At 48.0% G+C, this 142268-nt stretch overlaps 4 protein-coding genes and 1 long non-coding RNA gene across 9 annotated transcripts in view; 1 reads left to right on the top strand and 4 right to left on the bottom strand.

The window, feature by feature from the left end:
- On the bottom strand, positions 9456-18808 carry LOC110400442. The gene is made up of 3 exons (XR_002439845.1): positions 15735-18808; positions 15260-15478; positions 9456-11344 (listed from the first exon to the last, which is right to left on the bottom strand). It is a non-coding gene; the product is annotated as an uncharacterized LOC110400442 (long non-coding RNA).
- Positions 20140-37840, top strand: IGFBP5 (insulin like growth factor binding protein 5). Its single transcript, XM_021398619.1, has 4 exons — positions 20140-21447; positions 36677-36903; positions 37046-37165; positions 37511-37840. Exons 1-4 carry the CDS (start codon positions 21117-21119, stop codon positions 37640-37642), a joined length of 810 nt encoding a protein of 269 aa, XP_021254294.1. The 5' UTR covers positions 20140-21116; the 3' UTR covers positions 37643-37840.
- On the bottom strand, positions 41487-96425 carry IGFBP2 (insulin like growth factor binding protein 2). Of its 3 annotated transcripts, none has more exons than XM_021398621.1 (4): positions 96023-96425; positions 48771-48994; positions 47572-47712; positions 41487-45556 (listed from the first exon to the last, which is right to left on the bottom strand). In XM_021398621.1, exons 1-4 carry the CDS (start codon positions 96423-96425, stop codon positions 45389-45391), a joined length of 936 nt encoding a protein of 311 aa, XP_021254296.1. In that variant the 3' UTR covers positions 41487-45388. The 3 variants fall into 3 exon arrangements, with proteins under 3 accessions (XP_021254296.1, XP_021254297.1, XP_021254298.1); XM_021398622.1 differs by lacking the exon at positions 96023-96425 and adding an exon at positions 80735-80813; XM_021398623.1 differs by lacking the exon at positions 96023-96425 and adding an exon at positions 70560-70925.
- Positions 120314-123310, bottom strand: RPL37A (ribosomal protein L37a). The gene is made up of 4 exons (XM_021399184.1): positions 123163-123310; positions 122586-122714; positions 121538-121620; positions 120314-120485 (listed from the first exon to the last, which is right to left on the bottom strand). Exons 1-4 carry the CDS (start codon positions 123163-123165, stop codon positions 120422-120424), a joined length of 279 nt encoding a protein of 92 aa, XP_021254859.1. The 5' UTR covers positions 123166-123310; the 3' UTR covers positions 120314-120421.
- The window catches only part of SMARCAL1 (SWI/SNF related, matrix associated, actin dependent regulator of chromatin, subfamily a like 1), a 37305-nt gene continuing 22285 nt past the window's right edge, over positions 127249-142268 (bottom strand). For all 3 annotated transcript variants that reach the window (XM_021399181.1, XM_021399182.1, XM_021399183.1), the window contains exons 10-17: positions 141737-141877; positions 134570-134788; positions 133701-133771; positions 131820-131922; positions 130561-130743; positions 129638-129738; positions 127998-128094; positions 127249-127542 (exon numbers count right to left, since the gene is read on the bottom strand). In XM_021399181.1, coding sequence (XP_021254856.1) covers positions 127342-127542; positions 127998-128094; positions 129638-129738; positions 130561-130743; positions 131820-131922; positions 133701-133771; positions 134570-134788; positions 141737-141877 — 1116 coding nt within the window. In that variant the 3' untranslated portion in view covers positions 127249-127341. The remainder of the gene's footprint in view (positions 127543-127997; positions 128095-129637; positions 129739-130560; positions 130744-131819; positions 131923-133700; positions 133772-134569; positions 134789-141736; positions 141878-142268) is intronic.

Below are 142268 nucleotides of genomic sequence, written 5' to 3' on the forward strand. Positions count from 1 at the left end.
AATATGGCCCCGTTGCCTCAGCTGATGATGCTGATTGCTGGCATTCATTATTTTAGGACTCAAAGAAGGGATTAAGGTCCCATTGTTCTCAGCACTGGATTAACAGAATAAAGATGAGACCATCTCTGGTAACCAAACCCAGCAGGAGAGAGACTCCTGACAGCCAGTCCCTCTGCTGGGTGAGCTATCCTGGGGGCACTGGGCTGGAGCTAAAAGCAAAAGGAGAACCAAGTGAGCAGATTCACTGCCCGCACCACACGGCTGCGGACGCAGCAGAGCTGTGCTCCTCTCCAAGCAGGCCTGGTGGCTTCTGCCAAGGGCAGACTCATCGAGAAGCTTGTCCAAAGACAGCGTGTCTCGCTCTCCGAGTTTAACGTGACGCCTTTTGGTCTCTGCAATTCCCCTAGCACCTCTCAAAGGCGCATGGATTTGATTTTGGCAGCTGTTCAGTGGGCCACATGTTCGGCTGATCTGGATGATGTGATTGTTTTTGGGAGGACTTTCCAGGAACATTAAAATTGCCTGGAGGACGTGTGTAGCTGGCCAGAGCGGGCTGCTCTGAAAGCAGAAACCCATCCAACTGTGACGAGTGCCGGTCCCAGGTGCAGTCCGTTGGTTGTATCATTTCTGCAGCAGGGTGTGCCTCCACATCCCATCAGGACAGGCACTCTTGACACAAACTCACCCCAGGAATGGCAGCTGGAAGGAGACACACTGACCCTGCATGAGGCATATAAGTCCTAGTTTTGCTCCATATTATCTGGCAAAAGAGGAAGAAGAGGAGGGAGAGATGAAAGAGCAGCCTGGACCTGAATCTCTGGCCTGAGGGCAGGCTTGCAGCAGCATTTGTTAGCTTGCTCAAGGTGTGTACATGGCAGTGCTGGGATGCTGGCCCTGCTACTTGCCCATACCACTGCCTTTCTCCAGAAATTTTGGGCATTTCTACCTCAGAAGTACATCCCTGAGAGGTGGCACCGAACAGTGCTGAACTGTACAGCACAGCGCTCATGAGGGTTTCCTCCAGAGGAAGGAAAAATGAAGAATTTTTTATGAAGCTGGGAGGAAAAATAAGGGATGCTCCTTGGAATAAGGTGCAGGGATCCTTTGGAATAAGGTGCAGGGATCCTTTGGAATAAGGTGCAGGGATCCTTTGGAATAAGGTGCAGGGATCCTTCCAGAGGGAGGATCTTGTGCCTGAACATCAGCCCAAGGAGCTGTCATGAGCAGGAGTGGTGCAACCTGGGGTTGGTATCATGCTGGCTACCAGTGAGCAGAGGCATGGGGTGCGCTGCTCCAGCAGTAGCACTCTCGGATCAGATGAAGTAGATCCTGAAATGCAGAGATTTCCACTCTCATGCTTGGCTGATAACATCGGAAATAGAACTCTGCTTTAGGATAGTTTTTTTGTCCTCAGGAGAAAAAAAAAAAAAAAAAAAAGAAGCAGGTAGTACTGTGCCAGCTTCTCCAGATACAGTGGAAAATGGCCAGCAAGAGGTGGCTTTCTAAGTGAGGCCACTAGAGTACAGTGAGCACAATCCCTGCCCTGACTGCCTGATCCTTCATCCCAGGCTCAGTCTTTTCTTCCAGCGCCCTCCTGGCTGTCTCTCAGCATCCTCCTCTATGGATATGTTTGACCTCCCAGGAGGGGCACAGACAGACCTTTCAGCAGAGAAATTATGAGTTCGGATGGGGATACCTTTTGCAGCAGCCTTTCGTAAAGCAAACTTCACACAAACACTCATGGCATTCAAAACCTCCTTGGAGGCTCATCACATTTCTTCCCTATTTGTAATATGCTTCAGCAAAACTCATTGTCCATCAAATCCATGTGTCCAAGATCATGTTGTAGAAGTCCTGGAGCGTGTGTGGAATTGATTGCATTTTGCTGTTGGATATGCTAGCTAAAATGCAAATTAGCTGTCACTCTTGGAACTTAACGTGGTAGCAAGCTTTACCGTGCTTTCCTTTTTCCCCTTGTGTTAAATACACCCATGTGGGAAGGATGGCCTTTCCTGTGCACCTAGTGATGCTGATAGCTCAGCCAGGCAGTGAGATTTGGCTGGGCCCATCTGTTTATAATAGCTTACAAATCTCATCACTTACTTAAAAACTATGAAAAACTATGAACCACACACATATGCTGCTAAATCATTTGGCTCCACGTGTCTGGGGGAGCCCACCAAGTCTAAGCAGAGTGCGGAAACCCAACAGAGAAATGGATGTCAGAGTAGGGTATGAAAATAGACTGACAGTGAGGGGAGTTAGCCCCTGTACAGCTAGAAATCTGTTTGGAATTGTCTCAGGTAGGAGCTGCAGCCCATTTCCTTACAAACCTTTGGTACAGAGCTGTCAGCTACACTTCCTCTATGCTATTATGCACTGCTGCTGGCATCCTGACCCTGGCCCCACCAAGACCCAGGAACACTCCAGGTCTCGAGCACAGGCTCTCCTCCAGTGAGCTGTCATAGCTGCACCAGAGAGAGTTCGTGCCTTTCTTATCAAGACCTGAAGGATGGAAGTGGTTTTTTTTTTTACTACTAGCAATTACAGCAAAGCAAAATGAATTGCTTGTTGCAAGTTTGGGTTACAATAAAGCAGCTGATGCCGGGTCTCTCGAGAAAATGAATGCAGCTCAGCCTGGAGAACAACGTGACTGCAAGAGCAGCAGCCAGCTGGAAGGCTGCAAACAGCCCAGTAAAATGGCAAGGCTGACAGTTACTACCTTTACCGAGCTGGTTGTGTATCTCATGCTAAAGAGAGGTGACAACCTTTGGTCACTTTATGGGCTTTAATCACAAGCAGAGCACTCAGCATGAGGGCCCAGCCTCCCATAGCTTGGCATTCTCTGCTGCAGTCCCATAAAGCACTCCATGGCACCGGGGTGCTGAACGCAGGAGGAGGGAGGTTTGAGTGCTGGAAGGAACATTTTGGAGCAAGCACTAAGATCAGTGCAGGGCGCAAGATAAGTATGCAAGCAGGTGGCTGCAATGGGCCTAAACTCCAGGCACTACTGGAAACAAAAGCATGAAAACTTGAGGTTGTCTCATGCAATCACACAGCACTTGTTGCAGGAAACCATCATTTTCCACGGCTGCTCCTTCTCTATTTGAAGTGTGTTGCTTGTTGAGGAGCTCAGCTTTGCACCACTGGGGTCAAAGCCTGAGATATAATGCAAGACAGAAACATAACACACTGCACAACTGTCTACGAGGCACATCTGGTTATGGCATAAACCTCACCTCTTTTTCAATATAATACTATGCATTTATTTCTCCCTCTGGGAAAAGCAAAAACAGTTCAGGTCTGAGCAACAACAACAACAAGAAAATCTAAAACAAAACTGTGATTAGCAATGTGGAAACGTTGCTACAAGAGGAAACCATGCACAACGTGGACTGTTTTAGATAAAGTAGGTGAAACATGCAGCTCTGTCCAAAACAGAAGCCAAAGTCCTCTTGGGCCAAGTTTTTCCCATAGATGACTCCTAGGGGAAAGAAAGAGAAGCACCGATCTGCAGGAGTAATACTCACAGTGGGGATTACCCCACCTGCTCCCTTGTAGACGTGATCCAGACACAGTTTCAGCAGGTTCGGGGGCTTCCCTTTCCCACTATCCTGTCCTGGTCACCTGAGAAGTGGTCAGTGTGACAGCTTCTCCAGTACTCAGCTGAGCAAATATCCCATCCCACAACCACAACCACACCAATATACCTCCAAATTATCACCATCCCTCCTGCTTTGTCTGATGTAGCATTGCCCACATGGGACTAGCCATCCTCATCCAGCAGTAAGCATCCCATATACTTCTCCTGCTGCCATGCCACCACAGTAGGTTTCACAAGAAGCTGACACCAGCTTCTCCTCTCCTCACATGGTCCACATCTAGCGGATTATGTATAAGCACAGATGGCCCTGCATTGTGTGTTAATTGGGGATTGTTCCTTTTTATCTGGTCACTGGAGCTTGTCCTGGACTTCTCTTTGATTTCAGAGGCTTTTGTATGAAGCTACCAGCCAGAACTGCAGGGCTGGTCAACAAGACCTTTGTGAATGCCCTGAATTGCATGAGCTGTTGGGCGGCCTGTAGCTGTGCAAACATGCTGATGGCTTTTAAAGGCTCTTATACTATTGGTGCAGGGCATCGGGGTTATGTGGGATGTATAGAAATTTGACCCAACAAGGAGGAAAATGGATGTAGAGTAGGAGAGGCTATGTTTCTCCTACCTCATCACCTCTAACAAGTCCCTGAGCATCAGGGGTGAGTAAGCCCAGCATGTGCTACAGGCTAGTCATAACGAGCAGCTTCATCACCTGTTTCTCAAAGCTATGTCACATCCATGCACCACTCTGCTCTGGGGGAGATGAACGGGAAAGCATCTGCTCAGAGCAGCCTGTGCCTTCCCACAAGCATTTCTCAATCAGCACCTGGCTATAAAGCATGGGCCGAGATGTTGCACACAGAGATGTGACCCTTTTGGGTGCCTCCAAATGGCTTTTTTAGGCCACTACGAGTCCTCTCTCCTTGTTCTGCTTTCCTCCCTCCCTAAACCACTTCACCCCTTCTGGCTAAAGCAGCCTGGAGCACAGAGAATGGTGAATAGAGGGCAGAAGGAATGGCTGCTGTACATCAGCCAGGAGGCAAGCATGGATGCTGCAGATGTTGCAGAAGAGAGCTCACTTGGAAGTGTGGGGAGAACAAAGAGTCCTCCCAAAGCCATTAGTGTCACAGTGATGGAGCAGGCCTCCCACAGCAAGGGAACAGGGAGGAGGAGAGGAAGATTTTGAAGCAACGATGAGAAGCTGCAGCTGAGGAGGTCAGCAACAGCAGCCCCCTCACACATGTCGAGCTCTTAGCAAGGAGCAGGTTTCACAAACTCTGCAGCACACCTGGCCATGCCCTGTAACATAGCGTGGCTCATCCCACCACCTCCATCCCCCTTGTGAATGCAATCTGCCAGCAGCTCGTGGGAGGGCTGAGCTGACAGCGTGACTCTTTCCTACAATCAGCCATTATGAGGGAAAGTAACCCTTAGCAATGACATCCAACACCTAATAAAAAATTGCCTTACAGACTTCTGACAGTCTTCCCTGGGACTTCACATTGCAGTTACGTGTAGGCACAAAACCTGATGGCAGGGGCAATTCTCGTGCAGGTGTAGCTGTGGGTGAACACCTCCCACTGCAAGAACATTTTTGACAGAGGAATAAATTGTCTGGTTATAAAAAATCGTGCAGGCATTCCTTAGATGGCCGTGACCAAACCTCCACCTTCTTGGAACGAGTGAGGCAAGCAAGCAGGCCTTTGACTCTGCTGTCAAGCAGTATCTCAGCAGGGGAGCTCTCCTTTGCCCTCCCCACAAGCATCCAGGCATCATTAGCATTGCTAGCGTGTGGAAGTCCTCATCAAGAACATGACCTCATTGTTTCAGCGGCTGCATAAATGCAGCTTAAAGATGGTCTCTACCCCCACAGAGCCTATAATCATGTGTAAAAAGCTGCATGGGGAACACAGTCTGATTGAAAGAGAGTATAAAGGAACAATAAGATAATACGGTAATATGTCCTTGGCCTGTCTCCCTTTCCTCAGTGTGTTACTCTCTTGACCCTGATGATGTGATGTCTCATTTACAGTCTTAGAAATGCAGGCCATATATATCCCTGTAAGTAAGAGATCAAGGACCACGCTCTGCAGTCTGATTGGCAGAAGCCAGCCCAGCTTGGCTCATAACTGAATTCCCTTCCCTCCTCCGTGCCACAGTAGTCACCCTCACAGTCCCGACAGGGAACAGTCCCTGGCACGTGATGTTCCCCAGGCCAAGCCCAGAAAACACAAGTGGGAGCTGGCCAACTAAAAGGAAATGTCTGTTATCCCCACTGCATGAGACCAAAATGTTGAAATGAGTTGCCTGTGACCACGGGGAAAGTTAGTATCAGAGACCAGGCTGTCCTTTCCAAGGGTCAGACAAGTATTTTTCAGGTTAGAATCAATCCATATTGCATATCTATTGATTTTTTAGCACATTGTTCAATATTAGTGATCACCTAAGGTTCAACCTTGCAAGAGGGTCTAAGCACATAAATTCTCACCTGCAGAGCTGCATGCACTTGTGGGTCTAGCCAAGCTGCGAGGAATAGCAGCTGTGCATGCAAACAGCCACTGCCAAACACCATGAAGCCCTTTTTTCAGCCAACAAAAGTGATTTCTCTACCAGCTCATGGTTGGTGCTGCATGCAGTGCCATGGCAAACATGGCCTGCATCATTCAAGCAGAGGCCATTCTGGCACAGGGTTCTTTAGGATGATTGAGTTAGCTCCAGCTGAGGCCCATATGTTCAGCCACAGCTTCTGATCCTGCACTAACTCCCAAGCTGGAGAGCAGTCACACCAAACCTTCATCAGTAGTGGTTTTGGACACCCTCAAGCTATGGCTTGAAGTTAGCCCACCACAGACATTTATCCCCAGGGCCATGGCTTAAACTATATGAAATTTGGACCTGGGAGCCCTGCATAGCACAGGGATCCTATAAATCATTTCTTCTTTGAATTAGCAGGCAGCATTTGTCACACCTCCATTAAGAAATTACAATTAGCAACTTAAAGCTGTAAGATCACATTGCCTAGAGGTGAGGCTTTACCATGTGCGGCTGCAATGGCTGAAGCGTCAGGCTTCCTGCTTACACTCCTGTCGCTTCTTCTTGATGTTGTGGATTGTCTGCAGCAACAGAGGAGGGGATGGAATTTATTTTTTGGGTGATAGAAAGTGAGCAGGGAATAGTGAGAAGAGAAGTGCTTATTTGACCTTGAGCGCTGGGAGAAAGCATAACACACGGCCTGTATAAAGTTTCCTCTTGAAGAAAAATAATAATAATAATAATAAGTCTTTTTGTTCCTCTACCAGAGAAGACTGTAAAAATCTGCTCCTGCAAAGCTCAAGTGGATTTCACAGCCAAAGCGAGGTCATTCAGAAACTGTTGCCAGGTCAAGTTTTCACTTTGAACATTTTCACAGTTAAAGGAGGATCCAGGACATGTAAGAAGACACAGCCCTACACTTTCCACTTGCAACTGCTTTTAGCTTGAACTATAAGGTGCAAAGAAGAGAGCTGAACTGGGGGTGGGGGGAGGGGAGGGGGGCTGGAGTGGCAGGGCTTGGGTGATTTGTTTATCTAGAAAATCTCTGCATCTGCTCTTTTCAGTGAAGTTCCCATCGCTTTTTTTTCATACTCCGTTTTCCAGCTGTGCAGCACAAAGCACAGGCAGGTCAACAGCCTTGCTGAAGATCACAGAGTGAGTCAGTGGCTCTGGAGAGATCAGAGCCAGGAGCCCACTGTGTGCCAGCTCTTTGTGCTTCCCTCTGGTTTTGAAATTCGTTTCAACCCCAGGTGCTAAAACAAGGTGAAGCAGGACAAATTCCAGACCGCGGCTTTGGCGGAGGCTTCTGAAGGACTCGGTGAAAATGCCACCACAATGCTGTGACACCAGACAGTGCTCAGTCATATTTGTGCTCAGGGGTAGGGGGATTTCTGCATGTGCCGCTCCATGATTTGCAATAGCATTACATCCCACTGCTCCATCACAACAAAATCTGACAGCACTGCAGGTTTCTCAAAGACATAGTCTTTCTACAGTGCATCATGAAAACTGGCAACCAGAAGGAGGAGAACACCTGGAACGAAGAACCTGCTATAGGATGAGCCACCCAAGAAAGGGGTGCCGCAAACCAGAGGCTGTGGCTGCACTTGCTCAAGCAAATTAAACAGAGTAGGGGATCAATCACCAGCACAGAATCATAGAATGGCTTGGGTTGGAAGGGATCTTAAAGATCATTGAGCTCCAACCCCCTGCCATGGGCAGCACAGATGAGGGTACCCAGGGCCCCATCCAACCTGGCCTTGAGAACATCTATGGATGGGGCATCCACAGCTTCTCTGGGCAGCCTGTGCCAGTGCCTCACCACTGGAACATGCTCTTGTCCACACGATTTAACTGCTGGCATACTCCTCATCACTGCTGTCATAGCATCTTCTTCTCCTTAGGATGCATATCACACAGGAAGGGAACATGCCCACACATAAGATGGGTGACATTTTTCCTGATTGGACACTTGACCTGTTAAAAGTGACCTCTGTCTTTTCCCCCAGATTACAATGTCTTTGTGCTAATGTTAATTAAAGTTCTAGCTAGCTATAAGTTTTAATATCTGAAAGGACTGGGGAAAAAAAAGGAAGAAAAATAATAATTTCTTTAGAGAGCTGCTTTGATGTATTTGCAAAAAAGAAAAGTGTGTGCGCGCATATATATATATATATATATATATATTGCCTTTGCCAGCAGAGATCTTGATTTGTTATTGTAGAGTCCCTTAGAAACAACGGCTGACAAGGGAAAAAGTAATTTACAAGCCTTGAGATACGTTGATTAATTGTGGCCATTTTGCACAATGATACAGGGTCTTTTACTGGGAGGTCACCCAAGGGTACAGGGCTGAAGTGAATAGATTATTACCAGAGGGCTGCTGGTTAACAGCAACCATGGAGCTGTTTATGAACAGGGGGCTCGGCTGGTATGAACAGGATATTTATGAACACTGCACTACAAAATGCTTCGTTGTTGTGGTCATGCGCTCTGGGCTGCTAATATTCGTGGGTGCATTTGTGTGGGCATGTTCAGTTTATTTAGAAAATAAGAGCATTGAAGCACTTGCTTTCTGAAGGGGAAAAAAAAAGCACAGAGCAAGAATAACTCCAACTGTGCAAATACTGAAGAGAAAGAAAGGAGAACATCTCATTCCCTTTTTCACAAGTTTTTAAATGACAAAGCAAAAGATGCAAAATGCTGGGCAGAGCCATTGCCTGGGGTCCCCAGCAGAAGGCTGCTAAACCAATAATCTTGCTTTCCTGACCTCGCAGCCTTCTAACAAATCCTTTCTGCTTTAGCAGGATTTATTTCAGAGAACTCGGCTGTGTAATCTGGTACTCTGGTAATGTCCTCACTTAACAGATTCAAGGCCAAATCCTGCTCATAGCTGCACTGGCGCGGTCCTGCTGCTTTTGGTGCGGCTGCTCTGGCTGAGAGCAGAGCGTGACGTTTTTCCCATTAATCTCATTCTCCCTTCCTATTGTGTTTCATTTTACGGTGCCCTGGAAACCAGGAAACCTGTATGTCTTCAGCCATTTGATGTACAGGAAATGTATTCACTTAACTAATCTTTTCCCTCAACAGAGTTGTTGTTTTTTTTTTTTTTCTTTTTTTTTCTCTGAGCTGGCCTCACAACGCTTATGGAAACTGGTTACAGTAGAGAGGAAAAAGATTAAGGTTGGTAACTCAGCAGCCACATGTATTACACTTGGTTAGTACTGTTTCTAGGAAGCTCTAGGAACAGAAGTCCTGAGTCCAAACTTTGCCTACACTCTCCAGCTCCTCTTTCAGCTACAAGAGCAGCCCTTCTGGCTCGTCTATCGGCTGGAACGGATGCAGGCAGGAACAAGCTGGAGCCATCCCGTGCAGGATGCATCCCTACCCGGGTGATCACAGCCATCTACTCCTGCCTGGTCCTGGAAGCCAAAGTGCTCCCAAGCCTGCTGGAAGTGACTTCCAAGCGGCTGGACAGTGAAGTCCAAGGCACAGAAGGCAGATTGTTTCTGAGGAAGGCATTAGCCCTGCAGGTGCTGGAAGAGTCACCAGTCAAGTGACCCTGGAAAGGACAGCATTTCACAACATCTACCAAATCTCTCAAGACTGGAGACATTTCAGGTCCCCCACGTCTACCTTCAACCATGAAAAAGCTCAACGGGCACCTTCAACCAGACAGCCAACTTTTATGTATGCATGGAGAGGTGGGATGGAGTCTCCAAGCATAGCTTGTCAGGGCATATGGGCTACTACACTGATTTGAAAGAGCGTGAGCAAAGTCAAGGATGAGGTGGTGGAAAGATTCATCCTGCTGGACTCTCAGTGAGATCCCTCCAACATCTAGCACCACTGCACTTGAAATACATTCAGATTTAGGAAGGTTCCAGCAGACTGCCAGATGCACAGTACAAGGCTGGAAAAGTTTGCCCACTCTTTGAAAGCCTGAAGCTTTAAGAGGCGGACAAAGAAGGCGTAAAGGAAGAGATAGGAAATCAAGCAACATCTGCTATTCACAGACTTGGGGACCTCAGAAAAACATCGAGGATTTGGCAGCAAGTAGTGGATACAGGCAGAGCTAGAGCAGAGAGAATAGCTATAGGAGCCAGTCACCTGGGAAAGCTGCTGCAGTAAAGTTTATATTGGATCAGGCAGTCCTGAGGGATTTCTGCAGGAAGATTGAGGCGGCTGCTGAAAACTCTGGAAAAAGAGTGCAAATGGGCCATAAAAATGAAGGCAAGTGGGAGGCACAACTTTTTTTCCCTTTGGCTGAAATTTGTGCACAGGCTTTTGTTCACAGATGAAGTTCTTGTCCTTCTGAGGAAGAATACATCACTCTGGTATATGAATGACTGCAGAGTCAGTGCCACTGCCAGGATGCTCATTTTCTGTGCAGCTTCCTAATGTGGTACTTCAGCACCATGAAAGGGCTCTCCTGCTGCAGGCAACGAAAATCTCTGCTCCTCCTCCTAACTCTTGCAAATTGCCTGCTTTTCATGATGCTATGTTCTCTAAGTCTACCCTGTCAAGATGGTGCACATTTCTCTTGAGCCCACATCCCCATAACCAGCATGTGCCTGTTTTGCACATGCTGGTTCATCCCCAGGCTCTCGTTTGAAATGCAAAAGTTAGCTGTCCTAGAGGAAGCTCAATGTCTGAGGGCATCATTTACAGCAGACTTTCTCCAGACAGCGAGATGGTGACCAAAGGGCCGTGCACCGCAGCGAGTCATGAGACCCACTACTCTGGAGAAGATCTCCTGGAATTTCCTTTGTAGGAGGGCTTGGTTTCCGTGCTCTGTTTCCATTACTGTCCTCTCACCAAGCAGTACGCAGTTGGCTGGCACTTTCCCGAAACCATTGTGAGCAGTGCCTTCAAAGACGCGACGTCACATGTGCCGCAGCGTGACTCTGGTCTGAGTGAGTTCCCGTCAGCCTGACGCACGGGGGGAATGCTCAATTGATTCCTGATGCAGTTACATGCATCACAACACAAAGATGTCACCCACCAGAATGAGCGTGTTGAGTCACTGCATTTCCCCAGGCTGCAGAAGTGGAGGAATCATAACCATTTCCCAGCACAGACCTATGAGGGTGCTGGCTCCAGCACTTGCATGCTCCGCTTGCCCTCTGGATGGCTTTTCCAAGCAGTCAGCATCAACGCAGGGCACAGGCATGCCTGCCTTTCCCTCTGTCTCTGTCAACCTATCATGCTACATCTGTAAAAGGAAAATATGTACGTACTTTCTCTCTCTATACATAAGCCTTACTTTTATATATTAGTGCGTATAAATAACATAAATATGTATATATATACATATATATGTTTTAATATGACATGTATAGTATTTCTTAAATACTGATTGAAACAATGATTTATGGGTTTTCAAACAAGGATTTATAGGCCACCTTCAACACGCTGGGCCAGTGTATCCCAGGGCCATTTGTCAGAGAGCAATGATGAGGTTGGGAAGGTGGCAAAGATTCTTGCTGGGTCATCCATGAGCAACACTCATGGACATATGGGAGAGCCAGTAGGGCAGAAAAAACGGAGTCAGGATGTTTCCTAGGGAAAACAAAGTGCAAGACAAAGGCGATCTTGTTCACAAGGTGAAGATGTCTCCTCTCACTAACCAGGCGAGGGAGTCAGGGTAGCAGCCTGCTAGCAGATCCCATGGCTCTTGACCTACGTGCTTTTGCTACTATAGTAGAAGAGGGGCAACAGTTCGGCAGCACCGCTGTAAGTCGTTTGTCAGGAGCGTGAGAGAAATCTGTCCTTGGCTTACAAACACCACACACAGCTCTCTGCTTTGATGACTGCAGCTGTCTGTGTTAAGGGAGCCGGCAACTGGAGAGCGGAGGAGGATGCTGGAAAAGGGGGAGCGGGAAGGCTTTTGGTCCTGGGTGGACAGACAGACAGATAACTATTGCCTTTAGGATCCCTGGGGACAGGTAAATTGTAAGGGAAGCTGTAATATGCCATAAAACAAATATCTCTTGTTGAGGCTGTGATTTGTCACAGCCAGGAGAGTTATGAATTTTAGCTCTAGAGTCAGTATTATTTTAGCTTACCCTTGAGGGTCAGGATTCACAGGCTGGAGATGAAGTGCGTGTTGTACAAAAACATTTCCCCACTGGCAAGTGGGTGTTTGTGCTCTTCACTGAGTGCTCTGTGTGATACACAGTTTCTGGGAAGGTATTGGTATAAGGGATGAAATATATCACATTTCAGGTGAGAATAGTTGGGATCCAAAGCTCTTGATGGATCTGAAGTACTGCACTGAAAATGCAGATAATTGGGTTGCTGTCGAAATGTGTTATTTTAATGTCTTTGAGATTTTGCTTCTGATGAGCATGTACGACCTCACACCTCTGTCTTGGGACAAGAAAGGTGGGTTTCACATAGGAAATGTCAAGGAAAAGAAATAATAACTTGAGTTGCAGAGCAAGGGATCCCAGCACTGCAGGAGACCAGTGGCCTGGGAAAGAAGCATCAGGAGAAAGGGGCTGGTTGAAGAAGAGCCTTGTGTCTTTTGACAGGCCTGATCTTTCCCCTAATTGCCATTCCCTTCTGGATAAACCAGTAATGATGCGACTTGCAGGGGCTGCTTAGAGTCACTGAGTTTGTGACTTAGACCCATTAACGCAAGAGCATGCTCCTGGGAGACCTGAATGTGGCTCATCTCATGATGGCGTCCCTTTTTTTTTTTGCCCTGGGTTACATTTTTAGACAGTCCTACATCCTACATCCAGTCTCTGTCATACTCTGGACTGTCAGGGGAATGAGCTAACACTACGTGGCATTGAAATTTGGCCTCAAAGGAGATGGTGAATTGACAAGCTGAGCTAGGACCCATTCACAGGAGTGAGTTTTGCCATCCACATTCCCTGCACACATGCATTGTCTTCCAGTCCCATTGTGTCCTAGCATCAGCTGCAAGTTTTGCTCTAGAGGAAAGGCAAAGGCAAGATGCACACACATGTTCCCCTGCAAGAACTGATCCTCTTGCTTGTCAGCAGCGTAACCATCCGGAACAGTGCAGTTATTGTAAATGTAATTAATAGTGATCTGGGAAGATTATAACTTTCTCTCTCTCCCACTTGTTTTCCTTTTTCCCCAAAAACTTTCTGGTTGTGCTTTTTTTGGCAACCCCAAAATAGTAATTTGATGCAAACTCTGGCCACAAATCCAATGGAGCTTGATAGGCTTTAAATGAGGGGAGGGGGACAGGCAGGGGCGATTGCTTTAATAACTGTTCTTGGAAAAAGGCCACTGATGTATTTTCATTACTCAGAAGAAAGCCAGAAAGAAAACAAGTGGCAGGACAGCCATTAGAAAATAACTATGAATAATTATAGAGTGGGGGCAAGGGGAAGTCCAGGGAATTACTTCAGGGATATAATCACAAGCCCACATCCAGGCCAGTTATTGGCGGCTAAGAAGAGGATCTATCCAAACAGTGCTTTTTGGGCCCCTCCAGTTTGGGCTTGTCTCCATTCAATCTGGCACAAACCTATGTCCCTATCACAGAAGCTGCTGTCCCCACAGTCTCAGCAGGTCCCTGAAACACTACACATGGTCCTGACCTTACAGTACTCTGCAGACCTTCATGGACAAGCCTCCATATGCATGTCTGGAATGGAATGGAGACGGGATATTTCCCTTTCACAACAGGAAAGCAAAGGGTCTAAGCCACAGCCTGGATTAAATGGGCAAGGATCTTAACTGTCCTTTAAGTGACACAACTCTAATGAAGGAGGCCGAACAGATACATTCTACCACACACTAGAAGGCTCTGCAAGAAATCAAGGTGTGATAATTGAAGGCAGAAAAAAAGAAAGTTTTCCTTAGTCAAAAGGGATATAAAAAGGCCTGAGGAGTTCTTCCCATCCCCAAATCCCAGAGTATTTTGGATGTCCCCAAAGAACTTCTGCAGTAACTCAGGAGAAGAGATAGCCCAATTCCTGAGCTCCCTGTCAAGTCAGGCTATAGGGGTCACATCTCCTCATTTTAGAAAACCTCCAAACCACCTGCAGCCACTCCTGTCAGTGTTGCAGCCAGACATCCACTTATGCATCTGTAACATGATGGAAAGCATAGCAGGTGACAGCAGAGCAGCAAGGTCCCAGACTGCAGCAAGTGAGGAATTGCTCAAATGCAAGAACTGTGGGCACAGAAATAAAGAAAAGAATCTGCTTAACTTCAGAAGGCCTCAGGTACACAGGGATCTCCAGCCAAATATGACTGCCTCCGCTGCCAACCCTTAAATGAGGTCTGGGAAGGGGTGGATCCTGGCTCCACCCCTTCCAGTCACTCAGGTGAGGTGCATTGCATGCACCTGAGCTCCCTTGGGTTGGCCCTGCCTTCCCACCAGGTGCTCAATCACTGGTTCAGGCTGTGACTTAGCATTTCCACTACAGTGTCTCACCAGGAACATTAAACCTCTACATGGAAAAGAGGCATGGTGTGCTCCTGATGGTAATATTTGTTCAGAAAGGAATATTTCCAGAAAAGTAGCAATGCTAAAGGAAGTGAAAACCCCAAATCCATCTTAGCTCATGCACACCTTGCTTCAGGAAAGAATCTGGAATGGTTGAAAGATGAAAAAGCTTGAATTCATCAGCATAGGAGGTTATTTTCACACTAACTCCTTTGGCACTATGCAAAGGTTCTGGAGTGACTAAACACACCAGGCCTGGAGGGAGCTGATGGTTACAGTCAAGAGTCACATCCTCCAGGTAAACCATTGCTTATCAGTGCTTTAGAGGTCAAGGCAGTACATGATCACAGAAGCAAAGCACAGCCCCACATCACACCCAGTACACCTTATAAAGGACCTCTGCTTGTTCAGTCAACTTCAAGCATGTTTTCTTCCCCAAAGCATTATTCCTAACATTCACAGAAAAACCAGCAATGCCTTACAGTGGACAAAAGGAAACTCCTTCTGAGAACACCTGCTTCTTCTAGGAGGTGCCCTCCTCCCACCACAGCAATGATCCAATTTATTTATGGCCACCCATCACCATGGCACCCATCTGCACAACAAGGTTTCTAAAGCGCCTTACTCTATGCCAAGGAGACAAGGCAACCCCCTGTATTTCATTGCACCGCAAGGTAAATAATTATACAATACCTCCAGAAGACAGCAGGCTGGGGCATTTGTTCAAGTTTCCCAGAGACCATCTGAATTTGTACTTCTTTTATTTATGCCATTTTTTCTTCTGGTTATTGATGATGTTCCTCGTTTGTTTTTATTAGATGCAGGTGTTTTCTGCCCTTCAGCTGGGAGCACTTTTCCTTTTCAGCCAATTCCAGTCCTACTTTGTGCCTCAGTCACCTTTTGACTGTGATACTGGAGAGAAAAGGAAAAAAAAAAAAAAAAAAAAAAAAAAAAGAGAGGGTGAGAGATACTGACTTTTGCTGCCTCAGCAGATGTGTGTTAAAGTGTTTTAGTGATTCAGCCAGTGCGCCTGCCTGGGGCCAAAGGAGAGGCATTGTCTGAATCTAAAACAATTAATAACAAAAAAAGAATGTGGGCAGCACGGAGAGGGGGAAGGTGGAGGTGGATAGCGAGCAAATCACGGGGCTATTTTGAGCTCACTGAGCACCTCAGTAAGATCTCCAGCCGCTTCCAGCAGTGACAGTGTGGATGCAGCCAAGCCCCTCTGCGACACAGGAGCCTCACCAGCCCTGTTGTACAGACGGGGGAACCAAAGCTGCTTTTGCAATTCCTCCTGGGCCCTCCAGAGCCTCTGGATGAGGGCCACGCTCCTCCCCAGAGCTGAACCGTGCTTCCCTGACATCCCAAGCACACTGGGAGGAGGGGAGATGCTCAGCCACGCTAAGGGACCCACTCAGGCCCTGCAGGCCTCTGCCTGCTGCACCAGCCATGATGGCCGCAAAGGCACAAAAGGGAACCTCTGCTCATGACAAAACATTTGTCTTTCTCCCATTAGCAAAAGAAACTAATTTTCTCTGTGCTCAGGCAAGAGGAATTTGTCCCCTGAGCAACATCCAGTACAGTTCTGGTCCTTATGAAAAGGTCCCAGAGCTGATGTCCCTCACTCCTCGCAGGGTGGCACAGGTGGGCAATGGGGAGGTGGAGGCACCCCAGCCACCATCGTCTCAGGAAATGTTGGCAGCCAAGCCCTGATAACGTGAAATGGAGCCAACCCAGCCCTCCAGAACACCCAGGCACTGATCTGGTGAGGGGAGACTCCAATTCCTACATGCGGTTTAAAATTGATACCCCCATGAGGCATGTTAAAAAGCAAAACATTGATGCTGTCTTCACTGGAAGCATCGGTTGCTTTGTTTTTTTAATGACACAGAAAGCTGCCTACAAAGAGATAATTTCCTTCAGCCTGGCCCTTGCTGGATATGGAAGGAAGTCCTTGGAGGTGACTCTCTAATGTATCCAGTATGCCACCTAGCCCTCGCTAGCTCTACTACAGCACCACTCAGCACAGGCTGCTGGAAAAGGCTCCCAGCGGGAAGCTGCCAGCACCTCTTGGGGAGGAAGGCACCATCCAAGGGAAGGACAAATATTGTGGGGAGGAATCAGATTTTACTCCTGACTCTCGACCCAGCCTCCATGCAAAGTGAAGCAGCGCATTGGTATCTGCACCGCCTGCTGTTGCCTGTCTTATTTTTCTGTGCTTCTTGCTCAGGCTTGCCCCATCAGTTCCAATTTTGTCACTTGTCATTGTGCCCTCTGGGATTACTCCAAAGATGAAATATTGGCTCTTTTCATAATGATGCTTGAGGCACTTGATTTCGCAACCTGTTGGTATTTTTTAATACTTGCACAAGAGAAACAAACAAACAAACTCCAAAAAACACCATTCTCCTGTATAAGCATTATTTTCCTAACAAGACCTACACAAACTGGACAGTGGTTTTGGGGGGAGAAGAAAAAAATATCTCAGTCATGTATCTGTGATTCAGCTCTCGATCTTTCCAGATTGCCTCAACTCAATTGACGTTTGAAGTGCCCCCAAAACACAAAGATTAGCCCAAAGTGATTAAAACATATGTTTCATCCTCCTTATCATGCCCAGGAATGCCAGTGCTTTTGCACATTACAGAGAATGTCATAATGAATTGTGACATATCTGTAATATAAAGAATGGTAACTGCTTTCCAAATAACTACTCTTTTTTTTTTTGCAACAAAGAGCCATATGTAACACATGGAGCCTATAGCAATGAAGTGTATTAGAAGACGCTAATAGAAACCTTAGCTTTTTCTCCTTCTTCATTCCCCCAAAATAAGAAAGCATGTCTTATAAAGCATTATTGTGACCACCCTTGGAAGAGAACAAGGCAGGAGAAATGAGACCTTTGTTAGCTGCAGGCTTTCCTATGGCTCATGAACAACTGTTTGCTGCCTCTTTGCTGCCTTTTTTTCCTGGGTAGTAGGTTTTTTTTGGAGCACCAGCAAAAATGCCAAAAAGCAAAAAAATGCCAAAAAGGGAGGAGTGCAGACAGCATGTACCAAGCGTTCATCTGCAGCTTCATCCCGACTGCTGGGCTCAGGGGTAGGATCCTCGTGGTTGAGGCCACTTTCATAATCTGGCAGAAAACCTGTCATCAGGGCACATCTCATGACTAAAGCTTTAACATCTTCTGGTTTGAGAATCTGACACCGCTTCCAGGTGTGCTTTCATGGATGAAAGTCCCAGCAGAACCTTGCAGCTCAGTGTAGGAGGGAAGCTAAGATGCCCTCAAGACAACCTCACACCACCTGGAAAGCCCAGGAGAAAGCTCCCGGACAGACTAAAATTAGGGCAGCTTCCCCAGGGCTGCCTTGCAGGATCCCTGCCCCGCAGCCATCCAGCCGTGCCCAAGCCTCCTGTGCCAGGGCTTGCAGCTGGGCTGGATGGAAGCAGCTCCCTACATGCCTCACCACTCTGCGTCCCGCAGGTTGCAGAGGGAGTGAAACCTCCCCACCACCCCTCCCAGTACTCACATTGTCTCCATACTAGATATTATTTGGGATGGACTTTTTCTTACAGGGCGGTGGAGAGAAGAAGGAAAGCCAGTTCTCCCCTGTGCTAAGCCCTGTTGCAAAGTGCTTTCAGATTTCCAGGTGAGGAGTGCTCTCTCTGCCCAGTGCTATGTTCTGCAAGGCACCCAGTCAGACCAGTAGCAGACCCCCACAAAAGTCAGCCGCACAATGCAATTAATATGTTGTAGAAGTCATAAGTATCAACTGGAAAAAAACATTTAAAAAATGCTTCTAGATGAAATCCAAGGGAGTTGCTTTTCTTACCTTAGGGATGCCTATTTTGCAGTAGTTAGCTACGATCTAAGCAGAGATTTGGGTATTATCAAATAAAACCTCTGGAAAACCTGCTGATTCAAAGAAAGGGGCAAAAGCTGAGAAATGTGCCTTTCCTTTTTGAAAAGAGGGGTTGAAAAAAGGACTGGAGGGAGCCGATCTTTACTATGGAGCCTACATGGGGTAGGAAGGCGGTAAAACAAGAACACCTGAAATGTACAAGAAAGCCTTCAGCGGGGAAATTTTGGTGAAGAAAGAGTTAATGCTTTTAAGCAGCTCTCCCTCCTCTTACCATAGATAAGGGTGCATTCTAGTGGCAAAATCCGTGCAATGCAGCTGCATAGCTGACTGATCTAAAAAGAAACCTGGGGAATATAAGGCTTTGGAGGAGTGTGTGCATATGCAGAAGTGAGGGGGGGGGGGGGGGTGATTTGAAATGCACAGAAACCTCACCCAGGATCGCCTGATCCCTTTTAGTTTCCTGCTCTCTTTGGTAGCCAGCCCTGTGCTTGTGCTGGTGAGTGATCTCCCAGCACTCACCCAGCCATCCTGCTGCGGCTCCAGGTGTAACATCCCTGTGCACAGCTGCCTGGGCCAGCCACAGGGCTGCACAATGCAATTTTGGAGATTCCCTTCACCACGCTTCCAGCTTCCCCATTCCTAGCAATGAATGAGCACCGAGGGAGGCAAGTGCGAAGGACCAGGGCCTGGAGAGCTGTAACACTGAGGAATGCAGCGGTGGAACAAAAGGCAGCAAACCCTAAGCTGTCCAGTACAGAGGATGAGCACTGCAAAGTGCTTTCTTTCTTCTTTTTCCTTCCCCCCCTACACTTTGTGCAGGGCAAAAGGCAGAAGAAGAATGAGCTAAAACGCGCAAATTGAACTTTATATGGCAAAATTCCCCTTGTTTTCTGGTGTGCCCTAAGCAACAGCGAACTTTTCCAAAGAGTAATATAGCTCAGTTCTTACAAGCAGCCTAGCCCTCCCTCCTGCTTGCTGTCCAGCCACATTAACCCTTGTCATCTGGGGGTGTGGGGGGCACAGCCTGTACACCCGCCCTGCGTTTTTACCCCTCGCTCAGGACTGGGGAGGCAGGAGGGGAGAGCTGGGCATGCTGCACTCATGGAGTAGGAGCAGAGTGGGTGAGAGCAGCTCCCTGGCACACATCCAGCCATCTTCCCTGCCACGCTCACCTTAAGAGCTGAGGAGTGCATAGGGTCCCCCCCCCCTTTTCTGAGGGTCCCAGGCAGGGCACAGGGGTCCCTGTCTCACCAGCAAGGCTGCGATCAGTCTCACCAGCAAGCTCTGCAAATGCAACATCCCCCTACCTCCCTAAACTCACAGCTCTCTCACCCAGACGCCCTGCAACCCAACTGCAACCATTTTTCTCCTTTTATATATCCATATATATATTTAAATATATATATATATTTAAAACCGTGCAGATCCCAACTATTTTTTCCCCCAGCCTCTCCCCTCCCCATCCTCGCCTTCCCCTTCCCCCTCCTCCTCCCCTTGTCTCTCCTCATAATATTATCCTTGATCACTGCCCGGGGTTTGAAGCCCAGAAGTCAGAAGCTGCGCACCCCACCCCCACCGGCTCGAGTGTGCACTGATAGGGCCCTGGCTGCTGGCACCCAGTCAAGCTGAGGTGTCATTGGGATCTCAAATTGCAGCTAGGGGCTGGCAGGCAGCCAGGGGCAGTCTATTTAAAAGACAGCCTGTTCTGCAGTATTCAGTCTCTTTAGAAACTTCTCCAGGGGAAAAGTGTTGGGAGATCTACAAAGTGGATTTTTTTTTTCCTTTTTCTTTTTTTTTTTCTTCCCTCCTTCTCCCCGTTTTTTACCGCTCCTCTGCAGACTTTCCAACCAAACACTCCAATTTTGCAGAAAACTTTTTTCCTTTTTTTTTTTCCTTTTTTTTTTTTTTTCCATTTTGGGGGGCTTTTTCTCTTTCTCCACCTTTTTTTTTTTTTTTTTTTTTTTTTTCAAACCTTGGAAGAGGAAAGCGAGAGGGTTGAACAGAGCCGATCGAAACACCACTTTGCTTCATACCACGCTTCCCAGCAGCTCGCTGCGTCGGGAGAGACTTCTCCTCCTCCTGCAGAAGAAGGGGGAGGGAAGGGGAGCTTTGCATCCCCTCTTCCTTCTCCTGCGCTTTTCTTTTTTTTTTTCCCCCCCTTGATTTCTTTGATGCCATAAGAGCAGGACGCTGGGTTTCAAGGAACTTTGCTCCCTTCCCAACCTGCCTCCTCCCATCCCTTTGGGTGCGTGTGTGCGTGTGTGTGTGTGCGGTCCCATCCCACTCCCCAACCCCTGCAACCTGTAGGCTGCAGCTCCCCGTGCAACCTTCTCTCCCTTTCCCTCCTCCTTCCCTCCCTTTCTCTTTCTGCGCTCCCGCGGATCGCCGTGCAATTCCCCATTTCCAGGCGAAAAAAGAAAGAAAAAGACCCAAAGCAAACCTAGACCCTCTCCCACAGCCAAAAGAAAAGCGGGAGGCTCTCGCACCTCGAGAATAACCCTCAGCCTGGGGTGCCCGAAAGCAGGGGCTGCGCTTTCAGCACCTTTTCTTCTTTAAATTCTCCAATTTTCTTTTTTTTTTTTCCCCCCCCCCCCCCTCCCGGAGGGGCCAAGCGGGAAGCAAACGCTCCCCGCCCCCGCCGGCGGCAGCCCCGCGCCCCGTCCCGCAGCATCCATCCCCCCGCCGCGATGCTGCTGCGGCTCCTGGTGCTGCTGGGCGCCTGCCCGGGGCTCTCGCGGTGCCTGGGTTCCTTCGTTCAGTGCGAACCGTGCGACGGCAAAGCTCTGTCGCTGTGCCCTCCGCCGCCGCTGGGCTGCGAGCTGGTGAAGGAGCCGGGCTGCGGCTGCTGCCTCACCTGCGCCCTGCCCGCCGGGCAGCCCTGCGGCGTCTACACCGAGCGCTGCGCCCGAGGGCTCCGCTGCCTGCCCCGCCAGGGCGAGGAGAAGCCGCTGCACGCCCTGCTCCACGGCACCGCCGTCTGCCTCAGCGAGAAGAGCTACCGCGAGCAAGCCAAGGCCGGTGAGTGCCCCGCGGCCGAACCGCCGCTCCCCTCCGCGCCCATCCTCCCGCTGCCCCCCTCCCCTCCATCCCCGCCTGCTTTTCCCTCTTCCGGGAGCGCTTCCGCACCCTCCCGCTTTGCTTTTCCGTCCTCCCGGCTGCTCCCTTTCCAGCTTTCTGCTTGCTTTTCCACTCCCTCCCTCCGCTTGCTCTTCCCTGCCCCCGCCGGCCGCTTTCCCATCCTTCCGGCTGCATTTTTCAGCGTTCCAGGTGCTTTTCCGTGCCCCCAGCTCGCTTTTCCACCTTTCCAGCTGTTTGCCGTCGTTCTGCCCTCTTTCCATCCCCAGCTGCTCTTCCTTTCCCCTCTCCCCACCGTGTTCTTTCTGGTCGCTCTTCCATCCCCCTCCACCACCACCACCACCAACTGCTTTGCCATCCTTCCAGCCGCTTTGCCATCTTTCCACCCCACTTCTCCCTCTCTTTCTCACATCCCTTGGCAGCTCTTGCATCCTTCGAGCTATTTCCCCATCCCTTCCTCTCCCCAATCCTCCATCAGCTGCCTTCCCAAGCCCCCAGTTGCTTTTCCAGCTTTCCAGTTGCTCTCCACCACTACCACTTCCCCTAGCTGCTTTGGCATCCCCCTGCTGCTTTACCACTTTCCCAGCTACTTTCCCATCATTCCGGCTGCTCTTCGACCCCCCCAGCTCTTGTTCCATCCCCTCAGCTGCCCTTCCGTGCCTTTGTGCCACTTTTCCCGTCCTTCCCATCCATGCCCTGGCTGAATCTCCTGTTGCATCATCCCACATCCCCCCCGTCCATTGCCTCCGGGTTCACCCATCCCCAAGAGAGTTTTCTTCCCCCATTTTCCAGCTGCATCCTTTCCACCTCTCCTTCATCCCCATCCTTGCCCTCTTCCTGACCCCCCTTCTCTCCACCTTGCTCTGGGGCTCTGCAGCTTGAGTGCCAGAGGATCCTTCTGGGCAAGGCACCCCTTGCATCCCCCAAATTCTCCAGCTTTGGCGCTCAGCCTCCCTCTTTCCCCTTGCTGCAGCCTGCTCCTGGTTGCCTGCTGCTGGACATCTTTGTTGGGCAAAGGGCTTTAGCTCTGGGAGGTGAAAAGAGCAGGTGCATTAGGAACGGGGAATCCAAATGCAAAAACGAATGTCAGTGTAGCTAACAGCCAGAAAGAACACATTAAAAGCAAGTATGAAGGCTGGCGTGGTAGCACTAGCGCAAAGCCAAGCTGAAATGCTTGCACCTTGCACGTGACAAAAGCACAAACGCAAGTGCTGCTTCACATGTGTGCTCACTGCACTCCCGTTGCTGTGACTGCTTCAGGGTTGGTTCCCCCCACGCAACACTTCTGTGTTTCTGCCATGGCATACAGGGGGGCAGGGAGGTGTTCAAGGGACCCAGGAAGCTACTTGGCAAAAAAAAAAAAAAAACAGAACCAAGCCCCCCACTTCTTCTTGGTCCAGGAAAAAGTCATTTCTGCTTGTTAGCAAGCTCCTGCTTGTACCAGCACAATGGGAGTCCGCTTCTCCTTTCCAGCACCTAATAAATCTCAATGTGTTTAGTATTTTTTCCTTATTGCTACTTGTGCTGTTATGCGCCATCCTTCAGAGCAAACACAATTTCTGTGTGTGTGTATATACACCGACATATCACCTTCCCCGCTCCAAATGACAAAAAGTGTCCGTCCTCCCCTTAAAACTGACCAGAAACAGCAAAGCTGAGCTCGGCCTTCTGCAAGGGATCTGGATGGAGCAAGAGCCACGGGGCATATGGGGCGCGGAGTGGGAAGCCAGGAGCACAGGAGGCAGTGCAGAACCCGGTCCCGGGTGAGCTATGCAGAGCATCCCGCAGCATGTCACCCGCCGTGTTTATTTACCTCGGCTGAATGTCCAGGAGGCGGGCAGCATGCTTGGGACAGTGAACCCTGCAGTGAGAGCGGAGCTGAGCCTTGCACCCATAGCCAGGGTGCCCCGTGCAGTCTGAAGCACCCAACAATGCTTTGTCTTTTGGCTTCTTGCATGAATCTCCTTTTGTTGCACCTGCCCAAGGAGTCTGGTCCTTTAGCAGGTGCTCTGCACGCAAAGTATGCCTGGTCCCCTGGTAACATCACTGCTTTTGGTTAGCTTGGGGTGGGAGCACCTTTGGAAGGAGGGCAGTAGAACAGAGGATGCAGGTTTGTTGCAAAACCGCTGCTGACACCATCTGAGCTTTCAGTCTGTACTCCCCAAGTGTACATTTCAGAGGGTTTTGGTTGAACCCCACTGGGGGAGGCTTTGCAGGAGGCAGAGCGGCAGGTTTCTCCCCAGCTTTGCCAAAAATAAAAAATAAAAAAAATAAAAAATAAATCAGGAATTCCTGAGGATGGGAGAAGGAAAAAACTCTCTTGGCATTCGGCTGGTAGCGTGTGAGAACAAAGTATATTTTCATAGGCGTGTTCCTAAGCAACGGGGCAAGGAAAGAAATGAAGTTTGACTTGAACTCTCCGGCCTCTGCCAGTTTGGCCAGCAGTGCAGGGCTGTGTGCTGGGGGAGCTGGCTGGGTCCTCCGATCTATCGGTGACCAAAATTGGCCCTGAGCTGTGAACCACTGAAAAAGAATCAGCACTCTGCAAAATGAACTACGGGACAGTGGCAAGGACAAGATCTAACTGCATTTCTATCTATTTGTGCGCCCGCGCTGGCTGAGCTGAAAATCACAGATGCTTTCCTCCTTATAGCCGAGGTGGAGGCGCAAGGAGAACAGTGCAGGAGCACAGGGCTGGAGGCCGGGCTTGGCTCTGCTGCTGAGCAGATGTTTTGCGTGGGGACAGGATGCTCCTGGGCACTGTGCCTCAGTTTCCTCTTCTGTGAGCTGGGCACAGCGGTGCTGAGAAACGCTATGCAGGATGTGCTGCTGGCTGGCGAATGGGTCGGAAATGAAAGCAAATGTAGGATTAAAGGGCTTTGGTAATGCTTGTTTTAAGTAGGCTGATGTGTAGGTAGTGACGGGATGGTCCCTGTAGTCCTGGCTGGCACAGCAGCCAGACACTGTCCTTTACCGAAAGCCAAACACCGCTGCTGCGCTGTAATTGACGTTCCTGGTAAAAAGAAAAAAAAAGAAAAAAGAAAAAAAAAAAGAAAAACCATGAATGAGCTTCATTTATGGCACAAGCTTCAGGATTCTGGGTTTGCTCTGTTTGGTTTAGGTTTTGTTTGAAACTCACCGCGTCTTTCCATTCCGCTGCCCTGTGCTCCCGCCAGACTTCCTCCTGCTGACACAGCAAGGTCAGGCCGAGCGCCGGGAGCACGGGGCACCAAGCGCAGCCTGCCGCCCCGAACGGGCTGGTGGAAAAACAAAGGTTGTCAAATATTTCCTTCTCCGCCGCTGTTCCTTCTCTTTCTAGAAAGCAAGCGAGACTTGGCAAGTTTCCCCACGAAACCGTGAGCCAATGATAACCAGGAGGGGAAGGGAGGGGGGGGGGGTTGCAGAATTAGCGCTAAGAAAATTGTCTTTGCTGCGTCAGCTGGAAGCAGGAGGAGGAGGAGGGCTGCAGAGCCCAGGTTTCCTGCAGCTCACATTGGGTGCAGTCACTCATCCAGCCCAACACGTTCCCCACCCTGCTTCTCTTCCCTCTCCCTTGGCTTGGTGATGCAGGATGTGGACAGAGGGTTTTGGGGTGGGCAGCAGCTATGGGATTGGGGTGCAGTGCCAAGCACAGGGTCCTTTGTGCAAAGCAGCTTCCGAGCTGTCAAGGCAAAAGCTACACAACAGGCCTGCAAAGCCTTCTGTCCAAAACAGGAAAAACCCCATTTTTCTTCTCATCTGAAGTTTCAACAACAATAGCAATATATTTAAAAAAAAAAAAAAAGGTGAAATCCTTCAGGTGCCAGCAAGAAAGCTGGGTTTCTGTGGTATGCATGTCTGGGGGTGGGAGCGGTGGGGTGGTTCAAACAGGAAAGGAGGGGCCTTGGCTGGAGAGACTTTTCGGCAGCCTGGTTTCTAAGGAAGGAGCAAGAATATTAAGTAGCTGATCCAAACGAAATTCCTGCCTGGTGCCAGCAAAGTTCACCGGAGCAGAGACGTGGCTCTGTGCGTGCGTGCGTGCGCGAGTGATGGAGCAACTCCAAGCTCCCGCGCACGGCTGTCAGCCTGGACCGGCTCCCAGGGAGCCCGCCCGGAGCTGTACCACTGCCTGCAGTGCTGGGGCTGGCCTTACATGGGAGCCGCCGCAGCTAGGAGGGATGCTGGAGGCAGGCAGTGTGCCTCCTGCCGTCAGTGCTCGCGTACCAGCATCCCGTGCCCGGCACACGTTTGGCACACGCATGTCAGTACAGCAGGGAGGAGGAGAGGCAGTGAGTCGGCTGTGCTTGCATGCAGAGCACGGTGCTCTGCTTCCTCCTAACGTCCGCTGCGAGCTCTGCTCACTGCACTTAACTGAGTGGCTCTGCGCCAAGTTGTTATGGCAGTGGTGCTTCCCAGTGCTCCTCACCCAAACTGGGAAGCCCAGCAGCACAGGACAAGTTGCTGAGAAGTGCTGTAACTTGTTTTTCACCTGCACTAACTCAGGGCAGATAAAATGGCCCATGGCATGGCAAATCTTGCCTGTATTTTTTCCCAGGCACTTAGTAGTGCAAATTCAAGGTCAGACATAAATGAAAGGGGAATTCGGTTTGAGTACACCTGCCCCTCAACGTGGGCTGCCGAGCAGCAGAGTTATTATGCGCAGGGAAGATACGCATGTGAACATACACACACATGTACCCATGTTCACACACCCACACACGCCTGCACAAACATTTAATGGGCGCAAACACACACGCAGCATTTTTGTCTCTGGGGGCAGAATGGCTTTCTGGAAGCACGCATAGATCTCTCTTACGTGGTTCTGCTTAATGACTAGAACATGGGTGTTTGGCCATAAAGATCAGATACTGACACATAGAGCAGCCAACTCCTTCCTCCCACCGAGGACTGAGAGATGAGATGCAGCAGGTGAGCATATCAACAGGAGGTAAGGGGAGATAAAGGCAAGATAGTTCTCCGTGCCAGCTGCATGGATCTGTGCTCACATGCCGTGTTTGGATGTGGGCTGTATTTTCTGGAGGGACTAAGTCTGTGTTAAGTACTCTGACAGCCTGAGTAACCAGAGATACCCCAGTGAAGGTGTGGACAGGCTGTGGCTTGCTGAGGGCTGTCCATCCACCTTCTGTCTGGCTGTCCATCCATCTACTGCCCCATGCCAGGGCTGGAGGACACGTGCAGGGGGATGGATGTGGTACCTGGTGCTGGGAGTCCGCAAGCTTCTCTTTGCCAGCATAGTAACTTGTGGCCTTTGGGAAACTGGGAAACAAGACCTGAATTAGGAAAAGATGGCAAGTTTGGTGAGATGTGGCAAGCTGAGGACAGGAGAAATAACCTCCAGTGTCGAGGAGGAGGAAGAAGCAGGACCTGAAGATAGGGTGCATGTGGAGGTCAGGGATGATCCAGAGAGTTTGGCCTGGGTGAACACCCTGGCAGCCTGTATAATAATGACATAGTAAGGAGGCTTTTTACAGGTAAAAAAAAAAAAAGATTGGTATAATCTGTTTGTCCTCAGGACAGGTGTAGCAAAAAGCACAAGGATGCTCTGCTGCAAGGAGGAGAGGGCAACCTCCAACGTTGCGTGTCCCCAGGGCTATGTGCTCGAGGCCAGAAGACCGCAGAGCAGCTGTGCTCATGCTCCCAGGCCCCAGGGATGCCACTGCAGATAGCCAGGCACAGGTCACACTGTGTGTCAGCCTGTCTGGGAAAGGTCACATCACATCTGATGATGAAGGAGTGAAATCCCCTGTCCTCTCCCCACTGCTCCCCCACCGAACACTCTCTTTCTATTCCTTCAGCTGTGTAGCCAAGGCAACTCTCAGCAAGATGTTGTTTTTGAAGTGGCTCTTTGATGGTGGTGATCTAAGGGGACCCCTTAGTGTTTATGTCAATCCACCTGCTCACAGTTAATCCTAGCAGGAGCCAGCATAATGTGTTTGCAGAAATTTGGGACTCTTGGTGGTTTGATGTGGGCAAGTTTGCTCTCAAGGAAGCCATTTCTCAGCATGTTCTGGTGGATCTGCTGTCTGCTTAGGGTGTTTCCAGGACAAGTGTGCAAACTGCCCATCAGTCCATGTCACATAGCCACTAGCTTCTGGTTGGAGGGCCACACATGCCTCGAGCTACATCTGCAGTGAGATCCAAGCTCCACTGGCTGCACATCATTCCCAAGCAAGGCTTGATCCTGAAAGATTCTGTGTGCCTTTTTCCCGTGACTGAGACCCAGAGCAACATAGGCACATAATCCCCTCTGTGGGAGCCAGCTACCTCAGTCCTCAAAAGACTGAAGAGGAAAACCCAGAAATGCTGTTGTAGGATTGGAAAGCATTTAAAAGATGCCTGCCTTGAGGGCTGTTATTGCAGAGTTTGGTTTGTTTGCTTGTTGGATGGACACAGCTGGTTCACTGATGGAGATAATTGTTATGTTGATGGAGATAGCTTGTCTGGTTGCTATTTAAGGGGGAGAAGGTAATCCTGACAGATACTTAAAGAAATGATCCTCCAGCTAAACGAGAAGGAATGTATCTTAAAGGTAACATTGGGGGCAAAGTTGACCGATAGTTTTTTTTTTTTTCTTTTTGTAGAAAACCAGTATAAATATTTTCTTTTTCCAAATTCAGGTGGCAGTTGCCCTCCAAAGATAATTGAATCAACAGACCCTTTCATTATTCTTGCCTAAGAAATTAGATGTTATGCATTGAACTAATGATGAAACCCCAGTAATTAAGCCAGTGAATGGTGATGGAACCTGGCTTTCACTTTTTAATTTAAAAGAGATGCAGGAAAAGTGGAAAAAAAAAAAAAGTTTTATTAGGAAATCTCATTACCATGTAGCAATCACAGTAGACGTACATGTGGCTGTAACTTTCTCTTTCATTTGTGGCTCCCACTTTCCTGAAGAAATAGCAGAAGGGGGAATTTTTACTGCATCATTTCATAGCCATTTCAGTATTCAGTTCTTTTATTTTATAACTGCAAGGGAGGCTTGAAGTTGTGGGAAAAAAAACAGCAAAGTGCAACGGGGAATTAGTTCTGGAAAGACTCAAGACCTGTTAGAGTGATCTGAGTTTCAGACCCCAAAATGGAGTCCTGTATACTTTGCTCCATCGAGGAAATCTTGATGGCTTTTAACATTGAAAAGCATCCTTACATACTGATGGACCAAAAGAAATCAGATGGTTTATACCACGATACAGTGCAGGAAGGGAGAAGGCAAGGAGGGACAAGAGCAGCAGTTCAGATCAGGCTTGAGCAAGTTTCTTCTTAGCAACTTTGTCAAACTTCTGGTACTGTTTTGTGGTACTACGTAGGTGAATCGAGAGATGAAATAATGGTGAGGCCTACCCAGCCCGGCTTTCTGACAGAAGGAGCCACTGAGGAAGCAGAAGGGAGGCCTGAGGGCAGAGGTGGAAATCTCATCACTCAAGCTTATAAAAGTCAGGTCGGACAGTACATGTGCATGTGACGATGTGTCATCTGGTGCTGACACAGAGATGAGCAATGAATGATCTCACAGATCTTTTCCATCTGGTTTAAGGCAGAGCTGTGAAAGCCAGGCTGAAGGCCTAGAAACTCATCCAGGCTCAGCGGGAGGTTGCAGTCATAGCTGCACGTGTGAAATATTTCTGGGGTTTGACCAGTTCTCATTCAGCACCTGAAGCAGGTGCATCTCCAGATTCCACCTAACACACCTTCACCTCCTTTTAGAGGGAGGCAAAAGGCTTGGCTTTCTCTTCCTTATGAAGTAAGGAGGTGTGAAGGGTTGGAAGAGAACCCCAACAGCAGCCAACAGCAGTTGCTTTTCGGGTCATCTCAGCTGGTAGCCAGATGAGCAGTTCAGTGCCTTTTGTTTTCATTCAGAAGATGTGAAAGCACTTTTGTTTTCCATGAAGGGATTTCCTTTCCTTTTGTCACAGCTAAGCCTCTTGGAGAAACTGTCAGTAAACAATTGAATGATGTTTGTCAGGAGCTTCTCCAGATTTTCCTCACTTTTACCATTAGTTACTCAGTCAGTCATGCAGTCTTCTTTCCTGAGTTTTCCTTCTTCACTCTTTTCTGCTCTTAGTTCCTTGGCAGCGTGGTATCTTTTTCGATGCCTTTATTGCAACCAGTGGAATCCGCCACTAGGGTGGATTTGTTGGAAAGCATACAAGACTAAGAAAGACTCAGTGATTTCATCCTTTCCAGGAAGAAAAAGTATGTCTTGGTCACTATGGTATTGCGAGATGATTTATTTAGATTTCTCTGGATTATCCTTCAATTTATCTCTCAGCTTCTTCTGCAGCTTCAGCATATGGAATGGGAAACATCTGCAGACTCCAGATGATGTGAAGGAAATATGTTTTATCTTCCTATCATCAGTGCATCAGCTACAGGAGCTTTTTGATGTAAATCTGATCCTGAAATACTTCCTTCCTCTCCACCTGCCAGTTCAGTTCCCTGGCAGATAACTTTGTTCAGGAAATGTGCCTGCGATTTTCAGGATGGTGCACATCATCATCACTTAATTGAGATGAATGGATGTTTGTTCATTTTTTCAGAAGAGACTAGAAAGTTTCCTAGCTCATTTACTTGTTGAGTATTTTAGGTTCCACCTTTCCAGAAAAGATTGGACTGCCACTGTTAACCGCAAATCTGGTCACACTGTCTGTTGACCACAAGACCTCACCCCAGCTTTGTGTGCCTTGTATACACATTGCAAAATCTCTAGCCAGTGTTGAGAACTGACCTCAGATTTGAGAGCTCTCTGGAGAGAAAGAGCCAAATCAAAGACACCACCTCTTGGTGATCCCCAGTCATTGCTTCTGCATCCCAGGTCAGAAACTGCCCAACTCACCAGTTGATATACCCAAGTCTGGCTTTTCCAGCACAGCGTGGATGCTTGGAGCCTGCTGAACTAACAGCTAGCAACACGTAGGGAAGGAAATGTTGTCATGGAGCTACCCATATCTAAGCCTACTTTTCTACTTGCTCTGGAGAGCTGCTCCCAGAGAGTTCTTCTTTGTGGCTGCAGCAAGGAAAGGCAGCTCAGGGAAGTATCATTTGGCACACAGCTGCACTGATCCTCCTGTATGCTTCTAGCTGCCACAGCTTTACCTCTCCCACCTCCTTGGCATTTGCTGGCACTGCAGAGAACTAGTGCTGACCCGGAGATCCGTTCCTACAGATAGGCCCTGTGCTTCCATAGAAGACCTAAATATGAGCTGGTTCCCTTGAGAGCTCCTTCCCACATACTGAGCTGCATTTCTCCTCCATCCGGCTTAGTGTGAGGACACCAAGGTCATCAGGACAATGATCTCCCTTTCCCATGAATCCTATGTGAACCTGGGGGCAACCAAGCACCTGATATTCACGCTCTGCAGGTGAGCCCTGGCTGATGCAGCAGAATCTGCATCCACAGGTTTCTACTGAGACATTAATCTCCTGAGAAAAGAGCTGGTCTTCCAGGCTATTTCAGCAAAGCCCAAGCAATACCTTGAGGGAAAAAAGCCCCAGCGTAGTACATCCCTTTGCCATCTGTCTCCAAGGCTCTTCAGGTATTCCTGAGCATTCCTGCTGGGTCTCAGCTTAATAAAATGAGATAAGTTTTAACCGAGGGTTGAGTACTTCCAGCAGTCTGGCTGCTTTTCCATCACCTCCCTGAGCTTGGTCCCACCAAGCCATAGACTTCTCTTAAATATTGTCTCTGCGGTGCAAGAATGTGAGGTTCTAGAGACATTCTCCATGCTGTCATAGGGATTTAAGGCACCAAGGTACCCCAGAACTCTTTTCCAAAAGCATCTGTGGTTTTTGGGCTGTGGTCTATGGACTATTTAGACTCTGCTCCTGTATCCTTAGCAGGGGACTGGGCATGGTGGAGCAGAATGGATTTTTTTTTGTGGGCACTTCACAGTGTTCTGACTACTAAAGACTTCCTTGCATCAGTCTGCGTGTCACAAAGGTAATTTGCTTATTTTGGCAGATCTTCGGCGAATTCCCAGTGAAGGAAATAGAGTCTAAGTTTTCTTAACGGTGCACCTGTGTATGTAAGACAGTTTGGCACAGCCTCCCATGAGAGCTGCATCACAAGTTGCAGATAGACCCATACTGAAGAGGTGATGGGATTTAGCTTTCTTAACTTCAACTTAAGTGATACCACTGTAGGCACAGAAGGAGATACTGGGGCCTCCGGAAATGTGGTGTTCCACCCTAAAATCAGCACCTTAGCCAAATGATGGGGCTGGTTACAGTTTGGAGAGTGCAGTATCCCACAGTGACCTAGACATGATGCTTAGCCATCCAAAAGCCTCGGTGTCAGGTCTCTTGTAAATGCCTGTTGCACATTTTGCAGACTCAGAGGAGGTGAGATGGCAATCGGCAGAGGTTGTCCACTCCAAGCCAGGCTGCTGTTTTCCAGCCCTTCTCAGTGTGTGGTGCCTCCTCCCAGTCTCTCATCGCCTTCAAGCATCACCAGCATGCTCCCACACCGACCCACCACTGAATCCCCACAAAAGCACAAAAGTTCATCAAAAGTCCAAGGCACATTGCAGCTGGCTCTCCTGCAGCCAACGCCCCGGGCTAGTGGAGGGACTGGCTGCAGCCTGCATCTGTGGCCCTGACTGCTCCTCCTCCTCGGCTGGATGGCCGCCACGGCCGCCTGAGATCACTGCCTGACTTCACCGGGCGGTGGTCCATGGCAGTGACCCCAGCCCTGGGCATCTTGCCGGAGCCGGCTCTGTGCTCATCCAGGCAGGGCTGGGGGTCATTCATCGCCATGCTGTGAGTTGTGCCTGCTGTGGGAATGTAAGCGAGCTTTTCTTCATTAGGGCGGTGAATGGGCTGGTCCCCATGGCCTCTTGGGAGCTCAGGAATGCTTTTGCTCATTTGTGCTCTCTGGCTGCCAAAGGGCGCAAGATGAGCTGACCCTCCTGCTCTGCATCCCATCCCTGTCTGCCCATTGGGAATGCCAGCACTGTCCCGGTATGCTAAAGGAGGGATTTTTACTTTCCTCTTATGGTAACAGATGCAAGTGTAGGCTGGGGAGGAACTTACCTGTCCATCCCAGGTTTTAGTGTGTGTCAGGAGTGAGGACAAATAGGGGAAATGCACAAGAATTCCTGCAGAATTCCCAGAATTCCTGCGTAAAACCCAATCTAAAGAAAAATAGGTACATCTTTTACATGACCTGCAAGTGTTGATGCTGCTCTCAGGGGCAGCACCAATGTTCCTCCTCTTCCAGCCACAAGCAGCCAAGGGAAGCTGCCCTATGCTGCCCAGCCAGAAGCAGCAGCAGAAAGGATGAGGAGGATGGAGAAATGCTGTCGTTCCCATGCTGAAGTTTAACTAAGATCCCTGTTATGTCTTTTTTTAGCACCTTCCTGCTTAAATGGTGTGTTATGTTAGTGCTCGTGCTGTAAATAGTAATAATCATGATAGTAATCAAGTAGGCTGTTGAGCAAGATCGCAGACAGTGGTCGTGCCTGTAGTTCTTAGGCGCACATGGTTTTTTTTCCAGTTTTTGAACAGGACAGCAAGTTCCCTAGCAGTGGCCTGTGAATGTAATGAGCACAGATCATTAGCAGCAGCAGTCAATAGGTACTTTTCCTACCTTCCTGCCAGAAACCAATGGAAATTTGTTACGAAAATTCAAGCCTCCCAGTCATTTGGAAAACACTTCCTGCTCAGCTCTGCACTGCGAACGGGCAGGGAGACAGCATTCTCACTCACCTCCGTGCACACGCACATGCTGTGTGGGCTTCACATGTGTCTAAAACCTCTGGAGCACAAGTGGCGGGGCTGGTCTGGGGCCAGGTATGACGAGGAGCACAGGCTGTTCCAGGCGGTGACTGTCGAGGACAGCAGAAGGAATTTGTGGCTTCCATGTGACCAGTATTTTGCTGCTCTGTGTCCCGTTTACACTGGAAGGGTGGAAATAGTTCCTGGAGGGAAGGACTGCTAGAGAACCTGGCCAGCCCTGATGCTAAGCCTTCAGCCACTAGGCAGGGGACAGCCCACGCTCAGCTAAGGGTACCTTGTGCCTCCCAGGGCTGATGGGAACCTGCACCAATTAGGACATCAGCAACACAGCACTTCTGCTGACCTGACTCACGCTGGAGCCTTGCAGGCTGGTCTCCAGCTGCTCTCTGCTCTTTCTTTGGTTCCTCCATGGGCACCATAGCACCAGGACCAGAAACAAAGTCGTGAGGTGGCTCTGAGTTGAGTTCAGTCTCCTGCCTCGGCCATAGGATCACCATTCCCTTGAGATGGCTGCAGCCAGAGTCCCACCTCCAGGCTAGCCAGTATCCTCAGCAATGTCAGTCTTCAGTGAGGCTGTCAAGCCTGGGACATCTGCTGAGAAGTGACGTCCTCGCAAGCAGTGTGGAAAAGGGATGGCAGTGGTGAGACTCAGCCACCCACCCACCCACCTCCTGCTGCCTGCTGAGCTGAGACTAGGGAGATGTAGCATACCCTGCCTCTACATACAGCCTGCCTGCAACCCAACCACCAGGTTGGCAAAGTGGATGGGAGTTGGCTCTGGCTGTAGGCAGGAAGGGGCAGTGCATCAGGCCAGATGGTGACAGTGAGGGAGGAGAAACTCCTCCTTCCTGAATCTCAGATGGATGCAATTAGAGCTCTTTTGGAGAAACTGGGTGTTCCTCCCTCCAGCGTCTCCTTGGGAGCAGACACGCGGTGGTGTCAATGCTGCCTGCCGTGCGCCTGCCCTGGGTGGCAGGTGGTGGCTGAGGAACGAGCCAGTGGGTGAGGATGGGCTGGTGGGTGATTCTTTGGAGATGCTGACATGCTCCCAGTGGCATGGGGTGGCTGCAGGTCGATGCAGATCAGATGGCTGAGGGGCAAGGGAGGGACTGGGGGTAGCCAATGCTGCCCCAACTCTGCTGATCCCCTCGTGCTGACACAATGAAGGTCTCTCACCATCTGCCCAGAGCTTGTCAGGAGTTTGTATGTCAGAGACCTCTGCCCTTCAGTTTGTCAAAATTGGCTTGTTAGTATCCAATTAGGGAACAGATGGACAGGTGCATGAGCTTCAGCCTTGTTGTTGGAGGAAATCAGGTTAAAAATCACCAGAGACAGAGAAAAGGGATCTTTGGAGTTCTCACTGGGAGATAAAGACCTAAACCAGGCACTGTTGCTTCCTCCATGGCTGTCTGTGCATGCCAAGGGAGTCGAAAGGGGTCTGTTCCAGATGCTTCTTCTGCTCTGCAGGAAGAGGTGGTCTCAGGTGGGAGCTGGGCAGCTTTCAGTGCTCACCAGTCCTTGTCTCCCTCTGCAGAGCACCGAGCTCCTTTCCTTCTCATCTGCCCTTGCCAAAAGGGCTCCACATTAGCCCCTGGCTCCCAGCCCACTCTGGCTTTCTGGCAGCTTGCAGGAAGCAAAGGAACAAGGTGTTTGCAGAAGCTCAAGTTGCTGACCATATGAGCGGACACATGCTACTGCAAACACCCAGTGCACCATGAATCCTGGGGACTGGACACTCTGTGCTGTTTCTCTGAATCCTCGCTGCTGTGTCCTGTTTGTTTGTTATTTCAGGCTGTCCAGGTAACTGTGCCTCTCTTATTTGTTACTGCACAGGTAATGAGCTGCAACCTGTCATGTAATTGTAGGGTTGCCTTCTACCATAGGGCAGCCCAGGGAGATGCCCTAGCAGTTAGTGCCAGGGGGACTCCAGGGACAGAGGTGGCATTGTGTGTCATTGCTGTGGGAGGACTTGTTTGCTTAGGGTGTCTCATGGCTCCTTTCAGACCTTGGATTGCAGCAGCATCTTGTGGCAAATTGTGCATTTCGGCTACACTCTGTACATTCCCAATGTCATCAATCTTTTCCCTATCTCCTGTCCATCATCCCCTTATAATAGAGGAGTGATTTTGAAATTCTGCAACAAGGCAAAAATATGGGCACATGAATGTCATGGGGCAAATTGGCAAGAGGATCCTGTCCTGGAGATACGTGTGAGTCCCAGGGATGATGGATGGGGTCATTTGTGTTGCTTTGAGTAGTTAGGAGGGTGCTGAGTCTGGTATGCTGATCAACCTCCGTTCTTGTGGAAGAAGGAAAAAGGAGGCTGCCTTAATAAATAAGTGTCCATGGAAAACTTACCAGTTTTGGAAAGTGGGAGCCCAGTGACCAGCCTGTCCCCACCTCCAGGGCCACCCCCTGTGCAGCCTGGTAGGGCAGCCATCTGAGGGGACACTCCTGTCTACCTTGTTGTTTCAGCTCCTTTAGTGCCTGTCATCCTGCTGCAGTGGCTTCCCCCATGCCTGCCTGCTGGCCCCAGCACAAACCTGGCAGCATCAGCACTGGTCCCCTGGGAACCAAGGGCTGGGAGACCAGCAGCCTCAGGAGTTTTAAACCGTATTCAGATTTAGTCCAGATATAGCCCTTTTTCACTCTGGTGGCTGTACTAAAGGTCACAAGTCAGCTAAGTTTAGACTGTCATCAGCTCTCTCCTATATATATCCGTGTAGGGCTCCTGACTGCATCCATCCAGCACAGGTCATGCTGAGGCGATGTGAGGGGGTGCACGGGGCCATGGGCAGAGCCTAAGTGTGCTCCTCTCTTGCCCTTGGTATCATCAGTGGCAGCTATGGTCAGGCGGCATTACTTTGCATTACTCCGCATTACCTCTGGCTTTACCTGTGTGGCTGCTGGCTGAGGACTCTGGTCAAGTGTCTTCAGCATCAATACCAATGTGTCTGTCCAGCAGTGTGGCAGCTTTGTTAATTGATAGTCCTTGACTTTGGAGTCATCTCATCTTTGAGCGTCCCTGGCTTTTGTTCTTGCATCTGCAAGGCTGAGATGTGAGTTTATCACTTAATCCTCCTGTCATTGCTAAAGAAGGGCTTCTCCCACACATTTTGTGGCCCCTCTGGTTTTTTCTGGATGAGGGATAACCATCCAGATAACCAGTCCTTCTCTACTGAAACACTGCAAACAATGGTATGTAGGATCCCATTCTAGACCCCCAGCTCCTCCATGCCCAGAAGATACTTTCCTGACCTGAGCTTGGGATCACACAAAATACACACCAAGTCCCAAACATTAGGATAAAATCTCAGCTGTAGGAAGGAGCTGGAGAAAGTCTTTCAGGAAGGGCATCCTTGGGCAAGCCCAAGGACTGGGCAAGTTAATCCTTGTCAGCTGCTGGACACCTGACAGTTCTGAATCCCTTTCCTTCCAGAACGGGAATCCCGTGAGCATGAGGAGCCGACCACATCGGAGATGACGGAGGAGACCTACCCGCCCAAGGCCTACCGGCCCAAGCACGGCCGCCTCTCTGACCTCAAAGCTGAGGCCCTGAAGAAGGACCGCCGGAAGAAGCTGACTCTGGCCAAGTTTGTGGGCATGGCAGAGAACACAGCACATCCCCGCGTTGTCATCCCCGAGCTCCGGCAAGAGTTTGAGCTGGTGGGTGCTGCCCACTTCGCCCCATGGAATGGGGGACTGTGGGAGGGCTTTGTGCCCCTGGCAGGGGGTACCGGTAGGAGGGACCAGGGGACATTTGCAGCTCAAGGCTTCCTGCCTAACATACCCCACTCCTCCCTCGCAGGGCCCTTGCCGCAGGCACATGGAGGCCTCCCTGCAGGAGCTGAAGAGCAGCCAGAGGATGGTCCCCCGTGCTGTGCACCTCCCCAACTGCGACCGAAAGGGATTCTACAAGAGGAAGCAGGTAAGAGCCCCGCAGAGGCAGGGATGCTCCCAACACAGGGAGGCTTTATTCTGCTACCACCCCAGATGGAGAGAATGGAGGTTTCTCCTTCACTGGGCTAGTGGGGAGACTGCTGTAAGCCTCTCCAGGCATGGTTGGGGGGGGGTGGCCTTGGTGGCTCAGGGCATGGTCCAGCCTGAGTCTAGCATCCTGCAGGAGCTGGTGGGGTAGAAGGAAGTGGAGAGCTCCAGGCTGGGAGATGGAGGTGATGAAATAAAAGAGGCAAAGCTCAAGGCCTCAGTCCTAGCACAAAGGTGCAGTGGAGGATGGTGGCAAGCTCCTCATCCCTTGTATGTCTCTCCCCAGTGCAAGCCCTCCCGGGGCCGGAAGCGTGGACTGTGTTGGTGTGTGGACAAATATGGCATGAAGCTGCCGGGGACTGACTACCTGAGCGGAGACCTGCAGTGTCACGCATTTGACAGCAGCAATGTGGAGTGAAGTCGCATCCCCTCCCTCTGCCCCATCACCACCCACCCAGGCTCCCTCCCACCCTCCCCTCCGCACCTCCCTGCGCCCCAGGACTCCGATTCCTTTCATCTCATGTAAGAAGAATAAAAGAGAGGAAAAGAAAAAAGAGAAAGAGGAACAGAAAAAAAAGATAAATAAGGGACAAGGAAAAGGAGAAAGGAAAAGAAAAAAAGAGAAGTAAAGAAAGGAAAAGTAAAAAAGAAAAATCCACAAGGAAAAAAAAGGAAAGGAAAGGAAAGGAAAGGAAAGGAAAGGAAAGGAAAGAAAAGAAAAGAAAAGAAAAGAAAAGAAAAGAAAAGAAAAGAAAAGAAAAGAAAAGAAAAGAAAAGAAAAGAAAAGAAAAGAAAAGAAANAGAAAAGAAAAGAAAAGAAAAGAAAAGAAAAGAAAAGAAAAGAAAAGAAAAGAAAAGAAAAGAAAAGAAAAGAAAAGAAAAGAAAAGAAAAGAAAAGAGGGAAAAGAGAAAGGAAAAGAGAAAGGAAAAAGTAAAAAGAAAGGAAAGAAGAAAAGAGAAATACAAACCCTGAAGAGACTGAGGACTCGGAATCTACAGCAGTGTCTTGACAACAAGGACTCAGCAAGGAAAGGACAGAGCCAGAGACAAGCCAGCTTCAGGTGCTCCGCCGTCCCGCAACTCTCCCTGCACTGCCTGCGCACCCCTGCCACCGAGCAGAGCCCATGCTGATGTAGAAAGCTCTCTGAGTTGGTGATTTTCTAGTAGGGGTTGCGGCGGGGTTAATTTTTCATTTTTTTAATTTTGATTTTTCATTAGCTAGTCATTTTCCAAAGGGTCTGGAGAGAAAACCTTGCAGCCTTCAGCGTCTCCCCTCCTTGCTCCATTCCTCTGGAGTTCCTTCCCTGTATCACTGGGATGCATTCAAGTCAATCTTATCTCCGTCCCAAATGACCACCCCGATCCAAGCAGATTTGGACCATGCTGGGAGGAAGACGAGGAGGAGGAAGAGGAGGAGGAGGATTCACTGCGCACCTGGAGATGAGCTGGGGAGGGACACAAAGCTTCTGCAACGGCATGAATACTCCCCACAGTATTCGTGAACATCAAAAAGAAACAATCCAGAAGGGGGACGTACCCTTCTCAATGCAGCTCCTCTTGACTTGGGAGGTCAGAAATCTGAGTTTTGGACAAGTGAGACTCTGAACATCACCCATGTGGGTGTGGATGCGTCTGTGGTGTGCATGCGTGTGCACAGATGTGACTTCTCCTCCTTGCCTGGAAACCTGCAATTTGAGGGCTTCACTGTAAGCAGGGGGAGAGCTGCCAGACTGAGCAGGGAAGAGAGTTACAGAGGTGTTCCATCTGAATCAGCTCCATACATGCTCCATCACTCCCCAGAGTGAAGCAGGCATATATTGGGACAGGAGGACTGGGGACAAAACCCTTCACCACCCTTACTGACATGGCAAAGACCAACTATGGAGATTTTTATTTTTTTTTCACAGCCAAAAAAGAATAGTTTGCTCCAGGGGGAAAAAAAGACTTTGTTTTGTCTTGGGTTTTTGTTAAGGCTGGATTATAGCCTTTCCCAGGGGTAGGAAAACACCAGTCTCCATCTTTCGCATTGAGGACACTGCTGACATCTGCCACAGCTGACTCCCTCCGCCAGCTCCCCAACCTGCAGTGAGCTCTGCGACAGGTCCTCAGGACGTTTAACCCAGGACCCAAATCCTCATTCAGCAACAGCAGCCACCGCAATGCAGAGACCCACTGCCTCGGGTACGCTTGGACAGCCATCAGCTGCCTTCCTGACTATTTCGTTGGGTTTTTTATTTTCCATGTTGGATTTTGGGACTCAATTCCCCATGACAAGGGTCTCTGTGATGGCTGTGCTGTGAGGATATCCTGCAGTAAAGAGAAGGAGTCACGGGGTCTGGGCATAACGGCCCTGGCACACGAACATGTACCTGGAGCCATCTGAAGGATGCATCTGATCTTGATGCAGCCAGTGCATCCCCCAGTGCTGGTCTGAGCCTCCTGGGGCTGGACATGGAAGAAGAGGGGGTTCCCAGCATCAGTGGTGCCAGGATGAGGGGGACTGGGTGCTGAGGAGCTCTGTTGGAGGCTTCTCTCCGTCACTGGCTCAGTGCCCTTATCGTGGTGTTCCATGGGATGGGATCAACCCCATGGGCACCCCGCAAGGATGCTTGTCTCAATGGAGAGCAGGACTGGATGGACCCCAGATTTTGCCAATAGACTTCCATGGAGTCCCAGTGAGGCACGTTTGGAGCTGGTAGTGAGGTGCCTTCCTGTACCGAAAAAGAAGAGGGGACTGCCACCACATGTAGATCTTGTTCCCCCTACCAAAAAAAAGAATGCAGGAATGGGGTGATGGGGTAACCCCCGTGCCATGTTACTGGAGGGGAGCTGGGGCCGGGGCAAATGGAGCAAGGTCGGATCAAGCTGGGTGGAGGGTGAAAGTGGGGTGACGGTGGGCAGTGGAGGAGCTGTGTCAACACCCAAGGTTACAGATCACCATCAGCACCATCTCCTCTCTCCCCAGATTGCCAGTCCCAGTACAAAACCCAGTGTTATAGGCCAGTACCACCTTCCCCAGTGCCCTACCTCCTTCCTTCTTCCCACTCTTTCTTGCTTTTATTTTTGTTTTGTTGTTTGATTTCCCGAAACTTGAAAGCCTTTGGCTGCAGAGAAAGGAGCCGTGCTGCCTAGGGGTGGGTGGAATGGGAGGAGGCAGAGGGTCGGCAGGTCCACAAAGGATGTGTATTTTGAGGTAAACTCACCTCCCAGGGGGGTGCAGAGCAGTCTGGTGGTGGTCTCATGAGATGGCCACCGCGGTGACACTCGGAGAGGGACACAGGACTCCCCAGCCTCCCGGTGCAGTGGGTCCCAGCTGTGGACTCACAGGTGCCAAAATCTATTGGGTGGTGACAAAGCGTCACTATTTTCAGCAGAGAGGTGGAGGGACCTGCTTTGCCTTTTGGGGTGGGATAACCAGAAGAGACACATCTGGGAGCTGGGTGAGCTGTGGGGAGAGAGGCACACGGGGACGTGCTGGCCATTTTGCACATCAGTGGCCGCAGGGTGAAGAAAAGGCTGGAGCAGGGGTGAGGACAGTCCTTGGACCACATCTCCTATGAGAGATGTTCAGCAGCTGGGTTACCCCTTGTCTGTACTGCAGTGGCCTTTGAAAACCACTAGTACAAGAGCATTTTGCACTATTTCTCCGCTCTCTTTCTCTTCCCCCTTCTCTTTTTCTCTGCCTTCTCCACGAAAAAAAAAAATCTTTTTTTGTTGTTGTTGGTTTTTCTTTTTTCTTGTTGGTGTTGTTTTTTGTTCGTTTTTTTTTTTTCCCAAACGGAGCATTGTATATTTAACAACCGACAGCTCACCTCGCTTCCAGATTGCTGTCCTGGCCCTGGCGAGGAGCCCTGCGCACCGTGCCCCGTCCCCAGCCCCGCCAGCCACCCGCCACTGCCACCGGGACAGATATCACCACGCACATCACCCACCGTTGTACCACACTCGTTCACACACCAGATTCCGAGTTTCCTGCCTGTTTTGTTTTTTTTTTTTATCGTTAAGCAATACTCACTACACATTTTACGGTAGCTTTTTATAGCTTTACATACATACGGTAGCTCTGTTTTTTTTTTCCGTTTTGTTTTGTTTTTGTTGTGTTTGTTTTTGTTTTTTTTTTTCCAGTAAACAAGAAATAGTCATAATCTTACTGGTGGGAAAAAAAAAAGCAGTTTGTGAAAAACTGACAATGGAAGAAGAGCTTAATGCTCTGTTTAGCATTTTGTACTTAAAAAAAAAAAATCTCACATTTTATTAAAAAGTGAAGATTGCTGTATACTATTTATTCAACTTATAATTTATGTTACTCTTTGATCTTTGTCTTTTCTCATGACAAAGCATTTATTTAATAAAGTTATGCATTCAGTTAGCTTGTGCCTGACCCTCGTAGAGCGTCTGCGTGCCAGCCCTGCCATCGGCGCGCTGTGCCTGGAGGCTCAGCCAGCCCCATAGGTCTGAGAGGGCAGGGTGACACGGTAGCAATGGCCTAGGAAAGCTTTGGTGTCCCCAGAGAAATCTGCTAAGATAGCCATACATTTGAATGGTTGAGCTTAGAGCATCCTTATGGCTGAGCTGTAATTTTTTAGCTGTTTATTTGCAGGGGTGGGGTTGCAGCACCCATGTTCTGCTGGGTCACGGAGGGAGAGAGAACTGTAGAGTCATAGAATCATTAAGATTGGAAAGACCACTGAGATCATCTAGTCCAACTATCAACCCATGCCTGTGACCACTCTAGGCCATGCCCCTCAGTGCCATGTCTACCCTTCTCCTGAACACCCCTAGGACCTGGTGCCCATGACGCTGAGCACCCAGCTGCTACCCCAAATAGAGCTCAACACTTTGGGATGTGATATGTGAGCCTCACAGCTCTCCAGGCAGTGGGAAGTCCTGCCCCGCCATCTCAGTGAGCAGGAATGTCCCCTTCCCATTCCTGCAGGGCACGAGCCCAGCCAGGCTGTAGTCCTCAGCAACCTCATGACAGCCCTCAGTGCCCCTTCCCACCACCCATGTCCTCCCCAGTGCTGGATCCGTCCTCCCCTCTGCCCTCACAACCTTTTATCTTCCCACGCACCCCTTTGTCCCGTGTCCCCATCCCCAGCCTCTGCCTCAGCTGCTAACATCATTCCATGCACCCAGAGCAGCACAGGAGGCAAAAAAAAATGTCCCCTTTATCCCCAAATGGTTGGCCATGGATGTGCTAACACACATCCCCCATCCTATCTGCACCACCAGGCCCAGCTGCCTGCTCTGTGATGGGCTCCTCTCCCTGGGGCCAGAGCAGGCTTTGGGGCCTGCACCCTGCTGCCCCTCAGGGCTACACAGGCCGCAGTGCAGGAATCAGCCAGCACCAGGGCAGGGAAGTGCTGCTGCTGAACTGTCAGCCATGCCAGCACTGAAAGGTGGCTTCCCACACAGAAATTTTGGGGCTGTGTCACTGGTTCCTTTCACCTCACCCCTGTCAGGCCCCCCCAAAGCACATTCCACACCATTCCGCTGGTTATCCTCAGCCACACAGGGCCTCTTCCCTCAGCACTGCAATTTTAAATTTTAATCACGGTTTGTAATTAATATCATCATTCTTCACTTCACTGTGGCATCCCAAGCTCCTTTTGGCCATAGGGATTTTCTCGCTGCAGTCCAAGAATTCTACGCACAGGGAGCACAGACCAAAACCACCAAGGCCAGGATGATCCCTGGAGAACAGGTCCATCTGCTGGCTGAAAAACAGCATGGCCGGGCACAAGCACCAACTCAAGAAGTACTCAAAATCCTCAGGACTGGGAAACTGGGAGGAGCTGACCTTTGCCCAAGTATCTGCCGAAGTCCCAGGGGTGCCAGTGCTGGGCAGAGGGACTTCCTGTACCCTTGCAAAGCTCTCATGCAGCCTCTTAGCACCTTATGGAGCTCTGAGGTTGAACAGGGTGCTCCTACTGCCCCTGTCCCAGCAAGCAAAGTGTGCCAAAAACCACCTTTTTCTTCCAAACCTGGCTGCCATCAGGCAGCAAAATGGCCTCCACACATGCGCGGGCCAGATGCTGACTTGAGAGGACTCAAAGGCATGGCTGTATTGTGCGGAACTGCAGAAACACCCGCACAGCAGGACCAGAGAGGGGATGGGGTGACGCCAGCACTTCCCTGCTCACATAACTGGGACCAGTAAGGGTAAAAACTAAACTCCCAGTGCTGTTCATTGGGCTCAGCATTTATGACACCCCCAGGGCAAAAGCCCAAGTTTGTGTGTGATGCATCAGGCAAGAAAACACGCTCTATTTAATAGAGGAGGTTGGGGAAGGGAAGGTGACAGTTTTCTGGCATCCCATTTAATTTATTACAACATTATGCAGCTCAGCTTCTCCCAAAGAGAAAAACACAAAAAGAAAACTTCCTGGTTCCTAAACAAAACAAAAAGTACAAACTGCAGCTGACAGCCAGAGTGTGCATGGTTTACATGGAAAAGCTGAACACCCTGGGCTGTTAACAGAAGACAGGTAGCATAATTCTTACAGTTACTCAGTTTTGCATTCAGGTGCATTCTCTTCCTCCCTGATACATTCTCACTCCCCCTCACACACACCTCTCTATCACTTTCCCACCACAGCCCCAAAAGCATTTTCCTTTTCTCCTGCAGTGACACTTCCAAACTCCTGCAAGGACATGAGGGATTCAATCTGCACAGAATGTCCATGCTTGGGAAACTTGGGACCAGGAAAGGTGGGGGAAAAAAAATAGCAACAAACCCCAGCACTCCCACTCTTTGCTTTTCCTTCCCCAGCCCCAAACCCCCAGGTGAGGGATATCAGCAGGAGAACCCTGCTGTGGTGTTTGTCCTACAGCCCCAAGGAGAGCATGGTGGCAGCACCCCTCAACCCCTCCTCTGTGGGCCCGTCCCAGCCCATGGTCCCACAAAAAGCTCCACATCTCTCCCTTCACTGTAATAAGGACAAGGATGTTTGCAATTGTTTTGCAAATGGTATCCATATTAAAAATGGGGGGAAGGAAGAAAAAGTCTCCTTGCTTCGGCGACAGGGAAGTTATTTATTCTCAGCGTCTGTGTGTTCTGTACAGAAAGAAATCAACAGGTGAAGTAATGGCAGAGACACATCGGTCCTCAGAGCGGCATGTCCAGTGCAAAACATCTCAGAGCGCCTGCAATTGCTTGGATTTAACCTATACAAACATGCACGTGGGCAGAGGGGTGCGTGTGTGTCTGGGCCTTTACAAAGCATGATATATACTGTACTTACAATAAAAAAGTGTGCGCTGAAAAGCAGATGCTCGCTCCTGTCCCAAGCAAAAATGGAGGGACAAGAGCAGCTGCTGGGAGTGCAGGTTTTAGATGGGTTTTTCCTATCTAGAAAGAAAGAAAGAAAGAGAGAGAGAGAGAGACACTCCCTGGCTTATTATCCTAAATCTACACAGGCATCCTTCCACCCAGCCCCGGCAAGTTCACTTTAGCTCCCTCAGCTTAAGCCAATCCTAAGAAATACTGGGCAGCAGCCCTCCAAACCCCTTAGAAAACCAAGCATTCAGCTCCACAGTCACCCAAAGGCCCCATCCTCCCAGAGCAGCAGGGCTGGCTGCACCCAGTGGTTCTTCGGGGGGGCTACCTTGTCCCTATCCCCTGGCGATGCCCCCTTCAAGGGACACAGCCCCATCGTGCTGCCATGCTCCAACTGGGAAGTGGGGACTTCCCTCCTTCCCTCCCTCCCGCACCGCATCCCACGCCAGGACCAATGCACAGGGGACAGGCAGGATGCGAGAGGCAGTATTTACAGTCTTTGGTCTCGGGGAAGGGAGGGAAGAAGGGGAAAATGGGACTTTGATTTTTTTTTTTCTTTCCCCCTCCCACCCATGGTAAGGTGTTTTGCCTGCAGGAAGATGCCACAAAGCAGCAGAGAGGGCAGGGCCACGGGGCGAGGAGCAAAAAAAGACTGGTTCTCTGGCTGACATTGGGCAAAAGACTATAGGAAAGCAGTCCCTTCTCCTTGCAACCTCCCCCCCCCCTCCCTTCCCCTCCTGTCATCTCTTCCCTCCCCAGGAACTGGGGCAGCAGGAGGGCAGCACACAGGACCCAACCCCAGTCTCTTCCAGTGCCTAAAAGAGACATGCTGAAACCCATGTAAAAATCCAGCACCGGGGCCACAGCAAGCAGGATCACATCCATCTACTGGCTCCGCAGGGCGTGTGCTCCCCGGTCCTCCTGCTCATGGGCTGTGTAGAAGAGGTGGCATTCGGGATCCCCACGGATGGTGGGTGCACCCTGGATCACCTTCCCATGGATGGGGTCCACGCACCAGCACTCGCCACGCTGCCCATTCACCGACATCTTGCACTGCAGGGAGAGGGATAGAGCAGGCATCAGCTGAGGAGATACAGGGAGAATACCACCATCACCCCCATGGTTTCTCTGGAGATTCAGCACAGATGGCTTGGATTTAAGGGTGCTGCACTGAGTCTGTACTATAGCAGCATCACTGTTCTGGCACGCCAGCTGAGGGCTGGATTTCTTCCCCCAAACCATGGACGGTTGGACTACATAATCTTATTGGTCTTTTCCAACCTTAATGATCCTATGCGTGGGACCACTGAGCTGATTTCAATGAACCATGAGGACGATCATCCCCAAATTACATTTCTCTTTCAACTGTGGATGAAAGCACCCATGGAGTCAACAATCAATGGGTGAATAGGGATGAAACATGCTTACAGAGTGGCTGCATAAGCTTCATTCTGCCTGCAAATTGGGTTAAATAAACTAAACGTAACAGCATGGCCCCACAGACAAACTCAACTATGTTTGGGAACAGGGTCTCAATCCCAGCACAGAAGCAGTGACCATAGTGAACATGGACAAAGCTTCTATACTCCAAAGCCTACTCTGGTTAGAGAGAAGTTTCTTGCTGTAATGGCTATCATCCACCCCTTGCCCTGGCAAGGCTGCAGGCACCTCGTACCTGGTGCTCATCCTGCCATAGCCCCCACAGCAGACTCTGCATGCACTCTGCAAAACTGAATTCAAGCCATGTTCTGCAGCTGGACTGAGGTCAGAATGCAGCCTTGTTCAGGGGCATAAAAAGCAGGAAAAAGGCTAAAAAATAAAAATAAAGAAATCCTCCCCAGCAAGGCACACTCCACCTTGCACTGACCCACGGGCGGTGGGAACAGCCAGGAATGCTTTTATTGGCATCTGGTTTCCAACCAAGGAAAAGGAGCTGACACTGAGCTCTGGAAACCCAGATGGAAGGAAAACTGGGAACAGCCTCATGTTTGTCCTCACCCAAGGCAGGGGGAAAAGACAGCATTTTTGTTCCCTTTTTCTGCAGCTATGGCCAACATGCCACTTTTGCATAATGCAGGGAAGAGAAAGGACAAAGAAAGATTATCCCAGAGCAATCTGCTCTTTTCTAACAATTTTTGGTGTTTTTTTTCTTTCTTTTTTTTTTTTTTTAATGCTCCCAACCAAGGGGTGGAAGTAGCTCTTAAAAAAAAAAAAGTTTAGCCATAGAAACAGCAGGATGTCTTAGTCTTGTCCAAGGGATCTTTCTGCACAGCCATGATGCGCTCACATCCAGGTACTACCAATGCAGGGCAGCCCCCAGATGGTGCTTTGCTGCCTAAGAGAGCGTCCTCCTGGCTGCAGATTCTACTGCATCATCTGATGATGTCCCAGAGCCTGTGACCATTCCTCTTGCTGCAGATATCATGCATCCAGCTCTGAACCAGACCCCCCTGTCATGTAAGGTAAGAAGAGTTGATTTTGCCTGGCTGCAAAGCTTCGCTGGGCAAAGCTGTGCAGGGAAGGTGTGGGAATGAAATGGAGAGGAAAGAAAGCAGTCAGGACACAGGAACAAGCCTCTCCTGGGAGAGGCCCAAGCCAGGAAAGCTTCAGCACACTCCTGTTTCCACCCTGAGCAGAAGAACCATCTCTCTTCCCACTCTCCATGCACACCCCTCTCCCCTGGCTTGTCCTCCTGCATACCTGCAGACATTCTGCCTAGGAAGAGGCAAGAGAAAGGAGCAGACAGCGGTGCAGCAATGCTTGTAACTCTCATTAGGAAACCACTATGATGCAATCATTTAATTTGTGGTGGAACCACCAAAGGCATACTGCACTGCAGAGGTACTGGGGATAAGTGGAAGCTCAGCTCTCATCCTGTTATTGAAGACAACTCAACAAGAAATGCAACTGCCCCATGTTTTGGGTCTGGCCAGCAGACAGGCGGTCCCCAAACCCTGGAACCTGCTTCCTGTCACCCCAGGAGTAGGGCACAATTTCTGTGCAGTGCTGAGTACAGGGATGCTGCCAGGAACGCAGCTGGCCCCAGGGCTCCAGCCCTCCCCACTTGCCTGCTTGAGATTGTACAAGCCATGCTTGTCACAGTTGGGGATGTGGAGGGAGTAGAGGTGCTCCAAGGGACCTCGCTCATCCGGCAGCCGCATGGTGGAGATGCGCTCCAGGACCTGATCCAGCTCCTGCTGACAAGGGGTCTGAAAAAAGCCAAGAAAACAAATAAAAACCAACAAATGTAGATCACAGAAATGGGACCATTTGCTATGTCATACCCTCAAATCTTCATATGGCCAAGAGTGGCTCAACATCTGACCCCAAGCCCAGGTCCCAGCCAAGGCAGTCCAGTTGAATTTCACTTGGTGTTAGTGAGAGCAACTCTGCACTTCCCAGCCTCTTCCATCTGCTGTTTTTCTCCAGCAGCATTGTGGGGACTCTCTAAGCCAATGGTAGCAGCACTGTGCCATGGAGCCACATCTGTCCCACAGACATCAGCCTGTTAGGCTAAATTTGACTTAAAGGACTGCAGTAGCAAGGTTTATCTGGGACAGTACATGAAGTGTATGCTAGGAAGATGAGGCCACAAACAGCTGCTTTGCCAGTTCCTTAGAGGTGAGGCTCCCAAAGCTCCTCTCTGTCCTTGTGCTCCCCAGATATAAACACCTTGTGTTTATAGGGAAGTATTACAAAGCTTTTGAGGGTGGCTTTCCATCCCCATGCTGTCTAGTTGCCTTGACCAAGTTGCCCACTAGAGGGAAACCATGGCCAAGGACCGGAGGGCAGCAGGCCAGGGAGGACACTAGGCGCTGTCCTGCTTAATGACAGCCCCACAGTCCACCCTCACTCTGCACTGGGGCTGTCCTGCATCACACAGAGTCCCACACCATAAATCCCTCAGGCCATCCCCTGGGGGGTTTCTTAGGGAAAAAAAGGGTGTGAAAAAGCTGGGTTGCAGGCAAGGAGCATGCTCACAGCCCTGCGGGGGCTGGTGCTGAGCCAGCAGGACCCCCCCCCCCTTCTCCAGCTCTGCTGTCAGAATGTGAAGCTGCAATGAAAATAACGCCTCCTCGCCAGCACATCAAAGTTCATCAGATGGTGTGTTCAACCTCAGCTTCAGGCCAAAATAAACGTTTGCTTTTCTTTTTCTTTTTTTTTTTCCCTCCCCTCTTTTTTTTTTTTAAAGGCAGTTTGTTGCAAATGTCACTTTTGCATTCTGCATCTCCTCGTGCTCTGCTTCCCCCCCCCCCCCTCTTCTCACCCTGCCCGTTGGCATCCGTGACTTCTTTGAGTCTTCATGGTTGTGATGGGCCTTGCCCACTTTGCCCATCTGCCGCTGCTGCTCGTTCACCTTCTCCCTCATCACCGCAAGCTCCTTCATGCCTGTTTTCATGGGCTTCCTGCTGCTGGCTCCACTCAACATCCCCCCAGTGCTGTCCACGTGGTTCTCGGCAAGGATGCTCTCGGACCGGTCATCGCCGTTGTCTGCAGGAGAGAGAGAAGACAAGGAAAAGGTCAAGCTCAGCCAAGCCTCTCATATGTTCATCCCATCCTGGATCGCTTTCAAGCATGGCCAGTTCCCAAGCCATAAAATCTTTGCATGCAAAAATTTTAAATTGCGTTAGCTCTTTCATCTGGAAGGTGAGAATAGATTCTTTCATTCTGGAGTTATTATTACCGCACTAAAAGACAGTTTCGAGAGCAGGGGAAATCGCTGCTGGAGAAGTTCTTTCTGGTTTTTCTTTGACCTTCTAAATTACTTCCCGAAGAATGTAATTTTCCCATCAGAAGTCCAATTGGGTTAGTGATGCCAAGTGTGCTCCTGCTCCAAAACTGAGAACCACAGTGATTAGTAACAATACCTTGAGTCCATCTATCATCCCCCAGAGTATCTCCAGGAATACTTACTCAATATTAATGTGCTAAAATAAATTCTCAGGACCGCTTTCAAAAATACCTCGCCTCTCTTTTATGGCCACCCTAATTTCCCGCAGAGATCCTGCCATTTCAGTAATCATCCTTGCCATATCGTCTTTCACATCATTTGTCATGTGGTACATTACTCATTCAGCTGCTAGCACGCAGCCTCTCTAATGCTGGATTTGACCACTTCTTCTGACTGTGGAACCACCCTATGTGGCATACTAGCTCTGCCACAAGACCCCTACCTAATTCAGCCACTTCATAATCAGTTGGCAAAAAAGCTGAGATAACACTGGGCTTTTCCCACCTCCTCCACCCTCTGCTTTGCCCTTCTGGTCCTACAGAGGTGACAAACACAAAACATCTTCATATACCAAGGGAAGCCAGAGCACTTGGGCTCACAGCAAACACAGCTCAGAATGCCTCTGGCATCTCTGATTTCAGCTTTATCATAAAATCATAATGGTTGAAAAAGACCACTAAGATCATCTAGTCCAACCAGCACCCTAGAAATTCATATTAAGAAACCACATTAAATCATGAATGAAAGAGGGCTCACAATGCTTTAGTTCACGTAATGACACTTTATTTATGAGTCTGTCCTGCTTTTTGGAAGTCTAAGCATGCAGAGCATTTAGATTTTAACATCCAGAAACATAGACTCATTAAGATTGGAAAAGACCTCTAAGATCATCTACTCCAACTGTTCGCCTATCACTAACATTGCCCAATAACCCACATCCCTCACTGCCACATCTCCTCATTTTTTGAACACCCCTAGGGACAGTGACCTCCCCACCTCCCTGGGCAGCCTATTCCAGTGCCCAACCACTCTGTCACAGAAGTTTTTCCTAACATTCAACCATCCTTTTAGAAGCTGCATTGTGATGTTTTACCAGGACAAAACTGCACTGTCTTGATACAGAGTAAAAAAAAAGTTGTAATAAATGTTTTATTTATGTCACAGCTTCCTGAGCTCTTTTCCACAGTGCACCATAGTGCGTTACTACCCTAGGATCCCAGAGGGGTAACTGCAAGAAGAGTTTTGTCCACAGTTACTCAGAAAACACCTGGCTGCCTGCAGACTGATGGCAGAACAGCCCAAGAAGGCTGGATCAGACCCATCCCCAGTAGACCATCAGCATCTGCTTGGGGACATGCCTCAGAAGGACCATTCCCGACCTGTGCTAGAGACTAGTAGCAACAGCACGTCCATGCGGGAACTCGCATCCGACTGACAGGATTTAAAAGCCACCAACAGACCCCATCCTTTGTGGATTTGTCCAGTATCCTTTTGAACTTCCTCCTGATTTTGGCCCCAGATCTCCCTGTACTGGGATCATCCCACTTCCCAGAAATACTAAATGAGTTTTGTTTGCAAGTTTTCAAGCTGCTTAGGTAGCAACTGAAAAGCAAACATGGGGCAAAACCAATCTGGCAAAGTGCGTGACTTTCCTCTGTACTGGTTCCAGACAAAAATTTGGATGAGGCTTGATAGCCAGATGGGCGAGCTCAGTGTCTGGGCTGCTGCCTGGCAATTGCTGCCTTGGCTATCATCCGAGGAGCTGGGCAAGGAATACTTTTGAGCAGGAATCTTCTGTTTATCCACAAGTCTCCCCGTTAATTAGAAACACATAGTGAGAAGAGAGAAAGCCATGAGGCCGCCCTTAAGACAGGATCAAATGAAAAAGCCCCATGCAGAAGATGGCTAAGGTTTGCCAGGAGCTGAATCCCAATGAGGCACTTTAGGAGAGTTTTAGCCTTTTGACATCTTTTGCCCTCTTCACAGCGACATCATGAATCCATCAACAACATGAGGAGAGCGAGTGCAGTAGCAAGGCTGCATTCAGGATGCCTTGTGGTGCCCTGCTCCATTCAGAAGACCAGTGGTGCAGAGTGACAGAGAAGCAGCTTGATGAATGCAGTGACTTTCCTGATCAATTCCTGCTCCTTCTTCCTGCCTCCAACTAAAATATACAGACATTTGCCCAAATAAGCACCACTCTAGTAAATCAAGGCAAGCTGGTAAGCCTCTTGTCGGCTGATTCATTCACAAAACCTGCTTCTGATAATATTTTCACTCATTTTTCTCACTTTCCAATGTTAACAAATATCAGCCCAAAGAAAACCCCTGGTGGGAGCAGAGCGTGCAAGCCCATGTGCACAAATAGACCCAGGGATGGGAGAGGTTGGTCTTGGCTCTTCGGGCACCCGTCACAGGAACAAACCCAGAGTGGAGGCCAAAAAGGTCCAGCTGCTATCAACTGCAAGATTTCCTCCTTGCTGCTGAGCTGGGCTGATCCACTTTCGGCTGAGTCCAGAGCCCCAGCACAGCTCTTCCCTCTCCCGAAGCCCATGCTGCTCCTTAGGAGTTCTACCAACCTGGGGCTTCCAGAGATGGCTTAAGGCCAAAGAGGACCTGTTTTTCCTGTCCTCTTGCTCACATTCATTCAAGCCATAAATCATGGCTTCCCCCCACTCCAGCAACTAGGAAGGAGGACAGGATGGAGAAGATTGGTTCCACCTTTCCTTCGTGGAAGAGTCTCAGGTTTGGTGGGCCTCATTTTGAAGAGCTAAAAGGGACCAGGCAGCAATGGCAGGAGCAGAAACATTGAGTCTTGACACTGGAAGAAGAGAGAGCCAAATAGTGCAATTTACAGCTAAACAATACTTTTTAATGCTGCTCAAGAGGAGAGAGACATGCATGCCTGCTTATGACTACCTACAGACCAATTGAGCCACCTACCAACCCCACCAGCATAGGATGGGCAGGTATGCAGTTGAGTCTGATACACAACCTTAATGCATTTGTCATCCCAGCAAACGCCCTTTCGCTGACCAATTCCAATTCACGCTAAATATATCTGTCAACAGAGCAATGCCAAACTCCAAAACAATTATGTTTTATAGTTCTTCCATTTTCCTATGGCATGTGGAAAACATCTTCTGTGCTATTTTGGATCAAAAGGTAGAGCGCTTTGTGCAAGGCGAGACAAGTGTGTCAAGAATCAAAGCAGTTAGCCGAAGTTCTCCTGAACACATGAAACACCTCCTCCATGGCAAGAAAATGCAATTTTATTATGGCCTTTTTCAAGGAAAATTCCCATTAGCTTCAGTGGGGTGAGGACTAGGCTGAGGCGAAGCATATCCAAATGGCCATCAGCTAACGTCTGGATCAAGCCGCACAGTCTCGCCAACATTTTCAGAACCACTACCAATTTCCAGCACTGAAAAGTTTTCGGAATCTGATTTGAGACGTTTAGGCACCTCCATCAAAACAGTGGAGAAACAGATGAGCTTACAAGGGATGTGCTGCTCCCTGAGCTGCAAGGAGAAAAGTGTCATGCAAGGAAAGGCAGCTGTCTGACGTTAAAAACATACCTCCATCCCTCTGGAGAGCCCCAAAGCATATGTGGGCTACAGGACAGGACCCTGCTGGCCACAAGCACTGCGGCATCACAGGGAGCTTGCACCGTGCCAAGGACTGCATTGCCCTCGCCAGCGCTGCTCTCCCTCCACACTCGCTTCTCTCCAACAACAGCTCACTGAGAGGTTTTGCATGCACATGCTTATCTGTATGCTCCCTCTGTACTCAGCCCTGATGAGGCCGCACCTCGAGAACTGTGTCCAGTTTTGGGCCCCTCACTGCAAGAAAGACATTGAGGCCCTGGAGCATGTTCAGAGGAGGGCGTCGAAGCTGGTGAGGGGTCTGGAGCACAGGCCTTATGGGGAGCGGCTGAGGGAGCTGGGATTGTTCAGTCTGGAGAAGAGGAGGCTCAGGGGAGACCTTATCGCTCTCTATAACTACCTGAAGGGAGGTTGTAGTGAGCTGGGGGTCAGCCTCTTCTCTCTTGTAACTAGTGACAGGACGAGGGGGAATGGCTTCAAGTTGCGCCAGGGGAGATTTAGGCTGGACATTAGGAAATACTACTTTTCTGAGAGAGTGGTCAGGCGCTGGAATGGGCTGCCCAGGGAGGTGGTGGAGTCACCGTCCCTGGGGGTGTTCAAGAAACGTTTAGATATAGCGTTGAGAGACATGGGTTAGTGGGGTTATTGGTGGTAGGTGGATGGTTGGACTGGATGATCTTGTAGGTCTTTTCCAACCTAGCTAATTCTATGATTCTATGATCTGTCCAGAGCATTTATATAGCATTCAAGTGCTGACTGAGGTCTCAAACCCTCAGGAAGTTTCACCCAAATAATCTTCAGTGCCCTGCCTGCAGCCCCTCAGCTCCGTGCCCAGGATGCACCCCAAGCTCACATCTCCCTACCGCAGCCATCACTCTCCATCTCCAAAGCACGTTATGGTCCACTAATGACCCTGGAGAGGGAGGTGTTCATCCTTGGATACACGCAGTTATTTTAACAAGCTCCGCTCCCCATTCCCAGATGCCCAGCCCTTGTCCTTTGCATCCTGAGAGCAGACAGAGCCTTTAAACCTGACCTTGAACATGCACCACAGCCGTGGCTGGGGAACAACCTGTAGAAGGAGGACAAAAAAGGAGCAGATGAACCCTGACTGCAGCCCTAGCGACCTCTGCCTCATCTTTCTGTAAAGTATTTCAAGAAGAGCTCTGGGCAAAGGTTCCTTTTCAATAGCTATAGTGTGAGTGTTGTTGACCTGGAGCTCAAATACCTCAGGAAACTTTTGCCAGCAGGGATTATCTCGGCATTGCAATTTCCTTGTGGCAGGAGCTGCCAAGAACAAAGTCTCCCCCAGGCCCTCTGGCCCACTGTACCCCAGAAAGGACCCAGGTCTGCTGCCTACCACTGCCAGACTGGACAACACTGGACCAGTGCAGTATCCATCAGGTCTCAGTTAACGCTGCAGGGAGAGGGACATGGGGTCACTGGTGCGTGGTCCAGTCCCACACAACTGAGCCAGGCTGGATGCAGCTCTTCAGAGGCAGAATAAATGAAAGCATCCAATCAAGTTTCACTCCCTGCTTCACACACACAAAAAAGGCCACACTAAATACAATGGTAAAATGCCACAGAGGGAGTGCAAGCAATATGCAGAAGAGAAGGGGTGCAGAAGGGATGCATGGGAAAGCTATCTCACCCCAGGACACCTCTCATAGACACCAACAGGGGACACTCGGGGAAGAAACAGAAGAGATGGCAGAGTTACACAGCAACCCATCCCCAGATGCCCCCCAAGTCCCAGCAATCAGGAAGCTCCTGAGCTACAGGTTAGATCTAGACCAGATCTAATAGCTATCATGGAATCATGAATTGGCCTAGGTTGCAAGGGACCTTAAAGATCAACTAGTTCCAACACTCCAGCCATGAGCAGGTTTGCCAACCACTAGATCAGGCTGCCCAGATATGAATTGTGGGAATCCCACCTACACATCCCGCTGGTCTCTCCCCAGCCTATTCCACTCAGCCTCATCCAGCTCTGCAGAGACAACATGTGCCCTTCAGATGCTTGCTGACACTTAAGCACATCAGTTGGCTGCAGAGGACGCAGCAGCCAGGGCTACCCATGCCAGCCAGCCAGGTGGCTGCATACCGCAGCCAGGAAATTCCCACTCTGGTCTCCAAGAGATGGCCTGACTTCCACGATACGCTGTCCACAAAGAACCCACAGCTCCCCCATGGCTCTCAAACACCCTTTATTTGTTGCCATCCAATCTTTTCAGCCCATTTCCAGCAGCAGAAGGCAGGAGGGAACGCTATGTCCCAGCCAGGGCTTGCTTCACAAGCTCCTCTCCCTGCCCTCAGCCATGGGGGTGATCCAAGGGGCACCCAGTGCCTTCCTTTGGCTCGGTTGTCTAGCAGGAAATGCTTTATGCTCCTGCAAAGCACTGAGACATTGACTCAGGGCAGCACAGCCTCCAGCAGCTACTTAACTCTTCTCTCTGCCCCTTCCTGGTGGCTGCAAGGAGCAGCTTTCCCTCCTCCATCCACCTGGGCGCACAGCCAGAGATATACCCACACACTGCCCTACAGTGTGCCTGGGCCCCACCACACCCAAACTCCTCCAGCACTCTAGGACATGTACTGAAGTGATAACAAAACAGAGATGGTGGCAGATAAGGGTGAAAGAGGTACTGAAGTGTCCCTTCCCCTGGGCTTTACTTCAAACTTTTTCTCTTTTTTAAAATCATGTTTGCAGACCGGTTTCCCACAGATACAGGACTTGTGCAATAACACAGCCTACCTCTTATGTGTTTCTGCATGTGCATGTGTTTGCATGACTGCCTGTCTCCCTATTAGGTCCTCCTCCACCTCCCAATATATCTACAAACACATCAGCAAATGCCAACTAAATCTTAAACAGGAACAGAATTCTCAAAAACGTTTCCACCATTTCATGAAAATGTGCAGCCAGGCTGAAGAGAGATGAAGTAGCAAGGTTTGTTCTGTTGACTTTCTTTCCAGTCGATTCAGCTGATGGGCCGTGTAGCACATCACCAGCCCACTCTCTGTAGGCCCAGCACATCACAAAGCACCTCTGGGGAAGGTCTGCTCCAGCTCTCCCACTGCCAAGAGCCAGCCTGAAAATGCTGTTTATTACATCATCCTGCTCCCTCCTGCGCCAGCCATTTGCTTTGTGCCAAGAATGGTAGGGAAAACACTGCTTGGGTCCCTCAGAGATGCAGACAAACACTTCTGCAATCCACTCATTCAGTGTCCACTCACCATCCCATTTTCCTTTCTTCCACTTCTTCCTCTGAACATGGAACTGCAAAGCTGCAATCATCATCCCAAAATGTGCCTACAGCAGAGATGACCCAGACACCTAAAAGCCACAGCAGAAGAGCCAGAAGGTCTTGGCTCATGGCTGGACACAGCTCTTCGGCCCCACCTCAGCCACAGTGCCCAAGCTGATTTGCCCATCTTCACCTCTCTCCTCAGTGCACTTGCTTACTTCCCAGGGTGCTGCTAAAATCTGGTCCCAAAAGTGGCATGTAAAAGCCACATCGATCCTTTCCAAGCCCTCCTTGCTCAGCACCACACACAACTTCAACATGTGAAGGCAGCCTGCTAGGGGGAATATGTTAACGTGTTTGAAAGGTTTTGCTGAGTGAGGCTCTCCAAGCTCCCTGCCACCACAAAAGCACTCTCCCTTGCTAGCGAGCCGTATCTCAGCCCCTTTCAACACAATTCTCTGATTAGCCCTCCACATAGCTGCAATCTTCCCAGCAGAACCAAATGAATTAACTCAAAAACACTTCGAAGCTTAAATTAATTGCACTGCAGCTTCCCTGTTTGACCTTGACCCTGCTAGTAAAATCCCTAGGGTAGCTACTTCATAGTCATTAGAGGCTTCTGCGTGAATGAACCAAGCTGTTAACATCACCAGGCCACCTCTCTGCCTTCCTTCCCCTGTCACTTGCATGCATTCCTGTGGTTTTCAGTGCCCCAGCCACCCCAGAAAGTCTGCACCATGTTCCAGTATAAGCTCAGCCCTTACATCCTTATTTCCTATGAGTTTCCAGAATGAAATGAGACTGCAAAACCACTTCATTCATTTTCTTCAGGCTTCACTGCAGTGTTCAAATTGCCTTTATTATTCCAGTTGATTAGGAAACATAGGATCATCTCTGAGACCAAGCCCACTGAGGCTACCACATCTCATAGTCTGGACTGCACAGAAGAGCTTTCCTTGCTGCAGCCTCAGTGATAATGCCTCAAACTAATCACTACGTAAGCGACGTCGTTCTGGTGCTGAGATGCTGCACCTCTCTTTACTACAGGAGACAGGAGCCTTAACAAGGATGATTCCCAGGTACAAAATTCTGCAAACCAACCAAAGGAAGAACAGCTCCTTCCAAGGCTCCTGAGTTTATCAAGGACTAATGATCTGATGGACACACAGCCATGAACAACCCAAACTCACTCTGTACTCACTCACCTCCCTCACAATTTTAGAGAAAAGATAATATACAAGACACATTCAGATTCTGTTTCCCATTTCAAGATGACTGCCTTTCTAGGTTCAGGCAGTGACAAGCAAGCACCAACAGTTAGCTGATAACAGACCATAAATCCCATTGAAGCTGCACCAAGGAATGACATTCTGGTAGAGAAATAGCTCATTTTCTGCCCAGGAGGGTTTTCAAGACTATGTAGGACGTCTCTTGGATAGAGTACTTTAACCAAATACAAGACATCTTGTTCCAAATGAAGATGGCTGAGAAAAATTGTTTTTGTTTCTCTCTTAACAAGCTTGGAGAAATAGTCTAGTGGTCATTTCTGGCCATAAGTGTTTCCTTCATGGGCAAAGCAATGTCCTCCTGTTCCAACTCCTCAAGGATGGCTTAGCTCAGCAGCAAGGCATACTCTGACTCTGGAAATCCAACTGTGCCCCTTAGTGCCCAGTCACAACTCTCACTGAGATCAATGGATGATGTGGCAGCAGCTCCGGACAGGGTACGAACCTACAGCAACATTCACACTTGCCTTCTGGGAAGGCTGCATGCAGAGTTGCCAGAAGTCTGACCTTCTGCTCTGCAGAAAGGTGAAAAAGCTTGAAAATAAGGAAGAAAAAAATAGTAAAAAATACAAAGCCTAAAAGGTCAGAGCAGTGCCCCACCCTGCCTGCCAGAGCTGCCTCTCATCTATCTCCAGTGTTGCTCCACTCCCTTCACAGCCACATTGGCTTCTCCAGTTATTATGACTATTGCATGCAAATGGAATGAACTTCAGCCATTTGTATTACTAGTTTTTAAATAACATCTCACTTTTTCACAGTCAGTTTTCCAGAGAGCAGCTCAGACCAGGGCTCCCCTCACCACCCACCCAAATCTCACTGCACATTTCCTCCAAGTCTGCCTTTCCAAACACGCTATTATTATGGCAATTCCTTTCTACCTTCTCTTCAGAAACCACGCCAGATCCCCAACTGCAATTACCACCAGCCTCCCCTCAAGGTCTACTGGACCTACTGTCCCCATGCAGCCCCGTGGCTGAGCACCAGCTCTCAAAGCCAACCCTATGACGGAATTTTTTCCCAGGAACCTGCATTCCCCAGAGACAAAGCACAACTGTCTCCAAATAGAATCAGAGCACTGAGTTGTAGGTGGAAAGACAGTATCTGCTCTATTTTAGCTGAGTCTCTTCTGCCCACCAGCAGCTCCCAGCTGTCTACAGCACTCACAGACATTGCCCTTCCCTCCTTACGGAAGGCATCACAGATTTGCCATATCCCACGTGCAAATTCCAGGTTGAGGTGTTCACAGATTGTGCTTTTGATGACCAAACCAAACAACTTTGCAATTGTTTCAGGTTACGTCAAAACATTTTGTTCATCTCCAAAGGAGTTCTTGGAGCAATATTTCACCATTTGGCAGCCGCTCTGCTGGATTTCCTTAACCCTTGTTCTCCCATGTAGGGACAGAGTTGAACTTCAGCTCTCATTATAAATAACACCACAAGAAGGGACTGACCCCAATCTTGACTGCACATTTATCATTTAATGAAATCAGACAACTGCCAATCTTTAGGCAAGAAGGCCTCACTGATAGGAAACTACTGTTCAAACAAACAGGAGATCTGCCAAAATTGACTTGCAGATTCGTCCCACTGCTGAAAGACACGTGCAGACATGCAGTAATTTCATGAAGGGCTCAGACTCTCAGATATCCTACCAGAAGGCAGCAACATACAGCACATCAGCTGACCTGTAATGACAGCATGTGGCATACAACAGCCACACACACAGGTAACACTTGTTACCTTTACGGTCCTTCTTTGACTTCCAGCCTTCCAAGCCAACAACGCGGGCAGATCAATGGCATTTGGCCTTCAGAAGGGGAAATTTCCTTCCACTCAGGTGGGAGGAGTAAGCTCAAGGCAGCCTGCTGTGTCACTGCGCTGTGTTACCGCTTCGGGCTCCTGCCTTTGTAGGGAAAGGGGCTGGATCTTGTTTTACTTCCAAACAACGCTGTATTTTGGGCCACCCATGAAGTTGCCCAAGCTCCAACCTCAGGAGGACGCAGCCTCCCGCTGAGCAAGAGGCAGGAAGTGAGAGTCATAAAACTGCGGTCGAGGAAGGAAGAAAGGAAAGGGGAAGATCAGTCGGCTGCATTCCCATGGAGGAGGGAGGCACTGCAATGCCTAGAAAACAGACCACCACAAACCACTGATGTGATAAAGCAGCTGAACAGCCAGAAGGGCAGCTCTGACATTGTCACAGAGCTGCAGACATACATCCAGCCAAAACACTCAGCACCAAGTGCCCAAGCATGTTTGCTGTGCACCTGATCCAAGCAGCACTCCTTGCCCTGTACTGCTCAGCTCCACACGGGCCTTCCCATCAGCTCCAGAGCTGACGCTGGGAAGATCTGGCTACCACCTAGAGAAGTAGGTTTGGAAGATACCCAGGCTTGTGGCAAAGAACCCTTTATGGTACAGGGAGATCCCCAGTTGACAGCAAACCATGCATGTCTGTGCTATCACCCCAAATACATAAAATACTGAGCTTCCACAAAAAAAGGCTAGGGGATACCCTAGCTTCCTGATGGATAGATATTCTCACAGAGTTTGCCCCAAAATGCTGCACAGCTTTGGCTAGCTTGTGCCATACCAATGTTTCAGTCCCTCTCCAAACCAACATTGCACATGGTCTGAGCACCAAACAGGTAAGCCCTCCCCAGCCAAAATCCAACCAGCTGCTCAGCTGGCAACTCACTGCCTTGCACTGAAGGCATCAAACAATGCATGAACAACAAGCCTTACCCGCCTTTCATCCAACTCCTTTCACCCTAAAGAACCCCGCTACTTTCTGCTGCATTTCTGCATCTCCAAATCTGGGGATCATTCAAAGGCACTCAATTCCGCAGGCACAGGGCTTTGTGCAAGAGCACATCAAGGAGGCCAGAGCATGAAGGTGAGAGGCTGTCATTAGCTGAATTGCCTCAGAGTGCTGTCATCAACCCCCCCAGCCCCTACCAAAGGCTTTTGGCAGCTCCAAAAACAAAATCACTGCACCGCTCCATCACAAAGCATCGGCGCATGCACCCACCCCCACTGCACTCAGTCCATAAAGCCGCACTTCATCGGAGCCACATCTGTTAGTGCTTTAGAGCACGTACATCTGGCTTAATTGAGCACTTGACTTTATTGCTGCTTTATCTCCATTTTCTGAACAGGCCTTGAAGAGAGTGTTCTGTGTGTTTGTGGCCTTTTTCCTTCATTTTAAGTTTTTTTTCCTCCCCATAGAAATCCCACCTGAAACAGAAAAGCCCTTGCTGCGGTCGCTTGCTTGCTGGGGCAGCTTTTTTCTGCATCTCCCCTCCACACGATGAACCTCAACCTGAATACCCTGGTGTATGTTCTTTGACACCACAGAGCTTTGATGCACCATCTCCCCACACTTTGACCCTCCTGGAAAAAAAAATAATCAGTGTTACTGGTGGAAGGTGTCACAGTGCATGCCAGGGAGAAAAGAAAGAGAAAAAGGTCTCACTGCCCCTGCTGCCTCCAAAAACTTTGCCTCTGCCAAGTTACAACAAACAGGAAAGGCAGAATCAAAACACAGCCCCCACATCCCCCTCCATCCACCCAGCTCAGGCTACGCGGGTGCCAGCTACCACTCACAAACAATTACACCGCGAGCCTTCTCGGGCACATCCTCCCAGGTGGCCTAAGCAGGAGAAAAAGCCCAGCTCAGGAAGCCTGGATGTGATGCATGGGGTGCTTGAAATCCATTCCAGGAAGCGCTAAGGTCCTTCATGCCCCTTTGCCAGCTCCTGTGTTGGAAGATGCTGGTTCCTGCCTGTGAGGAGAGGAGGACTGGCTGCAAAGCTGGCATTCTCCCCGCTAAGCCGCCCCAAATGCTTCCCAGCAGTATAGCACAGCTACTCCCTCTTGCAGGAAGTAGTTGGGGCAGCACTGCCGGGCTGAGGCATCCTCCCAGGAATCCGTGCCCAACATCCTTCCATGGTTCTCAGACCACAATGCGTCTGGCATGGGCTGGTACCGGCGGCATCTCAGTCCTGGCTCCGGAAGTGCCCCAGCCATCTCCCCTCCAACCAGCAGCCTGCCCTCCACCCATACACAGAGCCCTGCTCCGCCAGCACTGCTCTGATCCCTCCTTGTAAACTCTGCCTTTCAAATCTCCCAATGGAAGCAGGCATCCGTGTCCTCCTGCCCGCTCCCATTCCTACCAGAGTAAGATATTAAAAGCACTGTCAGCCCTCCCAATGCCGCGTTCCAGTTTGATTTCATGCTGCAGTGCTGAGCTCAGCCATCTTTTATCCCTGCTGCCTGGTATCTTTTCTCAGATGTCTGAGCACAAAAGCCACCCCCGAAGCAGGCAAAAAGCAAGGCGCATTAGCAGTAGCTGAACGAGCTACCCAGTCCTTCCTGCCCGAGTTCAACAAGACTTCAGGCCCAGAAGAAGAAAAAACTGAATAGGAGAGCTAAAGGAGGGGGGGTCAAAATGCAATTAAACTCTGCATTTCCTATCCCAAACTGGCTGTGGGTGTTGCTGTGAGCTTGAGAGTTCACCAAAGAAAACAGACCCACCTTCAAGAAGACAAGCTCTTCTGGGCTCCTTGAGAGGAAGATGCAAGGAAGTTACAGCTTCTAAACCTCTCCTGTCCTCTCCCCTTTCTCAGGGGGGCTCATACAGACACCACAAGGACATCTTTCACAACAAAAATTCCCTCCTTAGCTTTTGAAGTGATTTCTGCTGGGTTCTACCCATGGAAAAAAAGCAACCAAAGTCGTCTGCACAAGGATACCCTGCCTTCTGAAGATGGAGAGTTTAGATGCTACAGTACACAAAAAGCAAAACCTGCAACGAGACCCTCTGACTGCTTGTCCTGAGGGTTGCACGTTCCACAAGCTATGGTTTTCATGCAACCCACATTAACCAGTATTGAGTACAGTGGAAAAAGGACAGAAGAGGAAGGCTGCAGCAATGCTCACAGTGCAGAGACTGAGCAGCTCCCAAGCCCCAAGCACAACTGACCACGACAGATGTTTGCCCATGCAGAGGCAGAGGGACAAGCAGGTCTGTCCAGCTGCACGCAGCTTGTTGGAAGCCCCAACACATGACTCTTCTTTGTGTCTCACTGCCAAGGAATATGTTCTTCCAGTACAGGACCACCACCAGCAGCTAGAGCCATGGTCAGCAGCAGATGTTAGGGGGAGCACAAGGACTGACCCTTCTTTCTGCTTCTGAAAAAACAATGGTTTGGGGACTTCCTGAGTCAGAGGCTGCACACATTTCCATACTTCATACTCACCTATTCTCTATGAATTTCTCTACTACTTTTTTTACTAGATGTAGATTTTTTACTTTCATCAAGCCATGACCTTCAGAAAGCAACACACACCTGCTGCCTGTCACACAGGTCTCCATCACACCTCTGAAATCAACTGCAGCCCTCACAAGGGGCTGGGGGCCAGGACACCTCTGCTTTAAAGAGAAAGAAAAATGCCCAACCTTTTCACAAATACAGAAGGCCTTGGCACAAGCCAAGGGCAAAGGAACAAAGCCAAAGCACATGGAAAACAGCAGCAGTTCTTACTGCTGCCCAGTTTGAGAGCTGGGACATCACCCCAGAGCAAGCTCACGAGGGATTCGTCACCAGGTTGTGACGGGCTGTGTGGGACTCCAACATGACTGGAGACCTTCACAGTGCCACCCCGTCACCACCATGGCAGCTCCCGCTCATCAGCACGCTCTTGTCATGGGCTGCTCTTTCTCAAAAGCCTGCAGAGCACCTTGGCTGGGTCCCAGTGAAAGCACCTTCTAATGGGATTTTTCAGGTTTCAAGGATATCAGTGTCTGGCACAGGCTGAAGTAATTAAGATGTCCAGCAGATGATCTGGCATTGATTAACTGGCTATTTACCACTGAAAACATGACAAAACCCACTCTCCAACTCCACACCAAAACACTTGCTATTTGCTAATTGTTTTCTCCCTCACCTTGTCTCTGCCTTTCACAAAGCATAGCCACAGCCTCTCTGCCACTTCTCTTCTGCTAGGAACATGTTTTGCCTCATCGAGCAGACAGCGATGATATCAGCCAGGCTGAAGCTGGAAGGCTTGCCAAGGGTTAAAGGGAAAATGTGTTGCTCTTGGCAAACAGATACGCCCAGTTTTAACTGAGCAGACCTCAAGATGGACAGTCTCAGCCATATGTGCTCACATGTATATTTGCATTTTGGACTTTTACTACTGAACGTAGGGTAAGAAAATTGTCAGGCTGATCTTACTCCTATCAGCTTTATTGAGTTGGTCTCTGTGCAGGTAAGGGTCCGTTCAGCATCAAGTTCTTCCAGACCAGGGGCATCCCTAAAACTGCATCAGCTGAGGTAGAGGCTGCTTTCTGTACATCTCTTCCTGCATCACCTAAAAAGCATGCCTGGAGGAGCAGCAGGCAGGCAGCCCTGCAGGGAAGGGTTTAGAGTCAGCAGCAACAGGTGGCATTTAACACCTGCAATAACATTAAGACAAATTCAGAGAGTCGGACTTGTTACAACAAACAGCAGCAGAGCTGGCAGGTCCAGTTTTACTGGGAACAAACTGGGTCCTCCACCCTGGGTCTCATCACCCAGCATGCAAAGAACAGGAGTTGGGTGGGTTGCCAGCTGTGTTTGCTGCTTCTGTGTATGCATGATGTACAGATCAAGCTGCATGATGCATCTCCATAGGATAAACTGGAGAGATAAGATGATAAGAAGAAAAAAAGCCATCAGGGAAAACATTTTTTCACCTATAGTTAAGTATACTAAGACTGAAAAGGAATCCACAACTCTTCCAAATTCAAAACTGTTCCGGAGATAAAAACTATTTACTGGATTATACTTACATGGATAATCCAATTAATCAGCCATTGTTACAGTTTACAAGAGGGCTGTGGTAGCTTCTCCTGTTGTGATTTTCAAGTTAAAACAGGAATTCATATGGTAAAAACATGGGATTTGAGCCGGACCAGGAGTCAGGCATGAGGACAACGCACCTTCCTTTTGGCCATAAAACTAAAAAAGAAAGCCAAGAGCACCAGAGCTGGATGCATCCAGAAGACTTGATGCTGCATGGGCTGGCCCCTGAACCAAGTACCTCCACCAAAGAATGGGCAGTGCTCAGATGAGACCTGCTACTGTGGAGCTGTGTGGAATGGAGGTCTCCAGATGCTGATTGCTCACAAAAGCTGCCTTGATCCACTGCCATGACTGATGAGGTTAGCATAAATCCTTGAATCAGACAGGAAACAACACAGCTCTGATACAGCAAAACAGCCCCAGAAACAAAGGAACAAACTCTTAATAGAGCATCAGGTGGTGGAAAGTGTGAGGAGTCATCGGAGAAGCAATCCAGGCAAATTAACTGGAAAATGGCAGGATGCTGATGAATATTTGGAGCCAAAAGAACCATCAGCTTCCCTGGGATGTTCCCAGAATGAAGCCATTGTGTGAGTCATAAATAGCTTGAAGTACACCTTGCCCCTTCGCCTCAAATGCAGCACAGCCACACCAGGGAGCTCAGAGATGGGGAGAAGCAAATGCGTAAAAACTAACCCTCATTATGTCACAGGAATAAGTTACCCCACAGCAATCTACAAAGAACCACTATAAGCTGGGGAGGAACCTCCTGGAGACCTTCAAGGTAGGAAACATCTCAGTTTCTTTCCTGCCAGCTTCCATTTCATTTGCAATTAAAGTATCGGAGATGCCAGCTATCCTTTCCCTGTTTCTGTCAGGGGCCATAGGCCTCCAAGGATGTACCTGATGTTTCCTCTTGAGCGATAATTTCACTATCAAGGGCTTCCTAACTTTATCACATTACCTGTTTTGGCATTGTATAAGAGTGTTGCTTAAAAGAAAACTTGCCCAGCTTCCCCATGGCAAATATTCACTTTCTAGGCATTTGCCATTTCTCTATCCCCCTGCCCCTAAGTCCCCTTTTGTTGGAAGTTTAAGGTCACAAAGCATAGATTCCCTCGCTTCTATTTTCACTAAAGCTAGAGTAATTCAGCTTCGCTGCAGGACAAACTCTAGAGCCTACAGAAAATAAACACAGGGTACTTCTGCTATCCTGAAATGCTGAGCAATAAAATCTCAGTAAACAAATACATGAAAATTTGCTTTAAGACAGAGTACGTCATGCTGCTTGGTTTGTTACAATTTAAAAAAAATTGAAAAAGAAAACAGACAGCAGACTGAGGTCCTGCACCTAGACAACAGTACTGACAAAAGCAGCAAAAACCTCTACAGCCCCACTTCCTTTGAAAATTCAGCACTTCTTGCAAAACTGGAGCATTACTTTAGCATAGATCCAACTGCTCTTTGAACCAAACCCCAAGTTCTGGGAGCAAGATTTTATTTTGCATTTGGTGGATAAATATTGATCTTTAACAACTACTCTCCCGTGACTTTGCCAAGCTGGAGGAACACTGGCATGGCAAGGTCAGCTCTACATTTCCCCCGGGCAATGATAAGAGTAAGGAGAACAGGCAAGAGAACTAAAAGATCGTTATAGTTTTTGCATAAGGGATAAAAACTCATCCCTGGTGGTCCTGCAAGGCACTGAATCAGCCCATGCCATCAGCCACATGGTATCACCCAATAGAAACAGGAAAGCTGCTGCCCTGCCCTCCAGGTGCCACATGGAGATGTCCTGGAAGGAGAGCACTCCAGCCAGCAGGAGATGCCATGTTTTCAGATGGGATATTATTAGGGCTGAGTTATGGCATGCTGTCCTCGTGCCAGCACTCCTCTCTAGCTCACAGTGCTCTTTCCTCTCCCTGTCTTTGTTTCCCTCCCGTATCATGAGGGAGCAGCCAAGTCCTCCCCTGCCAAGCTCTCCTCACCACACAGGCTCCCGCTCCCCTGGAGCTCTTCCCTGCACCTGCGCCGGCCCACAGCCATTTTTTTTTTCCAAGCTCATGACTGCAGTCCCAGGCTTGCCAGCTGCTTTCAGAGGGGGTTAACACTTCCCTCCCCCCACTGGAGGCTCCTCTATGGATTTGGGTGAGACTGGGATTTGCAAAGAGTCCTGCTCAAAGTCTCTAGCCCAGTCTCCAGTTGCAAGCCTCAGCACTGCACTATTGCATTTTATGCTGTTTCTGACACTGTCACCCCTTTAGCTCACTTCCCTTGAAGTTTTCCTGAACTTGCTCTCCACAGCAATGATCCCAACTCAGTGCAACCAAGTGCCGAAGCCCTTCATGCCAGCACTGCAGTTTGCTGGTTTGGGTTGTTTCATTTGTAAATGAAAAATCATTTTTCAGGCAAAGTAGGTGCCTCAGCCCAGAATGTTCTGCCTCTGCTTAGTTCCCAGTGCATTCCAACTGTTCAACATTACCTACAAATCTTTAATTACTCTTTCCCTCAGATCTGTTACAGGATCTACTACTGAGGTCATACTGAGGGGACCTGTGCTTGAATCTCCTTTGGAGAGCCCAAATAATGGGTCCCTGGCTGCTGTTTACCATCATGACCAAGGAATCCTCATTCATGACGCTGCAAATTTCTGTCCTGTTCGCTTCAGGAAGTTCCTGGCCTCTGCTCTCCAACCAATTTCAATTAATTTAGTTGTTTGTCTCCTGTTTTTTCCATTAACTTTTAAAGTTTCCATGTCTTCATCCCCTCCAACTGCACCGAGAACTGAAATAAAGTTTGGTTCATTCTGGAGCCATACCTAGATCATCTTTAACCTCCACTTAGTCCTTCCTGCACAGCAGCTTCAATATTTATATAGCTGAGAAACCTGTTGCTATTTGTTTTAATTTCCTTTGCCAGGCCTAACGCAGCTTGACTTTTGGCAGTTCTCATTCCATCCCTACCCCTCCTGACCTCTAAGACAATGCTTTTTTTTTTTTTTTTTGCTGATTAGTCTACTTTTCCATTCCTTACAGATGCTGTGCTTAATCCCAGCTATCCTTTTTAAGGTGGCTAGCCACCAGCCTCAGCCTGGAGCCCTTTCCTACTGAGTACTCCCCTTTTGCGTGGGATCCCCGGCTCAGTGAATTCCCACACCTCTGAACTGGAGGAAGGCTCCACATCCTCCACTCTCACGTTCCCATGCTTCTCTGCCCAGATGACTTCACTAGCCAGGTGTGGTTTTTGGTTTTGTTTTCAGTTTTCAAAGTTTGCCCTTTCAAAGACAAGTATCTTAGTTCCAGACCGACATTTGTTTAGGCTTCCATTTAATGTAAAAGGAATCCATTTTATGAGCACTAAGTCCAAGATTCCTTTGTACAACCAGGCCCTTCTGTAACATCAACACTAGTTACCAAAACAAAACCTAAAATAGTACCTCCATTTGCTGGTGTTGTTACTATTTAGTGAAAAAAAAAAATCTGTACTATTACATCCAGGAATATCTGTTTTACCTTATTAATACAATGTGTTTGCCAATGTGTATTCCTAGATATAGAGATACATTCCTGAGCTCCCACAGTAATATTATTTTGGAAACATTTATCTTTCTAATAACATTACATAGAGATCCATCCACACAACCTCTGCCACCTCTCATTTCACAGCCTGCAGCTCTTTTATCTATGCTCCCATGGCTATTTCCCGAGGCACTTAGATGATCTGCCATCTCCTTAGATATTCTGAAAATACCTTCAAATGGTCCTACCACCAGCATTTATCTCTGAACACAATCAGCCCATCACAGGAGCAACTCTCAGATTACAGGCACGCTTAGCCAAAAGTGGATATAGAGGACTAAGAGCAGGACAGCACGCAACACTTCCATGCAGCACAACCACTGTCAGCTCATTGGCTTCCTAAGCTAGAGCTGGTTTCTGTGCATTTAGTAATCCCTCAGTAGAATTCCACCCCACCCCCTACTAACTTCCCCAGTTTCCCCTTGAGCATAGAAATTTTGACTGTTCACAGCATCCTCTGGAAAGGAGTCCCACAGCTCAGCTACCACGCAGTGAAAAATCTCTTGATTTGGGCAGCCTCTGGCCTCAGTCCCCATCCTCAATTTGGAAATAATAAGAATTTGTAATTCTGCTTGATACTAGAAATCCTGGTTTCACCAGAGGCATTGGTTTTATTGCCTAGTCATTCTCTCCCACCTCCTCATAGCTAAGCCCTGTGCTTAACAGATGGTTCAATTATTTATTTCCTACAGGAGGTGATTACCTTAATTTCACTTTATTTTTTTATATAAGCCCACTCACATGTTGATCAGATAGGTAATTCATACCTGTATATCTCATTAAGGTCAAAATATTTGCTCTCAAACTGAAGACAGCTTTGGACATTGCCATCTCTGTTTCAGGCTTCTACTTGCACACCCAAAAGCTCTTCTAGTATCTTAATAAGAGATTTCCCTTTCCTACAGACCTTGCCTTGCATGTCTTTAGACTGCTGTGGGCCAGGATTACAGTGCTACCAGCTCACATGATCTACTGGCACTCAAATCTTGCCCGTGATTTAGTATTAAAAAAAAAAACCACAACCATACAAAAACACTACCACAAAAGCCCTTCACTGAAGATCATTAGATCATCTGTGTCTTAATACTCATGTCCCCATCCTTGGTCTGTCTGAGCAAGAGTCAGGCAAGTTGTCCCAATGAATGCATTTGTTATGGAAGTCACAGGCTCTGGCATGTTTCTTCATCAAAACCAATGTTATCCAAAAAAATGGAAAACACAAATGAAAGAGAATGAATAAGACTAAGACAAAAATGAATGCTGGTAGACAGAAGAGTCCCAGTGCTCTTTTTGTTACTGACTGTGAGGTCAAAAAGCTTTGCTTTCAGTAGTGCCTTTGTTTCTGCTCCCGTTCCAATTTTTGTGTGCTGTGTTTCACAGTAAAGCCCTTGAAAACAGCTCATGAGGCTCTGGTTGTAATCTGCTTAAGGTAGTTTACACTGAAGCAATATAGCTGACTTCAGAGTAGTTACCCCTGACATCAGGAAGGTCCCATAAAGAGTCTCAGGGCCAAGTTCATGAGCTGGGATTCAAAAGAACTGGATTCAAGCTCTTCTACTTTGCTCCCCCCTCCTTAAGAGACCTTGAGGAAGTCATTTTATCCCAATGTATAAAAAAGGATCATAAAATTCCCATCCTTGAGACTACGACTGCTAGATCAATCCAGCAGATAAAAGGAAATCCTTGTAACCATAGCAAGGACAGCCACACCAAACAGATATTTAGGTTCAAGTCCCTTGCTCTGACACTGTGCTTTTAGTACCATATAAATAACCCCACTTTTTTTTTTTTTGGCATGCTGTCCTCTCCGCACATAAAGGCTAAATGAAAAGAAAAAAAAAAACAAAGCAGCAAGAGGTTTCTTTCTCTCATCAGCCCTGAAAAGGCAGGAGCTGCTTTGTGAAACCTGAGAGGAAGAGGATTGTGGCAATTACCTCATGTGCCTCACTCCAAGGATTGCCTCTTCACAAGAAGCCTCAATGCACTGCAGCTGCCCAAACCAAGACAACCCCAGGCATTAACCCAGATCCGTGTGGCTGACTTGCTTTTTATCTCAGGCAGTGCAGATTAAGCAAAGCTGACCCCATGCAAAACCCCCAGAGAGACAGCTGCCTCTGCCTGCCTGCACCAAACACACCTCACCATATCACCTTGTTACCTGCTGAAAAACTCCTGCTCTTGTTTGGCACCAGGCACGGTGGTTATGGAGTGTGGCTGAGGTTAGGCACTCCTCAAACTCAGGACTTTCAGGAAAAATTTGGGTGCGTCTCTTCTTCCTCCCATAAAATAAGAATCAGCAATTCTGCAGAAGCCATTTGCATTTTCTCAACCCAGTCATTTCTCATATCAAAGAGGTGTACGTGCCAAAACGTACGTGAGCCTAGGCACACAAGAGACAACGGTAGTCTCCAGCTTGCCCTTAAGAAAAGTCAGGCTGTGATGAGCTCTCTGCTTATGGGGAGAGTGCTGCTCCCAGTTGGTGAGGAGCTTCAGAGACCGAGGTTCAGGCCTGCAAGAACCTCAAGACTCTGGGAGCAAAGATCACATGGCCTCCTAGAAGTCGTAAATCTGATTCCACATCTAAGAGAGTCAGATGTTGTTGTTATCACCGAAAATGACCACTTTGACCTGAGGTCCTCTGAGGACAACGGAGTCCCAGCATACAATTTGCTGAACAAACCCATTTAGAGATAATCTTGTCTCCCAAATCCTTCTTCAAAATAAAAACAGCCAGGCCTCTAGGGATACACAGCTCACCTCTTATCTCATTGCCTCATGGCTGGATTAGCTAATAAGGATCTTCAGGTTCAGGTCCTGAAACGGAGCTTCTCAAGTCCACCTGGTACTGCTGGTCCTCCTGGCCTGCCCAACTCAGAGGCTGCACTGTGAACAAGGCTCTGGTTTGGAGGCCTTCGTCCTCCTCAAATGCATCAAGATTTCAAAGCACTCTGAAACCAACACTGCACCATCTCAATGCTTACAACAGAGCAGAGAAGCTGGAGTAACTGAGGGTCAACTGTTCAAGATCATACTGGCGTCAGTAGCAAAGCCAGGAATAGTCCCGGACTCCCGACTCCAGCTCTTGTTTTTCCACAATGGATAGTGTAATTCCAGGATGAGGCAACTAGACTTGCACAAGTCCAGACTGGCTGCTCCTCTCACCATAAGGAATGTTCTTGCCTGCTCTCCATTGTATGGTCATAATGGCCATGGGTTTGGAAGGAGAACAAGGCAAAGACAAAGCAACAGTACAGTGGTATAGGAAGGCAGCCTGCTCTCTTGTGCTGCCCTATCTCCTCAGCTGGTTAAAATCTCTTCCACAAAATGAAATAACAAGAGGATGACTAATGACTGGGAGATGAGAGTGCTTTGCTGAAGCAATGCAGCAGGGCAAAGGACTCTTGCCAAGGGCAATGGAGAATCTTATTTCACTGCTTCCATGAAGATAGCAGCCATCTGCCTACCTCACTAGATCCATCACGCCTTCATTGCAGTGGCCTATCGAAAAACAACCCTTATCTCCCACTGAAGGCAGTGATTAATGCTCCCAAATCACCTTAGTTGCTCTGAACTCATTTTCCCTTAATGAGCTAGGCTAGGTCTATGCTCTTCCACCACAGCTGTTCACAAGCATCTATCAGAGATCTGAAGTGCCCAGGGAAGGAGCATGAACAGGATCAGCTAGGAAATCCCCAGATGGCCTACAGGGAGGGAGGAAAAAAAAGTTGCAACCGCATGATGCAATCTCTTGCACTTCAGTAAACCTGCCCTAACCAGTTCCCAACCCGGGTAATTTCTTCCTAGGACAGCTGTTTGTTCATGTACAGATGTCCAGAGGCAGCTATCCCCGTGTTCTTTTGCCTTCTCTCCACCACTTATGCCACTACTTCAATTATACCTAATACTATCTCACTCCTGGCTTCAAACAACAGCACTCTTATTTCAGCTAAAGACACTCTTTCCTTTGTTCTCCCCTATCCCTCCCCCCATGCCGGCACTGTCTCTTGCACTGGAACAACATTAGCTTGTGACCCTGCCCTTCTTTCTGCTCTCATGCCAAATAGGCACCAGTCCAAACACATTTTATACAAGGATCCCCACCTGGAAGACCCGCTGGGAACAGCAGCAGTTTCTGTAGCAGATTACCCTGAACTTGAGGGTTGTGCTGAGCTGCATGATCAAGAAAGGCTTGGAGAAAAGGAATTGGACTTCAGCAGCAGAAGAACCATTTGGAGGAGAGGACAGAAAAGGTTTGAGAAGGCAGAAAGAAACAACAGGTTTCCCAGAGAGGTGGTGGACGCCCCATCCTTGGACACGGTCAAGATTGGGCTGGAGGGGCTCTGAGCACCTGATGGAGCTGCAGGTGTCCCTGTTCATAGCAGGGAGTTGGACCAGATGGCCTTCAAGAGCCCCTTCCAATTCAACCTATTCTATGAATTGCATTCATATGTCCAGACCCCTCACAGAATACTCTCAAGCATTTAAAAAAAAAAAAAAAAAGCATGAGGCCAGTTTCAGCAGCTCCTTTGCCCACAGTGACAATGCACTAGCATGTCCTCCAGGGAGCAGAACCAAGGAGGCCAGCAGTCCAGGGGGCTGGCATGGAGGAATGCTTCCCATGCAGTTCTTTGACGTCAAATTCAAAGTATTAAAAGGGTCTCTCCTCTCTGCCAGTTTTCACAAAATGAATAACAAACAGTTCAAATGACTTGAAAGATTATTACACTGGGCATGCAATGGAATGACTGAAACATGGGAAATGTCGCCACTTGCTTGTTTAAAAAAATAGGCTGAAAAATCTTGATTATTTTTGTTTGTAGAAGACTTGACTCCCACAGTCTAGAAAGATTGACAAGAGACTATACATTCACTTAGCACCACATCTTTCCTTCCTGAGCGTGATCCATCCCTGAAGTCCAACCTAGTGCAGAGGAATTCAGTGGGGCAAGAACTCCTGGTGCCAGACAGCGGCTGTGTGCTATTGTGACTGGACAAGGCAGAGAAACAAAAAAGGATTTCGGAAGCCCAACCGATGGTGCGAGACAAGCCAATGAGTGTCCTAAGGAGGTCTCTTAGATGGAAGACCTAACACCTTGAGGAAATGAGATATCACAAGCTGGTCCATAAGACACCTGCCCTGCTACCCCCCCACTTTAGCTCCTCACCCTCCCGGCAGAATGTGTGACCTCCAGGAGGGGAGCAGAGATGGCGCTTGCTAGGATATAAGCTCCAGAGAGGCCATGAAGACAGACATCTCTGCAACAAGAGTCTCAGCAAGCGATCTCCTACAGTCAGAAACATTAATTAGATACTTCTTTAAGTCCCCTACTGGGGAGGTGCCTGAAAAAGCCAAAACTTGTAATAATGATATTTGTAACTGCTGTTACTTATCTTCTCAAGATGTTGACAGCAGCACTTAGCAAGTACACACCAGTGAATAGCTTAAATGCAGTAATTCTAAAAATCACACATTTAACCCTCAGAGAACACTTTTCCATCCCACATGGGACCTGAGCGATCACCAAAATGACTTAAAACCTCAGCAAACCAGAGCTCTTGGGCATGATAACCAAACCCCTCTTGCCCACATGCGAGTCACAAGGTCCACTTTTCTCATGCTCTACAGCTTCCAGCTGGGACCCATCAGCAAACCATCAACTGCCCCTAAGTACAGATGAACAGGTAATTAGTAAAAGTGACCTAATGAATATCAATGCACTGGAGTGACAGATCTAGCAAAGCTTGAGGGTGTTTGTGTTTCTTCTTAAAATGTAGCTTTCTCCTGAGACTGTACTTAAGAGACTGTTGGCTCTCTGATGTCTGATAGCAGCTGAGTTCCTACTGTCGCCCATCAGTACACAAACAAGGTGAAGTCCCACCACCCAGCAACTGTTTCACAAAAGCCATAGAAAAAACAGTATCTGCGAGCTCAATCCTTCCAGTGAATGTTCTGGTTCGAAAGTTTTCAGGGTAGCCATAGAGACAAAGATAATCCACACGTGCCCACACACACGGCTCATTTGGAAGGAAGCCAGGCTCAAAATGGGACAGCCAGTACGCTGCTTTAAAACGAGAAATAGAAGTCATTACTGAGCGCAAGAGCTAAACAATGACCACGTTTGCACTTTATTGCTCAGCTGTCCTCCTTATAGAGTTAACATGGCATGACAGATTTTAATAGGGAAGGATCTGCTCTTGCAAGTTTTCTGTTCTCTGGTAGGGACAGTTACAAACACTGTCAAGGCTGATGTACCTAAACAACCACCACCACCACATCCCATCTCTATCCCTTCAAAAATGATCGAGAAAGGAAGAAGCTGTGTCAGGCTGGAGGATGCAGCAGGAGGATGCAGGCACCAGCACGTCCAGGGCCTCAGGGAGGGGCAGGGGTGAAGCACAGACCAAGGCTGCTCTCGGCAGCTGGGGCTGCGGCACTTGTTGCAGCAGGAGGAATTAGTAACAGGCATAGGGAAAGGTGGGGGTGTTGGATTCAAGGTCTGCATGGCTACAGGAGAGCAGCAAAAGTGTCTTAGGGAAGGCCTCCGATTGGCTCTTTTCTGCTTGGATTTATTTTTTAAATCGTTCTTCAGCCCCCGACTACAATCTCTGTTAGACATCCATATGCCACTACCTTGGTGCATCTCCAAAGCATGAACATCCTGGAAACAAGAAGGGCAAGCCAATTATTTCTCCTCCTTAAGCTTTCAGGTAATCAAAAGAAAACATGAGTGGCAAGAGCTATCTTCGCAATCTTCAGTTCCCTCCACTGATCCTTGCAAAGCACTGCATGGGAGGAGCAGAATGAAGAGCCCACGCTACCCCATCCCTTGGCAGTTCAGCTGTTTGCATCACCGCCATGAATCAGCCAGCACGCGTGTGGGTGCTGCCCACGCAGGCTGGTACGGGCATTGCCCGCAGCTCAGACCCCACTCTGCTCTTGGAGGATGGTGAAGGCCATCAGGAGCTCCCGCAGCAGCACAGCACAGCCAGGAGAAATCTTTTTTCCTCACAACAATGCTACGACATTTGCAACAGCTCCATCCCATGTCTGAACTGTTTGAGCAAAATGAAACACCGAGCTCAGCCATCGCCTTTCAGAGCCACTATTACTGCAGCAAAGGCCCTGAGCTCTGGGACCACACTCAGGTTACGAGTCCAAAGGACCGCAAACCTCTGCTTCTGAGGTTTCCTCCTGCAAGGAATGTGAATGGCTGAGAAATGCGAGTGGCTTTCCCACACGGATCCACAGAGGGAAGCTGAGACACCAGGCAACCGCAGCCTTTCAGGAAAGAATTCGGGCTGAAAAATGATGGCTCTCCCTCCTGGCGGGGTAACCCTACACTGGGAGGGACTCTCGACCTGCATCTGCACCGCAGCCACTCGCGCCAAGCAGAGCTCCCAGCGCACGAGGGCTGCCGGATCAGGACTGTACGTACGCGTTAAGACTCTTTCTAAAGCACATTAGTCAATGAAGGGACCCAGCAGGAGCCTGGTTGGGCTGGTGGACAAAAAGGGGGCAGGGGAAAACTGTGACAAATTGAAAATTCAACATGGATTGCGTAACGGCATGAATAATTCCTTTCAAGCCAAAAGGGATTCCTGCAAAAGAGGTGGTTTGCTGCAGTCCCTCTGTTCTGTTTAATTAAAGGACTCCCAGACAGGTTCTCTCCCCCCCCCCCCCCACCCCCTCAAAATAAAATAAAGTACTCCCTTACAGCCCTGTTGCAATTTGTAAGATGCAACCGAACTTCCATGGTTTGGTTCCCACAGCTCTTCTCTGCCAAACGGGTGACACTGGAGACAGATTTCCCCACTTTGTCTGGGCAAGGAATTTGTTCGAAATGGCAAAAACGCTCATTCCTTCTTGCTGGAGACAAATTAATGAAAACAATGCAAGAGATATTCATAGGAGAGAGGAAAAAATCTGCTGACAAATATTTTCTCTAAAACAGGAAGTGAGATTTATTAGATTGTGGGATCATCTCCCAGCAGGAAATAGGAATTGGCAAAACCAAGGAAACACTGCAAAAGCAGAGGAAAGAAACCCAGCAGTAAGGCCTATTGAACTTGCTTTTGGAGATGTCACTCAGTACTAGCCCTGTCCCAACAACAGCCAAAAGCTGCAATGGTGCAGCAAGAGCATTGCTTCCCAGAGGGACAGACAGCCACTGCAGGAACAGAGTGCAACGCACCTTGTGGCCTAGCACCTGCGTAGATGCTGTGATGTCTAATATGGAAGCTGAACTCATAGTGCAGCCTGTCTCTCCAAGCAGACACTAACAGAGCCTTGCTCCTCTACCTGACCAGGGATTTCCACCAAACTTCCAGGGAGGAAACCATCTCAAATCTCTGCACCACCTCACCAGCAGGGAGCTGCTCAATGGATCCAAAAGCTTGACAGAAATCAAGCTAAGAATGCATTCTGTTCAGTGGGATCCTTCAGAGCCAAGCTCACAGGCTTTGGAGCTCCTCCTTGAATTCCACATCACACCATTTGCCTAAAACCAGACACTCAACTCACCACCAAGCCCTCCTAACTCACTGGCCTGGAGGCCGAGTACATGTCCCACTCTAAAAAATTCCTTTCCTGGGCAGCCCCAGCTTCTCCTCTCCTCAGCACTCCATCCCCACAACTGTTCATCCACCATTTTCCACTCCTGCCCCAGTTCCCCTTCCTCCCTCTCTATGCTTCCCACATGAACACTGTGAGGACCAACTCTCCTCCCAGCCAACTGCTGTCCTCATTTTGGTAAGGAGAGCCCAGCTGTCTACCACAAGCTCCAGGGTTGGACATGAAGACCAGAAGATGGGATAGCAAGTTGGGTGCTTTGGAAACTGCTGTCACTGATCTCATTTTCCCTGCTTGTGTGTCCTTATTTAGGGATAGGGTCACCTGAAAGCAGTTCAGAACCCCTCCTTCTCTGACTCCAGCTGCACTGCACAAGTGCTGACTCAGGCGTGAGCAACACCCGTGCGACGGCACTGCCTGCCCTGAGCACCCAGACAGCCCGCACCGTCAGCCAAGAACGTGTTCTGCCCCAGTGAATCACACATCAACCCCAGCAAGTCCTTTCATGACCCATCAGTCACCAGAGGGGAAAAAAATTACATGCACACAAAGTAATTAGAGGTGTAACCCTCTCCCCTCCCTCTGTGCAGGCTTAATGCTCCCTTTGTCTGAGCATGTTTGCCTCGCTAAGTCATGCCTCGGGACAGCTTTCTTGACAGAAAACAAAGGTTAATTTAAAAAAAGCACATAGAAATCCCTCATTAAAATGGCCACCCCACTCAACACGGCTCTCTACCCAGCCTGGTCCCTCCTGGAAACAGAGTACTGACCCACAGCTGTCAATCCTGCAAGGAAGTTAAATTGCACACAAACAGTCTGGGGCTGTCACTGGCAATGAAAGGTTGGAAACCAGGCGGGGGGGATGACTGAGAGGCAGCAAGATGCAAACCCAATGCTTGTTATCTGCCTTGATCAGTCAGTGAGGTTGAGATCTCAGTGCACATCTTCAATTCAGTTCAAACCTTCCTCTAGCTTAGTGGCACATGCCCCGAGACCTGATACAACTCTGCAGCCAGCAGCTCTCGTACTAAAGACATTCTGTTCCCAGCTCCTTAGGTGAGGAGGGATGAAGACACAAATCTTGCTTCCAACCTGACTGCCTGCACTACCAACCGCTTCACCTCTGTGATGGAGGTCTCCCATTACAGAATAGGTAAAGTCTGCTTCAGACCGGCAATCTGCAACTGCACAAACATCTCCCCCACATACTCATCCAATTTACCTGCATGAGCAATTCTGATCCTGTTAGCTGGAGAGAAGTGGTGAAAGCACGCACACGTGCATGCACACCAGCCAGCTCATTAAAACTAATTAAATAGTCTTCCACAGGGAGTTCTGAAATGCATATACAGCAATTTTTTTTTTTTTTTGCATTGCTCTTTCTTCAACCCTCTGGATCTGTGAGCATGATTACTCACCACATGAAAAATAACTAATATGAAATTTAAGGGAGCTGCCACGCTTGTACATTAATGGAGGCGCGCCGTGATTTAATCTGCCCTCCTGCTTAGAGACAAATATGGTGGCAGCAATAGCGGGGGGAAAAAAAAAAAAAAAAGAACACCGATGCTCAGGCAATCCAAGCCTCCATAAGAAAGTGACCACCTAGAACAGCAACACTTTTTCCCCAAACAGCTTTTGGTAAAGCCTACCCAAATGCCATTTTGGTGTGTGAGGTGTGGAGGCAAACACATTGCCATGAGCTTTCAGTGCAGGGAAATTGTGGCCTCAGGCCTGATACGTGACACAAAGGAAACATGAGGGCTGAGCACTGAAAAAGGGGGGATCTGAAGTATCCCCCAACGTGATCTCACGGTCAGAGCAATTGGTCACTTAGGTGCGTTCTACTGAAAGAAGAGAAGTGCCCACTGAAACCCCTGGCACTCATGCGAAATATTCAAAAAACTTTCCATTGTGCATTGCAGGGGTCAATTTGGTCTCTCCACAGCCAGTTCTCATTAGCCAAACTCAACAGCAGTAGCAGCTAGTTTCCTCTCCAGACCTGCCTCCTCTCAGGGGAGCTTCACAAATGCTTTTAACACGGAGTCACAAAATATAAGCAGACATGAACCTCTGCAAGTTGAAGAGTATTTTGCATTCAAACCCCAGGATACAACATGGAGGCCTCCACTTGGCCATACCATGTCAAAGAAGACCCTCAACTTCTCAGGACAATTTTGCACCAGTACAAGGTCCCAGACCAGAGACTACAGACTTGTCCTGCGGGGACAGGTTGAAAATCTCCCCCCCTTGCTGTATCATAGGGGCTGCCTCCAGCCCTCCACTGCCCCCTGACTTTGGATATAGACCACACACACAGACCAGTCACCAGCCCTGGGAGCTCAGAGCCAGCACTAAGGCACCTGCCAGCACCGCACTCCTGCCAGATGGGATCACCCCAAACCCAGCCACATCCATGCAGCAGCACGTGTGTGCACATGGCTATGTGTCTGCCTCTGCAGATGACCCTGGTAATTTCATGAGAGACAATCCAAAAAACAGGAACGTAGACACAAAAGCCGCATACCATGACTGTTGTAATGAGCAAACTTCCCTAGTCCTTAGCAGATGCACTTTGGGTCAAACTCTGCTACAGACAACGATGAAGTAAAGGTTCCCACTGACGTTCTGAGAGTTGGTTCTGGTGTATTTAGGGCACACAGCTAGTTAAGCACAAGGCTAGTATGCTCAGTGAACTGGCAAGCTTGGCTAGCAAAGCTGAAGGGCTTGCAATTTCCATAAATCAAGCTGCTCCCAATTTTTTCACCCTTGCTCTTTGAGGTCTTAAAGACAAAAAGAACCTATAAACACAAAAAGCTCCTATACTGTAGTAGGAAATATCATGAAATATGATGGACTACTGAAACATTCACTTGTTTGTACGGATAACGTAACTGCAGCATTTGGGTTATTTTGCTGGTTAAATGTCTAACTTATGCTTATTGCTGTGAACAGTAGGAATACAAGTCATAAAATACGCAGGATGACAAGTCTCCAGGCAGGGTTAGCGCACATGGCTGCACTGACCGAGCTGTTCAAGTTCCATGATTATTTCTGTGATACAGCTTTGACAGTCACTACAATTTCAATTTAAAAGGCACCAGAAATTAACTGCAAACAACAGCACATGAAGCCAGAAAACAGCCTAGGTGTCAAAAAAAGACAGAAGAAACCATTTTTATCAATATGATCTTTCAAGAGAAGATTTCATCAAAGCAATACACAGGAAGCGTATCTAAAGGAAATTGTACTTTAAAGAAAAAGTAATCAAAACTGACAGCTTTCCATAGTTTTTTTTTTTTTTTTGTGATCCTATGTTAGATGACCCTGGCTCATTACCAGTGCCAACAGCTATATATTTTCATCTTTTTCCCCTATTTTGCTCTGAAAGCTTTGAGTTGTTAGCAAAAACGTTAAGAAACAAACCTGTAAAAAAAAATAAAAAATGAGAAACAGCACAACCAAAAGCTGAGCTGTGCTACAGAGCCGGCTTTGCAAAAGCATTTCATACAGAAAGCTGTAAAAAGAAAAAAAAAAAAAAAAGACTCAAAATGATATTTATTCTGGCTACTGAAAAATACAGGTGTTAGTCCTAGATTATATCCTGTTGGGAACAAAAGCTATGGGAGGGGAAAACTTTAAATGTACTGGAGTCACAACAGCTTTTTCACAGAGACAGAGAGAAGCAACTTGCATATAAATAAGTGTCCAAAATAGGTCAGCGCTCTTTTCTTGGCCACTGAAGTTCGATACTTTTCAGGGAGTTAGCCTGGATGGCGGTGGTGGCACACACAACACTAGTGAGACCTGCAGGCATGGAGGGAGCCCACCAGCAGCTGCAGTCCCCCAGCCAACACATACATCAGGCTGGGAAGCGCAGAGGGAAAAGAGAATCAGCAATTCCTACAGCACTGAGGAGCGAGGCTGCTGGTCAAGCCCCGGCAGAATCCTTGACTCGCTCAGCTTGTTTACCACCAATAAAAAGCCCATTAATTGCACAATGTGCCTGTTAAAAATAACTCTAAAAGTCATCACTGGTAAATTAGTAAGACATCAGGAGACGGAGACACCTTAGCATGGCATTATGGAAACCACAGACGAGTCAGGCTTCCCTCAGGAGCTTTCCCCAAGGAAAACACACAGGGAGATTCTCTCCCTTTGAGAGGGCCCAGCTAGTAAGGTCCCCTCTCCACACCACCCAGCCCCTTCCATCAGGGCAGCTTTCCCTCTCCTCTGCCCTCCTAAGTGTAGCTACTGTGGGACCATGCCAAGCAGCACTCTGTGCTGAGGACATCACATCCATGTCCAAAATGATCCTCAGATCAAAGGACAACACATGGTACAACAAACTCTGTGGACTTACACATTAAGAGAAGGGAAGAAGGGCTCACTCTGCAGCCTCCACCCCACAAGGAAGAAACAAGCTAAATCCACCCCCCTTCAATGCTTAAATTCAGGTGGACTTGATGAGGTGTAAGAGCTACAACCAAATTAGCAGCTGATGCTTGTGCCTGTATGATGATGCTCAGCTGCATCAACTGAGACTGTCTCCAGCTGGACAGCAGTGAGACCAGCTTCCCTGTGGGGGTCTCTATATCGGGAACTGCCATTTCTGTTTTAGAGCCATCCTTGGGGACAGCTGTCCACTGTAGACAAGCCCCTTCTACAGCGAGTCACCTGCAACACCACCGAGGTTATGCTGAGGAAGAGGTTGATCTGTTGAGTCCCTACCAGATTTGTGCTTTAACAAACAGTGATGGAGCTTCCTACAAGTGAGTTGCTGAAGGGCAGCGAGCTTCATACCTGTGGCTACAGCACAGCAAGCTGTAGCAGGACTGCACAGGGTCCTCCTTGGCCACTTGACGTGGCAGGGGTGGCTCACGCTGGAGTACCATCATCTCCAGCCCTGCTGGAGTTACACAACTCCACTCATTCTAGTGGATGGCAACCCTACCCACGCACAGCACAGGGATGGAACTAGATGATCACGGAATGGTTTGGGTTGGAAGGGACCTTAAAGACCGTCTCATTCAATGCCCTGCCGTGGGCTGGTTGCCACCCACCAGATCAGGCAGCCCAGAGCCCCATATAACCTGGCCTTGAATGCCTCCAGGGATGGGGCACCCACAACTTCTTTTAATTTAAAGCCATTCCCCCTTGTCCTATCACTATCAGACCGTGTAAAAGGTTTAAGGTCCCTTCCAACCCAACCCATTCCATGATCAACATAACTAAATAGCTTACACTGGGTTTCTCAAATATGCTAACTCCAGCTTGAGGATGCTTAAAACCTGACCCAAAGATAAAGGGATGATGACCCACTCTGCTCTCACCCCTGCTACATCAACTGTGTCCAAAATGCTCTGGGGGCAGGAGGGATGCCTGCGCTCCAGTGGATTCCAGGCTGGATCGAGTATCGTGCTGCCCGCACCGCTGTAACGCGACGCCGGCACAGGGCAGCATGCCAGCACAAACATCGTATCGGGTGCTCCGGCTGCGCCGACAGCAATGCAGCAGTGTCCCGGGGCCGGATCCAGCCCCTCCACACACGTGCACCTCCGGTGCCGACGGATGGCCGTGCAGACACAGCCTGGGTCTGCGCACAGCAGCGGGCGGCAGCCAGCCCCGCAGAGGAGATCTGCGTGCCTGGCAAGTGTGAGGGCTCCTGGGAACAACCCTTTTACTGGGCTCCAGATGCTGTGGAGTGATTGCTTATATGAAGGCAGGGGAGGCCCCTTTACTGTTTCTCATTTCCTCCTTTTTTTTTTTCTCCTTTTTTTTGCCCTTTTTTTTTTCTCCCTCCCGCCCCCCGATTTCCTGGTTTTGTTCAGAAGCACAAGAGAGTCATTCATCATTTTTCTTCGAGCACAAGGAGAGCTCTCACCTCCCCCTCACCCCGAAATCCCTGCCCACCAGAACAGGCCAAAAAGGCTCGCAGCGGGGAAGACAGAGCTCCCCGGCTCCTCCAAGCAGCCCGGGCACAAAGGGCCACTTTCTCAGCCGGGATCAGTGGGTGCCAGCCCCGAAAGGGTGAAGGCCAAAACTCAACGCTAGGTCAGAAAACGGATATCGGCAGCAGAGAAAAGCAATTTGCACCGGTTTGAATTACAGGAGATGCAAAGCAGAGGGTAATTTGCATGCTGAGGAGACAGACAGTGCCTCAGGTAACAGGAATAAAGAGCTGGGAGATGCAGGGCCGCTTCCTTCGCAGCCCTCCCGCTAACCCAAACCCGCGGTGCTTCCATCGCTGGGCTGATCCCCTGCCCCTTGGAAGGGGATGGCAGTGGTCCAGGAGCAGCCTGGGCACAGGATCTGCACAGGGTGACAAGTCACCAGCCCCAGCTTTGGGATGGGCTTCCATGAACGCCCCGTCCAAACACAGAAGGGGGTGAAAAGGGGCCACTACAGATGCACCCACCCAGAGAGTCAAAGGAAAACCTTTGCACGGCTTTGTTGCGTCATCTCCAAGTCCCATCTGGGTTCACCATCATCTCCATAGCTTTCTGATGGCCTTCTCCTTCACTAGGAGGGAGAGAGCCAGGACTACAATACCTCAGTACAACTGCAACAAAAGGGGACGCTCCAAAGGCCCTCAAGAAAGAGAGTAGGAAAAACCCAAGGTAGTTAGAATGCTTACACACAAATATATGGCATCTGCATGGGGCCTTCTGGCTTGGCCAATGACCTGGCAGAAAGGAAAGAGAAAATCAAACTGGACATAGAGAAAATGTTCTGGGTTTTCATTTTCTTTGGTAAGTCAAACAGGTCTGCCCGTGGTCTAACATAAGGCTTCGTTACAGTGCTTTTAAAAGGAAAAGGGATAGAAGATTGTGGTCAGTAACACGGCTGGTGGGACAGAGGGAGCCTGAGTACCAGCAGTTCTATTGAGAAGAGGTATATATGGCACAATTCCAGCAAGAACTGAACAACAAAAATAAAAGCCACCAAGTGATGGCATCCAGGTGAGTGGATTTGCTGGGTTCCCATGACCTGAAGTGCCACCACTTGGAAAGACCCCAGTGTTTCAGTGTGGGAGCTTAGACCGACAGTGTTGATATCTTGTGCAAAGGAAGAGTTCAGGCTGGATATTGGGAAAAAAAATCTTCTCAAAAAGGATGGTAATGCACTGGAACAGGCTGCCCAGGGTGGTGGTGGAGTCACTATCCCTGGAGGTGTTCAAGAAAAGGGCAGATGTGGCACTGAGGGACATGGCTAGTGGGCACAGTGCTGAGGGGTTGATGGCTGGACTAGGTGATCTTAGTGGTTTGTCCAACGCTAATGATTCTCTGATTTTTCTCATTTTTCTTTGTGGGTTAATTTTTGCTTTTTACTACGAGCAACCAAAATGATCAGTCCCAGCCAGCGGCCCCAGGCAGGACCCAGCATGTGGACTCACTGTACCGCAGACCCGGAGCCTGTCACCTCCCCAGCTCCAACCCTCCCACCCCGCCGGGATGGACCCTGCCAGCGGCTCTCTCCGCAGCAGTGCAGGTCTGAGCAGGTCTCCGCCGAGCCAGACAGGTCACAGTGAGCCTGCCAGCACCTCTGCAAAAATAATGCCAGGTGAATCCCAGAGTGGGCATGGGGAATGAAGGGGAGGCTGAAGTGCAGCAAGAGGAAACAAGAGGAAGAGAACACAGCACTTTGTAACAGACAGAAAAAAAAGCCTGATGGCCAAAAAAATACGTGATGGGACAAAACAGCAGCTAAGGAAGAAGGCAAGAGGGGCTGGGTTGAACACATTGGTCAGCATGGGTATAATAGCGCATGTTTCCCTCGGACATCAATGAGGGCCCCACCAGGGGCTCCTCAGACTCTCATACTGGAGAAGACCAGGTTTCTGCCGTTGCTGGAAACAGAATCAAAACAACCCCAAAAAATCCCAGGGATTTTACACTGGAGGTTTTCAGAGATTTCTTCACCATGGCATGTTCAAACTGGGCTGCACATGCCATGTGGCACCACAGTGGTTTCTGTAGCACTATCTCCGCAGTACCTCCCAGGCTGTTCAGTCTTAAGAAACGGGGATATGGAAGGGATGAGAGCAGCCCAAAACCGAGACCAGCTCCAAAATGAGGCCAGCTGGACCGTGTTCCAGCTACAGCCCTGCACTTTGGCCAGGAAAAGCCCTGCACGTTTTCTTCAGAAAGGAGCTAGGAGTGAAAAGCCCGCAGCAGGAGCGCTTCCTCCCAGCCTGACCAGAGCCATCCCGCGTGCCCACAGCAAGGGCATGGCCACAGGCAGCCAGCTCGCCCACCCCACGAGGGAAAGGGGAAGTTCATTTTCTCAGCCAAAAGAAAATAGGGAGTTCAGTTCCGATGGCAGGAACATTGCCGTGATGTTTAGTCACTTGCTATTTCTGCTTCTCCCATATGACAGGAGTCCTCCAGACAGCAGTGCAGAATGCATTTGCCCAGATTTTGGTGCTCAAACTCTGATGCCCAAGCTTTGGTGCTCCAATGTCCCTTTGTGAGGACAGGGTTTTGGGAGGGGCGGACTCCCCTGAGCCCCAGCAAAGCGGGCTGCCTGCAAAACAGATAAATGGAAAAAGGGCGAACCTGCAGCCCTGGGCTAGGGCTGCCCAGGGTCTGACTCACCGGCCGAAAACAGCAAAGCCAGCCATGCTGCAAGCCAGGGCACGACAGCTTCAGTGCCCAGGGGACCAACACTGTATCTCCTGCTCTGCAGCACAGCTGCTGTGGGAAAATCCACATTTGCTCCATTTTCAGCTGTGAGTCCATAGAATCATAGAATCATAGAATGGCTTAGGTTGGAAGGGACCGTAATGCCCATCCAGTTCCAACTCCCCTGCTATGGGCAGGGCTGTCACTCACCAGATCAGGCTGTCCAGGACCCCATCCAGCCTGCCCCGAATGCCTCCAGAGATGGGGCATCCACAGCTTCTCTGGGCAACCTGTTCCAGTGCCCATGTCCATGCCTATGCCTATGATCATGTTCCAAGTCCATGACCGTACCTCACATGTGGTATTGTTCTCGCAACAAAGGTAGCACCGTCAGCCCAAATTCCAGCTCCAGGACAGCACCTGATCCCCAGTGTCACAGTCCCTCTTGTCCTGCCTGGAGGCATGGGCTGGGGCCGTTTGCCCTTCAGGCACCATGCACGCCTGCAAGGCTGGAGAGAAAAAGGTGCAACCGACTTGGGGTAACTCCCAGGCAGAGCAAAAACAGCAGGCTCTGAGTGTTGCACAACAAGCCTAGGTCCCAGAGCCAGCCAGGCAGCCCTGCCCCACTCCTGCTGCTGACACCACTCAGCCCACAGCTGCAGGCATTTCCAAGGCACCGTGCCTTCCTCACCATGCCACCTCGCTAACTGCAGTGCTGCACTACAGACGCTTTACTTTCTACTGTGTAGATCTGAAGTTTCAGCCATTCACAGCTCTTTCAAGGAGAAAATTAATGTGAACTGTCTCATCCCCAAAATCTGACGGAGTCCATGAAGGGCTGCTTCAAGAGAAGAACTGCAAGAGAGCTTGAAGCCTCTCTGATGGAAGTCAGCAAGGCAGCTCAAGGCAAGGCTCACCCCATACTCACCCTTTTCCTTAATCCCCAATTTATGCACTGCTGGACACCACCTAAGGCAGGATTATGGGCTTGATGACCTTTGGCCTGGTTGGGCTGCTGCCAGGTAATATCTGCGCTGCACTTTCAGCAGGGTCTGAATTTTCAAAGGGCTTTTTCAGGACATGCGGGACCAGCCCAATGGCCAGGGGTTAAGGTAACAAATCCTTGAAATCAGACTGATAAAAAGACAGAATAAACAGAAAAACAGAGGTAAGCAATGACTGAAATCAATAAGAATCATTACTAGAAAGTCGGAAGCTGTCCAAGCAGCTGAGATTTCTAGAAGAAAGCCACCTGCATGATCATTTTTAACTCTTTTCTAGCAGGCAAATTTTGTTAATGCTGAAAAATCTGCTATTTGTCTGATCTCAGCTGGCCTTAGTCCTTGTAGGATGAGGGTCATGGTTCATTCCCCAGAGGGCTGAGCACAAAACAAGTCACGTTCCTTGAAGTCAGACCTGCAATAACCTGGTCACCTCCCTGGTCACTCTTCCATGTTCAACTCCAGAATATGAGGAAAAATAGCAAGAAAGTAAAGCGCTGGTCCACAAAGGTGGAGCTGAGCAGAAGGAAGGGCTTAGACTCATGGTGGTGATGGTCAGACTAGGTGATCTTAGTAGCCTTTCTAACCTTAATGATTCTACGATTCCTTGACTCAAGTGGAGAGCCTCTGCCCACACACGAGTATCTGAAGCAATATTCATAAAGCAGACACTGCAATGATCAGCAAGCAGAGCCCATTTTGTACACCTGCCCCTTACCAGCATGCACATCTCAGGACAGCACTGGTGCTACTAGAAAGGGATTCAAATCAAATGGAGCTCACAGAGTCCACACACTACCTTTGTTTAAAAAGCTACGTGAAAAATGATAAGCTTTTACAGGCAGACTCTGCACAAACATAAGCAAGGGAAAGTTATCAGCTCTGGGCTTCCAAAATATTTACCCAATCTGCAGTTGCTCTGGCAGCTCTTTCAAAGTCACATGCTGTCATTTTTACAGCATTCCTTTGACCAAAACTCAAATGCAGAGGACCCTTTGCCATGGACATTCCCAAGCACTTTCCTACCCCAGATACAAACAGGGTCCTTGCAAGGTAGGAACAGCACTACGGAAACCCATCACAGATGGTGGACGCCCCATCCCTGGGAGCATTCAAGGCCAGGTTGGTTGGGACCCTGGGCAGCCTGATCTGGTGGGAGACAACCCTGCCCATGGCAGGGGGTTCCAACTGGATGATCTTTAAGGCCTCTTCCGACTCAAGCCATTCCATGATTCCATGTAACAACATCCAAGGGTCAAACAAACTGAAGGAGTAATTAACAAGCCTATATGAATGGCTCAAGTTGAGCAGAGTCCAAGAGGCTGAGACTCTCATGAAGCAGGCTGGGACATTTTAGTGGCTGTGCTTGATCTAAAACTTGGGTTTAGATCTCATCTGGCCAAAAGCCACAGCTTCAGAAGCACATCTGGTGGAGGATGTCGGTATACTCTGTGCATTTCCTGACAAAGGCTTGGGATACCAGTTTTTATTTTTAGTACTATTTTCATTTCTTCATGTAATGAGTTCAGTGTTTCAGGCAGCCCTGGAGGAGCAGGAAGGACATGTCCTGTAATAAAACTAATTAATTCATGTGGAATTTCTAGCCATTATTGTGAAAGTGGCCAAATTCCTCACTCCTGAAAAGCTGCCAAAGTAGCCATTAATCTGGCTGTGGTCATAAGCAGGATTCCTGTGGCCTCCTGCAACATTCGACTGGCCCCCAGGACAGGGAATGCAGAAACCAAAGCGGATGCTGTGATTTCCTCACCCCAACTCCTACAGCTCCAGCTTTACTAAATGGGACCATTGCCTTACAGGGCCCTGTGCCAAATTCCTCCCAGTACCCCCCAGACCAGACGTGCCTCAGTCATGTGCACAAAGGTCAAGACCTCAGACCTCCAAAATCAAGCAGTTCAACATCATTCAAAGCTCTGCAGACCAAGGTTTTACACTTGCCCAGCCTTGGTCATGCTCTCAATGACAGGTACCCTGAAGGGAACAGGGTACCGAATCTGTTCTGAACACATTGGAAATTGTATTCCCACCATCCCACTGGGTCTATTAGGAGGGTGAACTTTCTGAGTCCTAGCTGCAGTCAGTGGGAAGCCAGGCTCCTCCACATAGAAATTCCAGGCAAGAATCCCATCAACCAAAATCCCCCAATAATGTACAAGAATTAATTGAATATGTCTCACTCCCCATGAGCTGGAGGTGACAGGGTCTGTGGGGTCTGGCATGGAAAATAAGCATGGAATAAACTTATTTCAGTCACTACTGTCAACAACAACAACAAAATGACTCAGAGTATCTACAAGGTGCCAATCTATTGTGTAAGAAGGCCGTAGTTGCCATAGTCTCCTTTTCTTCCAAAAAATTCTGGACTGCTCTTTAAATTCAGTGATGGGTCAGCCTCAAAATAGTACCTCTGGTGCTGTCCCACCATCCAGTCCAAGGAGTGGCCACTCTCCTTGAACACTACTAGGAATCCAGATGTTCTGCCACAAATGTTCTCTGTAACAGATTAGCTGGATTTATAACAGTCTAAATAAAATCATTCTCAAACCACCTCTGCACAAGACATGGAGGTATCACTGTTCACTGTGGATAATGGAAAAAGTCCCCTACCATGGCTACCCACTGCTTTAGGCCTCCTCATCCCAGTTACCATTATGGCCAATGATTTACCTGTCTACTCACAACAACATGAGATCAAGGCAGGCTGCTGTCATTTCTGTGCCATTACATCACTCTGGTTTGTATGACGTTCAGATGAAGGGTAACTGCCCTCTACACGTCAGAGATGGTATCAAATTCACAGTCCTTGGCTAGTGGTAAGTACTGTGCATGAAAGAAAAGGCTCTTGGAGCTCTCAAACAGGGAGAAGGTTCTACCACAGGACTGTTGTCCGTGGCCAGTCTGACTGAGAGTTACCTTGCCAGAGCTTGGGTTGGACCCTGAAACAGTGGTGAAACTCACTGCAGCATTGTCACTCAGCATTTTCTTCTCACCAGTTCAGCTGCAAACCTAGAAGAGTAAAGCTGCTATCGTGTGGAAGGCAAACTGCAGCACCCCCGAAAAGTGTCCCCAAAACCAAGACATGAGCCAACCAGGTAACTGGAATTTGCCTTTAGCAAAGGCACTGCAGGGTGAGTGAGGAGGATCAGGAGGAAGAGAAAACCACCACCGAAAACCCCAGGGTTGTTAGGTTACCCTGACTGCAAAGAGAAATGCCACTGTGGCCATCCACCCTGACCCCACAACCCATACAGCCAACTGGCCAAGACCCGGAGCACAGAAACCAGGCACCTTGAAGAGCACACAGCCACCTTGGTTCATCTCCCAGCTGGCGATCTGGACTGTCCACAACCTCATGAGCTCCGCATAGCTGGGGCCTATAGGGCACAAGCCCAACCACCAGCCTTGGGCTGCAACAGCACAGGAGGTCAAAAGCCCCAGGCCGTTCACCCTTCCTGCTCCTCCTCTTTGCTAAACCTAACTTTCCTTCCCTGTTTCTGCTTGCCTTTGAAGTGCCAGATGAAAAGGCAACAGAATGGAGCAGAACACGAGAAGAGAGAAGCATTTCTACATGGGCCACGTGGGATGGCCATCATTGCTCTGGGTGCAAACCCTGTGCCTCACTCCCACTCAGCTCACTGCTGAGCCACAGCCCTCATGCTGCAGGCAAACCCTCACAAATTCAAACAGAAAATCACCCTCAGTTCAAATTCTGGACTGGATTTGCCCTGCTCCCTTCAGAGTAAAATCTGGGACTTCTGAAGTATGGGGCTCCAGAAGACATGCCACACTGGAAGGCACCCACTTGCTCTTTGAAGGTGCCCAGAAGGACTTGGAAGACACTCAAAACCACCAAAATGCCTTCAACAACTGACTTGATCCACAGTTCCCCCAAAGACTGAGCAAGAAACAATCCTGGGACATGGACATCAGGTGCCCACTCTTTCCTAGTTTTAAGACACCAAGGAGAAAACAGGGGAAGGTTACCAGAAAACCTCCTCGGTGAGCTAAGAGAAGCCCATTAGCATGGACTGTGTCTTTCAGTACTAATCAGAAGAGGTGGGAACACGCTGCCTCAGCTGAAGTCTAAAAACCAAATGGGGAAATCTTGCTGTGGTCTTGAGCAGAAATACTGGGCACTGCTTAATGAATTTTCCCCGCACTGTAGGAGTATGGGTCTCTACAACAGAAGATGTCATGCAAGTGATTGCAACAGCATTTCCCTGTTGTAGGTATCCTGCATCAGCTGGCTACAAAGTGCAAGGAGGCACAGAAACTCTTCTCAAAAATTGCCTTCAGCCAGTAAGGCAGTGGAGATGTTAATAATTCCAAAGGCAGAGCGTTAAAAATCCCTCCATCCCACCTGAGCTGTTCTATCTGTAGAAAACTGTAAGGAAAAGCACAGATTTCAGCACGGTCCAATTCCCACCAGCGCTTTGTGTCACTCTCAATTACAGCCCAGAATGAAATACCAAGAAATCGTTCCTCGCGGCTGGCAGGATTAATGGGATCTTTGACTACAGAGAGCACCAGGCAGTGAACTTGTTCCCTTACCAGCCAAGAGGCACAGTGCAGCTTTCTTCAGAATAAAAGCTGCAATGTCAAAAGATAGATTAAGGCTTATAAAAGTGACCTGATGTTTTTCCGTACTCCGGTCCACAAGAAAAGCATGTGATTACTGACCCTTTCCTTTCTAAAACAATTTATTTCTATCATAAGATGAGACAGCAAAAGGTTTTCATCTTCCTGCTCGTACCTAGCCAAATTACATGTGGGGCAAAACACTAAATACACCACCATTCCTGCATTTTCAACAACAGAGTCCAGGCTGTCATACACTGAGCTGCCATAAAGCTCCAGGAACTGTGCTCTAACCCCTGTTCCTCTAGCCTTCACCCAGGTCAACCACATCAGAGAATCACAGAATGGCTTGCATTGGAAAGGACCTTAAAGATCACTCAGTTCCAACCCCCAGCCGTGGGCAGGGTTGCCAACCACTGGATCAGGCTGCCCAGGGCCCCATCCAAGCTGGCTTTGAGCACCTCCTGGGATGGCACATCTGTCACGTTTGCTTGTAGTGAGATGCCCATTTGCATGTGTAATGAGCTCACACTTGGCCAGCTCATGAAAGCATCCTGGCCACCAAAGGTGGGCAGAGATGCTTCAGTCACAGATGTGTTCTGCTGAAGGTAGTTCATGGCAGAAAAATCATCATAGAATCATTTCAGTTGGAACAGACCCTTAAAGGTTATCTGGTTATCTAGTCCAACTCCCCTGCAACAAACAGGGACACCTGCAGCTACATCAGGTGCTCAGAGCCCCTCTAGCCTGACTTTGACTGTCAACAAGGATAAGGCATACACCACAAATCTGGGCAACCTGTTCCAGTGCCTCACCACCCTTATTGCAAAAAAACTTTTTCCTCATATCTAGCCAGTATCTCCCCTAACTGGTAACACTGGTAACACTCATAGAACCAGATGTGCAATGTGTTTTTTTGGCTGGTGGAAAACTAGTGAGGCTACACTCACAAAACAGCACCTGAAGTTGTCCTTCTGTCCTCCCGCCCCATAACTCCTCAGTTCAGGATCACCACGGGACAGCTCTAGGAGGAGGGACGCAGACTTCAAACACACTGCAGCCAGCCCCAGGCGTGTGCTGAGGACAAACACACCTCGCTGGCAGATGCAAACAGCCAGCCACGACATGATGGAAAGCAGAGCCTGATGATTTCAATATGTGCCGCTACACACACGCTGATCTGGGCAGCACCTTCCCGTGGAGGAGGGAGGAACACCTGGAAACTCAGCACACCACTGAGCTCAGCCCGTGTGGAACAGAAATGCTTTAAAAGCATCTCCACATTTTACCTTGCCCTTCGTCTTACTCTGCCAGCCTCAAGCAAAAGAACTACCCCGCAGGAATCTGCCAAGCCCCATTCTCCCAAACCCAACTGTGTCTGTGGGGACGACGGCAGCAGCCCATCGGTGGGATGCATCAGCCCCAGTGAATGCTGCAGCAGGGTCTAGCCCAGGCCAAACACAAACACACCTCTTGCGTTCCAGTTTTCACCGCTTTGCCTCTCGAATTGTTTATCTCGGCTCAATTCCTGGATGTGGATAAAACAAACGGCATGGACTTTCTCACAGACAGGGCTCCTCGTTGTTCCCCTGACAAATACCACACTCAGCGAGCATGAGCCTGAAACCCAGAGGAAAGGAAACAACTGCAAAGAGCAAGAAGGAAACAGATCATTTGCCAAGGGACAGCATGAGAACACATTTCTCGTTTGGGCCAGAGCCTTGAAATCTTCCCAGACTCCCCGTTCCCTCCAGCCCATGTTCACAACACCATAAGCCCCACCACAGCACACTCCGGTGGGACTGGGGCTGGAGGGAGCGTTATTTTCAAGAAGCTGCTCCAAAAGTTGTTATTTATTACCTTCATATCTAAAGATGACAACCAGCCCAGGACCCGATCGGGTTCACCCTTGACCAGACACAGCTGATGCAGAAGAGCTTGGAAACCTGGTCCATCTCCTGGCAGAGCCCCAGAGGCAACAAGGATGGATAAGCTGAAGCTGTTGGAGCATCCTTGGAGCTGTTATTAATTGCATTTCACTTGTAATAACTTCTCCCACAACCAAGAACTCTGCAGCCCTTCAGTTCAGCCAGGGCAGCAATATTAACGCAGTCCCATGGACTGGCTCCTTGCAGATGGCTTCTCCCATGTCTCTAATACCCAAGCTTGCATGAGCCAGGCTGGATGCCCAGCTGGTAATGAGCTTCTCCCATGCTCATGCACTTCTGACTCAAAAGCTGATTGGTGTAGAGCATGGGGGGATGCTCACAGTCAGGCTTTCCCCTGCCTGCTGCCTACACCTTTCTGGCCTTTAAGGCTGTGTCAGAGCATCTGGCGGGGTGAGGACCTTTGGAGGCGGAAGGACAGATACACACACACACGTGCAGAGCATGACAAATGCTTTGTTTCCTTAGAAAAGCTAGGGGAAAGTAGAAGTCTTCCTGGCAATTCAGTGGATGTGAAAAATGCAATCATAGCATTACTGGCATGGTTTTCGAGTTGCTGCTAAAATTCCACTTACATTATGCTACCTCCAACATCAGAGTCTTCAGTGTTTTGGAGCGATACATTAAACTGTCTTTTAGCAGCTGCTTGCCAAGGGGGAAATGGAGGTTTTGACATTTGACCCATGAGGAAGGATGAGTGGCATTTGGGGCCAAATCCCAAATAAGGATTTTAGTTGGATGTTAGAGTGAACTGCTTTGCTAATGGTTAACTATTTTGGCGCTGTTTTTGTTCCATCGGAGTCCCTGGCCTGGTGAATGGGGCAGCCCCAGCCCTGCAAGCTCAAGTTTGCCTGTGACCTTAATCCTTTAACCCTAGGACATGGTCTCCATTAGGAGCCAAGAGCGGTGATGCATTGGCACAGGCTGCCCAGGGAGGTGGTGGAGTGATCATCACTGGTAGTGTTCAAGAACCGTGGAGATGTGGCACAGAGCAACATGGTTAGTGGGCAGAGTAGGGATGGAATGGGGTTGGACTAGATGACCTTAGAGGTCTTTTCCAACCTTAATGATCCTGTTGTTCAAAGACGGCCACTGGGGACTGGGACACAGCATGGCAGCAAGCAGGGTGCTAGCACACTGTACGGACAGTCCTCGCTCTGCTCCATGTGCCCAACCCATTAATCTGCCTTAAAATGGTGCACAGAGCTCTGTGCCGTGCTGAAGGGGCTGGCATGAGAGCTCCACACACAATAACAGCCCTCTGTCCCGCGTGCGGGCGGCTTCACTCAGCACTACGTCAAGTGGGTGACGCCATGACCTGAAATAAACCATAAAACCGTGCAGTCCGGTGGCATCAGAACTATTTTGGAGGCCCCGATCCCCGGAGGTGCTGAGCCTCCGTCTCGCTGCCTCCATCCGCAGGAGTTCGTGCCCTCGGCTCCCCGAGGGGGTGGAGGTTCTCAGCCCGATTTCCACAGACTGCCGCTGTTTTGTTCCAACATTCCCAGCATCTTCAAAATACCCAAAGCTTCTTGTGCAATGAGCAACATCCCCTGCTTCCTAGCTACACGGTGGTTTATGTTACTTTCCGCCTACAACCATTTCAGGATTGGCTTTTACAGACCTAAGTGGAAGACTAAACAATGCCGGAGCCACAGTGGGAGGATTTGCAGAGTTTTAGTCCTTGTTTCGTTTGGGCAATCCTTCTGCATCTCATCAGGGACAAAAAAACTTGCCAACCTCTTAATTTAGGAATAGCACGAGCTCTGCATTCCAGCCCTGAATCAGCCAAAGGAGCCTTTTCAAGCTGGAAAGGGGAAAAAGGGCAAATACCTTTAAGCACATTTCAAAAAAAAAAAGGCAGACACCTGCCTTTTGCAGGCAAAAACCTGCTCTGGGGCACTGAGACAAGCTTGACATCAGCATTTGAAAGGGAATTCCAATCCCTGTGCTTTGGGTGCCAGACTGCTCTCCCTGTCACCACTTCGAAGCAGAAGCAAACTCTCCCCGTATACATTTTGCAGACGGGAACAGTGTTGTGAGTCTGAGCAGAACAGCACCGAGCGGAGCTGGCAGACGGGGGCTTTGTTTTTGTTGTGGGTTTTATTTAATGGCTACAACAACCTGTTAAAAGTTTTGTAATCCGAAGAGAGCAAACCCTTTTCTGGATGTCCAGGCTCCACTGCCAAGACGTGCTCGGCGGCGAATATTCCAGCTGCGTGCTTCACATCACGCTGCTTCAAGATGTGCCAGTGTTTTTATTATTCATCCCCTATGGACATTGCAGAACGCCACATACATTAAAGCACTCTTAAGCTGCGCTATTTATATGTGAGTGAGTGCGCGCTGCATACACGCAGATATGGGCAAATCAGTCACACGCATTGCAAATGCACAGGGAGAGTAAAATGAAGCAAAACAGCAATTCTAGGGGGAAAAAAAAAGTCCATAAAAGCAAGAAAGCGGCATTAACTCCAAAAATCGTCTCTCAATGCACCTCTGCAGTGTCCTCCATTCCACCCCAACTTCTTCCACAAGCATAAAGCTGGAGTCAGCACCGGATTCCTTCAATCTGAGCGCCCTCGGCTTCTTCTGGAGAGTGCAAAATTCACTCCGCAGACGCTCACGTGGTGCAGCTGAGCAGTGGTGCACAGCCCCATTAGGCAAAGGAGGGACAGGAGTGGGGATGGTCGCAGCGTGGCTGCACAGAAGCAGCCACCGAGCAAAGTTTTCTGTGCCGCCGTTTTTTCTTTCTCTGCCTCTCCCTCTCGCTCAGAGAGAGCCGAGGTGTTTGCTAAGCGATGGCATCGCGGTGAGAGCTGCCTCGCGCAGTCAGCGCAGCAACAGGTCGGGAGCCTGTGGCGTCCCTTCGGGCAGCGTGCTCGAGGATGCTGCCGTCCTCCCCGGCACCCACTGCTTGCACGGGGGCAGAGGGGACCCCCAGCCCCAGGGTGGGCTCTGCTGGGAGTTGGCCGTGGCTCCCACATCGCGGCCCCACAGCCGCCCACTTCCCACCAGGCAGCACATGGTGCTCGTACGCTGCCTCCTCCCGTATCTTCGGGGCATCCGTCACCCTACAGACCGCTTCCAGTCCCCCACCAAACCCAAAGGGCCCCTTAGATCCCCCCAGCTCTCCGCAGCCCCCAGCCCCAGCCGCGTCTCCCCTCAGTCTGCCCCACGGGTCTTCTCCTCCGGGGGACCCCAACCTCCACCCCGTCCCCCCGCAGCCCGGCTCCCCTCGTTTTGGACCGTGAGATGCCCCCACAAATCCCCTTTACACCCCACCTCTGGGGTTCCCGTTCAAAAGGAAAACTCCCCCAGGGTGAGCTGCAACCCCGAGCACCCCTTTCACCGCACCGCGGACACCCACCGGCTCCGCACTCCCACCCTATCCTCACCCTTTGTCCTCTCCTCCCCCAGGCAACCCCCGTTCCCTGCCCTCCCGAGGGGTCCCCTCGCTCCCCGGCTCCCGGCCGCCGCTCACCTGCGGGGCGCTCGGCGCTGGCTCCGTACTCGGCCGTGTCGCGGCGGCGGGCGCAGGTGCCCTGTCCCTGCACCAGGGCTTGCAGGGGCAGCTCGGCTCCGGGGTCGGGGTAGCAGCGCAAACCGGCGGCGCAGCGCGGGGTGTACACGCCGCACGCTTCGGCCTCCAGGCGGGCGCACACCGGACAGCAGCCGCAACCCGGTTCCCGCACCAGCTCGGGGCAGGGCGGCCGGGCGGCCGGGGAGCAAGCGGCCAGGCGTTCCGCCGTGCAGGGCGGGCAGCGGAACAGCACCTCGGGCAGCGCCGGCCCCGCCAGCGCCAGCGCCGCCGCCAACGCCGCCAGCAGCAACCGCGGCCAAGCGGCCCGCGCCGCGCCGCCGCGACCGACCCCGCCGAGCGCCATGGCGGGACTGACGGGCGGCGGGGCCGGCAGGTGGACACGCCGCTCGGCCCCCCGGCGGCGCGGCGCGGCGCGGCGCGGCACGGCACGGCGCGGCACGGCGAGGCTCGGTGCGGAGCGGGGCCGGGCGCGCCGCCGCGGCGCCGCAGGGTCCTAGAGCCGCCCACCCGCGGTGGGGGTCGTGCGAGAGGCTGGGCGAAGGGGGTCTGAGCCGGGGAGGTGGCGGGTGCAGGGGTACCCCGAGGGTGGATCCCGCCCCGGCGGGGAGGAATCCGCAAAGAGAGCCGGGAATGGGGCTGGGGGCGTCCCAGAGGCCGGGTCCAACCGTGGGGGCTCGAGGACAGCCCTCCGCAGTGCTTTCCTGAGGAAGAGGGGACGTTCTCCAGGCTCGGTGCTTCGGCGTGAAACCCCCATTTTAAGCCCCAACACAGTCCTCTCCCCCTGACCCGCTGTCTCAGTTCACCCGGAGGTTTCAAAGCACGGGGGGGATCGCATCAATTCATTACTTAAAAAGTTGAATAGCAAAGCCAAGGGGTCGCAATCTGGCTGATGGAGCTAGGAATGTCTGATAGTGTCGTCGTGGGGTGACATGGTTACAGCCACGCACTGAGGTTGAGCTCGCTCAGCCAGGGGAATGTCAGCGTCATGGCACTTACAGTTGCCATTCTCTGCTGCAGGTTTTCTGCTCTTTGTGCTTTCCTTTTCAGTTTAAGAAAAAGGTGAAGTGTTCCTCGTGCAGCTCAACTCCCAGCATGGGGCCATGGAGCTTCACAATGTGTTTGTGGGACCAGTGGTGCAGAAAGGGGTGGGAAACCCCCACGATGCATCCCAGCACTAAGCACATGTTCCCACCCCACTCCCCAGATTTCCCCAAAGAATAACTCAATTTTCACAAGAGTTTCACCGAGCAGAGTCCCTTTCCTTTTAAAGGCTAAAAAGAAGAAGAAATAGAAACCCAGTGCACACTCTGCATTTGTTCCTGCTGCACATCTCAGGGTGGGAATGGGGACGCAGCAGCCCCTGCGAGCAGATGTTCCATGCACAACGCGCTGAGTTATTCTCGCCGCACACTCACGATTTCTCAAGGCTCTCGGTACCTCTTTTATGATCTGCCGTTGACTTCACTAATGACTCACATTTGGTTCCAATGAGATATTTTCATATGACTAATGAATCTATATTTGGAGGCGTACGAGGGTTTGGCTAATTATCTGTTGCAGGCGGTTAAATATTCCAAGCATCCAACGTTGGTTTTCTCCCAGTGGCAAGCGCCGTGCCCTCACACTCTCTGTACACAGGCTGACATCTGCCTCTCCGCCTTGGTAAGCACAGGGGACAGCCTGAACCTCATTGCAGAGCACTTTTTAGGTGGCTGATGGGGATCGTTCCCCTAAGGGAGGAGGATTTCAGCCCGGTTCTTTGCCAGGCACTCAGTGCAACGCCATTGTGCCATGCCATTAATAACTCCTGGCAAGGGGCAGGTTCCCGACAAGCGCCCAGTGTCACCGCTCGTTCCCCCAGCAGAGAACTCTCTGCAGAGCTGCTCGGCTGCAGGAGAACAACAAAGAGGGTTTTACAGCTGTTGTGCTGAGGGGAGGCGAGGAGAAAACAGCTCGAGTGCCCGTGCCCGGCTATAATTTCTGCAGCGGGTCTCTGCTGACAGTTTTAGGATTAACAAGCGAGCTCTGTTCTCAGGCATTTACCCCTCTGAAGAAGCTGGCCTGTTTGTTCTCAAGGGTTTATTTTACCCTACAAAATATGGCATTGCCAAACAGATGTAGGCTTGTTCCTAGAAAGGCGACTTATAACTGCAGCCGCATTTCACAGAGGCTTTCGCCCTCAGGATTGTTTGTAAATGCGGCAGTATTCCTCCGACCCTTTTCAGGGCCGTTTTTTCCCACAGACGTGCTGGTCGGGTCTTTTATGGCTCTGTCCTTTGTCAAGGATGAATTAAGAAAAATAAACTCGCAAACACAAAGTGGAGGCCCAGCCCGGAGATCCTCTCGCTCCCAACCATTAAGGAGTATTTTACAGCGCTGGGTGGGGGGAAAAGAAAACAATGCGTCCTCCTGCATTTTTCTTTCCCTCATTTTTAGCTCCAGGGGTAAGGAAGAAAAATAAATAAATAAAAAGAGGAAAGTGAAATAAAAGTGCCTTGGTATTTCTGCAGCCTCCTGTTCAAGAGGCTGACACAAAGCACTCCCCCTGCAAAGAGCCTCCTGCATCCCTGAGCTGCTCAGCGGTGATGAGGAAGGGAAGGCAGTGAGGAGGAAGGCTGAGAGGATCGGGCCTCTCGCTTTCTCCCAGAAATTTGGACAACTCTGGCCATGAGCAATGGGGAAGAGGTCTGCAGAGCAGCTGTGCCCTAAGGATGACCACTGACCTTCATCCGCTATGTGCCCCAGGGCCTGCTCCATCCCCACATGCTCTCTCCAGGTGCAGATGTCAGCAGAAGGGTCAATTATAGGCCACTCTCTTTACGCGGGTCCTATCTGAGATATCTTTAGAGCAGCCCTAAACTCATTATCTGTGATCCTGACCCAGTCATTATGAATGCTTTGGAGTGGCCTGGGCTGGTTTGTTCAGATTTCTGAAGCACTGACTGGAGATCAGCAGAGCTCAAGCTGCCCATCAGTGTGGAGCATGGAGCCATGGTGGTAGCTCTGAGCCATGGTTGCATTCCCCAGCAGCCAAACCCCTTTGCTCATCCCTAAATATCCTTCCAAGATACCTTCATTAGCCTCAAGGGTAAGAAGCAGGCTGGGGCCCAGCAGCTGCCAGGAAGAGGTGATGCAGAAAGGATTCAATACTGACCTGGGGCAGTCAGGCACCCTGACTTAGTCTATAGGGATGATAACACAAGAGTAGAAGGGATTTGTGTGGACAATGTCCCTGATTTCACGATATACTGGGTTCGTTGTTTATGGAAGAAGACCTGGTGAGGACAAGGGAGATTAATCCTTTAGGACCTGGTGGTGGTGAGTAGGAGCCATCACATGGCCTACATCTACCAGCCGCAGAGCTTCCCAACCTGCTCCTTGACCTTCGTGGCCAAATGTGACAAACGGAAGGACCCATAGGTCCCTCTGACATTGGCGTTGACAGGCTTCCCTCAGCATCTTGTACCCCTTGGGTAGGGCAGCCGGGTGAAAGCATTTCAAAGCACGCGTCGATGCTCAAGAATTTTACGAGCAGCATCAGCCAGCGTTTCCATTTGCTCGGTGTTTGCTGTTGGAAAAGCAATAACAACTTTGGGGAATCTGCTCAGGAGAGAAAACAGCCCTTTCCAAGGCACCGTGCTGAGATGCTGCTTTGTGTAACAACATTGCGGGAAGGAGGAGCTGGAATGGATGACATGAGCCTAAGGAAAGGGCTCTGATGGAGCAGGATGAAGGCAAAGGGAAGAGTGGTCCAAGTATGTAGTGAGAAATAGCTCCAGCTGCTGGTCCCTCGCTGCTAGTGTCAAAACCTCCTGGGGGAAGCAACTTCATTTGCCTCATGGGACACACAAAACAAGCACTGGAAAAGTACAGGGAACAGCCTTGTATTGGCAGGGCACCATTCAGATCTCAACCCAAAGCACAGAGCTCTCCTAGGGTAAGGGAAATGTCTGAAGGTGCACCAAAATGTACTCCTAACTCCATCTCTTCTGAGCCCTCCCTTTAGAGTCAAACACAACAACCAGCTCTGGCTCTGTCTTCTTTAGGTTGCACAAACCCAGCCTGCAGCCCTTCCTCATCCCTTGCTATCACATGTTAGTTATTATCCAGAACTGCTTGTATCCTTTTATTTAAGATTCTGGTGTCTCACTCCAGAGTAGAGCACAATTTTCGGTTTATAGCTCTGTGTTTATTTCCAAGGAAAATTTAATGGCCTGATGTACAAAGCTACTTAAGCCTTAAAATTAAGTCATCTCTGCTGCATAATACAGCTTTCTAATTAACTCTACACAAAAACACTGCAGCTGAGGTCTTAAAGGACAAGTGCCAACATAGCCCCATGGAAGGGTAAAGGGCCTCTGGGGAGGCACCGGGAGGGACCCAGTGTGGGTTTGTGTGGACTTCAGAGCTGCATGAGCCAAAATTCATCATGTTGCCTTGAAAATAAGTGGACATTAAAAATGAGGCTGCTCCCACTCAAATAAACTAAATTTGGATTTTAAGTTCAGCCCCACTCTGCAAAGCAGCTCCATAAAAATGTCACTGCAGGACTTCCTGTTTATTGTCTCTCACAGGCTCCAAATGAAACCTGTTCCACTAAAAAGAGCCATCTGTAAGCACAAGTTGTCCTCCTTCACCCACAGCTCTAAAATGAAGGCTCCAAGTTTACCTTCCCAAAGGATTTGACCCAATGATCCTTAGGGGTTCCTTCTAACTTGGGATATTCTAAGATTCTATGAAACTCCATGCAAGACCCTGACTTTTGGGACACATGCCTGGCTAGAAGATGCCAACCTGCTGCTTGCTCTGTGCTTGATCCATCCTTCTCCTTCTCCAGTGCCCGTCCCTCCCATGGATCAGACTGTCCCTGTGGGTACTCTGCTGTGGTCTCACTGGGCTGTGGGAGCAGCCAAGAGCAAATGCAGCCCTTATAGCCTTCAGAGCCTGGTCCAGCCTGACCTTGAACATCTTCAGGGATGGGGCATCCACCACTCCTTTGTGCAACCTGAGTTCTTCACTACCCTAATTGTAAAATACTTGTTCCTTATATCCAGTTATCCAGTATTATCTCAGTCAATAGATGAGTTACTCACTTTTTACCTACCAGAACAGCTGTGAACTTGAGTGAGACTTCTTTACCTTCATTGCAGGCACTGGGATTTTTCAGAAAAGCCTAAGAGAGCCAGGAGACACAACAAGCGTTTAATTGCAGATGAGTGCATGATTTCCTTCAGCGCTGTCGACTCTCCCAGCCTGCAGCACATTCAGCCCAACTCTGACCCTTTAAAGGAAGCAAATGGATAACAACTGGCGCTCTTCTGCTGCAATCCTTTGAGAGTTGAACACTTTAAATCACTTTGATGATGCATACATTAATTTGTCCTGATAAAAGACACCCCCACAACTAAAAAAAAAAAAAAAAAGTAAAGAGGGGGGAAATGGACTTTGGATAAATGAATCTCATCTGCTGGGAGCCCAAAACGATCCCAAGCAACCTTTCCTGGCAGTTTGCTGGGTTTGCCAGCATGGGCCTGATGCGAGCAGAGCAGGAGGGACTGCAGGAATGGGGATGCTCTCTTAGCTCGCTTGCCCTCTGCCGGATGCCAGCAGCTCGGCGAGCCCAGCCCGATAAGCAGTGCTGCATTTCTGCAGGGCTGCATGCACTGGTAGCTGCAAGGTGAGGATGAAGGGAAAAACTGAGCACATAAGATACGGCAGAACTAAAAATTGCAATGGATATAGAAAGTGAGGGAGGGTGTGCTGGAAAAAGAAGCCTCTTTCTTTTGCTGCTTGTACTTGTTGGAATTGCTCAGCTTTTCAATGAAACAAGTTTTTCTAGCTGAAATTCTAAAGATATGGGAGTCTGTCCTCCTGAGTGCTGCTTTCTAGTGCCACATGAACTCAGCAATGCCAACAGAGAGAGGTTCCATGCAAGTGGCACAAAGGTGCAAAACCCACCACAGACCTCAACCAGCTTCCTCCTGCACGATGCTCAGAAAGAAAGCAGGCTTCCAGCAGGCAAGGCTGTGTTCACACCAAAATAACCAGTGGGCACCAGACAGTAGGGGAAGCTAAGCACCAGTAAGGGGCCAGTGGGGCACCAAACCACTGTGAGTTTGACTAGACTGGACCTCTGAGGGCATGAAGCTGTGAGTGGATACAGCATCACAGGCAGCTGTCAGCAAGCTCTCCCCATGATCTGTGTGTTTGGCTTTGCCCAGGTGCCTGTACCATGCTGCACCATGCTCTGAGAACATGCTTCTTCTAGGAGAGGCAAATGGAGAAGCAGTGGCACAATGGAAAGATAATGCAGCTTTCAAACTCTTCCAGCCATTTAGCTACTGCAGAAACAACCCCATCTCAACAGCTTTTGTAGGCCAGTTGTACCCAGCAGATCTCCTAGGAAATAGTACCTGTGTCTCTTAATTCCATGGGTCAGCTCAGGGCACAGAGCTGTGTGGGAGCCAGCAAGGATTTCTGTGTGCACACGAGGTTTAGATGATGGCCTGTGGGAAAACATAGCTTCTCCTGACACAGCAGAGCCAGTGGTGGTGAGAGGCACCTGGAAAGACTTGATAGCAAGCTCAGCATGATCCATGTGGACCCACTCTTGAACCAGCAGTGTGGATGTCACAGCTAACCTGGGGCTGCCAGTGTCAGCCCAGGAAGCCTAACAGGGCTGCACACTGAAACAGTAAAGTCACCGGCCCTGCAATAAGCCGTCTTCAGAAAAGTATACCTCTTCTGGTGTAGCTGCACTGGGTACTTCAATAAGCATAACTAAAGCTGCTCAGAAATCACATCACCCCCCACCCCTGACCCACATAGCTCTGCGGGTAAAAGTCTGTAGTGCTGCCCTGGCCAGAGATATTAGACATAACAAATGTATTTTTAAAACAAGGGGGAGGAACATTTTTCAGGCCTAGGGGGTAGAGGATGTTGGCTTGAACTGCAGGAGAAAGTTCAAGGTCAAATCTTCCTGCATGCAAACTAGCCCCTGCGGCAATGCTTTGCAGCAGTGCCAAGTATCAGCCCCTATTCTAACAACTTCCACACAAGTATCGCTCTGCTTTGGGCACACAAATACTTCTAAAGAAATCAGGCTGTAAATAAGCTCTGCTTTTAGCTGATAAAGTCCTCAAGGCAAGGACAGTCTCTAAATAATACCTGAAAACCATGTGACAGAGAGGCAGAAGGTGCTGCCTTTCTCACACCATGGGGGTGCATTGCCCCGTGCTTCTCATCCAGGATCCCAACAGCAGGACTGGGCTCCGTAATTCCTGATACCACCTCTCTTCCAAGATTAGGACAGATGGATGGACAGGTGGACAAGCAGATCGTGTATCAGTAAAATGGATCACATTTAGAGTATCTCTGACTTCACCTTGGTCTTCCCACCGGGAAGGCAAACCAAAAAGAACCTAGACCTCTTTCGAGGTCTATCCAAAACCCCTTTCCCCAGCAGCGATTGCCTGAAGCCTTCTTATTTTTAGCAATTGTCACAACCAACTAACAGGATGCTTTGTAAACTTGAGCTCCAGTCAGTTGACAGAAACAAGAGCTAAAAACAGACTCTAGTCCTATCTGGGGCTTCACTGCCAACAGCTGTAGTTTTACAAGCTGGTTTTCTTGGGTTTTAAGCATTTTGCTCTCCTCCTTGTTGTGAGAGAGGCATGTGGTTGACTGCAAGGAAGGGAGTAACAAAACCCACCAAGTTCACAACGTTTGCTTGATCTCACTCATCTCCCCCAGCCTGAGCCACACCGGGTCCTTCTGTACAGCTGATTAATGCCCTCCTGCACAGTAGATTTATCATTGTTTGCCCAGGCAAGGTGTTCCTTCACTTTTATTACAGCAAACTGTTTTCAGAAGAAATGTTGCATCAGGAAATTAACTATGCTACAGATGCTAAAAAATATGTCTTGCATTGTTTATAGCTCTCAGCATGGTCATTTTTCTCCCCTACTCCTTCTCAGGCCCTTGTCACCCCTAAAAGAGATTTAGGAAGGAACATAACAAAGACCCTCTGGCTTTGTCCTGAAGTCTTTACTTCAGCCAAATCCTCAATATTTGTCACATGCCTGCCTTTAAAGTCAGGAGTTCACCCAGCTACGTATGAATGCAAAGGTGTCTTCTTAACCACAGTCCTTAAAGGTGCTCCTTTAGAAGGAGCTCCACATGCTTCCCAAAGGCCTGGGCAGCACAACAGCCCTGTGACAGGGCTAAGCCCTGAGCAGGCTCTGCAGGCCCAGCTGGAAGCTGCCCTCAGCACCACAGCCTGCCAGAATCAACACTTGTCCTGACCTTCAAATGTGAGCAAGAAAATCCCATCATGCAGACCTTGCCATGAACATCTGTGCTCATGCTGTGGCCAGGTGAAATCACTGTAACAGGCTGCTAATTGGCCTCTCACTGAATCCAGGCCAGAGGCAGCAGTGCCAGGGGAACACCAGTTGTCCTCATTGGCATGTTCCCCATTTGAGCAGCCCCGCTTTTGCAGACCACCTGGTAACCATCTGGGATTGCAGTGGGTCACCTCTAGGCTGCACCAGGTCACCCTGTCTCCGATGAGTCCTTCACCCCAGGTCTCTGCTTGGAGGAGAAATGATAGCCTGAGGCACCTTGTCCCTTACACTCTTGCCACTGTGCTGCCTGCAGAGACCCTCTTGGCTGGCTGCAGGGAACAGATCCATTCCCCCACTCTGCCCCACAAACACAGATGTCCTTCTGCTGGTGCCCAGTGGTTAGAGAACTTCACCCGGTGCCAGGTTCTCCTCTGCTGCCTGGCTGTACTCTGGGACATGTTGGCTTTGTGTCCAGATTTTTTAAATATTTTGCTTTGTGGTTTTTCATGCAGTGCTCAAGATATTTTGCAAAAGGCACCTTATAAATTGACTCAAGAAATACACATAAAACACCAAGTTTAATCCTTCCTTTCATATTCTTTCTCTTATTACTAAACTGTCCCCAGCATACCAGCCTCTTCTCCACCTTGTGTCTTGGCCAGTCCAGTCCAACTTAAAATATTTTTGGCTTCTACAGGAAGAGTGGAGAAAGATTATTTTATTTCAAGGAAGCTTGTTTTGGACTAAAATCAGGGCTTGTAAATGACTGAAGCAACGGCTGTAAGGACTATCGCATCAGGTGCACTAAATAACAAAAATATGGTGGGGTTTTCATGCCTCTAGTACTGTGCTACAAGGCCTCCTCCCACCAGCTCTTCCTCACTAGGGCAACCTGAATGGGAAAAGAGACATTAAAAAAGAAAAAAAGAAAAAAAAAAAAACAATAGAAAGGCTAAAGGAGAGCCAGACATGGGCGAGCAGTGTGGGTGCAGTCCCAGGAACAGCCTCAGGGACTTTCCCATACCAATAGTGGGACGATCTCCCTTCTACGAGTCAAAAAACTGCAAGGCTGTATTGAATTACTCCTAAAAGCTAGGTTCAGCTCCTCAAAAACCAGGCCAAATAGGCACTAGTTTTTAATTAACTTCAGAGGGAGAGCCATGAAATTTGCACTGGTTTACTCACTGCCATGGTGTTTGTATCTTTTCCAGCACCAGAGGTGCTCAGCCCTCCAACAGCACTTGGTCTGTGCCTCCTCAGCCCCCAGCTCCCATCCTCTCTTTGCAGCCCAGCTCTGCTCAGCACTGATGGGCCGTTTCCAGACCCTCTGTGCAACAAAGAAATATTGGGACAAGCCAACAAGCATGTCAAATCGTGATGGTGGAAGTTCAGCCTGTGCTGGCCCATGCTTTGCACCCCATGGTCTTCCTCCAGCAAGCTGAAAGATGAAGAGATGCAGGAGAGTACTGGAAGACATTTTATACGTCACTGAGTAATACCTGAGCATTGAGGATCCTCCCTGCAACCAGATGACAGATCCGAAAAGAGAGACTCATGGTACCTCCATCACAGTCAGTGAGAGATTCCAGCCATTCAGAAGGCAAGGGGACACCTACATCTGACAGGGCTCAGAGCAGCACTTTAGTGATAAGCCCCAGAGGATAACATCCATGCTCTTTAAACACCACAAATCTCATAACGAGGTCTCATCAGCCAAGAGGTCTGGGCAGCTGAGTGAGCATACTAGCCCAAATTTTGTTCCTGAAGTGCTAGCCCTGCAGTTTAGCTTTTTTGAAAGGATTCCTTTAGGATCACAGTGTTCTGGACAAGAGTCCTTTGGGACCTCTTGGGTAAATGTGGGCATTTCTTGTATTCATTACCACTCTCTGGCTGCATTAATACCTTAGCTATTTCATCATAGGCCTCTCATGCTTGTTAATATGTCTTTTGGATTCATTTCAGCCTGCAAGCCTCCCAGTTCCACAGTTTTGCTGAGCAGCTTTGTCCTTTTTCAGAAGGAGCTGAGTGCTGTGGTCTGGAGGTTAAAGCCCCGGAGACCCGTGCATGGGACTGCTGGCCTCCATCCCTGGCTCACTGCAGCCCAGGCACCCCTTTCACCCTTTCTATCCCTCTAAGCCTGATGGAGAAAACCCGTCTGCTGCAGAGTGACCTGGCCCATGGCATTTGTGGAACAAGAAATTACATGTGCACGGATGTTTTTGTGTGCATCTGACATCAGTTCCTCATTGACAGCCCAAAACATCGCAGCAGTGAGACCAAGCACAATGCTGGCTCAACTAGTCCTGTTGAAGGCTTGTGAAGCTTCAGTGCAAGACCCTAAAGGAAGAGAGACTGGGTTGCTTTGTCCATTAAAAAACAAGAGGTAAACCCTGCTTTTGACACAACCCTAGCCATTTAAACACGACCATAATTTCAAATGGAGCTTTGTTCTCAAGGTCTGGAACGGGGAAAGATATGACAGTAGGATTAGTTTGCTCAACAGGTCAGGGAGAGCCTGCAAGAAGAGCCAGTAACACTGAATCCACATCCATACGCCTGGGGAAAAACCCAAGAAGTGGTTCCAACAATGCCCTTTGATGGGGAATGTCTTCTGTGGGAGGAAGATTCATGGAGCAGATGAAGAGCAGAGACCAGCCCCTGCTCCACATGCTCCTGGCAGCTTCCCTGCCTGTTTCCCATCTCCTTTCTCTTGGAGATGAGGAAGGGATGTGGGGTCCATGTGCAAACTGGGAGCAAATGCTGTGCCATGGAATCCCGCTGGGGACAAAACCCCAAGACTTGATCACAGGAGCTGGCAACTAAAGGAGTCTGGCCATCTTTATTGTGGCACCATCACCAGGCTATTCAAGTGGGACTTACAAGGCAGCTAGCTTTGGTGCTACCTAGGCATAGGGTTTTCATTCTCTTCTAAGGGTTTTTACAATGGCTTAGTGAAAAATCAGCCAAGCTGGCTGGGAAGAAAGATCATTAAAATATTGTTGCTAAAAAAAAAAAAAAAAAGAGTCATTTTCGTTGGCCTTCTTTTAGTATGTTTATCAGGTGTCGGATGAAGAAACAAAACTTCCACAGCTTTCAAAAGCCCATAAATTTCTCTTTAAAAAAATAATAACCTTGGGGGTTTATTTTGTCATTTTCCCATGAAAAATCTAGGAAAAAATTCATCAGAGAGACGTGCCCTGTTGAAATGCTCAGTTTCACAAAAAGGACTGGTTTTCATCTTAGATAAACAATTCCTGTGAGAAATTTAGAAGCACGTCAGATGAGATAATTCATACGGGTTTGGTTCCACAGGAGCTAGTGAATCTAAAATTCTTACCCTGTCACAGTCTTTCTGAAACTGTCAGTAAGGGAACCTGCATCCTCTAACCAGGTAACTAAACAGGATTGACACGTCTTTGCACTTCTCATCATAATCAAGGATTTGTTGTTGCTCTTGAAGCCTCAATTTGCAGTATTCAACGGTTTAACAATTTCCCCATGCCTCAGCTCACTAATTGCATCAGTGAAAGGAATGCATTTGATTTATATCTACATCAAATGAGTGACACTCTTTAATAGGAACAGTATATTCGACAATAAGAGAAATGTCACAATGCTTTCCAGAATGACAATAAACCTTTAGAATTTTTAAAGCAGAAATAGGTAAATTAATTCAGACTGTTCCTCCTGGTACCTCGTCTGAAGCTGAAGCTTTACAAAATCTACTTTAGAAATGCAATTTGGTGAGGAAATAAAAGATGTGAACTTGTCACTTATTTTCCTGTTGCTCCAGGCTGGATCTCAAACCACCTTCTCCAACACAGCTGGCTCCTTTTGCATACCCAAACTGCCTAAAGAGAAAACCTCTAAGCAAATTATCCCCCACAGTCCTTCTTTCCTCAGCCCCCTTCAGTGGGACAAGTACAGGTCTCTCCTCACTGAGCTGCAGATGAGGACTTCAAGGAGCTTTGGGAAAGAAGGCAAGGAAGGAGGAACTGGAAAGGGAAATGCCACTTCTGTGGGCTTTGAACTATCTGACCATGCTTTTACCTATCAGTAAGCTCATAAGATGCCCAGATCTTCCCTTTCTTTCTATAGATGTCATTGTGCAGGTCTGGTCACCACAAATATTTCCACACTGGTGGCTCTGGAAGCTTAATCCATCTGTGCTCAGAGGCAAAGCCAACTAGCTGAGTCAGCACTGTGCTTTGGCCGAGCCAGGAACAAGGAAAGAAGAGCCTTTCAGGAGCCTTTCCTTTGTTCAGGAGACCAACAATCCATGTTCCCTTCACCTTACCTGAGCTACTGCTTAGCTAGTGGTTGTGGACAATTTGAGGTGACTGAGATCTCGGCCTCAGAATGAACCAATAATCTATATTATAGCACAGGACTCTGCTTCAGGACCAGGCTCCTGCCCAATGCAGCCTGCTGACTAGATATTTCTCTCCCTGTGCCTAACCCTTCGGCTCAGAAACCAGCCAGAAGAGACCAAAACGATCACTCAGTCTGAGCTCTTGCACTGAACAGACCACAGAGCCTGCCTCAGTAATTCTTGCATGGATATGCTGCAGTCCTCCAGAGCCACTGGGAATACAGGGCTGGAAACAATAGCTTTGAAAGAGCAAATCAAACTTGGGGAAAAAAAAAAAAAGGAGGGAAGAGGGCAATAAAAGTCGTGATGAGTCAAAGAGATAATTATGTGTGATAGTAGGGCTTCTTTGGCTGGGGACCAGCAAGAAACGCTGCCCACATCCAACCCCTTGGGATGAGCATGACAGAGCATTTTGTGCTGCAGAGAATTAGAGATCTCCCAGCAGGAGAAAGGTGAGGGAGAAGGCAGTGATCTGAGATGGAGCTGGGCTTCACTCACACACAAGTCATTAAGCTAATGTTTCTTGGCTAATTATGCACACACAGTCATATCCTGCAAGGAAAACAGCGCGAGAAGCAGCCTCATGGAATGGGCACTGAGCAAATGCATTAGCCAGGGGAGCAGTAATCCGTTTTTTATGCCAGCAGGGTGTGAGGCATTTCTCATCCCCAGGACTGCAGCCATTCAGTCACGCTCAGCCCACGGGAATCCCACAGAAGCAAGAAGATGCAAGAAGATGCAAGAAGCTACAGGCCCCTCCATCACTGCTTCACACATAAAGACTCAGGGCAAAGAGGAAGAGATCTGGCTGATGATACGTGCATGCTGTTAAACATACCTCCCTAAGAACTGTGAGCCACAGGTTTAGAGGTAGTAATAAAACCCTGAATTGAGAGCGGAGGAAGGAGGCCAATACTTCTGGATATTGTTCGCAGCTCTGCCCATGTTTGCACAGTGATTCAACCCAGCATTATTGGGTCTTTTAGAAAGAGGCTTGAGTCACACACAGAATTGGTTCCTTTCCTCTCTGGACAACCCACAAGCCAGGAGGGTGAACACACTGAATGGCATTTTTCATGATGAAACCCTTCAGCCCCACAGGTTCCCTGTATTATCTGATGCCAGGTGTCCAAAAGTCTTGGGCTCCTCCACGCAAGAAGGGAGTACGCACAGCCTGTTGCCCTCAGAGCTCTGTGCTCTTCTACAAAGTCAAAGCCAGAAGGGACTTTAGGAGGACAGTCTGCTTTCATGCCTCACACCAGCATCAGCTCTACCAGAGCCACTTCTGACAAGTGCTTCCCTAACCTTCAACTTAAAAGCTTTCAGACAATACCAACACCTAATCTCCCCACCATGTGGCCATTCTCACTGCTGGTAAGTTCCTCCTAACACAGAATTGTAGAATAACAGAGGCTGGAAAGGACCTCTGCAAGTCTCTGCTCCAGCCCCAACTCAAAATAAGGCCAACCAGCCCCTAACTTTTATCTCTCTTGCTGCAGTTTGGAATATCATTTCTTGCCACATCCACCACGGACACAGGGAATTGATGAGATCCTATCTCCTTAGAGTAACTTCTTGTGCATGAAAGAAAAGTCAAAAAGCATTTATGTCTTCAGACTTTTTCTCATAAGTCATGTTTTTGAGACGGCTGATCTTTTATGCCTTTGTGTCATAGACATAGCTAGTCTCCAGACACGCAGATCCCAGGGCTGGCAACCTCATGAAGACTTCTGGGAAAAGTTATAAGCATGTGCCTCCACAGGATTCCTCCATGGAGAGAAGACAACAGAGGAAAGGCAAGCAAAGCAGAAACAGCTCACGATCCACTCTTAACACCAGCCTTCCCTTGGGTCCCTTCCCCTCACATCTCCCATAACCTCAAGCATGAAGACACACAAAAAAACAATTCCTCAATTCAGCTGTTGATAGCTGTGGTACTTCTGGCTGTGCCAACACTGTTGCACGCCTCAGTTCTTCCCCAGGGCCAGCAGCATAAAAGAGTGGAAAACCTAACTCACGAGACGTTATTGTTATTGTTTTCTAACAGTGCTGTGCCAAAACCCCTCAGCCCAGAGGAAAGCCTTCTGTGCCATGAACCAGGCAAGAACAGCCCTTGCCTCCAACTGCTGACAGGCAAATGAGGAGGAGAGGCGCACAGACAAATGCTTTCCTCAATTCCCAGAAAAACGAGGACCAGGTTACTCTTGGCTGTTAGCCTGTGTATGGATGCCCTCTGCTCTGCAAATCTCTTAGCTGTGTCACCCCATGCTCTTCCTGGCCCTGTCCTAGGAGCAATGCTCTGCCATCCTTTCCCTGCATGCCCCATCCCACAGAGCATGTGCAACCTCCTTAAGCATGACAAAAGCCCTCCTCCGACTTCTCTTCAAATCCAGGCCCACATTCTCCCCCTCCCCAAATACATGTACATTTTCAGGCTGAGAAATTCCAGTCAAACAAGAGGTGCTTTAGGAGAGCAGGGCTTTGAATAGAAAGGGCCTTGCCATTTTAATCAGCGTCGCCTGCCAGCAAACAGCACAGACCCTTAATGTGCAAGGAATTTTGACCTCACATAGTGAAATTTCCTAGAACTTTAAACCTTTGTTGTTGTTGTTGTCACCACTGTTTCTTTGGCTCTCTCTTGCTTTTCAATTTTCCACTTGGCAACCGTGTTGAAATGATGCAAGGAAGTAGCCACTGCTTAACTGCACGTTATTAATTAGATGCCAGGGAGTCTGTGCATGACCGCATGCAGTGCAAGGGGTCTATCCTCTGCTTTACAAAAATCAGCAAACCAGCTTGGTGTTGCTTTTCTGCCCAGAAATATAATTTAGTGGCAAGTCTCCATTTGCTTCAGAACCAATTCCTATAAGAGAAGGTACTTGCACAGCCTATGGGGATGGGGAGAGAAAAAAAAAGCCCTTGGTGACCAAGGGCCGATCCTTCAGCTGTTGAAACTCTTAGGAAAGAGTCTCAATCTCTGTTAAAACAAATGCTAATTGTTCTTCACTCGAAACAGTCTGACTGAAGACATTCTGCTGTAAAATACCAGTCCGGTGAAATTGAGAAAGACTCCAGGCGCTCAGGGCTACCCAGCTCTCCAGGTTTTCCCAAGACTTACTGCCACCCCAGCCACCCCTCTAAGACGGCGTGTCTGGCCACACGCGTCCTCCCAGACTGCTGCCATGCAATTGAAAGTAGGTTTGCACAAGCCATGGCTGAAGGCACCGTGGTTTTTGGTGCTGTACGTACACTTTGCCCTAGACATGTCTCTGCTCCCAGGATCTCATAGTTTAAATACTCAAGACCAGCAAACATCCCGGGGGGAATCTGTTCCAGTGGGTAATTACCCTCATTGTTAAAAATTAACAAGAAAACAATAATCATAGACAGCTGGGCCTTTCGTGCCTTTTATAGCAACATTCCCACAGCTCTGCAAGAGACATTGTTTGGGATTCACAAATAAATTTTCACCCCAATTCAGGATAAACCCTTAGATGACTATTTCAGATGTTTTCCCAAGAGGGAACGGCCACTTCTCATGTGGCTCTAGCTATAGCATATCTTCCTGGTGCGCACGTCCAAAGTGGCAGAGCTGGGGGATTTGATGCTCCAGACCACGCTTGTCCACCCAGAGTTGTTGCAGAACTCGGTTTCTGCATGGTTTAACTCATGGTGTTGACCAGTCTTGACACCACCAGAGGCTGGGGAACCTTTCATTGTTTCGTTCCCTCCAGGCAAATCATAGAATCATTAAGGTTGGAAAGACCACTAAGATCATCTAGTCCAACCGTCAACCCATCACCACAGTGCTCACTAAACCATATCCCTCTGTGTCACGTTTCTTGAACACCTCCAGGGACAGTGACTCCGCCATTTCCCTGGGCAGCCCATTCCAATACCTCAACACTCTGAGAAGAATTTTTCCCTAATATCCAAACCGAACCTCCCGTGGAGGAACTTAAACCACTACCTCTTGCCTTACCCTTGCAAAGAGAAGCTTGCAAGCATATACATGAGAAAACTTGAAGCTAGTTCATCTTCAAGGGTGTAGGAAACGGTGGCCACGAGGTGCACTTCAGTTGAGCAGAAAAACAACTCCAGATTCTGCAAGCCAGCTTGCTAACCTAGGAGAACAGTGACAAAGGACTAATAAAAATGGTAGGGGAAGGTTGGCCAGCTGTGATGCTGAGTAGCCTACAAAAAAAAAAAAAGCTTGGTTTGGACTACACCCTGAGTGGTCTTGGGACTGTCATTTGGAGGCAGAGCTACACACTGGCTGTTAAAACTACAACAGCACCTAGTGACTTAAGTGCACATTTGGAAAGCCTGGTTAACACCATGGTAAGATTAGTCACTAGGAAGCCAACCTGTGCTAGCTGTCTCTCCTTCCTCAACGTGCTTTTACATAATCAGCCTTCTCTGGTAGCAGTTAGGTCAGAGAGGAGTCAAACCATCTTTTTTTGGCCCCATATCAGTCCGGGGATGTCACCTCTGCAAATCACGGGCTCCACACCCTCAGAGCCCTTTCCTTGCTCGAGGAACATGGTTTGGGGCAATGGCAAAGAGCGGTTCACCCTGCTCTCTGCATGCAAAGCTCCTCATACAGCTTACTGGGAACCAGAGCTCCAAACTTAGTCTCTTCCATCTCTCTATCACCATAAAAATCCATAGTTCTGTGTGCTGGGAAGTGCTAGCCAAAAGCAAGGGCATGGGCTTGCAAATTGCAAGGAAAAGCTGTGATGGGCCCTGTAGACATTGCAACTGATCACCACCACTGCACAGCCTTATGGAAAAACAGAGCTGTCGATGCAAAGCATCACATAGACCCTGTCCAGATGAACAGGAACAGCCAATGCTCAGTCCTTGCCCTGAGAATCAGAAATTCTCAGTAGTCCAGACTGAGAAACATCCCTAGGGAATCTGTCCCCCTGGTTAATCACCATTGCACTTAAAAATTAATAGCAAAACAATAACAGTAGACAGCTGTGCTTTTCATGCCTTTTATAGCAAAGTTCCCAGACCAGGACAATTGTTTTGTGTTCACAAACAGCTTTTGGGCCACACTTGTGCCTGCATCTTTTTTTTTTTTCCACGGCCTACCTCTCACCTGCTGGACACTGCCCACCAGAAGGCAGCCAGCATTCCACTTCCACTGCAGTAAAATCAACCCAGCCAGCAGAAAAGCACACGCACACACAGCAAGCTTGGTCCCAGCCTGGGTGAAGCTTAGCATTTCTTCACTTTCTGGGTTGTGGAAAGAGTTGTTCAAACCAGGCTCATAGCAACCTATTAGATGCCGCACTCAGAGTTATGTAAAATATTTTCCCTGCTTTGGTAGTTGGCAAACACTGTTTTATAAGACGAATGGAATTTATTAATGCAAAATATTTATCAAGTCTTTTTTTTTTTTTTTTCCAAAGGAGTAGAGAGGTTTACCGGGAGTCTTTCATCTTTGTTAGCTTCTGAATGTTAAAAATGCAGCTGATTTAGAGCAAGACCACAAGCCAGAGTCTCTTTCACTTCCACATAACCCCTTCCACATAACCCCTTTCTCTGCAAGTGATGGCAAGTTCTCCCTTTGACAAATGTACCCTCTCTTCCTGAAGTTATGGCAGGGAACATTCAGGAAACATATTCTCATTGGGTGATCTCCATCCTGCAGGTGAACAACAGAGGTGAAAAGAAGCAGGTAGTTCCTCTGTGCTCAGCTCTCCACAGAGTCAAACAAGATGATGTTTCATGCCTCAAGGACCTCACATCCTCCAGGAGAGTGCACATAAGGTGGGAACACAGGAAAAAAGGGGAGGATGGTACACTGACCAGATGAAGTAGCCTCATCCCCACTTACAGTCTCTGACCACTTTGGTCAACCCTTTGGAAATAAAATGACAAGTAGCGCAATTGGCAGCTCTACTACCATGTCTAACGCCTTGGAGTCTCCAAGGGAGCAACATGAAATGGTTTACCATTGCCTAAGGTCCACGTTGTAAAAGCTTCCATCATCTTTAGCTCCTAAGCATTGCTTCTGTGATAATCCAAGACAACATGCTTGACAACAGTCAAGTAGCTGATGGGCTCAGGTCATAAATAACTTTCTTTATGCTTCCATAGCTTCCCCATGGTCTAGCACCTTCCTCTTTCTGATTTTTTTCTTCATTTTGATAGGTACCGGCACAATTTCCACCTGAGGTTTGTAAGGACTATCAAGGAATATGCAACGTTTTTGTCAAGGTGGATCCACTTACGGGAAGTTGCCTTTTTTCCTTCTTATTCTCCATGTACAAAGAACATTACAGCTTCAGCAGGCTAAGGTTAAAATCAGTTGTTTAGTGCCTGGCTTATTTATTTGTTTCCCTTCTTCCCTTTCATGACTTGGGTCTGCTCTGCATTTAAGGTTTTAAATGTTCCTTTGTATCCCAAATTCAATCTATTACAGTAAAAACAGCTACATATCCAACAGCCTGAATGGAAACAGGCATAGTTGTTAGAGACCAGTATCCTATCTTTAGGCAATCATTTTGGCTTCATGGAATCAGAGAATGGTTGAGATTGGAAGGGACCTCTGGATCCCTCTACTCCAACCCCCGCTCAAGCAGGGACACCCAGAACAGAGTGCCCAGGGCTGTGCCCAGAGAGATTCTGAATATCTCCAAGGAGGTTTCTAAGCACTTCACAGCCTCTCTGGACAGTCTGTGCCAGTGCTCTGTTACCTGCACGGTAACAAAGTGCTTACTAATGCTTAGACAGAATGTCTTGCATTTCAGTTTGTGCCCCTTGCCCCTGGTAAATATCAGGATATCAGAGACAATCTCACTTTGTGTCTAATCTTCTCCCTTCAAAGGTGAGGCCCACTGGTAAGTGGTGACTCAGAGTAACTTTATTCAGTGATAGAGCCAACAGCCCTCTTGGTCCATCACTTACCATCTCCTGTGAAATAATATTTATTTGGAGGAGTCAGGTCCTCTCTGCACACTTTCAAAGCACTGGAGCAGTTCCAGAATTGCCTGAAGGGGAGAACAAAGCAGTGACTTGAAGGACATTTGTCTCAGGGTGGCCAAGGGCTGTGGAATACAACATTCCTCTTATAATATTAGACTTAATAAAAGAAAGGGAGAAGGGTCACAGAGCAAATTCCTGAAACCAATTTCATGAGTTACAAGTAAGTAGTCCCTTAGGTACGAACAGAGGTCCCTTCAGAAAAGCCCAGTAACTCAAGGCTGAAAATATTCCATTTTGGTGAAAAAATACAAAAAAGAGAAGTTGTCATTATCAAGCGAGCCACAAGATCCATGAGGGGCATGATCCATGAGTCCCCTGCTCTTCAGATTGACAGACCCACGTTGCAGAATTGGATCAAAGTCACAAAGCTCTGAGCAGCACACGAGTGGAAAAGGGCAGAATCTTCACCTGACCTGGACCACTCTTCCACCATCTCAAGTTTTGCTCCTTCTGCATCAGGGTCTGCTCCTGGTTTTACTCTCTCTTCACAACCCAGGCCATGGTGGGACAAACACAAGCTCGGTGGCCCCACAACTCAGTCTGCTCAGCAGCAGCTTGTGTGCATTGCCTCATGCAGCTCTGCCATAAACTGCACATAGGACTCTGAACATGAGGGTATGTGACATCCCCAACCTGAACAGAAAAACACACTCCCAAAGTACATCCAAAAGACACAAGAAGGCCAGAATAGGATGCTGGAGGCAGAGCAAAGCAAAGGGAATCTTTTACAGGATTCAAATTTCAAATGCACAACCCAAAGCCTTAGCTGGTGTAACCTAGCAATAACGTGCCTGCAATTGCACAAAAATAAGAAACCCAGGCCAGCTCTCCCCCTGCTGCCACAGGGGAAGGCACAGCTGTGACAGCACACGTGGGAAGGAGTGCAGTTCCAATCATTTCTTTTGGGGAGATGTTGAGGTTCGGGTGATGCTGTGCTGGCTTCTTCTCCCTTTCTTTGCTTTTGTAGTTTGAGATGCTAGAGTGGCGTTGCCCTTCCCTTTGCCTGTGCAGAGGGAGATGCTCAGCCCAGGCCTGATGCTCTGTGCATTTGTACAGGCATTGGCTCAAACACTGCTTCTGCACCAGTACAGCACTGGGAGAAATAAAAAGGGAGCATGCAAGCTCATTCATTTGCTAATACATTACTGAAAGAAAGACATTAAATCTACTATTACCATGCAAGGATATAATCTAGATTGCTAAAAAAGAGAGCAGAGAAAGGGAAAGGGATGAGAGGAAATGGATTCAGCTTTTCAGATGCATCCCAAAATCCAGACCTACAACTCATAGGAGTCCCAGGAGGCTGAGCAGAGCAGTGACACCAGGTTGTCGAGCACCAAACAAGTGTTTTAGAGAAACCCTTTCCTGCAGAGTTGCCACAGTTCACATGCTTGGAGCAGCACTGCGCAGAAAGAATAAGGGTTGGGTAGTGTTTTTCTTTGGGGGGGTGATGTTTAAAAAAAAAAAGAAAGAAAGGGCACAAACTCTGCACTGGGAAAGCCACACCGATGAGCTTGTTAACATTTGAAGAGACTGCCTGGCGTGATTCCGTACACAGTTTCCTGCCAAGAATTTGCAAGAGGAAAGTATATTTAGCAATCCAAGGCATGCCAGAGCCTTGTCAAGAGAAAAAAAAAAAAATAACACTTTGAATATGTGGAATAGCAATTAGACATTTTCTAAGCAGCCATTTTCAAAATGCATCCAGGCATCTAATAAGGGCACCTGAGGCATATCCTCAACTCTGCCACACTCCATGCCTCAAAAGACATCCGCTAAGGATCAAATAAGCAGAACAAGAATATGTTACAGATGGCAGCTGCCTACTTGCAAAGCACTGGGGCTGGTTTCAAGCCTGTGGTTCTCTGCCACCCTGAGAAACTGGAAACACACTGTTTCTTGCTGTATTACTTCATAGCATCCTTTGAGGAATCATTTCTCCAAAAGCTATGACCCATGCTGCATAGCTGGGAATCATAGAACCATTAAGGTTGGAAAGGACCACCAAGATCATCCAGTCCAACCCCAAGCCATCCCCACTGTGCCCACTAACCATGTCCTCAGCGCCACATCTCCATGGTTCTTGAACACCTCCAGGGTGCTCCAGGTGACTCCAGCACCTCCCTGGGCAGCCTGTGCCAGTGCATCACCACTCTTTCTGAGAAGTTTTTCCTAATATCCAATCCGAACCACCCCGGTACAACTTAAGGCCATCACCTCTTGTTCTGTCGAGAGGTGCCGCCTGCCCACTTTGTGTCCATTTTGTGGGCAGGTTTGTGCGCCATGAGCTCTCAGTGATGCTTTGTGTCCCCAGAGAGAGCTGGGATCATCCAGGTGAGATGAGCAGCAGCCGGAATCCAGAACGGTATGTGAAATCAGACAGTCCTTCCTCGGCAGAGAGAATTCTCCCAAGAGAGGTGCATCTACCCCAGGAGGATCACTCAGTGCATCGGTCCCTCTTGTTCCTGAAGCACCTGGGAGCAGCACAGGGAAAGAGACCTGAAGGAGCCCAGGAGCAACAGGCAGCCTTGGTCTCACACATGCATGAAAGCATCTGAGCCTGCAGTGAGGGCAACCAAGGAAACTAGAAACCACACTGGGATACATTCCTTAAAACATGGTGCCCGTTGCTTTGGACCGTCAGGCTCCAGTACGGTCATGTCCTTAAGTTAAGGCACAAAGCTGAAAGGGAAAAGCTGAATTCACACTGCATTTAAGTCACGGCTGATACAAGAAGATCTCCTCGGACATATAGAGCGTTCTGACGGAGCTGTTACAGAAACTCGCGACAAGTGACCACAACCCCTCACCCCCGGCCTCTCCTCCTGAAGGAACGCGAGCGCGCTCCCCGCGAGGAGGAGCAGGCCCCCGCCCGCGCGCCCCCAGCAGCAGCGCGACAGCGCCCCCCGCCGGCCGCCACGCAGCATCGCCGCGAGGAGGCGGCACAGTAACAGGTTCCCCCCATCTATTTCCACCCCGCCCAGCTCCCAGCGGCAGGGAGAGGCACCTTGGATAGGAGGCCCGTGCGATCACCCTGGGGATGGAGGTAGCATAGACATATCCTCCGTGCTTCTTAATGAACTGCTGCTTCGTGTCGGTTGGACAGACTTTAAAGCCTGGGCTTTAATGACAGCCTCTGCATGAACACAGCAAGCACTGAGGGGGGGGCAGTTCTATCTCAGCACAGAACTGGGGAGATCTGCAGCTATTCCATGGACTGAGCAGTACTTTTCACAGCAGTGACTTTCTTCCGACAGCTGAACCCTTCCCACTGCCTTCATGTCACTGCTAATATCTCCACGAAGTTTTGCTCCAGTAGAAATACCTCATGCAGCTGGTGCTGGAGTTTCAGACCTCTCCTGCAGCCTCGCTGAAAAACACAAACAGCATTTCTCCTGCTGCCTGGAAGCTGGGGCGCTGCTCCCAAGCTGCCAGGCCCCTGCCTGCTCTGTCTGGCCCCAAGTTGCCTCTCTGCAGGGGCAACAATCTCCCCCAAACACACCAGTGTTTCACCAACAAAGACCTTACCAGGAAGTTGCAAACTACAGCTTGAGAAAGGTCTCCAGTTTAGGTGCAGCTCTGGATATTATTTTGAGGACACCGGGTTCATTAATGACATTGTCATAGTTTATCACTGCCCAAAATCATTTCAAGCTTAAGCTGGAGCAAGCAACCACTGTGTTATCCATTTACTATTTTTCTTCCAGTAACTATCAAGGTTACTCCCATGACCTGTTCTCTGACCTGTACTGCAAAGTGCTGCAGTAACCAAAGAAAAACAAAACCAAACCTGTGATTCCAATCCCAATCAAAACTTACCTGACAAATTGACTGTAAAAATGTTCCAGTATCTGAAACCTGATAGTATAAAGATTGTTTGGAGGCAATTATTAACTCAAAACAGCAGCTTTTACTCCGAGACTGACAGTCCCAGGAGTTGGCTCAGACTAAAGGTGTTGCAATCTGGTATGTATGTTCAGGTTGCCTAGTCCATACACGAGAGCCAGATCTCAGAACCAGAAAGAGCAAGTCAATGGCAGCATTTGCGTGGGCTAATTTTGAGATCTGCACACAACAGGAAACACCGTGTAGCTGGCTCTGGAAAATTAACAGCACCAGACAGCAGAGGATAATGGCTGTTCTTTTACCATTTCAATCAGTGCCTCCAAGCCAGTCTCTCAGTCTTGAAGCACACGCACCAGGAACAGGAAAAGGCAATGTTTCACACACTCTCTCCTCTCCCCTTATATTTGCACACTCCTCCACTAGTATATTTGCTCCATGGTATGTCTCAATGCGCAGGCATAAAGGACACATGAAGATGTGCTGGGTTTCTTTAAACTATGTACCTCACTGCGTTCAAGCAACAGAACTAGAGTATGTATGTAATTAAATGGAATAGAAAAAATGTTTTTTAATGGCTTAACCAGTAATAAGAGCTATTCAACTTCTGGATAGAAACACTAATGTCTCCATGGTTGTATCTATAAATACAGTACAACAAGAAAGACGAGATTAACCTGACTCCACTCCATATCACCTTTTATTATTAAAAGGTACAGATCTTAACAATGGAGGAAAAGAAAAAAAAGCACGTTTCACAGGGAGAACAGGATACAACATCTACTGATCTTTCAGTTCTTTCAGTCTTCTGATTGCAGATTTGACCGTCACTGCAGAGGTGGTACTGAAACAAGAAGAAGAGTCATTTGCACATTGCAGCAGAACAACAACCCACACCAAGAAGCACTAATAATTTCAAATACTTGTTGTTTGATTGCATTGTCAACAGGAGGCTAACCTCTGATTTTCATTATAACAACACCTTTGTCTACAGAAGCACACAACTTCACATCAGCATCTCACCCAAATTAGCCAGTCACACAAGTGCACGGGCCAATTCCCAGCAACAGCTGTGTGGGTAATGGTGGCATCTGCCATAGTGGGAAGGGTGAAGGAGAATTTAAAAAAAGGGGGGGACATGCAAGAGTACCATCACAATAAGGATTATAATATTTCAACGGCTTTAAAAGGAAAACAGAACGAAACATAGAAATTGTTTTAAGTAAACCTGTTTTTTAACTATTGCATCTGTTTCTCTCAACTTAAAAGGCTACTGCAGTAACCACAAAAAGTGCTGCTTAAACTTCAACGAGGTCAGAGTGATTTTCCACAACTAAGATTTTTCTACAGTCAAGAAACAAGGAAGAAAAAATAATCCCCTGGTCAGAGGCACAATTTATTACAAGCTATGTCAACCAATCAGCTGATTCTACTCTGACAATGGTTGGATGGACCAGCCCTTATCTCTGTTCCTTTCCTTCCAACACTGCCAAAAAACCAGATCCTTGTGCAAACAAGAGCTTGCATAGTTTGCATCTCCAGTAAGAAATGCTACTAAAACTGAGGCACAAAAACTACTTAGAAATAAGTATTTGTCTCTGTGTTTACAGATGCTTGAATTTCTTTATTTCAAGTTTGGGAAAAGATGCAGAGATTCTATTTTTTTAAAATAATAATCACTTGGATAAATCCCAAAGAAAATTTTGGTGGGTTTTGGAGACTTTACATTCCAATCAAATGTTGACAATGAAGTCGAAAGAAGAACCAAAACACATACCATTATCACAAGACAGACCTACTTAATGGTTAGCAGATTATAATTAAGTAACATCAAAGAAGTTTTATTATGTTTCAACTGTACGAAAATGAACACTGATAAGAACTTCTTGGCCTTACTTGTAAGTCCAGGCACCACCAGCAACTGTCTTCATGCAGGATCCACAGTGCCAGATACCAACAGCCTTCCTCTTCATTTTGGTCTGTAATAAAAGAAAAAAGGAATGCACACTCAATCAGTTAGAAAACAAGACAAAACAAATAATGAGTTACACAGGTAGTAACAAACGATACTCTCACTTGGTGTGATGAATTACACAACACTGCTATTATTTGCTGGCTCTGAACACCCTAAGACTACTCTAAAGAGGAAGCCCCTTGAACAGCATCTGAAGAGTAACTGCGGGGTACCCAAATCCTTTCACCCGAGGAAATCTCTGCCATATTGCAAAGATGACAACAGGTTTATCTTATGTTAGACTTAGACAACTGCTTAAATGGTGCTGCCAAAGTCTTCATTTCACATGCAAAGAACGTTAAATTTAAAAAAGAAAAAACATCTTCTTACATTGCTAGTCAATTAAAGATACCTGCTTTGCAGGTATTGATAGTCTGGACAAAGAACAAGCTGCTGGGCCTCTCAGATTGTCAAAAAACAGATTCAAGTGAATTGCAGTCACATACATGATCAGATAAAACTATCATTATCAGCAATTCTACCCCATCCAGAGTAACACAGCACACAGATAGATATAACTAACCAACCACAAGTTCTATGTGGGAAAAACAAGGACCCTTCCTCCCCCATGCTGTAAGGGAGAAAAGCAAAGCTCAAGTCATGTCTTAATTATCAGGATAACGTGTATGTTATATAAATTGTCAGGTCTTCTTATTTGACACCTACAGCACAGAGTCTGGTAACACTGCTAACCATGTAATGAAAAACAATTTGTTTTCATTTAACTAACATAACGTGCTCACCTGAAATGTTTATCAAGCCTTTTTATTCTACAAGAGATTCTGACAGCAAACAAGAGTTCACAACAAACTATTTTCTCAAAAGTAGTTATCTCCTCACTAAAAAAAAGTCCTGAAGCAACAGATCGCACTTCCAACACCAGTAACAAAATGATTTTTAAGGACTGTTGTAGGGAACAAGATGCCTCACCTTGCCGCAGAAGGAGCAGGTATACTTGGCGTGCTGGCTGATTTCAATCTTCTTCACCATTTTCCTTAGGGACGCACCATAACGGGTGCCATATTTACCCACAATCCCCACCTTCTTGGTGCGCTTGGCCTGTTAGGAGGCAAAACAGAGCCGGATGCAACTTCAACACCATCACACCCTCCCCGGCAGCTCCTGATACGGGCGCTCAGCAGCCAGAAGCAGTGCTGCAGCCGACCAAAGCTTCTAGCAGCACCTTAAACACAGTGTTCTCCACTTAACTACCACGGGCACGTTCTGCCACAGTCAAACCCGAGCAGAGATGCCTCCTTCCCCGGGGCCGCCCCGCTCCGAACCGGGCCCGGCCTCCCAGTCCCCTCACAAGCCTCAGAGGATGTAGTAGGGATGGGGCCCACCCAGAGAATTCCACACAAGACCTATACCCAGGCCTCCCATCGAGCCCGTAGGCTCTCCTGTTCCCTCCCCTCCCCGCTGCCCCCTCGCCATGCCCCGCAGCCTCTGCGTAGTGGCTCTGGAGCGGATGGAGGCGGATAGGCCGCGGCGCTCTGGCGGCACTCACCATCTTCCTGCCGGCGCCGACACGGAGAGAGGAAGTCGTAGTACGCAGGCGCAGTATGGGCTGCGGCGCCGGAAGCTGGCGAGCGGGGACCGGATGTGACGCGCCGCGGGCTTCTCTGCGCGTGGGGGTGTGGAGCTCTATGATCGGCGGGGCTGTACCCCGCCCCTGCGGGAAAGCTGCTCCAAAAATGCGACTCTTGTTAATCTGTCCCGTGGTTACGGGATTGTACACTGCCTACAGCAAGTAAAGTGGAATTTCTTTACAACCAGGATTCAGATTAAATCGATGTGCAGCAGACCAGGCGTTTACTGGGAATGCAGGTGATGGCCTTCCATCCCAGGACAGCATAAAACTCTGCTCGCTCTCCTCCATTTTGCACGTGGTTCTGGGTGACTGTGGGGCAGACGAGGGCTCAGTGGGGCTCCAGGCAGCAGTATTTATAGCTCTTGCTGCTGCGTCAAACTCTCATTCCACGCATCCTAGGAATATATTTGCCCTTTTCAGATCTTCATCATCATGATGAGTCACAGGACATAGCTTCAATACTAGCATATTAAAAAATAATAAAAAGTTCCTCTTGCTGCTTTGTGATTATTTTGGTGAAAAGTAAATTGTCAGCCAACGCATCCAGGACAGATAAACATGTTTCCAGGTGGCTGAGAAGATGGGTGGGTGCAGAGAAGCCTGCACAGCTCCCAGAGCCTTGTCTTATCCATCATCTCAACCTATTCTGCACAACCCTGGCTGTCCAGTTTCACATCCCAATACAGCAACTGAACTAGTTCTTTTTATTGCTCAAATACCTGTTGATTCAGGTTGGGCACCCTTCCTGAAAAAGTCTTTCTGTAACATAGATGACAGACATGGGTGTACAAGCAGGTAGACCAGTCATCTTAATAAAATGCTCCAAGTTCAGCTCCACTACAGAAGAAATAATGCTGCAATTTTGAGTCTGAAAGGTCTTTGAGTGTATCCAAACACACACACTGATATCTGATAATTAGGGTTGTTCCAGAAGTGTCCTTTCCTTGTCTAGTAGGCTGCTCAGCGTACTTGTTTGAACTGTGGCAGCATCAAGATGCCCTCCTGCACTGGATCACAAAGGAAACAGTCTGACTTTAAAAAGCTCCCCAAGCATACAGAAAACAAAACAAGAGGAAAGTACCCTAAAAGACATCCTACTGAAAAGGTGAAGGATGTAGGCACCAAGGAAACCACAGGTATCACAGAACTTGCCACATTCCATTTACTTTAACGGAAGTTCCATTCACTTTACTGAGATTTATATAATGCCAAAAAAAAAAAAAAAGCTATAGTGTCTTTGATGGGTAGATACAAGAGTCCCCAAAGCACTGCATGTTCCTGAGCCTGCCTGTAGATCTCATTGGCAACCTGCACACTATCTTGTACAAATTCTCAGCAGCAAGCCTTGGAGACCCCAACTAAGACTGCTGGCAGCATCCCAACCACCTCATTGCATTAATGGCAGACTAATGGTATAACTGAGCTAAGGCATGCACAGTCTTTCTAACCCCTTGATGTAATCACTAAAAGCACTTTCCTTCAAGATTCTTCTCCCCTTTTTCATCTAGAATGGATAAACCAAATCTCAAGTGTACTTGAAGAGCCTTTGTAATCCTGCAGCAATCCAGCTGAGATTTTATGGGTCCTAACAAAGAAAGAGTACACCTGGCATTCCTCTAACAGAGCTGGGACTATTCAATATACAGGTTAGATAAATTGTGTTTATGAGAAGCAGAATTCTCCAAGGGCACTTTCAGCAGATTTCAGAAAAAATACTGTTTTGAAGTAGCTGTACCTTTACAAAGAAGAGAATTACTTCTATAGGAGATGACAATACGGTTACACAAATAATGTCTTCCATTTGTTTTTCAATAGGTAGATGGCAACATTTCTCACCCCTTACTCAGAACCCTTCTCTTCAAGTGGAAAGATTGTGTCCAAGAAACAGATTAAATACTCCCATGTTCAAGAAGGAAGCCATTTAAAAGCATTTAAAAGTGTGTATTTGTCTCCTGGCCAGTTGTCAGAGCAAGAGAAATGATGTTTAGCCGTCACTCGTACATCTAGAGACAAAATATTTCCCACAGTTGGCTAGTCACACGATCTTCGGTCCTACACTTCTTCACTTGCACACACATCAAAGCACCATTTTTAGTCATGAATGAAAAGCAGATCTCTACCCAGCACAATCGCAAACACAGCCTGCAGGGCATTTCCATGACGACACTTGCTGAAAATGGAATAATCAAACCCTCTGAAACAGGAAAAAAACATCCCAGTTATTATTGGTCTGATCCTGTAGCACAAAGCCTTTTCCTCCGTTGGGCCTACCACAGAAGAGAGGGCTTTTTGCCACTGCCTGGTATCTGCACACAGCTAAGCATGTTCCCTGCACAGCATATTAGCTCCTGCCCTCCAGAAGCTAAATATAAGCCTTTGGTTTGCTATTTCCCCACCCTTCATCGCAGATAATGGCTGTAAACTGTTGTTAGCTGGTACCTCTGAAATTTTATCTTCTCATGTACGCCCTGGTCACATTTGCATAACACTAGTCCACTTCCAAGAGTCTTCCAGTACTAAAACCACAAGTGGGAAAGACATGAATTTGGAATTACATTACAATGCACTGGAAATAACACACACCACGAAAAGACAACCATGCAGAGATGCCTGAAAAGGCCTGTTACAATCAATAGAGTCATTTGCCTTTACATCAAGCTCACAGCAAAAATGGCCTCTAGAATTTTTGCTGAACCATCACTGCAGTGTAGTGGACTTGGACCATTCACAAGGAATAACAATTGTGTCACAAATCCCTGAAAGGAACAAAAGAGTAGGTTTGCTTAGATGGTGCTGAGGCTAAGCTTACAGGTCTCAGCAGCTCAGAGCACTAATAGTAGGATGGAGACTATTTCAAATTGAAAGCACACAGTTTATTCACTGTGTCAAACAACAGCGCTGCTTATGACATTATCCGTGTAAACTGCACAGAGGTGTAAGGGAGTGATTAACAAGTCTTAACCAGCCTGAATGCCTTATGGAAGTAGCTGCTGATGCACCTCTAGGCAAAATGTCATGGGTGATTCCCTTCTAAAAGCTCACATGTTTTAGAAAGCACAAAAAGAAGCATCACCAGACAGACCGAAGCTCTGTCCACTGTAAATATATATAAAATTTAAATCAACAAACAAAACTACCCTACTAATATTCCCACTGCATCATGTCTTCTCAAGCTTAAGGTTCAAATGCAAGATGAAATTCTAGAACAGAAAAAGCACTTAAACCTTGGGAACCATGAGTTAAAGCAATGTTTTATTTAAGCAACTCAGTCCAGAATCAGCTTCCTAGAAAAACAGAATAGTTTGCTCATGTCCCCCTCTCCTCGCTTATCTGTGGAAATAAGTCTTGAGCCTGAAAGGAAACACACATGCACACACACCCCTTCCTCTGAGTAGCCCGGCTTAATCTCTGTCAGTAAGCGCGGGCTTCACCTTTCCCTGAGAGAAGCACATGCTGTGGACCAGGTCCTAAGATTTAGAGGACGAGTCCAGAGACAAGCGTGCTCAGGCAGACATGTGCCTAACAGGCAACACACGCTTGGTGGTAGGCCGTTACGCTGCTTGGTTTCAAGGTATTGACAAGATTTCTGGGGCTCTCCTTCCTCTTGCTCACCTCCAGAAAATATCAAGATCTGTATCCCTATTTCTTTTCTGCTCACCGCCAAACTGAAAATGAGAGCTAGTTTGTGCATGACTCACAGAAGGACCAAATTTTGCCTGTGAACCAACTCCTCATATTACACACTAAGCTTTTAGGAGATGACTGTTGAAAGCACTCTGCAGTTGCTGATACACTAGTTCTCAGAAAAGCTCTTCTATGTGGACAGACAACAGTTATCTGCTTTATAAATAAAACAACTGTGGAAGCTGAGTTGCCAAAACAAAGCAGCATGCTACCTTCCCATGTCCACTCACTCATCAGTAAAGGCAAGACTGCAAGACCAGGAGGCTGCCAAGTGTGCAGTGCTCATCTGTCATCCTTTGAGGTGAAATGCACTAGAGATACAGAAAATTTGAAGTACTTTATTTCTGAAAACTCAAAAACAATACCTGATTTTTTTTTAATTAATAAAATATGTTAGCCACTTTCGCTGCGTTACTCTTTAATAAACTCTTCAGTCCGACGCTTTTTGGGGGAACTCACTGAACACCTCCCTTCTGTGTCTTGAAAGGCACTGTCAGAGTCAAACTCACAACAAGCATCAGCAGCTTCCAAAAGTGCAAGATCCGTGTCATCTTTGCAATCAGAGAAGGTCCTCTGAAAAAGTTCATAAATGGTCTTCTGCTTTGGATCCGGCTGAGAAATTAGAACAGATAGAAGCTGTATATGCATTGTCATATCAAATCAAAGTGAGAAACAACCGAAGTGTAATCTCACATTTCTAGTTCCTTTCCAGCTTTACTAGCCAATATAGAATTCAAGCCCGGAGGGGACTGGCTTTACTTGGGCGATTCAAGATCTGGCTGAATCTGAACTCTACACAAGGTTGTATAACATTACTTTCTGTCAGCAAAAAGTAAATATTCAAAATATTGTGATGTCTTCAGTGAGAAGGAAAGAAGGGTTGGGAACTCTGCGGAGAGTAAATTAAAGGTATTGATTCTGATAGGAGGTGGACATTTTGGACTGTGATATTAAAGTCAGAACAGGTGTAAGGTTAGCCTGCCAATCACCTGCCAATCTAGATGTACACAAGCCAAAACCCATTCAGTCTCTCCTGGGGACCACTGACATTCTTTCAGGTCAGTTACCTTAGGATAGTAATTAGTAGATTCAGCTGTATCGGAGAAATTGGTTTCTGAAAGCCCCGCTTCCCCCAGCACTTTTATTTTCTCTTGAATCATTGGCCTAGAAGAGATAAACAGTTATTACTGGAAGGAAGAAAATAACATGCAAGATTCTGTGGTCCAGTGAGAAGGATACTCTGTCATTTACTACGTGTAGATAAAAAAAAAAAAAAAGATATAGCAGGAGTGTAAAGATCGCTTTTCTACCAAAGCTTGTTAGCTTCTTAATCTGTGCTGCTTTTGCTTATGATGGTTGTACACTGCCTTGGGATATCAATCAATCCATGAAAATATCAGTCCAATTTAAATAAGTAACATATAAGAGGATGTGATTTCAGGCTATAAATACTTGGAGGAGCTGCATATTCAGGAGGGAAAGTAGTTGACTGTGGCAGCACTGATGGTATGAAGTCAGAATAAGATGATGCAGTTAAAGGGAACCCTAATAGCCTATGTGTTGAGTCTCCAAGGCAAGCAGTAGTAATGCCCATCAACAGTCATATGAGCATTTCTGGAGTATCTCCCACTGTACTGCAGAAGGAAGAATCCATCGCTGGCCCAAAAGGTCTAGTGAAGTCCCAACAGCACCTCCACAATGAACACCAAATATCCTTGTCTTTTTTTGCCTTGTTTTTCTTGCCTTTAAAAACGATGCCACTATCCTACTTTGAAGAACCACATTTCCTTCCAGCTAAGCATTAATGACTGCATAGGCAGCATTTCACAAATAAAGGCAGAATTACTGTCATTATATTTCTGTGAAACGTGGGCGATGCATCAGTTTCCAGATCTCTGCATTGTAGGGTTATAATTATTTGCCATCATGATATTCTGGAAACTGGACAAGTTCATTTACCCCACTTGTTCCTTTAAATGAGGTAATAAAGAAGTAATTTTGGACTTAAAATGAACCAGCTGGTGCATAATTTATTTTAATCATTCGCAGGTCAGTTCCCTTGCAGCAGAAAGAATTCCCCAGATTCTCCACTCCCCCAGGATATCAGATTCCCTATCCCCACGGGCTGCAGTGGGATCTCAGACCCTATTTACCCAGAGATGGATCAGTAGCACTTCTTTAATCTCTATCAAAGGGCTTACTGAAGAGCAAGAGGAAAGCAATGGCGCAGTCCTCCTTTACATCTCCCCGTCCAAGTACTCCAGCAGCCAGATTGCTCCTCAGACTTTATCCACAATACTCACAACTGACTCATAACCATCTCCAGTCCCTGGAGTCCACTGGAAAGTACTCAACACTTTAAAGTACCCCAGCATCAGAACCCTCTGCACTGTATCTGAGAAACTTTCTTGTCTTTACTTGGAAGCTGTGAAAGTTTTAGATGCATCATCCCTCCCAGATTTTTTCCTCAACAACCCCTTCTTTGCCAGATAACTACATTTGATCCTCCTGTTTATCACCCGCTTAGCTGTAACTACTGTGACACTGTGCTGATTGTTACCAGCTCACTGCAGCCCTGGCTAGCAACTGCTGCTTCTCCTCTTGCAGACTGTGGAGACCAGCACTAATATTAAGCAACTTCCGTGTCACATGTGACATACTGAAATTAGGTAGCAGGACAACCAAAGAGTCTCCCTCGGCTTCCTACCATAAGAAGTCATCTGCTGTGCCTCTAGCCACCAGGTAGTGAATACTAACGGAGCTGGTCTGTCCAATTCGATGTGCCCGGTCTTCTGCTTGGATCAAAACCTTTATGTAAAAACATTACAAAGAAAATCAGTTGAGAGCTCCAACATCTAAGGAATAACAAACACCAGAGAACAGGGAGACCTCCTTCCTTGTGCTCTGTGACTACTTCTTATCTGGATCTTGTTAATATCTGCATCCTTCAACACAGACTAGGACAAAAAGTCACCTACTGCATCAGGTTGACTAAAAGGCACCAAGCATTTTTCAAAAGATGCCCTAAACCCTCTCCTCCTACCGTAATCTGGAGATGACGGATGTAGGACTCACTCCCAGAAGACTGAGGAGTAGTATACAATAATGGAGTGAGATGCTTGAACTGCATACAGTATGGGATGCAACTTGTGTTGTCCACAGCCTGCATTCACTCTCTGTCAAATACACTGGTAACATACTAAGACAATACTTGAAATAGAGAGCCCTTGTTCCTAGGTGTTTGCTGCCAGATGAAAAGCTGTGCGAACGTGGCTGAGATTAAGGGAACCGGATAAACAAACCAGGAAAACCTATGCCCCCTCCACTTTCAAAGGAAAGTGAGGGGGTCAGCATTGATGATGAACTCATTCAGATCTTGGCTGAGCTGAAGGAGCTATTGAGAGCTGTCAAGAAACAGCAGCAGGTTTCCCTTTCATGCTATGTTCTCCAGCCAGCAAACAGTTTAACCAGCCACAACAGTTCAAGCCCAAGGTGCATAAACAAATAGCCACCAGAGAGATAACAGAAAAACCCTAGAGAAAGTTTCCTGCCCTCACATGTCCTCCCAAGCACCAACATTTCTGCACTCCAGGCAGCATCCAGCACCCGTCCCCCCTCCAAGATGTGTACCCCTGGATTCCAGAAGAGCTCTGCAAACACCACCAGGTCCGCAGCAGACAACGTCAGGCCCATGTTTGCGGCAGTGAGGGACAGAACGGCCACAGCCTGTTTCTCTGAGAACTGGAACTTCTGGCACAAAGACTGCCGTTCAGCTGACGGTGTGGAGCCATCAATGCGGATGTAGTCGAAATGCTGAGAAAAGGCAGAGAAAGATCCTACTTAGCAGCCTTTCCTGCCTTCCTCTTCCACATTTTAGTGGATTCTATTTCCTTTCCCCATGCCAGAACCAGGAAAGTAAAAATGGCAACTATTGTCTTTTTAAAACTTCCCACAATTTTTAAGGCACTGTAGCTCAATATATAACATACTTCTCCTCTGCTAACAATGCCTTGCTTGCTTCTGTGTCCATTGCTCCCTATCAGCCCTGAGCAACAGGAAGAACATCACCCAACTGGCAACTCAAGTACAGCAGAAAGGGAAACGGCTTAACAAAAAGATGAACGCTCTATGTGTGCATATGCTACAACAGCTACAACCTTGCCAACCTCCTTAAATCTTCCCCTGCTTAAAACAGGAGGAGATAGATCCTGGTAGCATCAGGAGAGGCATCCAAGTTTATACTTGGATGATACAGGGCTGTAACTTCAGGGTTCAACCTCCTTGCTCTGCTGGAGAATGTTGCCACAAAGGCAAAGTCACCACTGCCACTGTATTTTAAAGCTAGGAATATTAACTTAAACCATCATTCACACTGCCCCAATGTGACCATGAACTCTTTAGGAACATCTATAGAAACCTCTCATGAATAATTAGTCACAACATTTTTGAAGTAAGAGAAATTACTGCCCAGGCATATCAGGTCCCCTTACAGTACAGGGGTTCAAAACTGTAAGAGTGCTACAGTACAAAGGAAGGCAGCCATAGCTGGGCTTGGGGTGTTGCCTTTTCCCCCTCTGGGGAAAGCTTGGACGAAAAAGCAGAGATGGCCACATAGGTTTACTCTACTCCAGGAATTCGCTAGCTCCAGGGCAGACGATGGAGGTCAGCAAAACACACTGAACACAACAAAAGCCATTCAGCTAATTAGACGTGCATCCCATGATGCTCTGCTCAGCTCCCTTGGAGAAGGGCATGCTCAGAAGCACAGCAAGTACAAATAATCTCTGTCCCTTTCATAAAATAGCTGACCAGCCCTAACTCTGGGGAGCTCTTAAACAGCTTTCAAGCTGTAATAGTGATAAAGTTGAGAAAATCCAGTCATTACTTACTTTCTTCTCCAGCTCTTCAACTATTGCATCCAGCACTACTTTGTGATGAGCGAACACCAGGAATTTATCTTTCCCACTTTCCAGTAACTCCAAGATGTATTCTCTATATTAAAGAGGAAAAAAAGAACAGGGAAGTTCTGAATTAACTGCTGAGAGAATACAGGCTTTGCTCAAAACAAATTTTAAATCAACTTCTTACCCAAAAGAAACTAGAAAATAAGTTAGCATAGAATGCTGCAGCAAAATGCAAATAACGAGACAAGTCTCCTACAGACTGAAAAAAAAAATCCACTCATTTTCTTCACATTGGCTGGACAGCTGCCCACATTTACACTTGTTTATCACTGAGAATCAATTTATTATCTCCTACTTGACTCACGGCATCCCAGACCAGTCAAATGGAAAGTACCTATACTTTTTGACAATCCATTTGTCTTTCTGTACTTCTGTCTTTTGCACGATCACAGGTGATAGAAATTCCCTATCTTCTACAGAATAGCAAATAGTTGTTCCAAGACCAAGAAAGTCAAGTTCTTTGCTAAACACAACACAGCTTAGGTCAGCAACAACTGGCAGAAAACACCAAACAAGATTTCCAGCAATGTATTAAGATGGATCAATGTTTTCCAGCCAGCTCTCTGAGTTCTGTGATGTTCCGATCCCAATTACATGATAATATCATTTAAGAAAGAAGTGTGGGAGTGAGATTGCTGGATTTAAAACAAAACAAATATCAAAGTGAACATTCACTACAATTATTTTATACCTCATCCCCATATATCCAGTTACAAAATGGCTGTTTTTTCAGTGACTCTGCAGAGCAGCCATGGGCGACAGTGTCATCAAGAGTAAGACACGGGAGGTGCTAGTGATCACAGGAGAGTACCATGAGCTGGATGGAACTGTACATTAGCACCTTATATGAAGTGGTACTTTAAATGCTACTAAACACCAGAAAAAGAAGTGGACAAGCTGCTGTCCCTCTCAGTGTTTGCAGAGGCAGGTAAACAGCACAACATGGTTTTTTATTCAGTTCACATTTGCAACTGAATATACAAGGAAGAAACTCTACTGTTCACTGACACAAAAAGAAGAAGCCCCTCAAAAGAAACAAGAGCTGGGACTTTGAAGTGCAGTTCTGTGCCAAACAGGCAGATTTTGTAGCAAGGTCTGAGACTGTGGAATCACACAGAGCACTTCAGCTGGTCCTTACATTCAAAGGGCTGTGGAAAAGCGAACTGTTTTCACGTTATCAGCATGCTTATGCTAAGTCTAAATGAACTACAGCAACTCCTTTGCAGTCCCAGCAGAAAGACTAAGGAAGAAAAGGCAGTATGAGGCACAGACGGACATTTAGAAGCACATCTGTGAGAGAAAACATTTGCTACTGAGATCCAACGTGAGCTCTGTGAAAGAGCCAAGAACTTCAGCAGGGGCTGCAACACCCTTGGAGAATGGTACAACTAAAGCTCAGTCCATCTCATAAGCTTTCTGACTCAGGATTCCTGCTGCAGTGCTACTGCGGTATTTGATTTCTCAAATTCTGTTCATACTTTGAGTTTCATTACTCCACCTCCCCTTTAACTCAAATAGGGTCTGGAACAGGGAGCTTGATCCAAGTCCCAAACATCAAATAATTTTCGATGGTTCAAGTGACACAGTTTAGATCCATATCTGGAATGAAATCAGAAAACTTGTTAATCCTAGGAATGCAGAAAGAAGAAAACCTTTAGTGCACTGTAATTAAAATCAATTTTTTTTAAGCTGGCTTGAGGCTATTCTTCGTGTCCCTGCACTGTTATCTCTAAGGCACGGTTTTCCTGTTCTCAGCAGAAAAACACATTTTACTAGGCAAGAATGAAGCAGCGACATGCAGCTTACATGACTGAGTGGATTTTAGCTTCTGCTGTTCTATTGTAGAAGAGGAGAAGAGCTTCCTTCTCCTGTTGTTTCTGCAGAGAGAAAGAAAAACAAATGTGAGTCCAAGAATGCCTTCTCTCCCTTCTTGCTTACAGATCTACGTTGGCTGCTGCTGCTCATATACACTGTTAGGAAAAAAATGAACCTAAAATATAAAACAAAAGGAGATTGGATGAAGCAGTCTACTCACCGCTGGGCATAGGACATAGTCGAACTCATACTTCTGACACCTCCCTACCTACCTCCTACTCAACTCCTACAAGTTGGATGACAAGCATATCACAAGTGCAGTTTTAGCTGATAAAGCATTTTCCAACTAAAATGGCAAGGAACAACTCCCAGGTTATTACAGAACTGTGTTAGAAACTTATTTGCTTGCCAAAGAAGAAAAAAAATGGCAGAAATACAGTCTTCACTTCTTTGGCTGCTTTTGTGTTCCACAACTCACCTTCAGTAAGGCTGTGTTTGTTGTCTGAATGGAACTACAAGGCAAGACAGAAGAATAGACAGAGGCAAAAGAGGCACAAACAATAATTAGAAAGGACTAACAAGAAGAAAGAGAGAAGAAATATTATTTGACACAAAAGGGATAAAGTACACCACTTCAAAGGAAAAAAAAAATCTGTGCTGTGTTGTACATTACTTTCAAACTGTGCCTTCAACAGCCTCCCAGTGTACCTTCACATGGGGTGCAGATCTAACTTTCACTGGAAGACAGGACAGATTTTTCACTGATTTTTAATTCAATTTAACCAAAGAAGAACTCTAATCTGAAAAATAAAGGCACCTGAAATACCAATGGCTCATTGCAAAAATTGTTTCTGACTTACACTTTCATATCCTTTGGCCATTTTCTTTGCTTCAGCTGCCAACATAGCTTTGGTCTTTGCATTAATGCCTTCAGGAGCCACCACAACCATTTTGCGTTGCTTTGCTGGAAGCTGGGATAGCACATCTGATTTAAGACGTCGGATCATGATGGACTCTTCCAGCAAAATTTTCAGTTCAGCTAAGTTGGATGATCCAGAGTAGTCCCAACCCCACGGCATCTGGGAAAGATCAAATCAGTTATCAGTGTCACGCTTACAAGAGACCGATGTTTCTGGTCTGCAGATAATCCAGCAGTGGAATAAGCTTTATCCAGTTTCCCTGGAGCTAAGAACTTAATGATTACTAGGAAAAGAGATGTGGTGAAAATCGTGGTAAGACAGAAGGATACAAACTAATCCAACGAGAGAAAGTTACTCATCAACTTCCCTTTCTCCTACCTACAAGTATTCTGGAAGGTACAGGAAAGAGGATTATGGAAAAAGACAGGGATCCCTCTCATAGCGTTGTGCCTTGGTATTCATCCTCACCCCACCGGGTGTTTCTGCTCTTCACTTGTAGCTTTGGGCAGGCCTACAGAACTCACTGCAGTTCTGTGTACGTGAATTTACCACAGTGCTAAGCAGGGAGAAAGACAAACATCTCCAGCAGCATGATCACAAGCATCCTTAACCCAAATACCTTCACAGAGACATTACACTTGTCTGGCATATCTAGTAAACGCTAAGTAAAAACTGCCTGCTTTCCACCATGATCTGTCTCTTGCCTCTGCCATTATCGTTTTTGGCTCAGATTTGAGCAAACCATATATAAATTTTGGCCCAAAATACATCACTCAAAGTATCATCTTTTCAAAGCATTATCACTTCAAAGCTCCTCTAAATAAATCCTTCATTTAATCCACCTTTAAGCACTAGCCTCTGAACCTGCCCTATCCTCCAGCACCCTACACACAGACATCATCTATCTGTTCAATTAATCTCGGCTCATAATTTCTCCTACCAGTAACAGCAGTCACTCATTTGTTCCCCGGGGAAGCTAAGATGCCAACCATTACACTTCCCAAATGAAGCATCTTTCAACAACTTTCAGACACGAAACCAATAAGGTTTTTATAATGATGTAAAGGATAAAGATATCTTTCTTTGCTGAAGTTTCACAAATATGTACATGAAATAAAGCTACAGTAATATAAAAAAAAACAAATGGTGGTGAAGAGGATCTTCCTCACAGCTCCAATTTCAAGTCTTGCTGACAGTGTCACCAAAATCCACCAAAATATAAAGCTCTGATCCTCCAGCAACCTAAAGCAACTCTTACGCATGTACATACCCTGAACTGCCTGCAAAAGAGACCTGAGGTACCTCAGCACCAGCCCCTTTAATCTGCTGCTCTGCTCTCATTGTATCACCTTAACTGCTAAAACAGATTTAACCTGAAAAAAATCCCTATTTCCTTTATATGCCTTCCCCAAGAGAAGTTTGCTGCAAAGTGCTATTTGAAATAAAATAGGAAAAAGCTCTGCAGCATTCACTGCACCCTCTATCTTCCTGTAGAATGGAGGAGACAAAGAAGTAATAATATTAGACTTGAGGTTAACCACATCACTTACTGTATTAATGGATGGTGCTTTGATGGAATAGGGACAAGAACAGGTCATGAGACAGAAAGGGGAGGAATCAAACAGGTCACAGGCAATTGAGACCTCTCTCATATATTAAAGCAAGTATTCTTATTTCAGGTTGGGACATAACAGGACAATCTGCAATTCTATTGCCATATTGCAGTGATGAGAACCATTAACTAACTACAGATTCTGGCACCTGTGCTCACCATTAAAACTCATTTGACTTAATGTATTCCTACATAATTATGGTACTTTCTGATTATCTGTAGTAGGTTCATTAAAGCTAGAAATAACTCAAACCCTACATACAGAACCAGATTAGGTCCTGTAGAGTAAAGAATTTTGTCTCTGAAAACAGCCCAGTGGTATATAGCTAAAGGTAATAAAACCACTTGGATCTAAGCCTCCAAAAGCCACCATGGGTATTATTGCTCTGCTTCCCTGAAACCAGGGGTGCAACGCAAGTCCCTCGGGACTATGGAAAGCTGGCTCAAGTCTTGCTGGGTTCATTAGCTTTGGGCGTGCTGCACGACAGCTAACAGTGCTCAGCACCAAGTCTCTGTGCCTTCCTTCTGCACTGCTTCAGAATTCTGACTCAGTGGAACAGATGTGCAGAGCCAAGGAGGACCTGGTGCTGCATCCAGCCTGGTCACACTGCTCAATGCTCTGGCACTGAATGAGCAAGGATCACCGCTGAGTGAGCGGCCAAACAAGACCTTCTATGCAGCCTGGACACTCTACACAGACTGCCACATTCTATTCACACAGCCCACATTCTTCCATTTCTCGTTGCCATCACAGACAAGTGATGTATATATTTTAGATCCACATAGCACAATTCATTTCAGCAGAGTAACATCATCGGGACTGGAAGAAGAAGGCAGAAACAGAGCCAATACAATATCGACTGTCATATTAAGAAGTATACACAGGCAGAATGGTATTTTCAAATTACTGTCTTTCTTTTATGGTGGTTGTGTTGCTGGAATAACCTGCAAACAAGAAAGCATACTAGTTCTGTGCTGTACCTAGTTAATAATAATTATTCTTGGAATTATTAAAATGTTTTACTGTATACTACTATGAAAAAAGAGAGGGGAGAAAAAAAGATATTTATTTTGCCAAAATACACATCTGGCTTTGATCCATAACATTCCAGAACAAATGCATCTGTGATTTTCTTACCAAAGTGTTACAGCATTTTACATGAGTCAGTAAATTTAAAACAGTGTTAGCAGAAGCTGCCAAACTCTTATATATTCAGAGCTTGTGCTCAGATAGAAATTATTTAATATTTGCCAACATCACCAAGTTTGAAAAATGAATTCGCAGCACGTATTTTGGGAAACAGACCTGTGCTGTTTTGTAAATATACAGGTGACATTTCACTTGCTACATTTTTAAGAGTATAGATGCTGAGAGGCTGAATTACAAAATGACAAACTTTTATATATTTTCTAATCAGATCTGCCACGTACCTGCAATTTTCTGTTAAGTAATCTATTCTCTTCAAATGGAAAGTTGTCAGGTTTTAGTTTAAAATCGAATGGTACGCAGGTTTGTCAGTTTTTCCTTAATCAGATTTATTACTAATATCAAAACATTTTTACACAACACCTTTCATTCTGACAGATCTCCAACAGCTTCCCAAACCTGTCTGGTTCTGTGCAATTCCACCCCCCTTACAGAGCAGCCACTTTCAGGACAAAAAGAAGAACCTATTTGAATAATGACTGCAAAAGTACCGCAGCAGTTTTTCACTGAGGTTGCAACTCAACACAGTCTCAGGTTACAGCTGCAAAAACAAACATGAGGGACACACTACAATCACCAAAGCACCTTTTTAGTTTATTCATAACTGAGTGGATCTAAGGCAACTCAATACGCAGTAGTCCCATTTTTAACTTGGCTACTATCCACATCCCTCCTTTTCCAGCAGTCCTACTCTAAATAAGCAAATTCTTCCTAGGTTCTATCATTTGTTGACATTGACTGCAGCAAAACATCCCAGGAGAGCACTGAGAAGACCAGTAATGTTCAACTGTCTAGTACAGATGGGTCAAACGGAAATGAAATTGTACTACAAACCCTACAGAGGCTTTGAAGAGGAACTGATACAGACCGTGACCCCCACACTGCATTTCACTGTAGGCTGAAAACTCATTTATACAGAAGACACTGCTACAACCTGGATTGTGCAGAACAATTTTCTTTCTTTTATCCAATTACACGTCTTACCGGAGGTCCACGCGCCTTGTAATTGAAGTAACAGCAAGTCATGACGAACTTTACCCTCAAAGGGTTTATGAAACTCCAGACCTATTTAGACTCGCAATCCAACACTCCTTTTTACTGCAGAAAGCCAGTAAGATTAAACTGCATCTCTTCGTTTCCCTCTAGAAAGCATGCTGGACACCGTTCAGACAGGAATTTCTCAGCAAAGATAATGAAACTCAGCAGAAGAGCTGCCCTCTCCCTCCCTCTGAGCTCTTCATCCATATGACTCCTGTGATAGATGGAGAAGTAAGAAATTTCCATCCTCTGCCAGGAAAGCAGTGGTTTGCTAACATGAGTGCTGCTATCTTCCAGAACTCATGCTCTGTATCTGTGATTCTGCACATTAAATGGTCTTACTTTAATCAGCAATATCAGTATTATCAGTACCAAAGCCAACAAACTGCTCATCTATCTTGTACATCTGGACAAACATGGAATAGCACTAAGCTAGCCACAAAAGCTAAAGCGGACATTCAGATCTAGGAAAAATGGACTTGTCAACTTCTGATGGGACTGCATCTTCCTGATAAAAAACTTAGCATACGTTAGCTACAGCAAAGAGAAAAAAAATCTGTAAGCACAGCAGCAATGCCTTACGAATAGATACAACTCTTTTTTTGGTATGCACTGATGATTTTCATTTTTCTATAAATATTTTTGAGCGTACACATGGTCATTTGGTTTTTCCAACCACTCTGCTGAGATTAAGCTATTGCCCAGTCTTAGACAAGATGAGGCATAAAAAGTGAAATGGCTTACTTGAGAATAAAGCAGAGAGAGCAATTTCACAGGATCACAGTATGGCTTGGGTTGGAAGGGACCTCAAGGATCATCAAGCTCCAAACCCCCTGCCACAGGCAGGGCCACCGACCTCCATATCTAAAACTAGCCCAGGCTGCCCAGGGCCCCATCCAACCTGGCCTTGGACACCTCCAGGGACGGGGCATCCACCACCTCTCTGGAAAGCCCATTCCAGCACCTCACCACTCTCACAGTAAAGAACTTTCCCCTGATATGCAACCTAAATCTTCCCGCCTTCAACTTAAAGCCATTTCCCCTTGTCCTTCCATTATCTACTTTTTCAAAGAGTTGACTCCCCTCCTGTTTGTAGGCTCCCTTTAGGTACTGGAACACTGCAATGAGGTCACCCTGCAGCCTTCTCTTCTCTAGGCTGAACAACTCCAGCTCCCTCAGCCTGTCTTCGTAGGGGAGGTGCTCCAGCCCCCTGAGCATCTTTGTGGCCCTCCTCTGGACTCTAACAGCTCCCTGCCTTTCTTGTATTGTGGGCCCCAGTCCTGAACACAGTACTCCAGATGGGGGCCTCACAAGGGCAGAGCAGAGAGGGACAATCACCTCCCTCTCCCTGCTGGCCACCCCTCTTCTGATGGAGCCCAGGATACCATTTGCTTTCTGCACGCTGCTGGCTCATGTTAAGTTTTTCATCAACCAGGACCACCAGGTCCTTCTCTGCAGGGATATTTTTGAGGATTGCTCCTCCCAGTCTGTATATATGCCTGGGATTACTCTGGCCCAAGTGCAAAACCTTGCACTTTGCTGTGTTGAACCTCATTAGATTCACCCGGGTCCACCTTTCAAGTCTTCAGGTCCCTTTGAATGGCATCCCTTCCTTCCATTTTGTCAACCACACCACTCAGCTTGGTGTCATCAGCAAACTTGCTGAGGGTGCACTCAATTCCATTATCAATGTCATTGATAAAGATGTTAAAGAGCACTGGTCCCAACACAGACCCCTGGGGGACACCTCTTGTTACCGGCCTCCACCTGGACGTAGAACCATTGACCACCACCCTTTGTCTGCGGCCTTTCAACCAATTCCTTATCCACCGGGTGTTCCACCCATCAAATCCACATGTCTCCAATATGGAGATAAGGATGTGGTGAGAGACCATGTCAAAGGTGTTGCAAAAGTCCAGGTAAATGACATCAGTCGCCTTTTCCCTTTGTCCACCAATGTCGTCACTCCATCATAGAAGGCCACCAGATTGGTTAGGCACGACTTTCCCCTGGTGAAGCCATGCTGGCTATCTCGGATCACACGCTCATTCCTCATGTGATCTAGCATGTCGTCCAGGAGGATCTGTTCCATGATCTTCCCAGGCACAGAGGTGAGACTCACCGGCCTGTTGTTCCCCGGATCCTCCTTGCTCCCTTTTTTATAAATGGGAGTGACGTAATTATGTTGATTACATTTTATGCAGTACACATCCTTTCTCACGCTGCCAAGCCACTGTAACTGCTACATGCTTCTCCTGGAGGAGCTGGAGAGCAAGCCAGATTAGAAGGCTCTTGTTCCAAATCGGAATTCAGTTGTAACTTTGGTTCTCCTCTTTGTGTCTGTGCAACCAACACAAAAGATTCCAGAACCTTGCTTTTTAACAGGCAGAAGCAACAGCTCCGCTCTTAGCAGCGCGTGTTCCAACACATACAGCAGCCTGAGAGATCACAAAGCAAGGGCAGCTGAGTTTTCTGTATGTCAAGATCAAGTCAGAGTCTTGCCATCATGGCTATAAGAGCTAACTTGCAGCAAAGCCAAATTCTTGCAGTGGTTGCACTCAGTGACTCTGCTAAAACCACTGAGAGCAGCTGACAGTGACAAGAGAGGTCACTTTGTTTTCATGGTATGTTGGGGAACACATCCATTTCATGAATTGGCAGACGATGGAATAGGAAAATGGACTGCAAGTCTTTTTTTTTTTCCTTTTTTTTTTTTTTTAAAAAAAAAAAAAACTTCCTCCTACCTGGAGGCATTACATTGTTAAAATGTATGTTAAATGTAAAATGTTAAAAAGAAGTCTTACATTGTTAAAACAGTCATTAAACCGGACAATACACTGCTTTTTAATCAATTAGTCCAATCCTACAGCTGCTTAAAATGACCACAGTCACTCTACCCACTTAGAACTCTTAGCAAGTTCTTGTCAGAACAGTCTCTTACCCACAAGCTATGGCTACTTTGGCTTTTAATTTTTTATTTCCATGCCCTTTCAGGGCAGAATTTGACAAGAAGCTTTACTGCCTCTTTATCTCAGGCCAATTTTTTATTTGCAGTACCTACAGCTTCTAAGGTTGAGAGCTTTCAAAATACCACTGTGGAGCAAGACCTTCTCAAAAAGTAATATCAGAAAGGAAAAGGAAGGCAAGAAATAAACACTCCAATTTAAAAAATAAATAAATAAATAAAACAAAATAAAATGCTGCTTGGAGAGTCCCACTTCGTCATCTTCCCACCTTCCCTCTGTAGTACCTTCTTTGCATCACAGTAGCGGAGCCCGAAGGTGTGGAACTGTGGAAAGAAGCCTGGCTGGACAGCTGCGATCTGTGTGTAGAGCTCTGCAGGCCGCGACATGGCAGGGGTTCCCGAAAGTAAGATCACTCTCCTCGCAGCCTGGAAAAACAAAATGGGACATCCCTTATCATACAGCTCACAACATAGATGACACCTGCAATGAGGTTGTCCCTGACCCACCAAAGAAAGCTCCAGAGCCATTGTCCTAGCATCACAAACAGAACAGTATTTCACTTTCCAAAGACACTTTTGGCCTTCACTTTCGGAACGCTCTCAAGGACAGTGCTTAAACTCCTAGGAAGCAGGACAAACTGTATCATTTCTTATTCATCATGCACATGCTGGAAGGGGGCATCAATTTTTATGACAGTTCTTTCTGAATTGGCATTTACACACAAGACGCGTTAATACCTTATGTCTGGCTCAACATTTCATCTGGCATTAGGATGTCATAGGAGCATGACACACACTCCTCTCAGGTACATCTCAC

Source organism: Numida meleagris, chromosome 5, assembly GCF_002078875.1.
Source record: "Numida meleagris isolate 19003 breed g44 Domestic line chromosome 5, NumMel1.0, whole genome shotgun sequence".
NCBI classification, from domain to species: Eukaryota; Metazoa; Chordata; class Aves; order Galliformes; family Numididae; genus Numida; species Numida meleagris.

Excerpts from the sequence above, each read along its gene's own strand:
- IGFBP5 (XM_021398619.1), top strand. The coding sequence starts at position 21,117 with ATGCTGCTGCGGCTCCTGGTGCTGCTGGGCGCCTGCCCGGGGCTCTCG. Across the intron at positions 21,448-36,676 it reads CCGCGAGCAAGCCAAGGCCG|AACGGGAATCCCGTGAGCAT; the intron begins GTGAGTGCCCCG and ends CTTTCCTTCCAG. Across the intron at positions 36,904-37,045 it reads TCCGGCAAGAGTTTGAGCTG|GGCCCTTGCCGCAGGCACAT; the intron begins GTGGGTGCTGCC and ends CCTCCCTCGCAG.
- IGFBP2 (XM_021398621.1), bottom strand. The coding sequence starts at position 96,425 with ATGGCGCTCGGCGGGGTCGGTCGCGGCGGCGCGGCGCGGGCCGCTTGG. Across the intron at positions 48,995-96,022 it reads CAGCGCCGAGCGCCCCGCAG|ACAACGGCGATGACCGGTCC; the intron begins GTGAGCGGCGGC and ends TCTCTCCTGCAG. Across the intron at positions 45,557-47,571 it reads GCTTGTACAATCTCAAGCAG|TGCAAGATGTCGGTGAATGG; the intron begins GCAAGTGGGGAG and ends CTCTCCCTGCAG.
- RPL37A (XM_021399184.1), bottom strand. Across the intron at positions 121,621-122,585 it reads CCTGCTCCTTCTGCGGCAAG|ACCAAAATGAAGAGGAAGGC; the intron begins GTGAGGCATCTT and ends CTTTTATTACAG. Across the intron at positions 120,486-121,537 it reads GGTGGTGCCTGGACTTACAA|TACCACCTCTGCAGTGACGG; the intron begins GTAAGGCCAAGA and ends TTCTTGTTTCAG.